This window comes from Megalobrama amblycephala, linkage group LG1 (assembly GCF_018812025.1).
Source record: "Megalobrama amblycephala isolate DHTTF-2021 linkage group LG1, ASM1881202v1, whole genome shotgun sequence".
NCBI classification, from domain to species: domain Eukaryota; kingdom Metazoa; phylum Chordata; class Actinopteri; order Cypriniformes; family Xenocyprididae; genus Megalobrama; species Megalobrama amblycephala.
Window position 1 is genome coordinate 58,140,322 of NC_063044.1, and position 125,374 is coordinate 58,265,695.

The following is a 125,374-nucleotide window of genomic DNA, read 5'->3' on the forward strand; positions in this document are numbered from 1 at the left end:
CTTCAACTAGTTAGCGTGGACTAGCATCTTAACATCCTATTACAATACAGATAGAGCTCCATACTACTGTAATAATAAAAACGCAGAGGAAAATAGCTGATAATGCATTATACTTTGTAAATAAAATGCTCCATCCTTGATCATTACTTCAAGTAATAAGACAGTCAAGCTGCATTAATCGACATATTTTTAGACAATATTGGACCCACATCTGAATAGCAGAACTACAGAAACGTGAGTTAGCCGGTTAGCAGGAGACATACAGACTAGGGTGTACGTTACACAACATAACATACAAAACTACGAATCTTGAACGATAGCTAGAAAATATAAACATCAGTTATTAATCATACTTACAGGTTGAGATTCAGAGGAGCAAGCTGGCCCAAATAAACTGGTTAAGTGTTTTATTTTAAGTGTTTTGTGAATCCTACGTTAAACTCCCCGAGGTTTAAGAAGCAGTCGTCAGTAAAATGATGGGAACACAACAAAAGATTACACTGCTGTGGTATTGTTGAATTAATTTTTCCCTGGCATCTACACGTGCAATAAGTGGGCGAGCAATATGCTAATGTTTCATTGTGACCTCACAATGAAACGGCTTGGGATTCATTTTACAAACGACTCATTTAATTGACTCAGAGTCGACTCTTACTTTTGAGAGACAATAATTTTATATATGGTGCACTTTCAGATTTAAATCTTTGCAGGATGTTTTCATTCACTTAGAGCTGTTATAAACATGAAAGGTATTTTTCAAAAATCCATAAATGGGGCACTTTAATGAATCAAAGACTCTTGGATGCATGAGTTTAACCCTCTACCGCATAGTGTTGCCATATGGCAACATACACTTTGTGTTCATTTCCTTGCCACTGTCTCTTTAACAGAACATTCTCATTTTTTTGTTGGTAAGAGAAGACCTTAGTTTAGCCAATGATGTGCTTTGGTTAAGTCACATGACATGCAATTTTTTTCTGTGGCGCGACTTTCTGACAGACTGCCGTCTCTTGTATGTAGTTGCTGAAAGCAAATTAAAACGTCAGTAACAAACAAGGACCCGCCCATGTCACATTCACAAAAAAATTGTTAACATCATCTCAGGTAAGTTATGATAACATATTCACCACTCAAAAAAAAAAAATTATGAAATTAGTTTTTGGTAAATCGATAAAATGTTTGTGTTGCCATATGGCAACACTGCGCAATAATGGAATGGCATTATTATAATAGGTTAGATAGCTAGCAAAGGCCAGCTGCAGTCTGTTAAGCTGTAACAATAACAACATTAATGCTAGTGATATAATGTTGATTAGTCGTATGTCAAGGACTGCCATGGCATTTATATTATGGATTAAATCAACATCAGAGACCTGCCACCACAGCCAGTACTACTGGACCAGACCTACCACCGGCCTACCATGGTGTCTCAAAAAGACAGGTGCAAGTGGATGTAAGTGTATTGTTAGGGTGAAGTGCACCAAATGTGATGTGTAACATGTGTCTCACCTCTGAAAAAAAATGCTTTTTGAACTTTCATACAGAAAAAAGGTGAAGTTTCAAGGATTATGGGGGGTTCATGTTCATAACCTTCCTCTCATAAGATTGCGTAATGTTGAATTTTCATGAACTACAATATTTTTGGTTTTATGTAAATGTTTTATGATACATGATGAACAGTATTAGATTTGTTTTTAACTGTCTACATTTGCAATTTAAATAATATTCACGAAAAACGTAATGAAATTCAAAGAATATAAAGCATTATTCAGCAAAATAATAAATTCCATAAATAAAAGCACAAGATGTTGGAAAATAAGTATAAGGTGTTGTTTATATTTACTGCTAAAGCTTATAATAGCACCAATTTATTCAATACAAACAACATTTCTGAGGAAAAATATTAACTATATACACTTACACTTATTTTAAATTATTTCCACTATTGCGCGTTGTTGCCATATGGCAACATATCATAAAGTACCTTAAAATAATATTTTTTTCTAAAATTTTTTTTACAGCAATTCAAGTTAAGCCATTCTAAGAAAAGAAAAAGAGTCAAATTTTTTTTTAATAAATTTATCATAATGCGTGCGGTAGAGGGTTAAATATGAAGGGGTCTAACAACTCATTCATTGACTAAATCACGCTGCATCCGAAAAGCGCATACTTCCCTACTATATAGTGAGCGAAAAACAGTATGTGACAAAAGAAGTCCGAATTCAAAGTACTTATAAAAGAGTAGGCATAACGTACCCGAAAGACCTACTTCTTTCAGTGAGATTCTGAAGTGTACATACGATGAACACTTTACTGTCCCACGAGACCATGGGAGAGGATTTGTGGTGGTGACACGACGCAACTGTCGCTGGTAGGTCACACGATAAGGGCAACATGGTGAATGTAGTACAGATTACTACACACATTCATACTATATAGAACGTACCTCTTTAGCAGTCATGAAGTAATTACTTATTCATAAAAAGTACCTACTCAAGAGAGTATGTGCTTTCAGACACAGCCTCAGTTTTCAAGTTGTAAATAAATTAGTAATATGATTCTGACTTTTGGTTGACTCGTTGTCTGACTTTTAATTCAGTTCTTTTTAATGAGTTAAATTGAGTTATTCACATATAGATTTTGTATATGAACCAGTCTCATTTATTTACTTAATGGGTCTTCAAGTACTAAATGAATTGGTAATGTGATTCTGACTCTTTTAAGTCCTTTTTAATGAGTTATGAGATATACATATATATAGAATTCATATATGAACCTGTCTAACAACTCATTCATTGACTGAATCTGTCTTCATGTATTACAGTTTTTCTCAACTGCTTATACACAACTTAACCCCTGTTGCTCTACGAGGGAGAAACTCCCGAGTTTGCGCAAAAAGCGGAACTCCTAGGGCCGCGAATTCACGCTGAAAGGACCCGAGCTTGCAAGGTCGGAAGGTCCAACTGATAAAACCTGGCAAAAGTGGACGGCGAGGACCAGCCGGCCGCCTCAAAAATGTCTTTAATGGAAATGTCTTTCTATGTTGCGTGTGGAACACCAGCTAACAAAGACCGCCCATTTCTGAGCGTAGAGGCGTCTAGTGGACGGGGCTCTAGCCTGCGAAATGGTATCTAGCACGTTCCTAGGGAGGTCAGACGGCTCCCATCGAGGAACCACAGGTGCAGAGCCCACAGCTCCGACCGTGGGTGCCAGATCGTTCTGTTCGCCTGAGAGAGGAGGTCCCGTCTCAGGGGAATCGGCCAAGGGGCTTTCGTGGAAAGCCTGAACAGCTCCGAGGTCCAAACCTGGCACCTCCAGAGCGGGGCCACTAACAGAACTCTGTGTTTGTCTTCCCTGACGCGCCTGATGACCTGAGGGATCAGAGCGATTGGGGGAAAAGCGTAAAGAAGGGTGTTGGGCCAAGAGTGGGCCAGTGCATCGTCCTTCTTTGAAAAATAGATTGGGCAATGAGAGTTGTCTTGAGAGGCGAAGAGGTCTATCTCTGCCCTCCCGAAGGACTCCCAAATGGTATGAACTGTCTGGGGATGGAGCATCCACCCGTCTGAGGGTACATTGCCCCGTGACAGCATATCTGCTCCCAGGTTGTTCTTCCCGGGTATGTGGGTCACTCTGAGTGACCGAACCCGTGGAGAAGCCCATTCTAGCAGGCGTTTCGCCAGAGCGCATAGGCGGCTGGACGAAAGACCTCCTTGGCGGTTCATGTAAGAAACCACTGTCATGCTGTCCGATTGGACTAAGACGTGGCGATCCGTCAATTGAGCCTGAAAGGCATGTAGGGCTCGAATCACTGCCAGCATTTTGAGGCAGTTGATATGCAGATGGCTCTCCTCGTGGGACCACGAGCCGAAGGCCGGACTGCCCTCGCACAGAGCGCCCCAACCCAGGTTGGACGTGTCCGTTGAAAGCACTGTTCTTCGTGATACCGCCTGCAGGGGTACTCCAAGACTGAACCAAGAGGGGTTCGTCCAGGGCTTCAGGGCTGCTACACAGGCCTGATTGACCTTGAGACGCAAGCGGCCGTGCTGCCAGGCGTGAGGGGGGACCCAAATTTTCAGCCAGTACTGAAGAGGCCGCATACGAAGCAGGCCGAGCTGCAGCACAGGGGAGGCGGAAGCCATCAGCCCTAGCAACCTCTGGAACAGCTTCAGAGGGAGGTAGGCTTTGTTCTTGACGGAAGCCGCGAGCTGCTGAATGGTCAGAGCGTGCTCTGACGAGACTACTGCCGTCATACGGACTGAGTCGAGGACTGCACCCAGGAACGAGATACGTTGAGTGGGAAGCAGCGAGCTCTTGGCTAAATTGACCCTGAGACCCAGACACTGCAAGTGGCTGAGGAGCACGGATCTGTGGTGCTCCAGCTCTGTTCGCGAGCTGGCCAGAATGAGCCAGTCGTCGAGGTAGTTCAGAACCCGTATACCCATCTGTCTCAGAGGGGAAAGTGCCGAAAGTTCATGCACTTCGTGAAAGTGCGAGGAGCTAGAGACAACCCGAAGGGAAGGACCGTATATTGGTAAGCCACACCCTCGAACGCGAATCTCAAGAATCGCCTGTGCTGGGGGGCTATCTGGATGTGAAAGTAAGCATCTTTCAGGTCCAGCGAGCAGAAACAGTCCCCGTGACATACTTGTGCGAGGATCTGATTCAGCGTTAGCACTCTAAACTGTCGCTTCATGAGGGAAAGGTTCAGAAGTCTGAGGTCCAGAATGGGTCTGAGGCTGCCGTCTTTCTTTGGAACCAGGAAGTAACGGCTGTAGAAGCCCGACTCGCTCTGCGAAGGGTGAACTATTTCTATAGCCCCTTTCCTCAGAAGAGTTAAAACTTCGGCCCGAAGGACGTGAGCATCGTCCGGCTGTACCGTAGTTTGAATAACACCGCCGAAGCGCGGGGGTCTTCTGGCAAACTGGAGCGAGTAACCTAGGCTTATGGTTCTCAGAATCCAACTTGATACGTGGGGGATGGCCTGCCAAGCCTCGGCCCGGGTAGCAAGGGGTAGAATGACATCGGATGGCGGCCCGCGAAGAGGGGGGTCGCACACCGATATGGGAGGAAGAGGAAATAAGCTCTTTTGAGGAGAGTGTAAAAAATTGGTCGCCGTGATAACAGCGGTTGTTGAGGACACAGCATGCGTGGGCCCTTTTACAGCAGACTGCATTTGTCCCGTGCCCGGAGTTAAACGAGGCAGGGGGAGTATGCACGAGCGGGCTTTCGGGGTGGTCCAGCCACAGCGAGACATGCCCCGATCCTCTTCCTTTCTGGCCAATCAGGATGACTTAGGAGGCGCCGGGTCCAGCACAATCTTGGGCCGGGGTCCCTGGCGTCTTGAGAAAGTCGTGCGCTTAGAGGAGCGCGAGCGCTGGCGGTGCTCTTTGGGTGGCGTAGCTTGTGAGGCAGGGGGAGCTGGTTTCGTCTGCTGAGCCGGCGCAGGCCTGGGGCAGCTGGGAGCAGACGCGGAGCTCGAACGCTTGGGCAGGAAATGTCTCATCGCTTGAGAAGACTTCTGTGCTGCCGTAAAGCGCTCTGTGAACCCTTCCACTGCCGGTCCAAAGAGTCCTGACGGGGAGACGGGTGCATCCAGGAAGGCCGTCTTGTCCTGATCTTTGATCTCCGTCAGGTTGAGCCATAAATGGCGCTCCAACACAACCAGGCTGGCCATCGATCTCCCAATGGCCTGGGCCGCGGCCTTCGTGGCCCGCATGGCTAAGTCGGTCGCGCTGCGGAGGTCCCTGAAGGCAGATTCTTGAAGATGGCCATAGAATGGACCGCTGAGGCGGCTTGGCCCGCAGAGGCGTACGCTCTTCCTGCGAGGGGGGAGGTGGTCCTGCAGGGCTTGGACGGGAGGGAACGCTTCGTCTTCCAGCCCACAGCAGCGGGCGGACAGAGGTGAGCAGCCACTGCTTCATCCAGGGGCGGCAGGTGTTCGTATCCCTTTTCCTCCGAGCCATCGACCGAGGTGAGGGCTGACCGGTGTGACGTGTGCAGGCGGGCTGAGTACGGGGCGCGCCATGACTTGGCCAGTTCCTCATGAACTTCAGGAAAGAATGGGGCCGAGCGTTGTCGAGGGGCTTGGCGGCGGCTTGAGAGAAACCACTCATCCAGGCGGCTTCGCGATGGCTCCTCTGGTGGAGCCCAGTCGAGGTCCAATTCCTCCACGGCTTAGGACGCGGAAAAGCTTGGCTTCCATACCTGCGCCGCGGTCAGTGGGCTCCAGGGGGGGCAGGGGGGCGGGGTCGTCCGACACGCCCATCCAGTGCTCGGGTTCGGAGGCTGCCAAAGACACGGAGTCGTCGAGCTGCTCCTCATCAGATCCGCCGAACGAGACAAGGTCGCTTGCATCCGCTGATGGATGTTGCTCGGGGCGGGAGAACAGAACCGGAGACTGCTCTCTGCTGCTCGCTTAACTCTGTGCGCTGGACCGGTCTACCCCGCTGTCTCTTCCTAGCCGGCTCGCGGGAGGAATGCGAGAGGAGGGCGCGATCGGCGGGGTCACTTCCCTTGAAGAAAGCAGCCTGAGAGCACAAGAACGCCAGGTTCATGCTCTCGCAGTGCGGGCATGAGCCCCCAGCAAGCGTGTCATCCACATGGGACTTGCCCAAGCATCCAACGCACTCGCCGTGGCCGTCTGCATCGTGCAGAGGGGCTCTGCACGTAGTGCAGTGGTGGGGCATTGAAAAATGCCGGGGATTGTGTGGCTCTTGAACGGCGAGGGCCGTAAGTGGTGAAAACCGCTGTGGAAAGTGCTCTTAAAGCGGTTAGTAAACCGCGGAAAAATGCTCTAATAGATGCGCTGGACGGCAGCAGGAGACGCGCTGAGACCGAGCCGGAAGCGGGAGGCGGCGGCTCATCAACGGCGCGCAGGCGGCAGTCGGCGAGGGCGAAGACGCTGGCGAATCCGGCGACTCAGCAGGGTCCGCTGCGGGGCCTTCTTCAACGGCAGCAGAGCTTCTTCCAAGGCGGCGAGCTTCTTTCCAGGCGAGCAGGCTTCAGCGAGGATCAGCAAGGAGAAGACGAGTCGTCGCTGAAGGAGAAAGGACTGAGTGGCCTATGGCGAAATGCTCACTTATATAGGGCTTTACCCCGCCCATTTCGGCGGGAAAGTTTGCGCACTTTGTCGCCATAGGCCGCGCAGCTAAGCCACGCCGTCATTGGTTCAACGACTTGCAATGAGTGAACCAATGACGATGCAGCTGCACTGCGTTATTGAAAAAGGCTTCAGTAGTGGGAAAAAGGGAGACTTTTCCCCCATACGCAGTACGAGTGAAGTATCGAAAGGGAACCATAATTGTCACACAATTTCTGAAAGCTGACACGTAAACACTAATTTCCTCGACAAGAACCTCTAGCTCTTGCCTAGTGAAGTTTTTATTTCGTTTCTTGTTATCCATGTTAGCTTTCCTGTGAGTAAATTCTCTTTTGACGGTTAATGTCGTTAAACTACACATGCATGCGCTTTACATTCAAAAGCACGATCGGGATGTGATTGCTACTTTAAAGAAGTAGCCTATAATAAAGTAATACAATTAAAATGTGGCGATAATAATTTTTTTGTAGCTATAGCTATTTTAATTTTATTCTTAAGAAAAAATAATAATAAGATGTTCTTAAGAAAATATTTGAGATCTTCTTAAGAATTTTTCAAGAATTGCACTTAGGAACATTCTTAAGAACTTCTTAGTATTAATCTTAAGAATTTTCTTAACTTCTTTCTTAAGAAGATGTTCGTGAATCCGGCCCCAGAACCACAAACCAAATCTGCAAAACCATACACTAATCCTTGGCCTTCGACTCTTTTCAATTTCATAAAACACTTTTTGCAAAACACATCACACAATTCTCTATGTAACACACAAAAATCTAACAGGAAGTATCTTGATTTCCTTTTTCAAACACAAACATTGTTTCTGTCCAACTACACATGGTTGATGTATTTCTTTTCTTTCATACTGTGTAATACTGTATTCACAAACACAAATGCTTACAGTAAAAAAAGAAATAGTTTGGTTTAAATCTTGCTTTTATGTTTATACTGTGAATTTTTCAACATCTCTCTGCTTACTTTCAGTCTTGTACAGAAATGTATATAGGAGCTCATGAAAGAAGAGCTTTGGGTTTTGAATAACTGTGTGTATATGATATATCCAGAAATAGAATATTATGGCAAAGCTGTTTACAACATAATGTTTGCTTTTGAGATCTGTTTGTGATATTTTGAATGCAGTGCTTCATTTTGCAAGAGATGTGAGGCATTTTGTATTTTGTGTGTGCAATTCTTGGATTTGTGTGAAAAGTTTTGGGAAAAAAAGAGTTTTGAAAATATGTTTAAGCAGTTGAAAAAAACTAAATTAACTGCTAATTGGCCAAAAAGATCAGTCCTTAACAATTATGTATAGTAATTATGTGAGTAACACTATTTTGTTCTTTAAAGCTGCTTATAGCTGACTTGAACTCCTTTCATACACAGTTATTGAACTAAATCAACATTGAACTGAAGCTAAATAATGACACTATTGTCTTCTGTAGAGCTGCTTTACACCAGAATTGGAATTTGTCTTATAGCTAATGAAGTTTTTCGTTTGATCGTTATTTTCCTGTTTATTACTGTGAAGCTGCTTTGAAACAGTCTGAATTATATAAAGCACTATGGAAATAAAGGTGATTTGACTAAACTAAAGATTTGATTTACTAAACGAATCTGTATTGGAATTGTAAGGAACTGGAATGGTTCTCACAATCCCCATCACTATTTCTGGATCAACATCCTTTGTTGCTAATGCAACAATATTATGTCAACCTGTATAGCCATAACACGACCTCTAAAATCAGAGAGCAATAAATGGGTGATGTTGATCCAGGATATGCCCTTCTTGTGCGAATCACGTTAAGCGTGAAGAGCCATCTAATGTGACGTTTGACCTTATTTTTTATCTATTTTGACTCCTGACTCCGTCTGTAAAATCTCGCACCAGACTTGAGAGGTACAGCAAGGTGGCGCGCCGTGCTGATAGCGTCTCAAGCCTCAGTGACCAAGTTCACCCCTCTCATCCGCAACAGTTTGTCTGCCCTTCTTCACTGGATTGCTCCTTTTTGAGTTCTCCATTTTATTTTGTTACCATGACAACCATCTCTAAGTGAGTCGCCCACATCTCTCATTCCCTTTCCTCTTTCATTTTTTACTTTCCTTGCAGTGACTTTCATCTTTCTGTCTTCTTGACTCATCCCCCTACTCTTTCTTGCACCATCATTGTGACTCTCACTTTTCCACTCTTTAGTCGTACCCCCATTTTTTCTCCCTCTCTCTCACCACCACCACAATGTGTGGTACAGATTTATGTTCAGTCTTCTTCACTACAGCCTGCTATAAAATATTTATGCTTCATTGCAAACATCTCCACCATATACTGTAGAGTTTCAGAAGGGTGCAGAGGTTTTTCTCTCTTCTCCTGGCATAGTTTGTCTGAAACTGCAACCACACAGACTTTAATAAAGGCTTATTGTGAGGAACACAAAGATCAATAAGCAAAAGCTTTAAAATAATGTTTTTTTTACCAAATTAAACATTAAATACATCACCTAAATTGACATCAAACCATTAACCATGTCCTATCACAACAAATATACTGCAGCAGGAAAAAAAGAAAGACTGGCTTTATGGGAGTACATATTTCATGTGTTTTACTATTCGATTAGCTATCCAACCAAAAGCAAATAAGATCAAAAGTAAATGTCCTCCAAGATGTATTTAAGATAAGTGTGTATATATATATATATATATATATATATGTATATATATATACACACTTACACACACACATATTTAGTGTGTGTGTGAGAGAAAGATATATATTCCCAAGAGATTTTGGTCCATATTGATGTGATAGCATCACCCAGCTGCACTTCCTTGATGTGACTCTCCCGTTCCAGCGCATCCCAAAGGTGCTCTATTGGATTGAGATCTGGTGACTGTGGAGGCCATTTGAGTAGAGCGAGCTCATTGTCATGTTCAAGAAACCAGTTTGAGATGATTTGAGCTTTGTGACATGGCACACTATCCTGCTGGAAGTAGCCATCAGAAGATTGTCATCAAGAGATGGACAGCAACAATACTCAGGTAGGCTGTGGCATTTAACCGACGCTCAGTTGGTATTAAGGGGACCAAAGTGTGCCAAAAAAATCCCCCTCACCATTACACCACTAGCAGGATGAACCATAAACATGGCAGGATGAATCCATGCTTTCATGTTGTTGTCCTCCAGGAAGAGGGTTGAGAAACACTGTAGACCTTGTCTCATTCTGAGGCTTACATAAGTAAACTTCACTCTTCCCAAATCACTTCATGGTTTTTGTAAGGACTGCATTTTTTAAGCAAATTGATAAAATATAAACAATGACATTCAGGCATTAATATGTTAGAAATGAAACTGCAGAACATAAATGTGGAAAAACCTTTCATTTTTTGATCCACTCTTTCAATCTAGCAACTCAAAAATTAGCTTGTTAGATTGTTTACATTGCATGCACATTAGGGATGAAATATGATTAAACTTCACTCATCCCAAATGGCTTAAAGTCAAGGCACATTTATTTATATAGCACTTTATACAAGGCAGATTGTTTCAAAGCTGCTTTAAATTAATAAACAGAACAATAACAGTGTTACTGTTGAAAATTCATCATAAATGAAACAAATAAAATTTTAGCTGTAAAGCAGCGGAAGCAGTGTCACAATTTAGCTCAAGTCAGTTCAATATTGATTCAGTTAAGTTCAATAAGTTGATATTGCAAAAAAAGTTATACAGTTCAAATGTTCAATTCATTTTTATAGTGTCAGTGTAGGTAAAATAATATTATTATCAGTTGTCTTCAAAACCCTAGCTTCACCATCCGGAAATTTGGAAACGAAAATCCCACTTTTGAATGAGCAAACATGAGTAAGACACATGAATGAAGTAACCGTGAAACTATTAGCCCTACGGGGCTAGAGCATTCGACCAAACATTTTGCTGCCTGGCATTAGTATCATCATCACCATAAGGAAGCCTGAAAATGCTGTGAGCCACATTCAAATGGGCAGTCATGAATGAGACACATGAATGGAGTAACCTCAAATCCTAAATGCTAATTGCCATATGGGGCAAAGAGAGTGTTAAAACTAAAAACTTTGCTGCAGAATTTAGCATATAGCCCAGGGATAGTAGATTAGGCTTCTATCCAAGACATTTGCGTGGCCAAGTTTAAACTGAATGTGTAATCGGATAGCAATCCGAATGATTAAAGAGCATGAAATGATATACAAGTATAAATGCATCCTACATTGCAAAGTCATGCCTGCTTATGTGGATCTATGAGAAAATGTGCCTATGTGTCTGGTTACATCAGATTGTGTTATGACAAAATGTGTTTCTAAGACTTACTTGGCATGATCACGTCCCTTTGCTTTTAAGCTAAAGAGAAAAGTGATGAATATTCAATCCTCTGGCATACTTCGCGTGTGGCTGTTTGCATGGGAGTGATAGAGTGGCTGAAAAAAAAACAGCGAGTGCACTTCACCCGAAGCAGTCATCTCTTCAGCGTCTCTCTTCAAAGCAAATACTGTTGTTCACACATTTCTCACACCCCAGGGTTACACTGTGGCAAAGGCAGAGTGGTGGCATAGGGAGGCATCTGTGTTCACATGGGCTGATGTTTTTCACCACTGAAACAAGGGGCTCTATATATCACACTTCTCTGGCTAAACGGCTCTGCTGTTCAGATGTCCATTTTAAAGCTTGATGCATTGCTGACTGTATAGAGTTGGCCAGCAGGCCACTAAAGCACTCTGCACGGAGAAGAGAAATGGAATTGGGAGTTCTCTGTATGGTATGAAAGTACATGGGGGATAGATTTAAAGGTGACACAGGTTACCAGACACTCAAACACTGCCAAATACAAAGAGATGCAGGAAGGTAGACAAATGAAGAGAGAGGCTGTGTTGCATTCCGATGTCTAGCGGCTATCAAAATTGACTATTTGGCATGGAGACTCAGTTTTGTGTTCAAAAACAGCTAGACAAACTGCATTATGATGGAAAAGACTGTAGGGGTCTGACAATTAACTTAAAGGGATAGTTCGCTCAAAAATGAAAATTCTGTCATCATTTACTCACCCTCCAGTTGTTCCAAACATGTATGAATTTCTTTCTTCTTTGCTGAACACAAAGGAAGATGTTTCAAAGAATATGCTTAATCAAACAGTTGATGTGTCCCATTGACTTCCAAAGTATGGGGGGGAAATACTACGGAAGTCAATGGGACACATCAAATGTTTGATTGTAAAATCTGTTTTGAGTAAATTATGACAGAATTTCCATTTTGGGATGAACTATCCCGTTAACACCATGTCCGTCTGATTGTGTATGGTGCTTGAAGGGAATGAAATTAAAGACTCTTCTGAGAGGGTTTATGTACAATCTGTCAAACTGCTAAAGCACAGCACATAAAACATAAATATATAATGGTCATAAGTTTGGAGTCAGTAAGTGACAGTAAAGAGATTTATAATGTGGCAAAAGATTTTTATTTCAAATTGTTTTTTTGAACTTCCTATTCATTAAAGGATTAGTTCACTTTTCAGATTTCCTGATCATTTACTCACCCCCATGTCTTTCTTCAGTAGAAAAGAAATTAAGGTTTTTGAGGAAAACATTCTAGGATTTTTCTCCATATAGTGGACTTCAATGGGGTTCACCGGGTGGAAGGTCTAAATTGCCGTTTCAGTGCAGCTTCAAAGGACTCTACATGATGCCAACTGAGTAATAAGAGTCTTGTATAGTGAAATGATCAGTCAATTTCTAAAAATAAATAAATAAAAAATGTATTCTTTTTAACCACAAATGCTCATCTTGCACTGCTCTGCATTTCGGCACTTACTGAAAAGTTGACACGTGATGTAGGTGGAAGTATCGCGGTAGGGCGAAAATGCCATCTCATTTTCTCCTCCAACTTCAAAATTGTCCAACATCATTGTTTTTCCTTTTTTTTTTTAATGGACATTTGGCTTATTCTTTGCACGTTCTTTTTGTAGACACTGGATCTGTACTTTCACCACGCATGACCTTTCCAACGTAATTACATCATGCGTGTAGATCGCAGACATTTAAGATGAGCATTTGTGGTTAAAAAGTATAGAATTTTTTATTTTTTTTTTTTAGAAAATGACATATTGTTTTGCTAGATAAGACCCTTATTCCTCGTCTGGGATCGTGTAGAGTGATTTGAAGCTGCACTGAAACTGCAATTTGGACCTTCCACCCGGTGAACCCCATTGAAGTCCACTATATGGAGAAAAATCCTGGAATGTTTTCCTCAAAAACCTTCATCTCTTTTCGACTGAAGAAAGAAAGACGTGAACATCTTGGATGACATGGGGGTGAAGAAATGTTACATGGTTCACACACAAATATTAAGCAACATTGATTATAATATGAAATGTTTCTCAAGCACCAAATCAGCATTAGAATGATTTTTGAAGGATCAAGTGACACTGAAGACTGGATATAAATCCTATACTGGATAGCCGTCAAGCTTTTATGTCAACCATCCCTTTCAGCTATAAAGGCCTTGATTTATTAAACACTCACTATGAAGTCACACATTAAGTATATTTGGTATCCAGCATTTATCTTTCTATCAACAGTTGCATTGCAGCATAATGTATTTTCATAGAAGCTGTTAAAAAGTACTGTGCATGAAAGTCATTAAATATGGGCAAGTCTTGCATTTGAAGTAAAACGGATAATGTATAAACATAAAAGCATTCAGATATACTGTAAAACTGTAAAATAATTCCCTTTGCATGCACATTGGGTATGAAATATAATCTCTGCTCATTCTCTGATTAGACTTGAGCATCCTTTTCTGTCCTTTACGACTGCTACTTGAGAGACTGCGACCACAGTGAGAAAGCCGGAAAAAAAAAATTTGCTGTGTCAGTGACCATCTTGCACGTCAGATTGTGCAATACACCATAGTCAAGACTTCCGTCATGACTGACGGCACTTACTGTTTTACGTCATCAGCCCGCGTCACGCATCACTACAATGATAGCCATGCACCTGGGGATTGTATTTCCTCTGCTATCTCTCTCCAGATGCATTCTGGGAATTTCAATTTCAATGAACTGGAACGATTTTGACAGCAGTACACTCCTAGAAATGGCCATATTAAGACACATCCTGAGAAATGCAGAGCCTTTCCGTTGAACCTGGGTAGTTGTGAGAGAAACAGATCAAAACGAATGAGATAAAAGACAAACATTTTGAGAGAAATCTCGATGAGGCGGGGGAAGATGGGGTGCTGTGGGACCTGAAGGAATTAAAAAAAAGGAAGCAAATGAAAAAAGGCTTTGTTTATTTGTTGTGTCAGGGATGTTTGGTTTCACAAGCTAATGAGAAGCAATTAGACAGCTGCCAATTAAGCATGACCATTAGACTGTGACTGAGAGGATGGGGAAAAGACAGAAATACTGATGAGGGATGGAGCATAGTGACAGGAGACTATTGGGCTTTAGGGGAGAAAAAACCAACAACACAGAAAGTAATTATTACAGACAGAAACTTCTGGAAACCTAACAAAGCGCCAAAGTGTTTATCCCTGTCTTTAAACAAAGAGCCCTCAGGGCCGCCTGAATACAAGCACTCTGAGTGATATTGGTCAGTCAATGCGAAACCCATGTGCATGATATCTCCCTTAACATGTTGGAGCTATGGAAACAGAGCCATTACTGAGGCAAATAAGCTACATGCTCACTCAGTCGTTTGTGCCTGGCGCTGAGGAGCGCCACTCTTCAGGCGGAACAGTCACACTGTGGAGAAGCAGAAATCTGGAGACAAGTGTATCAATGTGTGTGTGTACACATGTGTTTGTGTATGTGCAGTCCAGCAGGGGGTGCTACTTTCAGTTCTTGCTCTGTCTCTGTGAGGGTTCCACTCAGCCATCTGGCTCTCAGCTGAAGAAGTGATGCTGAAGTAATGATTAACCTCTACAGGCTCCAGCTCTCTGCTAATGGAGGCTATTTCTCTCTCTCTCCCTCTTGGCCCTTCCCCCTCCTGCTGCTACCTGAGACTGGTCACTCAGAGAGATTGCACTGATGGGTGTCTAGGGGTGTACAGCCAAAATTATAGGGGAGACAGGGGCTAGATGTCACACAGAGTTTTTTGTTTTTTATAATTGTAAGAATGGGGCAAGTTGTCACATGTGTTTTGAATGTATATATTTAAAGCTGCAGTCCGTAACTTTTTTTGGTTAAAAATTATCCCAAATAAATTTTTGAGCAAGTACATAACCAGCCAGTGTTCAAAACGATCTCCTTACCTTAGCCCGATTCACAACGGTAAGCTTGTCATAATGTTTTATAATAAGAGCGGTACTGGTGGGTTTCCGCTGGAAATTCAAGCATGCAGCCGTTCATCTTTACGTCATGTCTGTAAACAGAAAGGAAGGAGTCCCAGCTAGACTATATGGCATGTGAGGAGGCTGCTTGTAGTGGATCATTTATAGCATTTTCTCACAGCAGCTGCAATAATTAAACTTATCATTTTGATGGCGGATTGTAATCCAGAAAGATCCAAATGACAATCATCAGTGACAACTGGAGATTCACCTGTAGACAAAAGCAAATATACACGATCACACAATACTGATGTTGTTAACATTAACAATTTGTGAACAAAGTATAACAGTAATAATAATTTGCACAGTTTGGCATGATCCGAGCTAAGCGATCGTTAGATGTAATCACCATTGGCAGCGCAATTTATTGTAGGCCTAATGCTTTTTTTCGGAACAAATATGGCAGATTTGTTACTTACTCCTTCAGATGACATTTTCTTGCGAAAATTCTTATTTTGGTCGTACATCCAAATCGCAGAATCTGTGTTTCCGAAGTACAGTATCCGCAACGATGTGGTGACTGACACCAAACATTAGATTCATCCGCACGGAGTTGTGCCGATACACAACCCACGTAACAACAATAATTCCACATATAACTGCAATTGCAGGTTTCAAACAGAGATGGCGACAAAGAGGCAAAACTTCTGCACTGCAGCTTTAATTTATTAATTCCAATACTTGTTGACCAAACATATTTTTTGATATTTCTGTATGTTATCTTTGACTTTCGCTGTTTCATAGATTATTTAGTGTTTTCTATACGTTCAATAACTTGACAAACTTGGCTTTTCCAGTTAAAATTAGTCAATTCATTGAGTTTATTTTAAAATCTGTTCTTACATTCAAATACAATTTGCAATTCTGCATCCAATTTGTTACCTTAATTCAAATTCAGGATTTGAATTTGATTTGCATTCTCATTTCATTTCTGAATGGTACACAACATGGTCCAACCAACTGGGAACTGTTTTTTTTTCTGTGGCAGTGACAGCTGAAACGTACCAAAGCCATAACAATTAAGGTATGTAGCTACAAAGATATCTTCCAATCTATCGCAAAAGGATGTCCAGCCCCAGTTTTTCCTACACATTCATTCATACACACTCTCAATATCCAGAGTGTATTGCCCATCTGAGCATTCAGCTTCTCTGAGGATGTTTCATACACACAAGCAAGCACTATTTCAAGTCCCTCTTCCCCAACCAAACTCTAATTTAATTAGGCTAATTAAGAAGCTAGAATAACCATTTCCTGATTACTTATAATTTTGTGCAGTTAATGAATTGAGCAAATAAAGCCAGGACAAGTCTGTTCCCTTAACTGACCCAGTACACACACACACACATTTTCTTGCTGTCTCTCCCACTCACGCTGTTAGTGTGAAGAATGACTTGAAGCTCTACTATTTTCTGTCAGAGGTTTTATATGATGTGACACAATAAGCTCCTTAACACATGGAGTTAATGGACTCCATATGGGGAAAACGAAACAACAAAAATGAGTGTCCTATACCGAACCTTGCTCAATTCACAGGCTTTTAGATGCGTACACATCTAGACATTTAAGTGATCTGATGGTGTTGCTGCAGTCTAACAGTAATTGTTTCAATACCAGGTAAAGGCCATAAAGATCATATGAGATACCAGATCATCACCACTGCACCCTTGAGCAAGGGATACAGTTACAGGAAAAATGTATACCTTTGGATGGGTCATAAAATAGACAGTTTGATTAAACAAATAACTCACAAAATAAAGTAACAATTTTTAATTCATTACTAAAGAAATTGTATAAACAGTTATAGTGCAGGGTGGGGAATGTATGTGAACCCTTAGATTAAAAAACTGGTTGACCCTCAATAACCTCCACAAAAACATTTCTTGCAATTGCTGTTCAGATGCACAATGTTCAGGTGAGATGTTTCACCATTCCTCTTTACAAAAGTGTTTCAGCTCATCAACTTTAGGATGTCTGGTGAGAAAGACTCTCTTGAGGTCCATACAAATTCATGGCAAATCCAATCAGCTGCTTTGTTGTAGGAATATGAAATAACAAATTTGTCATAATTTTCACACCTTCGTCTAAAACCTGTTTGCCTTTTTTGTTTGCTGTTCAGAGGAAGGTAAAATATTTTATTTAGCAGAAAATCCAAACTATCCAACAAAAGTGAATATCCATAAAAAAACATAAATGTCCACTATATTCCAAGTTTAAGTTTCCGAACAAAATGAGGTAATGATAATGGTGAGTAATGATGGTTCACAGGATGTTAATTTTTGGGCGAGCCAACCCCTTTAACTAGTATTTTCCTTGCCCAGTCTGTGCTTTAGGTCACTCTAAAAATTTTGCTAATAATAAGCAACCAACCAAAATGTGTCCTCATCAAGTCTGTGCTGATGCCTCAATATCCTCTGCAGCACTCTTTAAGCACCCTAACTGGGTTACATGGAATTAGGCTGCAAGTGTGGCATAAATCTGTGATTGGTTGACGACTAGTCATCTTATAACTCTCTGCTTTTTCAGCACAGCTCCAGGGTCAGGGTGACTGATGAACTTTATTCTCGGTGGAAATTTTCTTTGGATGCCAATTTCAGCCAAAACACTTTTGTATTCTTCTAATAATGGAAGCAGGTAGGGGGTCAGGCAGCTTTGTCGCACACCAGTGAAGACTGATGTCTTGCTCTAAATTGAAGCTTTTCTTTCAGTATTTGATGCTTTCTTATGGCCGTTTATGCATTTGATTAGTCACTGTGTTTTTTCAGAATGGGTTGTTGTGAGCATATGCTGTAAGGAGTTATGTACAGTCAGCCGATCATTATCGCAAAATAAACCCAGACACGGTGACCTGGTGTTACCCAGAAGGGGTTGATTTTGTGATAATGACTGGCTGCTCACAAAATGAATAAAATTGACATGAAATATCTCACAAAATGAATAAAATGGACATGAAATATTGTTCAGAGTTAAAATAATTGTATATGTATGTTATCTTAAAGCTTCCACTAAGGAAAATTTGATTGGACCCATCCGGGTCCCTCAAGTAAAACCTTAATTAATTTCTCAACATTGATAATTGATTTTTTAATGATAACTTACAAACCTGTTGTGAGCTCAGAGACTGTTAATCGATGGTATATGCTTTTGTTGAACTTATTCAAATAATCATGTATCACAGCGATAGGTGTGTAATTTATTTAGGACAGCTGTGTAAAATTAGCACAGAAACTAAGACTAAAATTTAGAAGATCTATTTTTGTTCAAGGGAAAATATAAACTTGCACAGAGCTACTCAAATACAGGATATAATCTCCATGTCTCAGCGTGACTGTGTCTTTCCCTCTCTTGATCTTTCTCGTTCTGTTTCTCTCTCAGACACACACACACAACAGTGAGGGGGAGTCTGAATGACAGATTGCTGAACCGCTCATATGCTATATGTACCTCGCTGGAAGAGCGTGAGTCACTCCCCGCACAGTTATTCATACACATTTATGTGCATTTATCAGAGACGCATAGAATAAAAAACATCAACATACATCCACGCATGTTTGTTTGCATAAGGCATTAGTAAGCTCAATTACTTGGCGGTTCAAATAAACAAATATATTTCTCCATAATCACGAGAGTCTTTCTGCAAAACATAACGACTCGCTTCTTTTTTGGTGCGAGTGTTAATGTGTCGGTGGTCCAACTTGCGAGTGACAAAAATGAGTCTGACGGGGAAAGAATGCTTAATGCTACTACTAACTATAGGATAGCAAAATAAATTGGTTTCTCAGGCTTTGGGTCCAATCATACTTGGCATTCTGGAGCAAATTAATCATTTAGAAATACGGCTAGCTAATGCTAATACAGTAGCTACATTAGGCCTAGGGCTTGTTGTTTCGTGTGCTTACCCTTCTGTTGTTTTATTTACCTACAAAATTTTTCTTTTCAGTCTATGTTAAGCTAATACTTTTGCATTTTTTGGGGTACATGCAATTTTAAGGACTTTTTTTTTTTGCTTACCTTTGTACAAAAAACTTGCCACTTAAAAGTGCAATATAAAATGTAGGTCTAGCAGCAACAACAGTTGAGACTCAGTCGTGTTCAATGTAAGCGTTTAGGGATTTAGCTGTAACAGACACACCATCAGTTATCAAAGCTAATTGCTTCATGAATCAATAACGCCCCCTGCTGGCTGACACGGCAGTAGAATGTAGGCCTTGCGTTCTATTTCTATTTCTATAGAAGTTACATAACAATTACCCACTTGAAATGATAAATAGAGCACATCATTATTGTAAGATAATCAGCTTATGAGAAAATGCGGGCAGGCATATTCTGAAATTTGAGAAGCACTTGGTGTCCGTTGAAAATAATATCGATCTATAAAAGCATCCAGCATGGATGAGTTTGGAATACAATGTTCTTTCTGACAGACAGTAATAGTAGCTAATGTTCAGCAGAACACAGTGTTCACAGCATAAATTAATATATTCATTCTCTTTGCTTAGTCTATGATTTCCATGTACTGCTGAACTGGTTTCTATTCCATTTTGAGTGTGAGATGTTCAGTTCTCACTGAATGAATATTAATCTTATGATCTTTGAATATTAATTAACTTCATGATATGTGTGAGACCTTTATGCACATAAAATGTGTGTGTGTTACTATAACTGTATAATGAACTAATGGTGTACAAAAATGAATGTATTATCACAATAATATGATCTCAGCCAATGTTGATTTGTAGAATCCACAAAATATAATACATGATGCTTTTGTAAAGTCCTGTCGTGGTGGTATTAGGAGATAGGATGGGTTTTATGAGCAGAAAATGACCTTTATTTTAAATAAGAGATGTTTTTCCCTTTCGTCAGAACCCTTACAGAAATGTAGAAGGAAGATGATTTTTTAAAAAGACTGCATTTACCATCAATAGACGAATCTTTGTACAAAATATCCCCAAAGCTGCTAGTGGAGAAGTTTAAAACCCTTCAGTGTCCTGTTTGGTGAAGGTCCCCACCCAAGTAGCAACAGTGCTGCCAGCACTGACCACAGAGACCACAGTGGCGGAGGCGCAACATATGGACAGTCAGTAGGGCGGCAGTCGACCTAGCATCTGGGATTTAAGAATTGTGGATAAACTAAACAGAGCCTGGGACAATATTTTTGCTATTAGGCCTCTTCACTAGACCTAATACTGTAAGTAGTTGCCCTCACTGTTCTAAGGTTTGGCTATAGTTACTGTCATAAATGCAATGAGAGAGAGTAAAAATAATTTTTTTTTTGCTTGGTAAACAGTGTGTCTGTGAGAGTTTTAAAAACTGTGAAGTAAAAGCACATTTTTGGGTTGCGTCATTGACCTACTCATAGCTTATGCCAGCTTTACTTAGCCTAAGCTTTATTATTTTCCCTGTAAGGTATTTTATGCAGACAGAGAGCAGTAATCAGCACATTTGTGGGCTGTGCTTATTTTTGCAAATGTGAAAGGTTAATGTTGCTCAAAACTGTGGGAAAGGAACTGACCCTAGGAAAACCAAGCCCAGAGTGGGAACATTTCTGACTCATGTACTCATGATGCATGATAAGCATGTATGTGAGTGAGAATGTGTGTGACAACCACTCAGGGCAACACACTGAATGATCTGACACTATAAAAGATGTGCTGTGGGGTCCAGTGGAGCTGAAATCCTGAGATACGTGAGCAGGCTGACTCATATGAGTATGCACACACACACACACACACACACACATTCTTGAACATCTATCTTTGTGAGGACACAATGTAATCTCTGGCTCCTTACCCTAACCCATTACACTAAGTGCCTAAACCTAACCCTTAACCTAATTGTAACCTGATCCCAAAAACCACGTCTTGACCCTCAAACAGGCCTTTAAAGGGATCTCAGAAAGTGAGGACCAGTCAAAATTGAATAAATTACACACCTTTGTCCTTGCTCCGATAGTCTAAATCTCAAACCGGTACTCACATACACATTTACTCAGCTATAATTGAGAACATAGCATAGATTATTGTTTTCTATTGTTCTAATTAAAAAAAAAAAATGTTATTTTTGTTTGTTTGTTTGTTCATTTTTGTACTTTCTATTTTATTAAAGAATCCTGAAGAAAATGTATTGTGGTTTCCACTAAAATATTAAGCAGCACAACTGTTTTCAACATTGATAATAATAATAAATGTTTCTTGAGCATCAAATCATCATATTAGAATGATTTCTGAAGGATCATGTGACACTGAAGACTGGAGTAATGATGCTGAAAATTCAGCTTTGCATCACAGAAATTAATTTTTCAAATATATTCAAATAGTTATTTTAAATTGTAATAATATTTCTGTTTTAACTGTATTTTTGATCATATAAATGCAGCCTTAGAGAGCCTTTTCTTTTCAAAAACATTACATATCTTTTTAAAAATGTTATAGCAAATTATCCCTAAGTAGTAAAAACCCACACACACATGATTATTTATTTAAAGCCCCATATATTTGCACTAGCATGTGGCCTCGGGACAAGCACAGAATGAAATATGAACAGGAATAATAAAATGTGCATTATGTATAATAATATGTACGTGCATAATGAAAGTTTTTCCAAGATGATTAATAAGAACAAGACTCACAGTAATCTGTATCCCTTTTAATACTGGTAGTATTTGCATTAGATTAGTGATGGTGCATATACTACGGCCCTGATTCGATGTAATTTACCCCCACTACTGCACAAATAAAGATTGCGCTCATTTGCATACATACTTTTTCTTTGGTTAGAATGACATCATAAACACAACAGAAATACACAAGAAGAGACCGTAATGGGTCCCATGGCTATCACTTTAAAGTGGTGTTGATTAATACTGCCTTTGTGTAACTGAAATTACTAAATGTGAGACAAGTGACGTTTAACAACAAGACCAAAGCGGATAAAATATAGCATATTATCATACCTATTAACACATTGCGTGAAATTCGCAGCTGTAACTGACATCATACCCATCTGGCCCCTTTTACACAGGCATCAGATATAACAATTCTCACTGATAAAATGTAAATATGCACTGAAGTCTTTGGTGTGAGACAATGTCCTCAAAATACTCTGTAGATTCATGCATGCATCAAGACAATGCAGTTCATATTCTCTCTCTCTCTCTCTCTCTCTCTATATATATATATATATTAGAGGATCTTGGTACCTATTCATATCATAATCGTATGAAAATCTCTGCATATTTTGATCTAAAGCCACAATGTGACGCACAATAAAACATAATTGCCTGGTTTCACAGACAAGGCTTAAGCTAGTACCAGAATAAAATGGATGTTTGAGCTGTCTTGACTGAAAGAAACTTGCACTAACATATCTTAAAATATGTCAGTGCCGTTGTTTTGTCTGAAGATGTTTTTTTCTAAGGGACTTTTATAAAAGCTATTTAAATGTCCTAATTTAACTAAGGCATACTCCTGGCTTAATCTAGGACCTGTCTGTGAAACCAGGCCTACATTACAATGTTCTGAAGTAAGATCGTAGTGAAAGCACTTTGGATGCATTTTCTTGTTCAGATCCCAACCTCACGCACATAATTCAGCTCTAAACCCGTACCTGTGTACCAACTGTCATTCGCTCAGAGAAAACAAAGCAAACTTCAATAAACATGGCTGTGAAATAGGCTTAAACCTGGGCGCCTGTAGGCATTTATGTACCCCAGAGCAGGAGCTCTGTGTCGTCCTGTGAATCTACACCACCTCCACGTAGTTAGCAGGGTAAAGGCCTTCTTTTCCTCCGTCCATCATGCCTCTGCACCAACCTTGATCATCCTCATCCTCGATCTTCAGAAACTCCTCACCTGAATACACACACACAGAAAGCATCAGTGGTACACGTTCATCATATAGACACATAGCATAAGAATATTACAAACACAAAGACAGCTTACCTGCTTTGAAGGAGAGTTCATCTGTCTCCTGTCCAACATAGTCATAAAGAGCTCTGACTCTCACTCCTCCAATCATTACACTGAGACGAGGAGGGAAAACAGAAAAAGTCAATAAACTAAGGCCTGCATTAAACATGTTGAAGACCACTCCTACCTTATTACACCTCCTACATATCCACCATATCAGCAAACAAACTTTTGCTCTTTTTTAAAGCAAATTGTGTGTGTTTAAATAGTTTTAATCAAATTTGTATTGTTGCCTTTTGTTTGAAGCCCATTTCCGCATTAAGAAAAAAGGTAACACCTTAGTTTAGGGTCCAATTCACACTATTAACTAGTTGCTTATTAGCATGCATGTTACTAGGATATTAGCTGTTTATTAGCACTTATAAAGCTTATTCTGCATGACCATATTCTACCCAATTCCTAAACTCAAAGGCACAATATGTAAGATTTTTGGATTAAAATATCCAAATACCACTAGAACAATGTTATATATTTAGTTGACTTGTGTACTTGCATTATCTCAAATGTTTCCAAGAATCTTTAAAGAGAGAAATAAGCAATTTAATTTAAAAAGGACACGTGCGTTGCCTATCCATGACATCATACCTAGGGCTGCATGATTAATCACAATTAAACTGCACGAGATTTGGCAAAGCTGCGATTATTTTATGCGCAGCTTGTCAGTGTAGCACGGCTCTGTGATCAGTAGTGAATGCTGCTCCATCTGAAAGTCAGAGGGCGCTCTTGCACAGAAACTCCAAATATGCCCTGCTGCAAAAGAAGAAAGCATCATTCCAGGAAATCCCTATGAGCATCATACTATCGCTGTAGCTGAATAAACAGAAGATTGAAATGCTTTGATTGATTAAACATGACTAATAAACACGACTGCCTTATTCTGTGTAAGAAGCCACATCATCTCACAGAAGGATGCTCAACTGTCATTATGAAGTGAGTTTGGAGTAAAAACATGTTATTAAATTATAAGCGACTCAAACTCGCAGTGCTTTCAGATGGATTAGCATTTGGAGCCATACTTCATTGACAAGCTGCACATAAAAGAATAATCGCAACCTTCGCGGTTTCATAATCACACTAAGTCAAATCGTTTAAGCGCGATTTCAATGTTATTTTTCTAATCGTGCGATTAATCGTGCAGCTCTAATCATACCTGCGTTACCCTCGATTTACAGTCTTATTTTGTAGAAACCACGGAAACACCAAAGACTTTAATATATTATGTGTTTTATTAGACAGGTGAGCAACTGTTTGGATGCATTTATAGACAGAAAACTAATCATGTTATATAGCTCAACACAGTAAGTCTTATTGTTTGAATCTTGTTTTCTTGATTTACTGCGAGTACCATGTTTTACTATGCCTAATATCGATCTAGCTTACTGCAGTGTGCAACACATACTGAGCGAACACACAGAGTAGCACTATAACAACTTTCAACACACAAATGTATCTAATTTGATAAATCAGCGCTCCGTTACCCCACATACTCATGACAGGAAGAAGTGGAAGCGCTCGTCTGCGGCATAATAAAAGCTCCACTGCTCTCGAGCCGCGTGTTGCACTTGTCTCTCATTAGCAATCGCTCCAGTGGCCTCGTTCCACTCCAATGGCTTTCAGCCACACCCTGCTTCATACTACAGTAATGTTAATAAATCTTTAATACATTAGCCCATCCATGAATATGATTTCTGCCCGAGTGCCATCAGATTCTTTTCCACCGGCTGTAGATGTGAAGACAACACCTCCTATGATTTCGCAAAATCAAAGCATCATCAAGCTACGCCTTTATAATTAGGAGTTTATTGAGGCAAAGGTCATAGTTAATAGTTTATAGTGAAAATTATAAGATAAAAAGTTGTAATTATGACAAAAAGACAAAAATATTTGTCATAATTCTGACTTTTTATTTCATAATTTTGACTTTGTATCTCATAATTCTGACTTAGTATGCCAATTTTGAAGTTTTATTTCATTATTATGACTTAGTGTCTCATAATTTTGACTTAGTATTCAATAATTTTATTTATTTGTCTTAATTATGACTTGATTATGTCTGACAGTTCATTGTACTGTATTGTCGATAGTAAGTAAAGCATTCACAGTACCATAGTGAATGTGTTGTTTGTGATCAGCATGCCTCCACAGATTTACTTCACAATACTGTATATATATATATTTTATTTTTGTAAAGACCAAAATGTTTTGCAATATCACATTTCATATAAGTATAGTATATAATAACCACTCAATGTTTGCTACTGTATTTTACTTAAAATCACACTGTTTGAACCCCAGTTCATTCTTATGGGATGTCCTGTGAAGCTTGTCTGAGCGACAGTAACCAAGGAGGCTGAGCTCAGGTCAATACACAGCAGCAAACAATAACAAGGCCTGAAGTCCAAGTCAGGTTTGTAGCGAATAACAGTCGGGCAGCACTGTGCTGTAAGAGCCCTGCAGCAAATATCAATGTAGTACACTGACCTTCTCTCCATCATTGCTGCTTTCTGCTCCACCTCCTTCTTTCCCTTTTTATGCTTCTTGTCTGGAGTCCACTCCTGAAATAGAAAGAGAGCAAAAGTGTGAGTGAGTGAAGGAGTAAATGTGGGTTTTGGCACAACAGAACGCAGTCTATCTGAAGATGTGCCTCAGTGAGATACATAAATATCACAGATAACAACAGAAACGTCACTCTAACACCCTCAGGAATGCATTAACTTCAAAACGATACCTTAAAACAAACCCCATTAAAGTTTGTTTTTGCTCTGGACATGAATGAATGTGGCTTACTGCACATTTCTCATTGCAGATGATAAAATGGGTGAAAAAACCCACAGACTGAAGTTTCAGTTAATGTTTGCCACTATAAATGTATTTGCAATATAAACCTGAAATTGAGGCCAGTCAGTGGGCATCCCCGGTCCATGTGTATTCTTCCACCAGCGCAAATCCTCTTGCTCACTGATGGACATCAGAGTGTTATGAAGCTCATTGTACACGGCTTTTACACTAACGGAGAGAGAAAAAACTTGTTTAATTCACTCATTGTGAGTAAAGCTGAAATTGAGATTTTGAGAAGGACCCTTCTCACACACCTGTCATTGTTGGTGACATCCAAGTGTCTGTGGATGGACAGGAAAGCCTGCTTGAGGAAGCTTATCCTCTTCCTCTCCTCCTCTTGCGATTGGTCAAAGATAGACTCCATTTCCTCCATGTAGCGCGGAGCATAACGCGTCACTTCCTCAAGAACCTTCTCGTAGCGGGCTCGCACCTGCACACAGGAATTTGCAGTCAATCAGTCAGATGTGTCGCTTGATGTGTATAAATATATAATTAGAAACATATTCATATAATAAGTTAATATAAATATGAACTAAATTACAACCCATATCCCTTGAATGCCAATCAAAAATTATGTCACAAGACTAACATGACCATTTTTTTCTGTTTCTTTTCCTGATTAAGATGATAAAGGGTAATTGAAACTGCATTTTCTCTCTCTCTTTCTGATAGTTTCCCCCACATAACTCTCACCTTTTCTGTTTCCTGGTGAGCCAGTTCGGTCTCTTCCTGGATCTTCCTCTGTTTCTCGATGGCAATGTCAGGGTTGCCTTGGGCATGGGCCTCACGCTCACGGGCCACGTGTTCCTTGCGACAAGCTTTGTGAAACGCCGACCTGGCCTTCTCTAACTGTCACAAAAATACACACACACATTTAGTGGTCAGACTCAGTATTGCATACTGTAAATATTCATTTTCAATAATTCAGTAGTTCATTATTCGGCAGATATTTCACAGTTACTATATGTATACATGCTTATCTTGAGACTTTTTTGTTTTGTTTTCTCCTTACAATACTGTGAGCAGAACAAGTGAATTTAGTGCCATTTCTACCTTCTTCAGTCTCTTGGCCCAGGGCTTCTGAGCACGTGAGAAACCGGTGTCAAAATCCTGGGACTCCTTGAAACCTCCAAATATCTTCTTATGGAAAGTGTCCTTCTGCCACGTCCGGATGCGATCTCCGTCCTCTGACACCAGAGCACGACAGATGGAGGAGTGCAGTGAGGAGAGGCGGTCAGCAGAAGAGAGGAAGCACTGCCATGCTCGCAACAGAGAGCCGTAGAGAGGACCTGGACAAAGACAAACATATTCATGAAATAAATGAGAGGACCATTTAGGGTCACAAAAAAGAAACCTCTTCATCATGTGGGCATCTCATGTAAAATGCAAGTCACAGATCCTTAATCATATGTGCAATGGTTCTCCACAAAAGATTTAGTCTTGCATGTTACTGTACGTTCGAAATGGAACTACTCATACTATTTTTTTCAGTATGCAGTATGTAGGATATACACTCAACATTATGCAAAATGTTTGAATGCTTTTAAGACATACATTTACTAAAATGTGGGAAATACTGTTACTATTATGCAATTAATATTATTATGCATACTTTTAAATATGAGATGCAATGTACAGTACATACTGCACAGTACAAAATAGGAAATGCTCTAGTATTGTGTTCTACACATTCAAAATGTGATTGAAAATGCAAAATATTACATTTAATTATTTTAGAACAATAAACATCAAATAATGCAAAATAATCATTGATTATGAACTTGTTGAAAATGCAAAATATTACATTTTATTATTTTAGAACAATAATCATCAAATAATGCAAAATAATCATTGATTATTTCTGAACTTAAATAACAGGTCATGTGACAATCATTTAGCATTAAGTTATGTTGAAAAACAACATAAGCAACATGACTTAAAACATCACTATTGCTAATTATAGTACATATTGCCTAATACACAGTAAGCAATATGTTAATTTCCATACACTACCGTTCAAAGGTTTGGGGTCGGTAAGATTTTTCATGTTTTTGAAAGAAGTCTCTTCTGCTCACCACGGCTGCATTTATTTGATTGAAAATACAGTTAACTGTAACATTGTGAAATATTATTACAATTTAAAATAACTGTTAATATATTTTAAAATGTAATTTATTCCTGTGTTTTCAGCATCATTACTCCAGTCTTCAGTATCACATGATCAGTGATGTAACCTGGGGTCATCGGGTGTTTCTGGTCTTTCAACAACATACACCCTCTCCCAGGCGACTCAGCTGGGGGTGATCAGTCCCCGACTTGTGTCTAAGTAGCTTGTGTGGTCGACCCCTTTTGATCCACAGCCATCTAGATGCTTTCTCAGCGGCATCCATGATGTTCCTGATGGCTTTCTTTTTGTGCAGTCCCCTCGAGGTTCTTCCATCCGCTGCTACGACATTCACCTGCCAACTCCTCGTACTTGGCCTGCTTTCGTTCAAATGCCTCTTCCATTCGGTCTTCCCAGAGCACAGTCAATTCCAGTAGGTCCACCTGTCTAGATGCTTCCGAAAGGAGGACCATGTCAGGCCTAAGCATGGTCTTGGTGATGGTTTCTGGGAATTTAAGCTGCCTTCTCAGGTCGACCTTTAGCTGCCAGTCCCGGGCTGTTGCCAGCAGTCCACCAGATGGGTTTCTGCTGCGTGGTGGTTTCTCCCCAGCCTTGACAAACGCAATCAAACACTGTGTTGGCTGCTGGTGCCACTGAGAGAGATCCCTGTGCTGATGGCTTCTGCGATGACCCTTAGCACCTAGTCGTGGAGCCAACGATAACGTCCCTCTCCCAAGGCTTTAGGGCAGCAGCTTAATATGTGCTCCAGGGATCCTCTTTTTTGACATAGTGGGCATGCAGGGGTGTCTTGGACTGAGGAGGACTGATCCAATAAGGAACTGAATCCGGTGTGGCTCCACTTTCCAAAGGTCAGACCACGAGATCTTTCAGCCCATCACCTGTTCCCACCACATCCACGCCCCTTGTTGTCGCATCCCCATCATCCTACTGATACATCTTTCCTCCACCCCTGCTCGGATTTTCTCTTGGACCAGTTCACACCTGTCCATTCCCCGGGCCTTGTCGTATCGAGGTCTTTGGATACAACCATGCCCTGCTCTTCCTGATGCCACTGTCCCCACCAACCTTGCTTCAGCCTGGTCGACAGCCTCCTGGGCCCTGCACTTCCTACCTGTGCTCACCTCTATGCCAGCAGAGGAGACTTTTGGTATTTAACAACAAATCCTGAAAAGCGGTTTACACTGTTAATACGGTTTACACAAAAATATGAAGCAGCACAGCTGTTTTTTTAACATTGATAATAATTAAAATAGTTTTGTGAGCAGCAAATCATCATATTAGAATGAATTTTGCAGGATCATGTGACACTGAAGACAGGAGCAATGATGCAGAAAATTCATTCTGAAAATTCCATCATTTTAAAATATAATAAAGTAGAAAACAGTTATTTTAAATTGTAATAATATTTCACAATATTACTGTTTTTACCGTGTCCAATAAATGCAGCAATGGTGAGCATAAGAGACTACTTTCAAAAACATCTTACCAGCCCCAAACCTTTAAACGCTAGTGTACTGTGTCCAAGTTCTTGATAAAACTGCAGTACTCACTCGCATCCACTAGGGGTTTCCATTTGGTACTCCACTCACTAAGTTGCTGCGCGTACTGTCTCTCAACCCTGGCCCTTTCCTGGAAACACGCCACTATGTCATTACATGCCTGGAAGGCATCTTCGGTCCTCTTCACTGTCCGGTGGTAGTTCCCTGGCTGAGACACAGACAGACAGAACATGGACAGAACTGTAAGGTTAAAATATAGAGGGAAGAGAATATAAAAGACTAGCACTTGGTGCTAAAGGTTAATAGGCTGTTTAAGAGGTCAAGAATGAGGTATTTACTCTTATGACACAGAGAAAATGTCCCTCTCTCATCTGAGCGATTGGCCTCATTTCTTTTCCAGCAGGGTCACTGGGTTTGTTTGCTATGGATTGAACAAGTTATCATAGTGTAAGCTTTGTTTCTAATATAAACGGCAGAAGACAACATGTGGTGTGGAAAACCAGAGCACAATTCAAACATTATTCCCCTGAAAAACATCTGTGACTAGATGAGGACCAGCGAGACGAGAGAATTCAGGCCACGGTGAGTGAAGCATCACATGGACACCGCAGTGAAAGGGGTTGATTAACTGCAATAACACGATAAATGAGAGAGAATGAGGGAGGAGGGTGAACATAATGACAATTTCAAAATGGGCGTCGTGTTTACTGATGTGGAGCGTGTTCTACTGTTTTGCTGGCAACCATTAGTGGCTCCCCCACAATTTTATCAATTCATCGCTCTGTTCTGCATCTTCCTTTTGTGTTGTTCTTTGTTGGATCTTTCTGTTTCTCTCTCTCTCTTAGCTGTGGTTTGCACCATGTACTTTCTCCAGTCTGAGAAAAAAGTAAAAACAGCTGAGGAATCTCAACTCCGGCCAAGAGCGGTGCAGAGCAGCACCTGCCAACCAATCAGAGAATCACAGAAACTGAAAAGAATAACACAATCCCTGTCAAACGGAATATAACATTCAGCTGGACTCAAAGCTGCACAGTATTTAAAAAGAACTGTTTCACTGAACAGACAAGCCTATTTAAATATCAACCCCATTCAACTCTGGCTAAAACTTTCAGCATTTCATCACTGCAATCTTCTGCCAATGCTGCGGTTAACCAATCAAAGCATCTAGGATGAACACAAAAACCCTACTGCGCTCAGTTCTGGTCAGCCGCCAGCCAATTACAAGGTAGGAGATGCAACAAAACCCTTGCAGGCGATATCACTGTGGTTGTAAACTGACTAAACATCAGTGGTCAGAGCATTTCACCGAAAAACAGTACCACTGGCCAAGCTCCAGATGGGATGGCAACTCAGCAAAAAGCGCTCAGGCTAAGAGGAGAGTTGAGGAGAATCTTAAACAGCTTCATACCGAACTCATGAAGTGGGAGCTCTAGATGGCATAGATAATAACAACAAATAAATAAATACATAATCAGATAAAACTCACTCAGATGCAAAATTAAATTAAAATTAAATTCAAAATGTTTTTTATAAATAAAAATATATTTTAATAATCATTTTTAGATAATTTGATCCCGAAAATGATATTATAAAACGGTAAGTTCCTGTCCTTGATTCTGATTGGTCAATAGCTGTGTTTTAAAAACGATAAAACACCGCTTCACCCAACGGTTCAGTGTATCACTACACAACACCCTTAGCAACCACTCTTAGCAACGTAAACTGTTCATTGAAGCTTACTGTATTATGTGAGAAAGAGATCGAGTGAGCGAATTTACAGTATTACCTGCATCCAGATTTTCTTTCAGGTCAGTCCTATGTTCATAATAAAAAATCTGTTTAAATGTCCGATGTGTTATCTTGTACTTTTAACATTTAAGGTTCTGACAGCGCTAGTCAAAGCATTTGTCAGTTGCGTTGTCAGTTGTCTTTTCAATATAAAAGTCTTCGCTACTGACTGACACTCATAAAGACAGTCTTTGCCGCCATCTAATAGCATGATAACTTCTGTTGCTGTTCACGGTCAGGGACTGTTTTTTCCGGCGGAAGGAAGGCTTTTAGTAAAAGTTTACTTCATGAAAGTTGCATTAATACAATATTTTTGGCTTTAATATTTGTATTGTGTGGTAACCGTTTTATAAAAGCAATAAGGTACGAGAAGCTAGTGCTGTATCGTGAATAAGTCACGGTTGAACTCCGCTTCGCGTCGTGCCTAACAACGCCCTTCAGCCGTGACTTATAAATGATAGCCTACAGCACAGCCTCTTGTACCTTATTGCTTACATACAACCTAAAATTATCTACTTCGTAGGGACCAGCCAACAGTCCCCAAGAGAAAGAATATAAATAATATATTTATTTAATAAATATATTAAATAATGTCAAGCAAAAATCTAAAACTGCAAAAATGTTTTTGTAAGGTTTAGGGGATACTAGAATATATCATTACCAGTGTTGGGGATTATGCATTACAAGTAACACGAGTTACGTAATCAGATTACTTTTCCCAAGTAACTAGTAAAGTAACACATTACTTTTCAATTTACTTAAAAAGTTACTTTTTCAAATGAGTAATGCAAGTTACTTTGTTTTTTTACATTTATTGACTGACGCCTCTGCTGTCCCCATGTTGAGAGAAATCTGGAGTAAGTGCAGAGGGGTGTGTGCGCAGTGTCAACATGATGGCTATTGTAGTTCTAGACTAAATGTGAACATACATTTACTCATCTCACATGAAAAAGCAGAATGAATGAAAGAATGAATGAATATTACAGAATATTATGCAAACCTGCAATAATGAAATGTTAAATTACACAAATATACTTTATATATTTAATCTCACTTTATTAACCAATGTCTAATATATTAACAAATGTCTAATGGCCATTGTGGTAAAGTAAGAGTGTTGAAATTTCAGCTGAAAGGTTTGTTTGCGCCAAAGCCACTGGAAGACAAGCCTGCGACCTTTAGCCAAAAAAGCGTAACGCTCCGCCCCTGGCGGTATGCAGAAAAGGAAATCAGAGGATGTTTTTTGAATGCATGTTAATGGATGAGAGGCTTCACTATGCTGATTAAACAGCTTTTGTGGGGAAATAGTTAATCATTTAATTAATGTACAGCCTCTCTGTTTGCGCTGCAACCTCTGCATTTGTTAGAGCTGCGCCCTCTACTGTGCAGGTGTGAATTTGCATTTCGTTCAGCCTGAGGTTTATTCATTTCACTTTTGGTTTGAAAGGGCCTTAACATTTGTCAAATATAGAACTTTTCTTATTAAAAAAACACAAGTTAGCCAAGCCCAGGTGAAAAAAAGTTACGCAAAAGTAATATAACGCATTACTTTCCATAAAATAACTAAGTAATGCAATTGGTTACTTTTTTAGGGAGTACCACAATATTGTAATGAATAATTTTAAAAGTAACTTTCCCCAACAATGATCATTAGTTAAAAATAAAGACAATAATAGTATGACACAGGAACAAGTGTATATGTGTATGTGTAACTAACATCAGGTTGCTCTAAGGGGACTGCTGAAATGAGTAAATCACTTTGGATAAAAGCAACTGCTAAATAACAGCTTGCTATTTGCTCTAAATATAAGTCTGAACATGAACATGACAGTTAACAGCGCTTATATGTAATTATATATACAGTATCATTGCATAATTACCATTATTAGTATGACAAGAACCTATTAGGAATATTGTAACTACCGCAATAATAAATAAAGTATTTTACACATGCACACACACACACACACACACACACACACACACACACACACACACACACACATATATATATATATATATAGTGACCTAGATGTCCTCATGAGTCAAGACATTTTTATTCACATAGTGTAGGCATTCACATATCCACAAGCCTCAGGACATCCTAAAATACCACAGAATTTCTACAGTAGAAAAATACTGTATTACTGAGTATTATTTTATAATATATTTTCCTACAATGGTACACAGTAAAATCCCCAGAGTTAAATCAACTCTGCTCAGAGTACATATGGTCCCTCTCTAAATAGTGTTAAAATAACACTGAAGCAGAGTTAAAGTTAAAGAGATAATTAAGCAATTAATAAGGCTGTGACTGAAGTCAGTTGTAGTTCTTGTGTTTCTATTTTCTTCAGTGATTCTGCTTGTTAACAGCAGGTGTTCATCACTAATGCTCAATCATCACTTAATTAATTGCTTTATTATCTCATTAACTTTAACTCCTGCTTCAGTGTTATTTTAACACTATTTAGAGAGGGACCATATGTACTCTGAGCAGAGTTGATTTAACTCTGGAGATTTTGCTGTGTAAAAAAACAAAAACAAACTAGTCAATAAATGTAAAAAGGTTATAAAGCTATTAAAAGGCAAGCTACTGCGTGATTCCCAGCAGTATTGGAGAACAGAAAAGCAAACCAATTAAGGAGCTGAGAGACAAAAGCTGAGCTAATTAAAATGGGTGGAGGCACAATGGATGAAATTTATAGACGGAGATTAAAGTAAAAAAAAAAAAAACTTAAAACATGCTGAAATGGTCTCAAAGTAAAATCACTTGACTTGAATTTTAATCTTCATTTGGTTAATAGAGAGTATTCAGTAGCTTTTGTTAACCATTTCTCTTTATGTCTGAACAAATCTTGTCATCTGTTGTTAATCAAACTGTTTGGGTGTTAAAACCAAGTCAAGTCAATCACCCATGTGCATTTCTGGTAACACATAAATAACAAACCAGAAGCGGATGGTATTTCTTAGAGGTCCATCATCCTGTCTGACTCACTGCTGTCCTTCCTCCCCCTCTCACTTACCATCCAGAAGCTCTGATTGTTGGCATCCTCAGGGCCTGTCTCAGCCGGGAGCGTTGACATGGTGAGTCTGGAACAGAGATATGGCAAACGACATTTCAAAGCATTAAATGGGCACTAAATTTCCTCATTAAAAAATATTACCTTTGAAAAATGATTAAAATCATCTATATTCACATGAAATGAAGATTTTTTTATTCTATATGGGGTGGGTGGTCACATGGAAGCTGACATCTTGAGATAATTTCTACAATGGCGTCAACAGCCAAAAACATTTTGCGTGAGTGTGTGTGTGAATCCGCATCCACATCACTAGCACGACTGACGTATCAAACAATACAACAAACAAAAAAGTTAATGATGCACTTTTAATTAGCTATGAACAATAGAGGTCAAAAATTTTGCTGGTTCTCACCATTTGACACGTCAGAAGGACAAATGACTGGAAGTTACATCTAGATCGTCTTAACAGGCAGACAATAGATATGTGTGACAGAGCTGAACATCATATACTGTGTCTGAAAGCATGCTGGCAGGGTGTTGTGTTTTACAAGCTTTCTTTTATTTGAACTACAGTTTACGAACTGCGTCAGAAAGTGCATGGCTCCAACAAACAAATTTAATGGCCCTGAAGTTAAGTTCATGAAGAAAGGAGGATAGTTATATACAAGGTTATTTAATGAGGATCAAAGAGTTTTCTGGATGAAAAATGTTACTGACTTAAAGTGTAAAAAAATGAAATGGCTCAAAGCAGATGTGAGTGTTGAAGTGGGTTTGAGAGTTAGTGAGACAGATAGTGCTCAATAATCTGGTTTGATCCAGAGCTCTGGGCTTTGAAACTTGAGCCATCCCAAAATAAACAGGGGTGAAAGTTCACCAACACACACACAAACACACTAGTTCTCTTCTGAAACACGTTCACGAGCTTACAAACACTGGCACATGTGGCCGGTCCGACAAGCCCACACAGGCACATGTTTGAGCTGCCCCAAACACACACATGCCAGAAATACATGCCATTGACAGCCCAACATGCCTGTGGCCATTTGTTTCTGCAAATGCAATAAAGCGCATTTTGTCACAAGACATGGAGAGAGAACAAGATGACAGAAGGGAAGTGCACGAACAAGCTGTTATTTGTCTGTCTTCTCTCTCTCTCTCAGTCCCTCACATGGGTCTATGTCCCTCAGGGCATTAAGCTAAATGTTCTCTTCTATCCCCTTTCCTGCACTGCAGGGGTCATGGGTATTGTAAATGACCCTATATTTGAACTTTAACCTCACTTCCTGTTCCCCCTCTGGCCCTCTCCCTCCAGACAGCCTCTCAGAGAATATGAGCAGGGAGCACAAGCTTAAAGGCAAAGTTCACATAAAAATGAATGAACATGCTGTCTTTCATTTCTCATCATCAAGTTGTTCCATCATGACTCTTTGATGTTTGGAAGACAAAAGATGTTTTGAAAAATTTGGTTTGTTGAACAGAGGTTGAAGCTTTCAAGCTTCAAAAAGGATGCAAAAACACCATGAAAGAATCAAAAAAGTGGCCCATAATATTCATACACTACATTCCAAGTCTTTTTAGTGATGAACAGGCTAAAATGTAAGTTGTTCCTAAGTTGGATCTTTGCTATGATATATATATATATATATATATATATATCTGAATGGAACATTCATGAACCAGACAGATTCAGTTTCTAAAGTTGCAATGTTATGGAAGTAGCTACAGATATTTTCTTCCATATTGTGACGTATATCTGAGGGAAACAGATTATTATTGGGTGGGGACTTTGTTTTATCCATCAGTTTTTGACTGGACAGAGACACATCTGAAAGCAAGCTTGCGGTCGATTGTAAGAAAAAAGGTGTGGTTTAATGCTGCCTTCACATGCTATCGGAGTTATCGTAAATACTAGTTTCCTATTTAACAAATTGGACATGAACGCCCAAGTCAAATTTTGAATGCGATGAGCTCGTAATCACAACTTCAGAATTTCCTATAGCACATGAAGGCGGCATAAGAGGACTAACTGATTGGAGAAGTTCAGGATACGTCACCATGGAGAAGTCATTTCACTGGAAGATTCAGTTATGACATTTTGATTAAAAATTAAACATACAGTCAAACCAAAATTTATTCAGACACCTTGAACATTTCATTCATTAATACAGTTTATTCACTATAGTTTAAAAAATAATGGTAATAAAATAAGACAAGATCTCAGAGTTAAACTGTGTCAGAAAAAAATAATCTTAATTATGTCAGATAACACTTGAGCAAAACATGGTCAGGTCAAAGTGTCTGAATAAATTTTAGTTCCAAATTTGTATCAATTTTATGAAGAATTTTTGGGTATAATATGTCACAGTTGACTTTATTTTGCTATCCTCACTTACATAAATGAACTATAGTGTCCTGCACCCACTAGTAAACATATATCAAAAATGTCTGAATAATTTTTGGTTTGACTGCATATATGGATGAATCGTTCACAATAAGATCAATACGAAGCAATTAGTAAATAAATTTATAAATTCACATTTCATGCCGACTTTAATTTCAACTATTAATTTGATCAATGAACTGATTACTGGCTGTCGAGTTAACAGCTCACTGTAGGGGAAGAATTTCAGAGAATAAATATTAAAATCTGAGTCAGTTTTCCACCCAAAATTATGACTAAGACTTATAAGAAATATATTGCACAAGCCACTTTTTTTTACATACTTCAGTCTGTATTCACAGCAATGACATGGAAAAAAAATATCAACTACATTCATGAAGACATGCTTTTGTGTTCCAAAGAAGACAAAGTCATACGGGTTTGGAATAACATGAGGGTGAGTAAGTGATAACAATATTTTCATTTTTCACAGTTTTGCCTGTTTACATTCAGCCTTTTTTGTAAGGTTAACCTAAAAGACTCCAGGAGAGTTTCTTCTTCTAATCGTAACCCATCTCTCTGTGTTACACTGGAGCCTCATGCAATGTTATGTGTAAGTAAATGAAAGGATAAACACATCTGCTCAACTGAATTAAATCATCACTACTTGGGAGGGAACTTAGATTGAACTTTTGAGGTATTGTAAAACGCCACACAAAGTAGCAGATTACAAAGAATAGCATTTTAGAGAAGACAAAGTACAATCAAACTGATCAAAATGGAGATTAAAAACTGTTGGAAAGTCTCTGTAACTTTTGAGAGATGGGAATGACCCATTTCTGAAAAGATCAACATGACGTTGCTGTGAATCTCCCTCTTATTTTCTCTTTTCTCCCCCTTTTCAAAGCCCCTCAAACCCCCATACCCCTCACCCACCCTGGCTCTCTTTCTCTCTCCTCCCCCTGTCCCCGTTTTGAGTGTCACACATAACTCAACACACACCCACACACTGAAGAAATATATAGCAACTTATGAATGCATCAGACAGAAATAGTCTATGAATGCTGCAGAACTCATCAACGCAATGTGATCTAACTTGACACAAACACATCAGGAATAAATTAATGGCATAGTAAATGCAGACAACAAACTCACCTCTAACTTTTCCAGGGAAAGTTTCCTTTTAGTTTATCCTTTTCTTTTCCAAAGTAACAGATCACCCCCTTTCTTGTGAATTTTCCACTTTTAAGGCCACCATATGGTTATGGGATGTTCTGGACAGCGTCTTTCTCCTCTGTCTTTGAGCCGCTGTCAGTGTTTAATAAGGTGGCTTCCTGTCACTCTCTTTCTCTCCTCTCCTCTCCCTCTCTAGTTCTCCCTCTTTCCGAAGCAGCTGCGGATAACCAGACCTTTCGCTCTGTGGATCAAACTACATGACCACACTCCTCCCTCTCCCTGTCTCTCTCTCTTTCCCTCTCTCTCTCATATGAGCAGAGCTGCTCTCGTAAGTCATGAAGTGGGTTCAGGCCAGACAATTAGTGTTTCATTTAAGAATAACCTTAAACAGAGAGACTGTTGCACACTTCTTCTTTTTACTTACCACCCCTAATTAGGTAGAATTATTTCATTTTCTGTGAATTGTGTCTGTAACAGCCAAATTTATTACTATCAAAATGTACCTACCTCACAAATGTCCATGGTCTCAGCTATCCGGCACATCCAGTGGCTGTGTTGTGTTGAACAAAGTCTATGCCTGCATCTCAATGTGCATATTCATCCTAAATAGTATGTGACATTAGTAATATTCAATACTATTTAGGGCGGATATAGTATGCACATTGGGATGCAGGGTATGACTCAGTATTAAAAATATGGCAGCTGTTGTACACACTGGCAAGAGCCCATCCCACATACCTCTGTGGTTCAGATATATTTTCATAATCTCATATTAATATAATTAACCCTCTCTGTTTTCTCTGTTATATCTCTTTTATGCTATTCTTCCAGCCAAAATCTCCCCAAAATCACATAATTACCTATATGTATATGAAGTGTATACTCTTCAGAATTCAACCACAGACAAAGATTTAGTGAACAGGTTGGTTAAAGGATTAGTTCTCTTTCAAATAAAATTTTCCTGATAATTTACTCACCCCCATGTCATCCAAGATGTTCATGTCTTTCTTTCTTCAGTCAAAAAGAAATTAAGGTTTTTGAGGAAAACATTCCAGGATTTTTCTCCTTATATTGGACGTCAATGTCCTCCAAATGGTTGAAGGTCAAAATTACAGTTTCAGTGCAGCTTCAAAGCGTTCTACACGATCCCAGACGAGGAATAAGGGTCTTATCTAGAGAAACCATCACTCAATTTCTAAAATTTTATATGTTTTAACCATAAATGCTCATCTTGAACTAGCTCTCTTCTTCTTCTCTATTTGAATTCCAGCAGTGTAGACACCAGTGATGGGCGGGTTGATCCAAAATGAGCGGGTGCCTGCGGTCACCCGCGGTTACCCGCGGTTACGAGTCATCCAAAAATATTTTTAATGATATTCGGGTCACGGTCGATCGGGTCGTTTGAAATAAAGATGCCAATTAAACCTTTGTAATTTATATAGTACTAGACACAATTTTCTATGAAATACATAGGCCTACACTTTATTGGCTGAATAACTGGCGCAAAGATGACGCACAAGCTCAGTCTGCAGGTAGAGATGGAGGTGGCAAGAGAAAAGGTGAAGACTGGGGAGTGGAAGCTCCGCAAATACACAAATAGAAAGAGCAAAGTGTGGGAGACATGCTGAAATAATGAAAGATGATGACCAAAGTGCTGGCTTTGTCATGTGTACTTCTTGTGTTGCTATTTACTCATTTGATAGCCACAAAACTGGCACAACCAACATGGCGCATCACAAGTGCAGCCCCGGGAAGCCATCACAGCCGAATAGAGCAGCGTCAGGCCAACCCAGGCCACAAACTATAGATGCCTTTATGCGCCCTGACCACACGAAAATTCATCTTCAAGTGAAGAGTAAATTTGTGGATTATTGCGTGGACTTTTGTTGCACAGACCTGCGCCCCTTTGATATTGTTTCGGGGGAAGGTTTTACGAAAGTGGCACAGGGTCTCATCAACATTGGAGCACGTTATGGCTCAGTCGACGCAAATGGAGTGCTTCCTCATAGGCAGACAGTCTGTGATCGAGCTAAAAAACAGGCCATGGACGAGAAAGAAGCCTTATCCGAGGTTCGGAAGTCATTCTGCGCTGCCACACCCCCCCGCACCCCTAGTTCCTATCTATGTCCCAATGACGCTACGATGAGCATTTACTACTTTTAAAAAATGCGGGCCAGGAAGCTGGTCGGGTACAATATTTTCTTTTTTCTTTTTTTGCGGTCTGAGTTGCGGGTGGGTTAGTTGAAAACGTTGGTCAGGTGCGGGTTGTTTATACATTGACCCGTGCATCACTGATAGACACTGTAGACAAGTGTATTACTGCCCTCCACAGGTGAAAGTTTGAACTAATTGTTATATACTTGCACTAGAATATTGTATATGACAGTTTAGTTCAAATTTTGACCTGTGGAGGGCAGTAATACACTTTTTTTTTTCTTTTTTTTTTTTTTAGAAAATGTTTCTCTAGATAAGACCCTTATTTCTCGTCTGGGATCGCTGTAAACTGTAATTTTGACCTTCAACTGTTTGGAGGCCATTGAAGTCCACTATAAGGAGAATAATCCTGGAACGTTTTCCTCAAAAACCTTAATTTCTTTTCGACTGACGAAAGAAAGACATGAACATCTTGGATGACATGGGGGTGAGTAAATTATCAGGAAATTTTAATTTGAAAGTGATCCTTTAATCCTTTAAATAAATTTTGTGAACAAGTGGTTTAATACAAACAAAACGTCTAGAAAGAAAACAGGGGCCTGTTTCATAAAACAAGTTTACCAAATATGCTATGCTTTCAGTTAGTCTGATTGTTTTGAACCAAATCAACTGACAATAAATCAGACTTACTGAAATAAACCTGGATTATTTGGTAAACTTTTATGTATTGTGAAACAGGTCCCAGATCACTTTTAAAATGCATGTTTATAAACTTAAACAAGAGTCTTTTTGGAAAGGCGATATTAACGGACGCCTAAAGGTCCTACTCGGGATATATAAACCGCCACGCTGCCAGCTGTAGAGTCCTCAGTCGGCTTTGCTTTGGAAGGAGTTAGTGCGGTATGTACTGGTAAGTACTTGAGTTTTTGTTCGTTTAACTTATAAGTGTGTTTCCTGTTTATTAGGGGGTCTGTAATTATGATTGACAGTTAAAAAAAAGATTACTAGAAGTTTGTTCATAGTGTAATTTTTGATTAGTCAGCGCTAAGTTAACTGTACCACGTGGCGCGTCACGTATAGATGATACACTGCAAGTGAGCAGATAGTAATCGAATTTATTTAAGTAAATACTTTTGCATTGTTTAAGGTACGTGTGCACTGTTTATGAAATGGATCTGTTTTTGTGACTTGGTGGTTCAAACTCGTCTTGATGTTAGCCTTACCTGCGGAGATCTGATTATCTGCTTTGTTTTGCAGAGACTGAATAAATCAGGACTTCTCTCTGCTGTGTTCAGGTGAGATATTGCTGCTTCACTTTATAACGAATGTAAACTGGTGGTGTAGGTTTGTAAAACGCTTCGGTGATGTTTTAGCACTGGGCTCTGAGCTTATGTGTAGACAACGTGCAGTTCTGCTCTTGACATGGCAGAACCTGAGAAGTGCTGTTGAAATGCAATCAAAGAAGGGATTAAAAGCGAGATGCATAATAAAACCCATGTCTTTTTCTTACAGCGTGGAACCTGGTGAGACTTAACATCGTGGCCTGTGGACGAGCTTACGCCTTTTTCCAAATGCTGTTTAATTAAGCTTTTTTTTTTTTTTTTTTTTTTTTTTTTTTTTTTTTTTTTTTTCTCGGAAGTGCAAATGCATAATGTTTGTATAAATGTTTATAGCTGACCCTTTTTCTTCAAATGTACTGTTTCACGTATTTGACAACCATTAAATGAGACTAAGCCCCATCAAGCTTGTGCTTTTTTTTTTTTTTTTTTTTTTTTTTCTCCATTTTGCATATGTATGCAGTTTGCTTTTGACGTGCTCAAAGTGGATAGTTCACCCAAAAATGTTTTACTCGAGTTGTTTCAAGCCTCCACCCAATGCTATAGAAGTCAATGGGGCCCATCCACTGTTTGGTTACTGGCATTCTACAAAAATAACATCTGCTTTCAGCAGAAGTAGTACAGTACAGGTTCGAAACGGTTTGAGGTTGAGTAAGTGAGGAGCATTTTCATTTTGGGGTCTATCCCTATACCATGGTTCCCATAGTCCTAAATAAAATCACTTAAAATGGTTTCTTGGTCTGGGGAAAGTTAAGGTAATTAAGGGAACTGACAAGCAATTAGGTATTCTGGTCTTTAATTGTTCTAAATCTTAGATTCTCTAGCCAAAGTCTCTAATGGGGTGGTAAAAGTGTGAGAACTGGAAGACCTGGCTGCAATTCAAACAGCCTATTTCAAACAAGTATTTGTATAGCACTTGTCGCAATGCAATATTGAATATCTTCAATAAAAAAAAAGAGCAGGAAGACCACCAGTGAGCATGTAATTGGGGTGATTAGCAAGGGAAAAGTATCAATGTTTAGGTGAGGAAATGAGGAACCCATCTTTCTGGCAGTCACAGACTCTAAAGATTGTAATGGGAATATGTGAAAATCTTGCTGCCATTCAGAAGATGCATAAAATATGTACATATTTCTGAGAAAAAATAATTTAGGCCGATAATTCTGTTTAAATGTTTACAACCCATTTAATTTAGTGTTGCTGCCTTGAACATTTGTGTCTTTTTGTAATCATGGTGTACGAGTCTCGCGAGTACGAGTTGTTAGTCCTCCAAATCATATTCCTTTTGAGAAAATGTGCAGGAGATGCTGGAAGGCCAAAGAATGTGATTTTTTTTTTTTAATTTTTTTTTTTAGCTTCACTACTCAGGACAAAGCAAGCACAACTATCACAAAACTTAGTCATTGATCAGAGAAAGCCATATACTGCAATAAGAACTGGCTAGTTTGTGTTCATTCTGCTGTTATTTTGGCTTGTGGACCAACTGTAAACCTCTATGTTAAAGTTTATTCAGGGCAGTACTAAATGTATTTATGATCCCTTTTATTTTTTTCCAATATTACACATCTTGCAGACTCTGCAAGGGATGTAAATTTATAAGAACTAGGCTATATAATGGTTAAAATATCTAAATTAAACAATATAGTAAAAAACAAAGACACTCAAAAGTAATTCCTGCATCATTTATTATAATTCTAATAGCCTTTATTCATTTCTTAAACATTTGTATTTCATATGTGTATATATGTATAATCGCATACACATATATATTTGTAAATAACCTCTTATCTGTTCATAGTTAATTTTCTTCAATTTAAAAGAAAAAAAGATGCTTTCTGCACACCCTGGACAGCTACTGCATCAATTGTTCCTGTGTGTGATCTTTGACCTCTTCATGGGTCACATTGTCCAGACCCTTTAATGGCTATGTGATCTTCAATGTGCATGGATCCTCAGCATGATCATGGATAATTCTGCAGTGTGAAAAGCTGTCTGCATACTGTTCTGTTGTTGTTAGAAGTTGTAATATTTAAACTGTCCGGGAAGAGAGAACCGTATGACTTTTACTCCACCTAGTGGACAATACAGGAAAGTGAGAATTACCAGTCATCGGGGTACAACACCAGCTGTTATTGAAGCAAATCAGTTTGATGAATTTGATTGTGAGATGAGACAACAGAGAACACAGGATGTGTAGAAAGCATGATTCGATTACACATTAAACTCATGTTAAACATTTGGAAGACAGAGATTCTTTAAAACTTGGAATCCTTTTTTTCCATATCAGAATAATTTCTTTCATTGTCCTTACTGTTATCAACATCACTATACTTACCAGTCTTAAACATCAAAAATACACTAAGTTCTTCAATCTTTTTATCCAGTGTTGGTGATTATGGTAAACCGAGAGCTGTGATGAATGATGCATGAATCCACACTCGTTCTGAGAAGACGAACAGATGCAAGATGGGCAGAGGGAGATGGAGGGGTTGAAATCTTTACTGATGGTCCTGAAAGAGACACAGACAGGAAGGTAACATAAAGGTGACATATGGTTTGGACTCAAGGTGACAGCAGATGAAAAGAAGAGAAAACTCATGAAAGGAAATGTAATGCGAGGATGAGGAGCCCTTTTAATTGATTGAGCAACTATTTGTGATGTGGGAGATGAAGGCTGGAGGTCACTAGATTTACTTATTAGTTTGTGTGAGGGAATATGAATGTAAAGGGTATATATACTGCCGCAGACAATAAACTCCTTGATAGTCCTTGCATACAAAGTGATGTCACATTAATTTTTTTAATGGAAAGGAAAAGCAGGAGGGTGAGGGACATTGTAAGATGTGAAAGTCTCGTCTCTAATTTAAGTCCTAGAGGTACCAAAGATCTGAACACATTCCATGTGGTCACAAACTAAAAAAAAAAAAAGATGTCAAGAATAAACACCCGACCAGCGTTTGCGCTCAGAAACAAACAAGAAACACTGCAGCTCATAGCGATAACAGCAAGGACGATGAGAACAGTGACTGCAATAAATAACATTATCTCTTGTTAAATCAACAACAGAATTCCAGACCCATTTAGAGTTTAAAAATTGTTATAGGAACAATCATTGTATTAAAACATATTAGCACATATCCCTCACACGTCAGAGTGCATGTTCGTCTTGCCTTCACTCCATAGAAAGTGTTTTTTGGAAGGAGAGAGGGAGAGTGACTTGGAAACAGAGAAATACAGGCAGTTTGGTTTTTCCCTCTCCCTCTTCTCCATGTTGTCCCCTCTTTTAAAATGGAGCCTTGATATCGTCAATAGCTTTGCTGAAGTCGTAGTCACCTCTATATTTTGAGTCTGTGGTAAAAATGTTGATAAATTTTCAGTATATATATATATATATATATATATATATATATATATATATATACATACATATATATATATATATATATATATATATATATATATATATATACATACATATATATATATATATATATATATATATATATATATACATACATATATATATATATATATATATATATATATATACTTTTCTTTTTACAATGTTGTATCATCTTCCTTCTTTAAAAGATTTTTTTGCTTGTTTTAACATGATCTTCATCTTGTATCCATACATAGATATTTTACTGTGTCCCATTATGTTATACAAATAAAAGATGAGTGTATCGTCATCGACAGGTGTTGTCGTACGTTTGTATATGTTGCTATCAGTAGGGTGAGAATGTACTGTTTGCATGTGTGTATGTGGTAGAATGCTTGTGTGTCTGTTCTGTTGGTCTGGGCACTTATTTTTGCTACGGGTTTGTAATACAGTGACCAGTCTGTGTATATATATGTGTATATATATATATATAATTTCATTATAAGACATGAGAAGGTAAAGAAGTTCTAGTGAAATACAAGATAAGCACAAGCCCCAATCTGGCTTCGGCAAAATAGAATCCCTCCATTGGTGAGGTAAAAACACTTAACAAATCACGGTCATGCCTCTAGTGATAACCTTTCACATTATCATACACACACACACACACGCGCACACACACAAACAAACAAGAACCCACGCATAAACACAGTCTTACCAAATAAGTGCCTGCCGTTAAACTGACCTCTATTTTAAGGGCTTCCCTAGTCATGCCAGACAGGAGGTTTGTCAGTACTTGCCCTCCCTGCATTGGTCTCCATTGAACCTGCTCTAAAAATGAGACCGTTAGTAAATATTTGTTAGTGATACAGACTCGGCCCAAAATCTGAGAAAAAGAGAAAAGACAGCAAAGGAGGTTTCAATATCTCTCTTTCTCCCTATCTCTTCCTAAAGAACTACAGAAAAACAACAAAGCTAAAGAGCATTTTGATTGTTTCCCTCAAATTATTTGGCTCAGATATGTAGTGTTACCTTCTCATGTTGTAACCTTGGTTTTCCTCATGGAGTTAGATTCCCCAATTTGATTCATTCAGTTATTTCCATTTTGATCACCTTGTGAGTGCCTGCAAGCTCATACTATGTGTTCTGTTTAAATGTTGATATGTATGGATGTGTATGTGGGTGTTCATGTTTTTGTTGACTGAATCACACATGTAAGCGCAGGCGTTCACAGTTCGACAGGCCTTCAACTCTCTCGCTTTCTCCTGTATCACTTCATCTGCAAGCCGGCAGTTTGATGTCGAAGTCACCTCTTCCTGCATTTTTCTTCATTCAGGGAATAATCTCTGATGGCAGCAGTTGTCACCTCATCTTTCCTTTTCTCTCAACTCCGGTTGGCCTCATCTCTCCTTCTGTCTGTCCGTTCATCTCGAGGGGAGAGGGCGGAAATGGGGAAAGTGCTAGAAGACAGCCTGATGATAGGGGGGGAAGGTGGAAAGTCTTTATAAGGAAGTAAATTTTGTTGTGTTCTCCCGCATCCCCCTCTTTCTGTTCTCCAACTCTTTCCCCATGCCATCCAGGACCTCATGCAGCAGCCCACTCCAAATGTTCCCAGAAGTTAGCAATCAATAGCATATCAACATTTGACCTCATCTGTACTAGCTTTTTTGCTCATGCACTACCCCTTTCTCACCCTAATCCCTCTTCATCGCTGTCCTCCCTTGCGTCTCTCTGCCTCCCCTTCTTTCTCTCCTCTCACCTGTCCATCACTCTCCTGAGCGCCCTCTCTATGTTCATGCGATGGCCAACCCTGGTCACACCCAGGTCCAGGTAGTCGTCCTTGGTAAGAGAGGGCAGGTGCGTGCCATCAATCTCGTTGTCTAGGAAACGCTCCCTGTGCTCACCCAGGTTCAGGTAGCCCAGCCAATCTGCAACGTCGTACTTGGTCCAGTATGGGAGTGGTTTGGAGGCGAAGGGTTTGGTGGGTGAAGGGGGCGGGAGGTGAGGGTAACTCAGGCAAGTGGGTGGAGGAATGGGGTGGAGAGGTGGGGATGAAGTCCCTGACAGGAAGTGGGTGGGGGACAGTGAGCGAGAGACCACCAGAGAGGAATTCGGAGGCGGGGGAGCACCTTGATGGGGCAAAGAGAGGGGGAGAGGGGGGAGAAGTAGGGATCTCCAAGGGGATTGGCAGGTGAGGGTGGAGTAATAGAACCACGGAGGTCATACAGGCTGCTATAGAGGGGTGTGGTGGGGAGAATAGGAAGAGAAGAGGGACGGGGAGGGCCAAGCTTGGGGCGGTCAGACGGAGAAATTAACGGGCTGGGTGCTCGTCTGCGCTGGGCATGATGTGACTCTGCCTTGCGAGACTCTCGGCTGGGGATAAATTGAAACTCCAGGGCTTTGGTGCGGTAAACGGGCCTGTGTTTGGGTGAAGTGGGGTACGGCGAATATGAAGAGGGAGAAACAGGTGAGTGGGACCGGGGAGGAGGCTGGGATGAGGCAGCAGGGGGCTGAGGGGAAGGAGATCGAGCCCAGTTTGGGTAGAGAGGCTGGGAGGATGGGGTGGGGGAGGGAGACAAGGCGGGCTGAGAGAGATGAACAGGAGATGGGGAGCTAGAGCGGACAGAGGGAGGACTCAGTGCACCTGTGGAGTCCTCTGAGAACCTGAAATAAGAAAAAACGCAACACAAATTAAGGCAAAAGAATAAAAGATAGGACAAAAAGAGAGAGAAAGAAAAAAAGAGTTTGACAGTAAAGAGCAAGAGAGAGCAAGGAGGTATAGTGCAGCAGTTACCTGTGTCTGATGTGCGACAGACAGATGGACATGGACAGTGCAATAAAAAGCAGAAATCACAAAAAGAGAGGAACAGTTTAAACAGACACAGTTACACAGTACACACGCAGAGTTCATTGGTGTTTGAGACTGTTAATAAAAATGGCGGTTACAAAACTATTCTAGAGCACTGTTGCAAATTAACGGTTATTCTAAATTCTAAGTCCTTTAACTAAATGGCTCAGATTTTGATGACTTATGACATCCCAAATCACACAATGCTCATGCAGCTGAGAAATTCTCATGCTACATGCCTCCTTTCAAGATCACCATGCAGACATTAAAGGGTTAGTTCACCCCAAAATGAAAATCATGTAATTAATTACCTTCATGTCGTTCAAACTCGTAAGACTTTCGTTCATCTTTGGAACACACAAATGAAAATCTTTTTGATGAAATCTGAGAGATGTCTGTTCCTCCATTGACTGCCTTTGCAATGACCACTTTGATGCTTCAAAAAGTTCACGCTTCAAAGTTCAACCGCTTTCGGAAGCTCAAACGTGCTGCTTAACCAGTGAGGTTCATTCTCATGTGTTATGCAGCACATTTGAGCTTCCGGGAGAGGTTTGTTCTTGTGTGTCATTCAGGTTTGGTTGAGATTCTGCTCATGTTTGCTGACTAATGTTTACATGTGAGTAAAAGCCTAAATTAAATCTGCTCATCATTAAAAGCAATTAAGTCTCTTCAGAAAATTTGGACTAAACTGCTCGATTCATTTGGTTTAGTTTTCCAACCTTTTTATGAACTTTCTGAAGCGTCAAAATGGTAGTTGCAAACACAGTCAATGAAGGGACAGACATCTCTCAGATTTCATCAAAAAGATCTTCATTTGTGTTCTGAAGACGAATGAAAATCTTACAGGTTTAGAATGACATGAGGGTGAGTAATTAATGACAGAATTTTTATTTTGGGGTGAACTAACCCTTTAACATATAGTCATGCACATATACCTATACTGATAACACACAAATACCTATGCCTGCTCAGTGATCTCTGAGCCCCCCAGTTCTCCGTGCCTTTGCTTCTCTGCTGTAATTTGGTGCTTAGTTCGTTGATGATGCTTGCCTTCATACCAGACACGGGAGGATGCAGTTTACGTGCCTCCACATATGTCCCCACAGTCTGGCCCCCTCCCTCCCCCATGGACTGCGCTGTCCCGGCCGACCCATCACCCCACAGAGGTTTTATCTCTGGAGTGCGGGGGCGGTCAAAGTACATTACAGAGGAGCGAGCAATCCCTGGCCCTTCCCTCATCCCATAGCCATCACGGGCATTCAAATCTTCTTCCTCTCCCTCTTCTGCCTCATCCTCCTCCTCTTCCTCCTCCCTACGACGGTGGAAGGCAGGGGGTGCCGTGCTGGTTTGGCGCCGAAGATCTCCGGCCCGGCTGCCGTCTCTGTACCTCTGTGTTTTTGGGTAGGTGGATGCAGTGCTGGCGGCTTTGGCATTGTGCATTTCAAAAGTCTGTCCATCAAGGTAGCTCATGTAAGACTCCAAAAAATCTGCCCCACTTGTTCTGTCAGCCTCTGTCGACCCACCTCTCTCTCCAACTCCTCCTATGCTACCCATCCCTGCTCTCTCTAACCTCTCTCTGACCCCACTACCACTAAGTGCAAGAATGTTGTCTAAGTGATGGTCACTGCTGCTTCGGCTGTCCAGCTCCTCAATTCCAGAATCTACCACTGTTTCCTGGGACTCGCCGCTCTTGGCTGCAGCTGCACAGGGTGGTGGATGATGCTCTGCGCTAGGCCGCCTGCTACTCCCTGTAGCTACTGTGGAGACAGTTGCCATGCGTGTGTGTGGTGTGACAGCGGCAGCAGAAGTAGTAGTAGAAGAGGTGACAGTTGTAGAAGCAGTTGTGGAACAGCTTGCGGTCACAGTTGAGGAGCCTCTGAGAGAGACAGAAGTTGCAGGGGTGGATGTTGCTACTGGGGGCCCCCGGTAAGCAAGTGGAGCTGGAATAGAGAGAGGAGGTGGTGTGGGAGAAGAGGAGCGCCCAGCAGAATGTGTACTGTTGTATAAGTGTTGCGACTGAGATAAGCCAAATGGTCTATGGTAGGAAGTGGGTGGTGGCGGAGGTGATACAGAGGGAGGTGGAGGTGGCCCAGAGGGCTGCAAGGTAGAGGGGGAGGGAGGCGGTAGAGGGTTGGGGGAAGATGAAGAGGGAGACGGGGCTGACTGGGTTAGGTTGGCAACCTCACTGTCATAAGAAGTAAGACTGGAAGTTGTGGAATCTCCTGCCTGGGGTGAAGGCAGGGGTGTGTGAGGTGGGAACCCAGTCATAAAGGAGTCTTTTGGAGGGGGAGGAGGTGGTGGAGGAGGTGGTGGTGGAGGATGAAGCTGCTGACGGGCTGTCACATTGTGAGACATCATTGCAGAGTAACTCAAACCACGATCAAAACTATTAGCAAACTCCAGAGGTGGAGGGAGAGGATCAGCAAAAACAAACTCATCATCTGCATCTACTGAGGGAGCTGGGGGAGGAAGAACCATCAGACCTGTGCCACTTCCACCTTGACCTGTGGCTCCTGCTGAAGGACGTGTAGGGGCTGCTGTTGCAGGAGGGGATGGTGGTGTTAATGAAAGAATGTATGCCCCAGCCTCACTCTCCATCCTCAAGAACGAGGGGCGTCGAGGCTGCTGGGTCGTTGGCTGTGTAGACTGTTGCTGTAACTGGGTCTGAGTTTTTTCTATTTCTCTTTCCCTCTCTCTTTCTCTCTCTCGTGACCTCTCTCTCTGACGCTCTCTTTCACGCTCCTTGTAGGTGGGCTGATAGTGCTGAGACTGATAGTGGTGCGTGTGGACAGTTTTGTCCTCAGAGAAACGAACCCTTAGGCCTTCTCTGGGAGCAGAGGTGCCAGCAGCCTCCCTATCTGCACGCTCTCCTACCCCTGCTTCTTCACCCCAACTGCTCCCTGCTCCACGCAGGATCCTGGGAGATGGAGGGCGAGTGGATGTGGTGGTGGCAGCTAGTGATGAGGAGGTAACAAGGTATGAGGAGGAGCTCGAAGCCTGAGCAGCAGAAGAGTTTGCAGAGGAAGAAGAGGCCATCGAGTAAGAGATGTGTGATGTTGGTTGTGCAGTGGATGAGGGAAAGGCCCCAATGCTGGACAATTGACGGCTAAAATGGTGTTCAGTAGTCCTCTCCCTACGTATGCGACCATCATCCTTCAAGGCACGTTCCCGTGCAGCCAATGCCAAGCCTAGTGGGGATGAAGGGTCAAGGACTTTCCCTGTTAATGGGTGAATGAAAGTTGTCGTGGAGGCTTGCTGCTGCTGCTGCTGCTGCTGCTGTTGTCGGCCTCCTGCCCCATAGAAGTCAGCAGGTACAGACTTAGGCTGGTAATCCCCAGGAGGAGCAGGTGAGGAGTACTCAGGCAGACCAAAGGCAGGAGGCATACTGCGTGTGTGGTGGATAAAAGTGTCACCTGAGAACATGCCTTCATCTATAGATTTTGATGGTCGCAGACGTGGTAAAGGTTGGGAACTCAGCTGCTGTTGGGAAGTCTGGGTCCGTCCTCCCGCTCCTCCTGCTCCACCCAACTCTTCCTCAGCAGAAAGAAAAAAGGAGGCACTCTTTCGTCGTGCTTCATGGAATCGCTCTCGATCCCTGCGAGCTGCCCCTACTATGGCAGCACCAAACTGGCTGGTGAAGTCCAAACTCTCTTGAGTACGAAGTGATGGCAGTGATGGGGGTGGAGGAGCAGGTATAGATGGAGGGGCTGGCGGTGGAACAGTGGGTGCAGGTGGGGGAACAACAGGTTGGGGTTTAGAACTGTCACTCTCTCCTGGAGGAGGTGGTTCGGCCTCCACACTGCTGCCTTGGCTACTGCGACCACTGCTGCTGGTGGAGGGGGCTTTAACAATGATGGTTGGGATGGGAATGGAGCTCTTCTCCACGGACCCCTTCCCTTCCAGTGTGCCCTGGCCCTGACGCAGATCCTCCACTTTTGACTGCTTCACCAAGGGCCCCTTCCCTCTCCGGGCACCACCTTTCGGTACACCACCTGCCCCTGCTCCTGTCCCAGCTGTACTGCGGTCCATCCTGGAAGGTTGGCTCTGTGTAGTCTGCTGCTGCTGGGGAATCACAGTAGCGACACTGGTGGGTGGGACTGCGTTGCTGTAGCCCCTTCTCAACACTGCAGCCTTGGCCCCTGCTGCTCCTCCAGCCCCTGCATGGTCCCCTGTGTACCCAATAACCTTCCTGGAGGCAGTCCTGCTTGGCACAGAGGGGTGGGCTTGAGCATGGGAATAAGGGATGTCCCCGGTTCCAGACCCAGTAGGTGGTCCAGGAGACCTGTCCCTGGGTCCATGAGTGACATGTACTGACTGTGAGTAGAGCTGATAATGTGCAGAAGAGGAAGTGGATTGGGACACAGAAACAGATGGTTGCTGGGATGTCTTGCCCCTAAAGCCAAGAGGTGGAGCTGAGGAGAAAGGGGGCTCAGGGGGAGCTGTAGTAGGGGGAGGAGGTATGTCATCTGGGCCAGGTACTGAAAGACTGCGGGCAAACTTCATGGCTGGAGGATGAAGGAGATGCTTCTCCTCCTCAGGAACCCCTGCAGAAAAAGATAATAAAGAGGAGAGAGATTAAATACATTTTCAAGGAAAGTAATGAAGGTAGAATGAAAAGAAATGATAATGTGTTCCAAAACAAAAAAGAGAAAAATAGAGAATGCTTGAGAGAGAAGGAGAATATATGACAGCTGGAAGTCAGAAAGAATAAGAGAAGGAAAAGAAAAGATAGCTTCATTTCCTAAAAATGAGCAGAGGGCAAACAAAACGGGATACAAAAATGAGACCATCTTGTAGTATGTCTGTCTGTCTGTCAGCTTGTCTGCTTATTACCATAACTGATCTCCCAGCATGAACATGTACAAGCCATTCACCGCTCTAATTTTTTTTGCAATGCTGTTTTGTGGCAGTGCAGACTTTAGATACAGTATTAGTTGCAGTATGTTATAAAAGGATAAATGCTATACACACACAATGACTACCTGATGACACAAGAAATGACACACTGTTTCAACAAACTGAAATGTACAGTCACTACTCTAGAGCAATACAGCATTACAGATGATAAGCATTAAAGCAAACCCACAGTTGCACTCTTTTGAGTGCTCTAAACGCACATACCATAGACGTATAGCAGTATGGTTAAACAGACAGACAGGTGTGCAGACAGACAGATGGACTAACAGACAGCCTCACCGATGGACTTCTGTCGCAGCATACCGTGCGGGGGGCCATGGCCAGACACAAATTGACCACGATCGTAGCCTAGCCCTGCCCCAGATGATGTCATCCCCATTCCCGTTTGGTCGAAATTTGGCTGCCAGAAGACATGGGGAGAAGGTAGATGATTTTCATTGAACCTTATGGACCAATTTTTAAAAGTTTGCAAATTTGCTAAAGGAATTCTGCAAAAACATAGCTCAGTATATTCTGACCATCATATATACCTCATTCATAATCAAGGTCTTTGTGAAGGTACTCATGACTAACTACTACAATGGCCTCTCTCTCTCTCTCTCTCTCTCTCTCTCTCTCACACACACACACACACACACACACACACCTCATTATAAAAGCCTCTGCCCCGTTCTCTTTTTACCCCCTGAACCCGGGGTCCTGGGGCTTCATTAGTACTGATGGTCTGCTGTGCTGCAGCTAAAATCTCATCCAGTTTATCTGACATAGAATAATACAGAGAAAAAAAAGAAAGAATTAATTAATTTAGAAACAATTTATTCTTAGCTTCAATTAGTTTGAATTAAAGGAATTGTTCACTCAAAAAAATGAAAAATGAATAAATAAATAATAATTACTTTATTAGCCATATATCTTTTGAAATCTTTTTTCTTCCTTCCATGGGACAAAAAAGGAATTATTTGTAGCAGAATACCCAAGCTGCTCTTTTCCATACAGCAAAAGTAAACTGTGGTCACGGCTGTCAAGCAAGTTTGGCAATGAATTATAAACTAAATTTCAGCCTATACTATAACGCAGTGGTGCACGCGACTGTACACTCTGTGCATACCATGTGCATAATGTGTTTCCCATATTTATGTCGGCTGAACCAACAATGCCAATGAAGCATTAGTGAAATAATCATTCTTTTGTGTCAGTTCTAGTTGGCCAAACAGGTTTGCTAAACAGTCTGAATCGATTCGCAATTCAGTTAGATTCGTTCGTATCACTTCACTGAATCATTTGGAGCAGTTTCTCAGTCAGCATATGCAATAACACAGAGAACAAACAGAACAATGGATGAAGTGGATGTTCATACCTACAATCAATTGAAACAAAAGGCTGAGGTAACTTTGAGAAACTTCAACTAGTGCTAAGTCAGGTTAATAAGTGGTCGTTCACAAGGAAAAGGTGTACGCCTGTGCTGTTTTAAATTGTTTTGCTATGTAAACATGCACTAGATGTATATTTTTTGACCACTGTGCCACGTTTTGTTGTGTTTGTGTTTTAAAACATTTAAAATGTATGCTGTCAAAAACACATTTTCGTTCTGCTCAGGTGTTGCGTTCATTGATTGTTTTGTCTGAAGGGTCTCTAGATGTGCATTAGCCAGTAGTTACATGAATGAATGAATGTACTGGAATTCATATTCTCAAGAAAATTAAAAATGCTCCTTACAAAGTTGAATTGAACCCCACCTCCCACTTTCTGTGCATACCCTTAAATAAAATCCTGCAGGTGCCCCTGCTATAGCCCACAAAAAACTATCATATGGCTTCAGAAGAGTTGAATATAGTTCACAAGACTTGGGCTATTGTTATGATGCTTCACAGTGCTTTTTTGCCTTGGACTCTATCCATTTTCATTGTAAGACAGCAGCTCAGACATTCTGCTAAACTTCCCTTTGGTGCTCGGTCATACAGGTTTGGGTGAATAAATGATAACTGAATATTCAATTTTTTTTTGTGAAAAATCCCTTTATTTCTTAACTTTATGTATGACTAGACATATGACATAATGTATAAACTATTGACCCTCTTACTCAAAGCCATCTGATAAACTGTCCTCTTCTTCTCTGTAGCTTGTGAAGACTCGAACTCTGTAACAGAGGGACAGGTTTCATCCCATAAGAAATATTTGCAGACCCATTAGGTCAAGTGTCTCATACAAGACAGAGAGAGTGGAACAAAGAGCTTTACCTGATTTTTTTTTCCATGGGGCAGAGGCTGTGATCAAGCAAACAGAGAGTCAATGTGAGGTGGAAAACTATCAGCCTGTAGTAATACTGTATGAGCTGTTAATGCTGCAATCATATTCCCTTCAACTAACAAGTAACAAGAGGTTAAACACTTTTTTACAATTTTATTTCAACTCCTTCCCAGGATACACATAAAATGCACTCCCAATCCTGTACACATGCAACCTTAGCAAAATAAGAGAAATTGAAGTGCCTCTTACCTCTGTCCACTGTGTATGGAATGCCAGGACAGAAAAAAAGATCAGGGAGGTTATAAGACAGATTAGTTAGGGCTTTAATCATTAAAAACAACCTGTGCGACAAAAGTGTGAAGGAAAGGTTCAAAAAGCCACAAGTGAGTTTGTAGGGAGTGTATGTGTGTGTCTAAGTGTTTCTGTGTGCATAGAAAGCTGAGGGATTCCGGGGAAATTAGAGGAGGGGTCGATCTGCTTGCCTGTAAAGACTAATCATCTGCCCTTTTGTCTTCATAGAGATGTTTCTATCTTTTTCATTTAACTGCCTTTTTTATAAGGTACCTGTGCAGTGAGACATCAATGCCAGCGCAATCTCGGTTATCTTTAGAGCATGGCAGCCAGTGAGGTGGCACACTGCACCAGGTGGAGAGGTGAGTGCGTCTAAAAAGGTAAGGGCTCTTCACTCACATTAAATTGCTGCATCTGATTAGGCACATGGTATGAGGTAACATTATTCCTGTACATATTAAACACCTGAGACACCTCAGTACACTGAGAAGATACATCAGTAACCCATCAAAACCACTCTGATCAAGTTATCTTAATGAGTATTAACTTGAACAGTGATAAATGTAACAGCAGACGTGCATTACTATTACATGACCTACATCAGACTCCAGACTTCTGACATTAACGTCTGGATCTACATTGCACACCAACCACACTTTGATTTTCATGTGACACCACAATAATAAACTAGTATGCAACAAGTGGTAATTCGTTCAAATATTGGCACAGCAGTCCAAGTAAATGAAACTGTGGAAAACAATATTAGAGATGCACAGATGTGGAAATTTGGGTAGATAACAATTACTGATAATTACATTTATTTTTGGCCAAAATAAGGTATACAAATGTAGAGCTTTTAACCACTGGAAATAAAGAAATTATACACACCCATGGCCAACTTTCTTTAATAAAAGCTAAATGGGAAAATATAGCTTTCATAAACAGAATTAAGAAGAATAAAGAAACAATATGCCTGCATGCATGGATAAAAAAAAAATCTTGCAAGATCTGAGTAAATATGTTATTTTATTTCTGTTTATTAATAGGTAGGCCACCTATAAATAATGTGGCATCCTATGATCATTTGCCTATAATTTATCGACTTATACTACCAATCAAAAGTTTGGGGTCAGTCTTCAGTGTCACATGATCCTTCAGAAATCATTGTAATATGATGATTTGGTGCCTAAGAAACATTTCTTATTATTATCAAGGTTGAAAATAGTTGTGCTGCTTAATATTTTTGTGGAAACTGTGGCACATTTTTTTTTTTTTTTCAGAATTCTTTGATGAATTGAAAATGTGAACAGCATTTATTTGAAATATAAAGTCTGATGCATTTTGATAACGTTTTGATGAATAACACATCCTTGCTGAATAAAAGTATTCATTGCTTTAAAAAAATCTTACTGACACCAAACTTTTGAACAGTTTTGCATATATATTGGGCTATTTTACTTATCGGACCGATATTGATGACAGCCGATATATTGTACTAAATATATAGTTGTGCACAATGATATCTCGTTTACATGCTACTAAGTGCCTAGAACAAAACACTGAATATCTTGTAAAGATTCAATACCACCAACTAGGCAACATCAGTTCTTGATTAGAAGTGTTTGTTGTAAACACTACTATGTTTCCTGACGGACTGATTAAAACCTGTACATCCAGATTTCCAGAAACTGCATTGAAGCCAGCCATTCTGATTGAGCACTTTAATCAGTACTCACTATTACAGAATTGCATTACCCTCACACTAACCCTGACTACTGAATTATGAAAACTGGACTGAGGAAAGAGTTGAGGACCTTACAGTAGACACAGTGCCACAAGCGGGCTGTGAGCTCTGAGAATATTGCTGGGGCTGAAGAGAAGGGAGAAGGGTAAAACATGCCTCAATGGACTACAAAGGTAAGGTAGGGTGATTTAGGCTTTGAAAGTTGATAGGGGAAGGTGTATATAATACATCGATTTAAAGGTGGACCGTTGAAATGATTAGTCTGATTCCACTGATGTTATAGAAGCCCTATTGGTAAACTAAATGACTGTAAGTGATGGTGACACTTTGGGCCAGCACATACTGCACCTCTCTAGCATTGCCCAGCGCCCGCTGCGTTACTACAGCAACACGAGCAGTGCTCAGGAACGTTTTTCTCTGACAGCCAGAGGTGTATGACCTCAAGGAGGTGTTTTAGGTTTGGGGTTAAAGCTAACAGGGGTTGCAGGTGGAGGATTAAGGGATAAGGTGGAAGGCAGGGGGATATAAAGGTTGGGAGGGGACAGTTTTTGGGGGGTTACCTGTAGTGGGGGTGCTGGTAGTGACAGTGTGGAACTTCTGAAAGAACAGTGAAAGAACATTCTTAATGCTGTCTCTCTCTCTTTCTTTTCCTCTCTATCTCTATGCCATCCTGTTCATACACTTCCCTCCATCATCCTTTAAGTGTATCACTGTGATAGTTTACTTTTCGATTCACTCTCTCTTCTTCCATCCCTGCCCCTTCTGACCATTCAAACTATTCCATTTGGCTCTTTCATCCTCTCTTGAATTTCTCTCTTCACTGTCCTATCTCTCTCTAAGCCCTCTGGTTCTGTCCTCTAGTGCAGTGATTCCCAACCGAGAGTACGCAAACCCCAGGGGTTACATAAGCAGGGAGTGCTTAAAAAGATTTTGCTGTATCATGCTTTCTACAACATTACTAATCAGCACAACTGTTTTCAACATTGACAATAATAATAAATGTTTCTAGAGCATCAAATCATCATATCAGAATGATTTCTGAAGGATCATGTGACACTGAAGACTGCCGAAAATTCAGCTTTGCCATCACAGGAATACATTACATTTTAAAAATATTTTAAAAATTAAAAAAAGAAAAGAAAAGAAAAGTTATTTTAAATTGTAATAATATTTCACAATATTACTGTGTTTATTGTATTTTGATCAAATTAATGGAGCCTTGGTGATCATGACACTTTTTTTTAATAGAAAGAATCTTAATGACCCCAAACATTTAAACAGTAGTATATGTGCATTTAGACTACTGTGTCACTTGATTGACTGATAATGTTAAATGATATCCAGTATAATATGAGTTGAAATTAAACCATTAGTGGTTTGGCTCTAGGGGTCAAAAAAAGGTTGGGAAACACTGCTCTAGCACTTTTTAATCCCTTCATTTTTCTATCCTTACATTTCACACGCCTTACCCATCTCTTCCAATTCTGATGTCATGGATTTGGAGCGTAGAGCGATAGCCGGTGTGCTCAGTCTTTTACTCTGCTGTGGGACTGTGAGGAAAGAGAGAGTCATGATCATCATCACCATTATAATGCTTCACTGTTGTCTTTGCTGTGTGAATTTGTATCTCTTACTTTTCTTTCTGACCCCTTCCTCCATATCAGGATTCCGGGTAACCATGACAACCTTGACCATGAGACTGTTGCCACCTTGCCTGATCATATTGACCACCTGCCTGTGTCCCACCTTAACCACATTCTGACCATTCACCTAGAGAAGAGAAAGAAACAATAGAGAGATACAGAAAGAGAGAGAGAGAGAGAGAGCTTGAGTAATGAGGACAATTCTAGAGAGACTTCATGTAATGATACAGAGGGAGGAACAGAATACAAGTTCCATGATGCACTTCTGCGGACACCTCGATAAGGAAGTCTCCCATTCGCAGACCAGCTCTCCAAGCCACGCCTCCCTCGTCGACAGACTCAAGGTACTGCAGTGCTGGAAAGGCTGGGGTGGGAGTAAACTCTTCTATAGGGGTCTGAGCTACAAAGAGAGGACATTTATATAATCAGTCTAGCGTGCATATCCAAAATGTTTAATTTAGGTTTACAATACATGGATCATTATGAGAAAGGAAAATGATAAACAATGATGAAATATGATTTGTGTCAAATTTTCTAATACCAGTTTTGGAATCGAACAGTATAACTGTCTCTGTGTGTGTGTAAGCGAGAAAGAGAAAGAACAAGAGTGCATGTGCCCTCCTATGCAGTATGTGAATTATTCAATGATTTTCAGGGGGTCAACTTTTTTCAGTAATTTTTGGGGCACAGTCAGTTGTGGTTAATGTCACGCAACCTAACTGTGTTTTGCCACCCCAAACTTGAATAATATTAAAGGTGGTTTAAATAAAAACAAAAGGTTTTTTTTTAGTGATAAATTGTGATGACCCTGTTAATGAGAGAATATTTAGGGCACAATGACAAAATTGTGATCTAATTTTGTAGTTAATAAAATGATTAAACATATTTATATGCAAAAATAATTTGTATATTTTTAAATCCCCCAACCTGATTTTGACTTTCTCTGGAGGGTTCAAGCTTTAAGGAACCCCACAAAACCCCAACTAAATTGGCAACCCACTCTTACCCTTGGCTCCTCTCAGGACAAAGCCAAAACCCTCATTGTCTTTTTTCTGCAGGAGGACTGTCTTCTCCTTGATTATGTAGTCACTAAAAGAAAGCAAGAAAAGAAGGAAAGAAAGGATAGAGAGATTGCAGCAGAAGAGGCAGATAAAAGAGAAGAAAAGAGATGGTAAATATCTCCACTGCGTCAGGAAAACACTTAATTCCTGAACAAGCCATGAAGGAGGTGGCGGGGGGGAGGGTCAGAGGCCAGAGAAAAGCGGAGTACAGTGTATGAACGCATACATTACAGGACAGCCTGTACTGACTCTTTAAAGGAGAAGTGTCACTTTTTTTCAATGCTAATGTGCTTTTCAACAGTGGTGACACAGATGTGGAAAAATACATACTTAGAAATATATCTATATAGGCATATAATATAATATACACTACTATTCAAAAGTTTAGTAAGATTTTGTAAAAATCTTGTATTCAGAGAGGATGCATTTAATTTTGCTAAAGTTGCATTTACTTTTACAATGTTACAAAAGATTGTTCTTTCAAACTTTCTATTCCTCAAAGAATCCTGGAAAAATAAAAATGTATCACAGTTTCCATAAAAATATTAAGCAGCAACTGTCTTCAACATTGAAAACGCTAAGAAATGATTCTTGGACATTAAATTAGCATATTATAATGATATCAGAAGGATCATGTGACACTGAAGACTGGAGTAATGATGCTGAAAATTCAGCTTTGCATCACAGGAATAAATTATATTTTAAAATATATATACTTAGAAACTGTAGGTTCAGGGTTAGTACCTAGTTAGTGTCATTACTACAATAAGTACATAGTATGTTCATGCGAAACAGGACTGTAAAATATAGTGCTACAGATAGTTCTCTCACTAGTGGTTTCCATTCAGAGCAGAGCCCCACTGACTGACTCCACAGCTTTGTTTACAATACTCTGGCATCCGTGCTCTTGCGTCAACAAGTGCATTGCAGTTCAGAACACAATATCCCCATCCTTTAGCTCTGTGTTCAGGAGACTTAACCAACAGTATCCTCTCATTGCCTGAGGACCAGAGGAGAGGGACTAGGGGGACACACCAAGTCGATGCAAAACACAACAGCAGGTCAGACCGCACATGGCGATTCTCCTTCTCTAAACAGCATTACAAGAACAATTTGGCGGGAAACCAGTCACCGAGGCTTGATTTGAAGGCTGTCTGAAGTTCATCCATTGCACAAACCTTCACAACATCGTGCCAATCTTGAATGTAGCTCAAACGTCACACAGCAGTGGATGGGGCAGAAGTCCACCCACCGCAATAACACAATCTTGCTGTTGTGTAGTTGGGAAAAAGACTGCAGATCTTCTATGTGATGTTTGTGTGTGCAATGGGCACTGCAAGCGAGATGTTGGCGGTTGCCTAAGCAACGGCCAGAACTAGATATAGGAACTAGCCAGACTAATATGTAGACATGCACAGTGAGTGATACAGTACACACACTTGGCAGCCATATTGAACAGAATTAGTCATGCCAATGTTCACCTCGAAGGGATCTCAGCAACACGCCCAAACATAATGTTTTCAAAAGCAAACCAGAGTATGTTGGGCCAAGTACATAACTGGTCACAGCAAAACACTGGTTGTTTTGTCTGAGATCACGTCTATATTTAGGCAAAGGACCGATTGCTCTGAATAGTAATAGGTTTAGCAATGCAACTCAATGCATCTTTGTCGGTTTGCAAAGAAGTAAATGTTTGACAGAATCCACAGAATTGTGAGATCTATATCATAAAATACATACTATATATATATATATATATATATATATATATATATATATATATATTTTTTTTTTTTATGGTATTTGGTAGTGGGGCCAGTGATGACAGGGCATTTAAAAATCTAAACAAAAAATGTGTTTATGCTTCTTAAGGAGTGAATTAAGATTCTGAGTGTTCCAGAATGATTCACGAGCAGTTGAAATTATTCACATTTCCTTCAGTCATTATATATCTCACTGTCATTCAGTCACTGGTCTGATATATCTGTGAATGTGTGAAGTCAGTAGTCAGTTATGCTGCTGATACTAAGATGGTATAGGTTTCAGTGAGTTTATATGAGTCAGTTACTGTGTTAGTGAGTCAGTGTGGTTGTTTGTCCAACAGTGTCTCTGCCAGTCCATGAGTCATATGGCCAGTGATTTCATGAATCATGTGCTGCAGCTCTGATAAATGGCATCAGAGATGCTGCCTTCATGCTATACAGCTCCAAACTCGCTGCAGGTGTGCATCACGTTTATTATCACGTACAGGCACTATATTAGTGCACTGAACATGTGAGCGTATTTAACACACTCTCCTAGAATGCCCTTGGCTGCCCTGGATTGAAAATAATGGAAGTTCAGGCCTGAATTGTGGTGTGGGATTTCAGGTATGCTGCTTCTGAATTGTACTTCTTAATACTTTAATTCTTTAATTTAAAGTTCTACATTTACAGTGCAATAAATTCCTGCATGCAAAGAGAGAATTAGCAAATTAATCCACACAGATGAGCAAATCAAATAAATTATGTTATGTTAAATTACAGTATGATGAGTTTGGTGTAACACACTGAGCCCACAAACACCGGTTTTATTTACACAGTAAAGGAAGTGTCTTTTCATGTGTTTTTTTCCCACAAACTTCTGTTAAAACTGCTTAGTTTGTAATATGGCTGGTAATTTAAAAAAAAAAAAAAAAAAAAAGACACTGGCCCTAGCCTCTACACTGCCTAAACGGGTGGCTGAAAACTCATCTTCTGGTCACAAAACTGTTCTAGAATAAAGGCAGGGCTAAAAGTGCAAAATGTAATGGTGTGTGTTTATGTGTATAAGAAAGAAAGAAAGAAAGAAAGAAAGAAAGAAAGAAAGAAAGAAAGAAAGAAAGAAAGAAAGAAAGAAAGAAATAAAGAAAGAAAGAAAATTTTATGAAAAAAAAAAAAAAAATCAACAACTGAGACAAACTGAACAAGTAGCAGCAGCTTCTTTAAGTACTTCAGTGAATCTCATCTTCATAGACTGCAGCAGATTTGCCAGTTCTTACTGTGAGATATAACTCAGCTCTTCCACCAAGACACTTGAACTCGAACACATTGTCACACGTGGTTTGGCACCGCAAGGACGATCAGCTGTCCTTCCTGTCTCCCTGTAGCAATTAGGCATCTTACATTACAGACATTGCAGTTTATTGCTCTGGCCACATCTGCAGTCCTCATGCATCCTGCAGCAGGTCTATGGCAATAATAGGGACCTTTCTCCTGGTGTTTTTCAGAGACAGTAACCTTAATTGTCTCCTGCCTGTAAACTGTTAGTGTCTTAAAGCTGCAGTCCATGATTTTTCCTCTTTGTCGCCATCTCTTGTTTGAAACCTGCAATTGCAGTCATATGCGGAACAGTTATCTGTACGTGCGTTGTGCCTCGGCACAGCTCGTCAGCACGGATGAATCTAATGCTTGCTGTCAATCACCGCACCGGTGTGGATACTGTACTTCAGAATCACAGACTCTACGTCTTGAAAGTATGACCAATATAAGAATTTTCATTGGAAAATATCATCTGAAGCAAGCAAGTAACATTTCTGCCACTTTTGTTCTGACCAACTGAGGAAAAAGGCATCAGGTCTACAATAAATCACGCTGCCAAAGATGATTAAATCTAACGATCGGTTAGCTCGGATCATGCCAAACCGTGCAAATTATTATTACTGTTATACTTTGTTCTCAAATCGTTAATGTTAACAACATCAGCATTACTATGACTATGTGTACATTAGCGTTACCTGTAGATTTCAATTTCTGTAGCCACTCCACAGTCCAAGTCTTTTGCTTTTTGTCTACGGGTGAATCTCCAGTTGTCACTGATTGTCATTTGGATATTTCTGGATTACAATCCGCCATCAAAATGATAAGTTTAATTATTTCAGCTGCTGTGAGAAAAGGCTATAAATATGCCCGCTACCAGCTGCATCCTCACGTGATAAAACTGACTTGCCTGGACTCCTTCTTTCTGTTTACGGACGTGACGTAATGACGCCAAGAGGAACTGCTGCATGCTCAAATTTCCCACGGAAATCCACCATGTCGCTCTTATTATAAAACATTATTACAAGCTTACTGTTGTGAATCGAGCTAAGATAATGAGATAGTTTTGAACACTGGCTGGTTATGTACTTGCTCAAAAATTGATTTTGGATCATTTTTAACCAAAAAAAGTTACAGACTGCAGCTTTAAGGACTGTTCCACAGGTGCATGTGCAATAATTGTTTATGGTTCATAGAACAAGCATAGAACAAAAAGCATAGAACAAAAACATTGTTTAAACCCTTTCTAATAAATATCTGTAAAGTTTATATAAAAAAATGATCTTTAAAATACATTATCCTGAAGGGATGTTTCCTTTTTTTTGCTGAGTTTATACAGGTGTATACCAAAAATACAAGTGTATTGCAAATTATGAATATGATACTTTTTGTGGTAAATTGTTAGTCTTGTAAAAGACCATAATGTAAAATATAGTGTAAGGGCTATGTAGAAAAAACTAATTACTGTAAATTACTGTACTATTATAGAATTACTGTAGTAAAAAGTAAAAGTGTCACTTTGTAGCCTGATAATCTGTGTTGCATGTTTGTTTTCAATGCAAGTCTGTGTGAATGCTTGTGTGTCCAGTGCAAGTCAGGTGCTGCTGAGATAGTTTCAACTGTACCATACTGTACCCACATGCTGATAGTCACACTGTACACAGGCTCAGCCCTCAACCCACTCCATCTGTTCATTTCTCTCTCTCTTTCTCTCTTTCTCATCTCTCTCTCCTTGAATGCTTCTGAACTCCAGTCTCCATCTAAAAGCCAAATGTAAAAGCTTTCAGTGAACCTCTTAAAGAACACGAACCCGGGGCCGGGGGGTCGCTCATATCTCCCTTTGAACTCTTTCAGTAACTCCTCTGTGTGTCACCTCCTACCCTGCTTTCTATCTCAGTCCTCTCTTCTCTCCAACAGTCCGTCCGCACTCCTCCTCACATATCTTCCATCGCGCCTGCACAGAGGGATGCCAATGGTGGCCATTCTCCATATCACCCACTCATCCCTGCCCAGATCGAAAACAAGCCAGGAATGAATTGATGTGCAGAAAGTGATGGTCTCGCTTCAAGTTGGCACACCCTTTTTAAAGTTACAGACATCTCACAACCCGCTGAACCTCTCTTCCACACACATCTCGCCATTCTCTCTCCTCTTCAGGCATTAAGTTTCGACCTATGAAGTGATACAGACACAGTTTATACAGTAGCGGCATCCGTAACCGCTGAACATATGGTGAAGCCTACACAATCTCAATGTACAACTATTAAGACGTCTTCATGGTGACAAAACAACACTTGCAAACCACATTGCAGGCATCCACATGAAGAAGAACAGTTCTCTTTGTTGAACTTTGAGAGTTTTAACCCAAGACAGGTCTAATAAAAGCCAAACGGACACTGTACAAGATCAGCACCACATCAAACTGAACACACTCCACAATGAAACGCAGCAGGGGTTACGAGAAACCAGCGCAAACGTCCCCTCGTGAACAATCATTCTTAATTCCTCGAATGTACACATGCAAATCACACACACACGATAGAAATCCCAACAGCATCAATCCCTTCCAGTGAAGCTGGAGCTCCTCTAAATCAGCAGCTAATAGAGCCCAGCACATTCGCTCTCCATCCCACACACACACACGCGCACTCGCGTGCACAGAAACACACACCGGTTTAGCATTCTGTCCATCAGAGCAACGGTGTATCTAGCTGGAGGCAGACATTGTATTCTGCGGCCGTTAACAGAGAGACAGAAGCTGCGATTCACACACACACACACACACACACACACACGCATGCATGCAGCAGTGGAGACGCGTTACGCTGGCTAATGCGCGAGCGAGCGCTCGCTCTTCCGCACATAGACACACGCACACGTCCGAACGTGCGCACACGCGCGCATTGCAACACATCACTGCCTGTCGATCCACTCCATCACTCCGGCTCGTTCCGTGCACACATGCGGCGCTCTCTCTAGCCCACCTCCCTCCCTCCCAGCCGTGAGAAAAACATGAAAACAGCCAGTACCTGTAAATGAACCAGACGCTGCGATTCATAGGGCCTAGAGACGGCCAGGACGACGAGAGGGAGAGGGAGAGAGAGAGATCCTCCTCTCCGCATCCTCCCATCGCCATTTCCCCCCCCTCCTCCTCCTCCTCCACCTCCTCCTCCTACTGCTGCTCCTCTTCCAGCCAGAGAACAGCGAGCGAGAGCCGCGCGAGGGGAGGAGAGGAGGAGAGAGAGACGGAGAGAGTGAGAACGAGGGCCTAGCTCTCCCAACCCTTTCATACTTAAGACGGAGAGAGAGAGCGAGAAAGAGAGAGAGAGAGCGATGGTTCACTGTGACTGCGACAGAGGAGGAGGGAGAGTGAGCGAGGCAAGGAGAAAGAGAGGGAGGGAGGGCGAGATAGAGGGATAGAGAGAGAGAATGTGTGCTTGGAAGACATGGTTTAGCATGAAAGAGGACAGAAATGATGTAATTTGATGAAGGGACAGAGGGAGAGAGGGGCTTGAGGTGACTGAGTTTGTTTGCTGATTAGCTAATGCATGCATTGAATGTAAAGGATGCTAAGGGGCCGTTCACACAAGACACGTTTTTGCATTTTAATAAAGCTTGGAATCAAACGCAGGTGCCTCGAGATGCGTTTTTACAGTAAATTAACTCATCATTGCACCTGAAAAACGAAACAACATTCAGGGCATGAGATGATGAAAAAAAAGATGCACTTAAGTCTTTCTGATGTAGAAAAAACAGTACATGCCTAATGCGTGCATACACACACCTGCTGCAGTATAGGAGGGTCAAACCTTTGAGAAGGTGCAATTGAAATGCCAAGCACCAGTTTCACCAGTCACACACACACACACACATCTGTCTCTCTTTTAGTCCTCCTCATGTACACATCTGCCTTTTCCTCTCTTCTTCAGCACCCGTGTGAGTTGAACAGAGCGATGTTTCTATCACTGCCTCCACTAGTCACTGTTTTCCCATTCATAAAACTGGCAGCAGCGTTTGAGAGGTAGGGAGACAGGAAACGAGCGAGAGAGAGATAGAGCACTCTCTAGTGCTCTTGTCGGGTAGCCGTAGAGCACTACAGCTCTGAACCACCATCCGCTTATTACATCATCAATATCACAAGCTTCTGAATGAACATTTGTTTTTTATTTCCACACACTGGTGGATTTTTCAAAGCCGTTGCCTGTGGTCACACCTGATTCACAATCGTCAGATTTATTGTATAATGACTGACAGTTTTCTAGTTGAATATACGGTATTTTAGAATGTATTTATGTAATGGCAAAGCTCCGTTTTCAGTATTCATTCATTACTCCAGTCTTCAGTATCACATTATCCATCAGAAATCAATTCTAATATGATGATTTGCTGCTCAAGAAACATTCATGATTACTTTGTTAAAACACTATATTTTTGGGGGGGGGGGGGGGGGGGGCTTATTTGAATCTTTTGTAACATTCATGTTTAGTAACATTATAAATGTAACAAATCTTTTGCTGTCACTTTTGATCAATAATTTAATGCATACTTGCTGAATTAAAGTATGAATTCCTTTTAAAAAAAATCTTACTGACCCCAAACTTTTTAATGGTAGTGTATATTGTTACACCGTGTCTACACCGGATGCGAGCGGCGCGACACAACGCGTCAAAAGACAATAGAACCCATTATAATCAATGATACTGTCTACACTGGGTGCGAGCGGTGCGACACAACGCGTCAAAAGACAATAGAACCCATTATAATCAATGATACTGTCTACACCGGGTAAGAGCGGCGCGACACAACGCGTCAAAAGACAATAGAACCCATTATAATCAATGATACTGTCTACACCGGATGCGAGCGGCGCGACACAACGCGTCAAAAGACAATAGAACCCATTATAATCAATGATACTGTCTACACTGGGTGCGAGCGGTGCGACACAACGCGTCAAAAGACAATAGAACCCATTATAATCAATGATACTGTCTACACCGGGTAAGAGCGGCGCGACACAACGCGTCAAAAGACAATAGAACCCATTATAATCAATGATACTGTCTACACTGGGTGCGAGCGGTGCGACACAACGCGTCAAAAGACAATAGAACCCATTATAATCAATGATACTGTCTACACCGGATGCGAGCGGCGCGACACAACACATCAAAAGACAATAGAACCCATTATAATCAGTGATGCTGTCTACACCGGATGCGAGCGGTGCGACACAACGCGTCAAAAGACAATAGAACCCATTATAATCAGTGATGCTGTCTACACCGGATGCGAGCGGTGCGACACAACGCGTCAAAAGACAATAGAACCCATTATAATCAGTGATGCTGTCTACACCGGATGCGAGCGGTGCGACACAACGCGTCAAAAGACAATAGAACCCATTATAATCAGTGATGCTGTCTACACCGGATGCGAGCGGTGCGACACAACGCGTCAAAAGACAATAGAACCCATTATAATCAGTGATGCTGTCTACACCGGGTGCGAGCGGTGCAACACAACACATCAAAAGACAATAGAACCCATTATAATCAGTGATGCTGTCTACACCGGGTGCGAGCGGCGCGACACAACGCATCAAAAGACAATAGAACCCATTATAATCAGTGATACTGTCTACACCAGATGCGAGCGGCGCGACACAACACATCAAAAGACAATAGAACCCATTATAATCAGTGATGCTGTCTACACCGGGTGCGAGCGGCGCGACACAACACATCAAAAGACAATAGAACCCATTATAATCAGTGATACTGTCTACACCAGATGCGAGCGGCGCGACACAACACATCAAAAGACAATAGAACCCATTATAATCAGTGATGCTGTCTACACCGGGTGCGAGCGGTGCAACACAACACATCAAAAGACAATAGAACCCATTATAATCAGTGATGCTGTCTACACCGGATGTGAGCGGTGCGACACAACGCGTCAAAAGACAATAGAACCCATTATAATCAGTGATGCTGTCTACACCGGATGCGAGCGGCGCGACACAACACATCAAAAGACAATAGAACCCATTATAATCAGTGATGCTGTCTACACCGGATGCGAGCGGTGCGACACAACGCGTCAAAAGACAATAGAACCCATTATAATCAGTGATGCTGTCTACACCGGGTGCGAGCGGTGCAACACAACACATCAAAAGACAATAGAACCCATTATAATCAGTGATGCTGTCTACACCGGATGTGAGCGGTGCGACACAACGCATCAAAAGACAATAGAACCCATTATAATCAGTGATGCTGTCTACACCGGGTGCGAGCGGTGCAACACAACACATCAAAAGACAATAGAACCCATTATAATCAGTGATGCTGTCTACACCGGGTGCGAGCGGCGCGACACAACGCATCAAAAGACAATAGAACCCATTATAATCAGTGATACTGTCTACACCAGATGCGAGCGGCGCGACACAACACAACGCGTCAAAAGACAATAGAACCCATTATAATCAGTGATGCTGTCTACACCGGGTGCGAGCGGCGCGACACAACGCAACACATCAAAAGACAATAGAACCCATTATAATCAGTGATGCTGTCTACACCGGGTGCGAGCGGTGCGACACAACACATCAAAAGACAATAGAACCCATTATAATCAGTGATGCTGTCTACACCGGGTGCGAGCGGTGCGACACAACACATCAAAAGACAATAGAACCCATTATAATCAGTGATGCTGTCTATTTACCGATAAACACCACCATCTTGTGGGTGTTTTGAGAATTGCGCGCAGGATCGCCATTACAGTACATCTGAGGGGAGACGAGACAACGGCGTGCACAGGTAAAGTACACTTACCTGCTTTGCTGTAATTAGTAAACATTATTTAACACAGCCATTAGATGTGTTACATAAATGCCTGAAATGTATTTATAGTTTATGCAGCAAGCTCACATTTACAGATTATATAGTAAATGTTTATATAAAAACACTGTAATTATATAAACATTTACTATATAACCATAAATTCGCTAAGAAACATCCAAGTAAACGCAACTCTTTGGAAATTAATTATTTATTATCCGCGAGCGATCGCAGTTTGAGTAGGCCTATAGTTCTGTGTATGCATAGATAAACAGTGCTTTATATTTTATAATCTAGAATGACTAAAACATTATTAATAATTCTGATATAACATACCAGTTGAGAAATGCAATAAAATACAATGTTTTGTTTGTTATATTCCAATATTCCAGAGAATATTATTCAGTTATTTAACATTATCCAGCGAATTATTCTTCACTCTTTAGCCTATTAAACAGTTTATAAATCTACTAAAACTGTAGTTTAAAATGAAGTATTACATTTCTGCAAAGTTGATATGACTCCTGTCTTTAATTTATTAACTGAAAACAGACATTCTACATTTATTTTGCTTATTGTTATTATTAGTGTTTCTGCTGATGCTTTTCATAAAAAAAAAAAAAATTTTTTAATATGAAGATTAAAGTTAACATGAAAGACTACTAATTTTCAACAAAAACAGCTTAGTAACAGTGCACTTTATTTTTTTGCACTTTCAGACCCCTCTATTTATTGGTATATAAATAAGATTTATTTTGTTTTCTATGCAAGGAGGGAGTGATTGTTATAAATAAAAAGTTTGTTCAGTTCAGTGGTGTTAATCGTGTCAAAAACAGAAGTATAACAGTAAATAAATATTGGTTCTGCATATCGGTTATCGGGCACATAAACACACAAATTATCGGTATCGGTTCTAAAAAAATCAATATCGGTCGATCACTAGTAAGAATGCATTGTAATAGTAATTATCTTGTCTCTTGTTTTGAAAACAACTCTTAAAAAATACCTTTCTGTTTACATTACATTTATGTTTCAAAGAGATGAAGATCATATGCCTAGGCAAAACAATAAAAATACTACTGCAAGCCACAAAACTACTGCAATAAACATCTGAGTAATAAGACTGAAGTTATGTATTATAAAAGCATTAATAACAGGAGTTACTGTAAAACCTTCAAGACTGAAAGGGATTGTCTAATTAAGACATTAATCTTTAAATGTATGAAAGAACACAAAAAGTATTTTGTGCAGAGATAAGCATGACTGATTTATAATTAATAATTGAATAAAATAATTCACATAATTATATAAAATTAATTAACAGTCAAAAAGTCATTGGCGTGTTAATGAGCTCAATGTTTGTAATGGTCCGAGAGTCTCTACATGTTAATCAGACTAATAAGAAGACCATGGGACAGCGACATTAGCCACGCATGCTACCATTGGTACACGGTTAAGTAATCACTGTCACACAAACATGAAGACTAAGAGAGATTAATATTAATTTCACTTTCCACTGGACAGAGCCTAGTGGATAATATGTTTACTTACACAACCCAACTGTTAGTGGGGATATCTGTAAAGGAAAGGCCATGAGAATGATCTCAAACTCTTCTTACTGACTCAAATGTAAGAATGTGGGTATTGCTCTTGTTTGTGGTGTATTTTTCTTAACTTCTGAACCTGTTGCTCTGTTCCTGTCTCTGCACCGTGACAGATGTATACACTTCCACACCCATCTGCTTCCTCTTCCACCTTCTGTCCATCTGACCTTTGTTCCTTCCTCTTCCTCTGCTTGTCCTCCCACACCTATCACACTCTGTCCCTCTCTGCCCTTTCTTTTTCCCCCGTCTTCTCTTATTATCATAGTTCTACACTGACACCACCCCTTATTTCTGCAATGACCTTGAGTGGACGCTAAAAACCCTTAAAATCATTCTCTTTCCTTAAAGGGATAGTTCACCCCAAAAATACAATGAAAGTGAATGGTTATCAAGCCAGATTTTCAGGGAATCATGACTTTAAAATTTAAATCATGACTGCTTTCACACAAATACAAAGTTCTGTCGTGAAACGCTAGATGACGCCGGCTGATAGATCCTTAACTCAGTCTGCTTGCAATCACATCATTCTCTATAGGGCACAGCTGATTGGTTCCTGCTGTATCAGTAGCCAATAAGCTCACTGCTCAACCTTTAGGAACTTGGTCAGCATTTGCTGTAACAGTTGCAGTGTGCTTTCAGAAACCCTCCACCTTCCCCAGCTCCACCTGTATAGATCTGCTACAGGTAATTCATGTATGCTATATAGTACAGAAATCTTATCATATGAAATCAGATGACTTCGGAAAATAGTGCACAAGTTGTAAAGACTAATTTTTATGATTTTTTTTTTTCTTGACAGCCCCTAGAGTGGTAGATTTCAACTTTTTGGACTCCAAAATATAATTCAAAGAGCCGACACTTCTAGTTTCTGTGAACAAAACTGCATGATCTAAGAAGTTTTAAATGTTCTTCAGGGTTCCCACTCTTTTCAACCAATGAATTTTCATGACTTTTCCAGTTGGTTATGATTTACTGGATAAAGATTAAGAATAATGATTCTTAAAAATATATTTTACTCACAATTTCTACCTGATCAAATATTTTAGAGCTTGGCATAACTACAAAAATGTATATTCATTATAAAAATGCCCATGGGGATGAAAGATTTTGTTAAATTTATGTGACTTTTCCAGGTCTAGAAATCACACTTTTAAAATTAGTATACCTCATATATCCAGGTTTTTCAAGACTGTGAGAATCCTTTAGGATTGTTTAGGGAGTGAATTAAAAATCAGAGGTATCATGATTTTTAGTTGTTAACTGATTTGAATGCTTATTTTTTCTTATTTTAAATCACTTTAAGTCATTTTAAGGCCTCCTTAGCAGGAGCGTAGCCAACAGACAAGCCTGATGGGCATAGGCCCAGCCAGTTGAATAGGCCCCCCAGTTATTGTAGAAATATAATATTTATTAAAGTACTGTTGTTTCATTTATTTTAATATCATTACAACCATTATTATAACATCTCAAATCCTGATAGACAGAACCGTAGATCACTGAAAAGCCATGCAATATCGTGTTCATATCGCAGATGAATCGCCTTCGATAATGAACGTGATATTGCGTGGCTTTTCAGTGATCTACGGCTCTGTCTATTAAATGCCGCTCCATTTGAAAGCAGGTGATGGCGATTTAGCGGTAATCAGGGAACCGGCTTTACTGACGAAATGCGCGTGACAATCTCATGCGATATATCGTGCAGCCCTAGTTTTTATTGTTCTAATTTCTTAAAAAATTACACAATTTGAAAGCTGGGACTTTGTTTAATATCATAAGTAACCTGTTCTGTCTTGTCTGTCGACGTGTTGTCAGTGTCCTCTTTGCTCCGCGATGTATTTTTCCACTCTGTGTGGCGTGACAGCGCCACGGCTTGTCGGACAAAGCAACAGTAACTAAGGGGGGCGGGTCTTTGCGAAGGGTCAATTGAACAGACGTGAGGGATTGTTTCTACACAGCTTTGTTATAACATTATTGAGTATTGTAATATGCAACAGTATTTAGTGCTTAGTCCTATCGTGGATACATTTTGGTTATGTTGACACTGGACACGCTTTCCCCCCACGTAGTTACAAACATGTTTTACTGTGCGTGTTCTACTGCAGTTTATTTTCAATAAAACAAAAGAAAAAATTATTGTAATTACCTGAACATTGAGTCAGTTAGTTTGCTTTTGGCAATAAGGAATATGTAGGAAAGTGAAGGACCCTACGTGAAAGTGCTCGCTCACTTTTGCCTAGGCCCGGCCAAAAATAAAGTTCTGCCTACGCCACTGCCCCCTTAGAGGTTAGCTGATGTCTTCTAGTGGGCCTCGGTCCCCCGATTGAGAACCACTGCCCTACACTGAAAAAAAAAGTAACATCTAAATGAACTGGTTTTATCCAAGTCAAAAACATTATTTAATATCGCTGAATCAACCAAAACACCTTAATTTATACCAACAAAACTATTTTTGGACTACTTTTTACAGTGATAGAGTCCCCTTTCACCTCCAAATGTATATGGAAGAGAGCAGCTCAGACATTTGGCTAAAGTTCTCAGAGGGTTTCGAAACAACATGATAGTGAATAAATGATGACAGAATGATCATTTTAGGGTGAACTATCCCTTTAAAAACAAACACACAATGTACCCACCGGACAACGCAAACACAAGTAGGTAGAGAGAGACCCCTCCCCCTACCCGTGTCACCTCCCCCCTCCTTTAACAATGTCTGTAAACAAAGCGGAACCTATGAATGCAGGAGGAGAGGGAGCGAGGGAATCGAAAAAGAGGGAAACACAGCCGCGCATCTCCGTCCCTCGGGAGGAAAACGGTCAAGGATGAGGGAACTGGGAAGAGAGAGACATGAACAAGAAGAGAAAGAGTGAGCTAAAGGGGAGAGAAAGCAAGAACTCACATCATCTCTGTCAAAGCCTCTTTCGTTGGATGTCGATGTTGGTCCTCTTTGCCCTCCCCCTCCGTCTCCCTCTGCCTCCTTCGCTCTCTCTACGGCATTGCTGGATCCACAATCTACTGCCTTATTCTTCCTCTTTCTACAACTCTCACACTCTTTCTATCCTGGTACATGGTACTACACCACACCGCTGTTCATTCAGAGCATGTGTGTGATGAAGTGAGAGAGAGAGAGAGGAGGGGAGAAAGAGCGAGAGTGAGCGAAAGAGAGGGAGAAGCAGCAGGAAGAGAAGGGGTAAGGAAGTGTGGATAGTGGCAGAAGGCGTATGTGTGCCTGTACAGTACAGTATGTATTTGTACACGTGTTCTCATATCTGTATCGATGCCAGAAAACTTGCTGGCACATTTTCACTGCAAGACCGCGCAGGACTCATTTGGTGAACTTTTACCTGAAATTATACTGTACGTCCTTGACCCTATTTCACAGATCACTGTCCTATAAAGAGATCACGTGCGTTGGAAAGGGAAAAAGAGAGTGCTGCAGGGAGCTCAGGGACAAGGGCGCTGGAATTGTGACACAATTGAATGTGCACCGACCGAAGGAAGACAAGGAGGGATGAAGCACAGAGAGGAAGGTTGCCATTAAAAATGACTCGTCGAGAGAAGGACAATGATGGAGGTGGTGAGGCAATGCCAGAAAGGACTTAGTGATCTGTGAGGTCCTGGAAAAGTGGGTCTGAGATGAAAACAGAAGAACCGAGGTTGGAGGAAGAAGAGAGACATATTTTGAACAACGAAAGAGCGAATTTTACAGCATTTATTAATCTAGGTTAATATTAATTTACCAATATAAAATGTGTTGATTGTTATTTGATGTTTATTGATAATACATTAACTAATATTAACCTTAAAATGTATTAATGTATTGCAGAATATGTAGAAACATTAATCTAGATTAATAAATGCTGTAAAAGTATTTGTGTGTATGTATATATATTTCTTTATGTCTTTTCTTTAAGATCTCATTGGTAGCTTTAGATGGGTATGTTATGGGGATTGATTCTGTCATTGTTCAAATATTCTGGTAGTTGTTGTTGTTTTATAAATATGCCGATATCCACTGGAGTTAGCCCATATATTGTAGCTTAATTTGTTCAAAAAACAGTTTTTGGCCAAATCTTTTCCCAAAATATAGGCAGTTGATTGCAGATCTCATGTAGTATATCTGTACTCACTCTGAGAGCTCTTCTTTTCTCTCTGTGGCAGTTGTAAGACCTTTTGGCCTGCTGTCAGCTAGTTTTCTTGATTAATTCTTTTTGTAGGTAATAAGTTGTAGAAGTCTTGTATTCTTGAAATTTATCAAAACTGAATGTATGTCTTATCTTAAAACAACATTAAAACTAAAAAATCAGGAGCTCATTTTCTTGCTGCTGCTCAGCTGCTCTCTCTTTCTCTTTAGTGCCCTTCATAGTCTGACCTCCAGATGGAGTCACCACAGGGGTGGGAGGGTGATGGAGAGAAAATGAAAGAGTGCAGGGGGTGAGTAAAATGGGAGGAATTAAAAGAGAGAGAGGGAGCACAAGGGAGAGTAAGAGCAGGATAAGGGGGTGAGGAAGCCAAAAATAGAGGGGTGAAAAAATAATTTGAAACTGAAAACACAGTAAAGAGTATTAATGTGTGTGATTTCTACACGTGCGCGAATGGGAGCGAGTGAGTGTGACCTGCGAGATTCAGAGTATAATAATGAATGTGATTTATAATGTGTATATTTGTATGTAAATAATTTGCTGTGCTTGTATTGTGTTGTAGTGCAGGCTGTTGGGATGAGGTGAGTGTGAGCTCTCTCTGTGGCTGGGACAGAAAGACATCACATGAAGCAGCTTTGTTTACTGTGAGGCGCTAATGAAAAGAGCTCAGCAGTGTTAATTTACCAGCACACGACTCACAGACAGCTAGACAGACTGAGAAAGAGAATGAGAGTACAATATGGCCACCAAAAACAGATATTACAGTCTTGTGCAAAGTTTCATTAGACTGTCACTTAAATTCAAAGGGGCTGGGACAATATTTTTAGACCCATCCTGCTCCCCCAGGATACAACATAGAGGACTTCAGTGACTCCCCTCGTTTTTCCAAGCCCCTGACGATGGCCCTGAGTAGATGACACATTTTATGTGAACCATCCTATAAAAGTAGATTACTGATGATGACTTGGAGGCTATTCACACCCGTTTTTGTGTTTAAAAACGCAAGAAGCAGGGAAGTGGAGACGCAAGATGTGAAGGCAATGGTCAAACTTCATTTAGCACACATTTACATATACACTCATTTTCCAGGTCAAAATATCTAAAAATTCTTTAGATATATTTAGAATTCTTTAGTGCCAAAAAAGACTTAATTAAAACTGAGCCTCCAAAGGGTATGGAAGCTTATTTCCACCACAGAATAATTCAATTTAAAAGATAATTGTGACTTTTTAGCTCACAATTCTGACTTTTTTCTCAGAATTGCGAGATATAAACTCGTAATTTTGAAAAAAACAAAACAAAACAGAATTGCCAGAGTTTATATCTTGCAATTCTGACTTTATAATGCAAATGCGACTTTATCACACAATTCTGACTTTATAACTCGCAGTTGCTTGTTTATATCTCACAATTCTGACTTTATAACATGCAATTGCGACTATATCATGCAATTCTGACTTTATAACTCGTAATTATGAATTTATATCACACAATTCTGACTTTATAACTCGCAATTATGAGTTTATATCACGCAATTCTGACTTTATAACTCGCAATTGCTTGTTTATATCACGCAATTCTGACTTTATAATGCAAATGCGACTTTATCACGCAATTCTGACTTTATAATGCAAATGCAACTTTATCACGCAATTCTGACTTTATAATGCAAATGCGACTTTATCACACAATTCTGACTTTATAACTCGCAGTTGCTTGTTTATATCTCACAATTCTGACTTTATAACATGCAATTGCGACTATATCATGCAATTCTGACTTTATAACTCGCAATTATGAGTTTATATCACGCAATTCTGACTTTATAACTCGCAATTATGAGTTTATATCACGCAATTCTGACTTTATAACTCGCAATCGCTTGTTTATATCACGCAATTCTGACTTTATAACTCGCAATTATGAGTTTATATCATGCAATTCTGACTATAACTCGAAATTGAGTTTATATCACGCAATTCTGACTTTATAACTCGCAATTATGAGTTTATATCACGCAATTCTGACTTTATAACATGCAATTGCGACTATATCACGCAATTCTGACTTTATAACTCGCAGTTGCTTGTTTATATCTCGCAATTCTGACTTTATAACATGCAATTGCGACTATATCACGCAATTCTGACTTTATAACTCGCAGTTGCTTGTTTATATCTCGCAATTCTGACTTTATAACATGCAATTGCGACTATATCACGCAATTCTGACTTTATAACTCGCAGTTGCTTGTTTATATCTCGCAATTCTGACTTTATAACATGCAATTGCGACTATATCACGCAATTCTGACTTTATAACTCGCAGTTGCTTGTTTATATCTCGCAATTCTGACTTTATAACATGCAATTGCGACTATATCACGCAATTCTGACTTTATAACTCGCAGTTGCTTGTTTATATCACGCAATTCTGACTTTATAACATGCAATTATGAGTTTATATCACGCAATTCTGACTTTATAACATGCAATTGCGACTTTATATCACACAATTCTGACTTTATAACTCACAATTGCTTGTTTATCTCACAATTCTGACTTTATAACATGCAATTGCGACTATATCACGCAATTCTGACTTTATAACTCGCAATTATGAGTTTATATCTCGCAATTCTGACTTTATAACATGCAATTGCGACTTTATATCACACAATTCTGACTTTATAACTCGCAACTGCTTGTTTATCTCACAATTCTGACTTTATAACATGCAATTGCGACTTTATATCACGCAATTCTGACTTTATAACTCACAGTTGCTTGTTTATATCTCAAAATTCTGACTTTATAACATGCAATTGCGACTATATCATGCAATTCTGACTTTATAACTCGCAGTTGCTTGTTTATATCTCGCAATTCTGACTTTATAACATGCAATTGCGACTTTATATCATACAATTCTGACTTTATAACTCACAATTATGAGTTTATATCACGCAATTCTTAATATAACTCGCAATTGCGACTTTATATCACACAATTCTGACTTTATAACTCACAATTGCTTTATCTCGCAATTCTGACTTTATAACATGCAATTATGAGTTTATATCACGCAATTCTTAATATAACTCGCAATTGCGACTTTATATCACACAATTCTGACTTTATAACTTACAATTGCTTGTTTATCTCGCAATTCTGACTTTATAACATGCAATTGCGACTTTATATCACACAATTCTGACTTTATAACTCACAATTGCTTGTTTATCTCACAATTCTGACTTTATAACTCGCAATTGCTTGTTTATCTCGCAATTCTGACTTTATAACATGCAATTGCGACTTTATATCACACAATTCTGATTTTATAACTCGCAATCGCTTGTTTATATCACGCAATTCTGACTTTATAACTCGCAATTATGAGTTTATATCATGCAATTCTGACTATAACTCGAAATTGAGTTTATATCACGCAATTCTGACTTTATAACTCGCAATTATGAGTTTATATCACGCAATTCTGACTTTATAACATGCAATTGCGACTATATCACGCAATTCTGACTTTATAACTCGCAGTTGCTTGTTTATATCTCGCAATTCTGACTTTATAACATGCAATTGCGACTATATCACGCAATTCTGACTTTATAACTCGCAGTTGCTTGTTTATATCTCGCAATTCTGACTTTATAACATGCAATTGCGACTATATCACGCAATTCTGACTTTATAACTCACAATTGCTTGTTTATCTCACAATTCTGACTTTATAACATGCAATTGCGACTATATCACGTAATTCTGACTTTACAACTCGCAGTTGCTTGTTTATATCTCGCAATTCTGACTTTATAACATGCAATTGCGACTTTATATCACACAATTCTGACTTTATAACTCACAGTTGCTTGTTTATCTCACAATTCTGACTTTATAACATGCAACTGCGACTATATCACGCAATTCTGACTATAACTCACAATTATGAGTTTATATCACGCAATTCTTAATATAACTCACAATTGCGACTTTATATCACAGAATTCTGACTTTATAACTCACAATTGCTTGTTTATCTCACATTTCTGACTTTATAACATGCAACTGCGACTATATCACGCAATTTTGACTTTATAACTCACAATTATGAGTTTATATCACGCAATTCTTAATATAACTCACAATTGCGACTTTATATCACACAATTCTGACTTTATAACTCACAATTGCTTGTTTATCTCGCAATTCTGACTTTATAACATGCAACTGTGACTTTATATTACACAATTCTGATTTTATAACTCACAATTGCTTGTTTATCTCACAATTCTGACTTTATAACATGCAACTGCGACTATATCACGCAATTCTGAATTCTTAATATAACTCGCAATTGCGACTTTATATCGCACAATTCTGAGAAAAAAAGTGAGAATTGCAAGATGTAAACTTGCAATTGCAAGAAAAAAGTCAGAATTGTGAGATAAAAAGTCATTACCTTTTTTTTATTCAGTGGCGGAAACAAGCTTCCATAAAAGGGACATGGTGGTGGAAAAAATATAACATGGGAGGAAAAATATATATTTCAATGCTTTTGCGTTTGCTCGCAAAGAATGCAGGAGAAGTTTTGCGAGCAAACGCAAAAACATTGAAATATATATTTTTCCTCCCATGTTATATTTTTTCCATCACCATGTCCCTTTAGGGGCTCTGTAAATTAAAGACTGTTTGTAAAAATGTTTGTAGTGGATCTTAAAAGGATAGTGACATAAAAGAACAAATCTTATATTATGGATCAACAATGGCCACCAAAACTGTTTGGTTACCAACATTCTTCAAAACATCTTTTTTGGTGCTCAGCAGAAGAACGAACTTTTGCCCAAATAACTACCTTATTTAGTTTGTAACAAAATAAGGTAGTGTGACCATACTATACGTCTGGACGTGCATCCCACTGGGATTCATTCTAAATGTCCGGGATTTTGATATTGATGTGCTCTCTACAGCCCTCATACATTCCATGGACGTGTAGATATCAAATTCTCACAATTGTTCGATTATGTACAATGTCTGCACACTATTGGTCATTATTACCCTCAGCAAGAGTAACGCCGGATTCATATATCACACACTCGTCTCGTTTTACCAACCTTCATACTAAGAGCATGAGCTGTGCTATGTCACACTTTAACCACTTCAATGACCACGGCACAACAACTAGATGTAAAGTAGTTTTTTCACAGAATATCTGAACAATCTGTAAGCTGTAATTCAGATTTATTTTAGAATTACAATCAATGCATGTATAGCTTTATACAAAATATATTACAGAAATTATTCTGTACATAAACCATTAAAGTGACACATCACATTCTTCAATGTCAACCTCAGCTATTTAATCCTGAAATTAATTTAACAGACTTGCGTCTGATTTCCAAAACCAGCTTCACAGGCCGCAAACATTGCGATGCATGAATCACACGCTGGCATCACCATCTCCATGCCTGTCAGTCTATCACTCACTCACTCACAGCAGTGCGAGAAAAGGCGCCAAGGCCTCCTCAGGTGAGTTGATGCCAACGGCAGCAGTTTAGAAGAAGAATTGACAGAAAACTCTCCACGTGCACGAACGAAAACCCATGAGAGGTGAGCAAATGATCAAGAATGCACATCACTTTCGATTTTTCAGTTGTGAGAAAAGAATCCGTATGTTGAAATGAACAGCTTATTTATACTCAGCTTAACTACCTTAACCAGCAAGATTTCTTTTAACTGCTCATTTTTGTATTTTATGCTTTAGTGAGTATTTTATGCTGGTCCACTAGCTAAACCCCCTCTAGTCAGTCCTTCATTACAATCAACACATCAGCAATCCACCAACATAAAAAGTGTAAAATTGTTCTTACCTGGGCGCGTCAAAGCTGTCGTAGGATCCAACGGTGTAATGTCGGAAGAGTCGCTTGGCTCTCTCACTGCGGCTCTCTGAATGACGCAAACACAACCGCATCCACATCATCACGAGTTTGTGTGTATGAAGGTGTAACTACAGCATGACAAGAAAATATATATCTGACTTGAAGTTTCCCGCTCTGACAGAGCGCGGTGGCCCAAACCACAGTGAATTTAGCCAGCGTGAAATGGCACAATCGGTATCTCTCACACTCCAGTAGTGCTGTAAACTATTAATAGTCATCATAGCTGCTCTCCCTCACCGAGTCTGATATCACAACTTCACAGAGAAGCTGTGGCAGTCCGACTGTCCTACAACTACATCTGGGACTATCAAAACGACAGCTCAGAGTGTAGCATGGATGTCTTTGATACTTATAAAGTGTGTGTAATGTGTGTGCGTGTGAGAGAGGAGTCTCACCTGAACGAGTCTCTAGGCTGCGGAGAGCCACCTCCTCCACGCAGTCAGAGGGGAACCAGCCCGTGCGCCCTCGAACCGTCCCCTCCCAGTAGCCTCCTTCGCCCACACTCAGCACTGAGAGAATCCAGAGAGAAACAACAGTGTGTGTGTGTGTGTGTGAGCAGTAAACATATGAACAGTGTATAGCCACAAATACACATTCAAACACATGCAAATACAATCTTTCATTATAAAGTTACACGATTATTGTGGGTAAAAAGGGTTTATCTAAAATGCTGTGGCAGAAATCACTCATTTATGAGTTTACATCTAATTGAGTTGCACCTTCCACCAATTTTTTTCTTTAAACTGTATGGCTTTTGCAGTTCATGACTTTTTGTAGTCATTTTTTTTCATACATGGCTATAAACACATGCTTCACATCCTTTTTGACCAGTTCGTTTCCATGACTTTTGCATGACTGTCCCATATTAGAAACTTTTGGGGAGAATTTCTATTCATATGTCAGACACAGTTTTTGAAATTAATAGATTTAAACAATATGTATGCATCTAAAATAGTCAGAGATTTATCTAGCTCAATGGTGAATTTGGCTTTCTAAGCCGAAAAAATTTATATCCATAGATTTACATTCATATTTATACTACTGTTCAAAAGTTTGTGGTCAGTACAATTTTTTTTAAAACAATTCTCTTATGCTCACCGAGGCTGCATTTATTTGACCAAAACGGTGCATGATGCCCCTGATAAACACTCTTAGGTACACACAAACACACTGAAACACACACACATTAAATCACAAATCACATGCAAAGTCACCATCACTTAATGTATGATGGGACATGCATATATGCAAGCTATGGTGGTAGATCGAAACATTTACTCTAGAATTATACATACACACACACACACACACACACTTGCATGCACATTGGCATTGCTCACAAACAGACATATACTGACATACCAACACATATCACCAGAATACATACACAGACAACGTTTATCCACACCTGTGAAAAACATACAGAAACAAAGACACATTTAATGGCACTCTAGCCGACAGACAGCATATCATTGCTCCTGTCCACGAAGAGTCACACACACACATTCACCTTTGACTTTGTCTCCCTTGTTGAAGCTGATCTCGCGGTCCCCCTGGGCCGTGTGCGAGCGGGTGGCCACAAACACACGGCCAGGCACGGCGCTGTAGAGACGCCGCCGCTGCCCGCTTGCTGTGCCCTGACTACTGATGGAGCCCGCCCTGTACAAAGGCACGCATATCAGACAACGGGGTTAACATTCATTTATGCACATTTATTACTGGCTCTACTCATTCAGGCGTCTGTCTTCATAGGACGTGAATATTGATGATGATTTAGGCATAGAGTTCACTGAATGACAAGCTATAACCTTGTCCTTTTTTTACTCTGTCTTTCTCACCCTTGTCTTCCACGTGTTTGCCGGCTCCGATCGTCTCTGTCACCTGTTCGGCCACGGGACGGGGAACGGGTTCGTGCTCCACGGGGACTGCTGGAGCTACGCAAGGTGCCGCCATGCTTTAGGCCCTGACAGATACACATAAATACAATGAGCAGGAGAGTAACAATAAAAAATGTTCTGATAACATCTGTGGGTAAGTATTTTGTCCAAACCAACAGAGTAAAACAATATTATACACACACTGTCAAACCAAAGGCTCAAGGTTTGGCTGGTTAGTATGGCCCATTTAGTCCTTTAATTCCTCTTATTGAGATGAACAGGAATGCTAATGAATAGCTTTAATGAATTTAAATGTATAATTTTCACCTTGTTTTTACATATTTTTTAAAGGTGCCCAAGAATGCTTTTTAAAAGATGTAATATACAGTACAGTCCAAAAGTTTGGAACCACTAAGATTTTTAATGTTTTTAAAAGAAGTTTCGTCTGCTCACCAAGGCTACATTTATTTAATTAAAAATACAGTAAAAAACAGTAATATTGTGAAATATTATTACAATTTAAAATAACTGTTTTCTATTTAAATATATTTGACAAAGTAATTTATTCCTGTGATGCAAAGCTGAATTTTCAGCATCGTTACTCCAGTCTTCAGTGTCACATGATCCTTCAGAAATCATTCTAATATGCTGATTTGCTGCTCAGTAAACATTTATGATTATTTTCAATGTTGAAAACAGTTGTGTACTTTTTTTTTCAGGATTCCTTGATGAATAGAAAGTTCAAAAGAACAGCATTTATCTGAAATACAAAGCTTCTGTAGCATTATACACTACCGTTCAAAAGTTTGGGGTCAGTAAGAATTTTTATTTTTATTTTTTTTAAAAGAAATTAAAGAAATGAATACTTTTATTCAGCAAGGATGCATTAAATCAATCAAAAGTGGCAGTAAAGACATTTATAATGTTACAAAAGATTAGATTTCAGATAAACACTGTTCTTTTGAACTTTCTATTCATAAAATAATCCTGAAAAAAAATATTGTACACAAATATTTTGTACAATTGTACACATTAAATGTTTCTTGAGCAGCAGATCAGCATATTAGAATGATTTCTGAAGGATCATGTGACACTGAAGACTGGAGTAATGATGCTGAAAATTCAGCTTTGCCATAACAGGAATAAATTACTTTGTGAAATATATTCAAATAGAAAACAGTTATTTTAAATTGTAATAATATTTCACAATATTACTGTTTTTTACTGTATTTTTAATTAAATAAATGTAGCCTTGGTGAGCAGACGAAACTTCTTTTAAAAACATTAAAAATCTTAGTGGTTCCAATCTTTTGGACTGTACTGTAAGTCTAAGGTGTCCCCTGAATGTGTCTGTGAAGTTTCAGCTCAAAATACCCCATAGATTTTTTTTAAATTAATTTTTTTAACTGCCTATTTTGGGGCATCATTAACTATGCACTGATTTTTTTAGCGCGCCGCCCCTTTAATTCGCGTGCTCCCTGCCACACGAGCTCTCGATTATATTACAGCACATTTACAAAGTTCACACAGCTAATATAACCCTCAAATGGATCTTTACAAGATGTTCGTCATGCATGCTGTAGGCATGCTTCGAATTATGTGAGTAAAGTATTTATTTTGATGTTTATATTTGATTCTCTATGAGTTTGAGGCTATATGCTCCGTGGCTAACGGCTAATGCTACACTGTTGGAGAGATTTATAAAGAACGAAGTTGTGTTTATGCATTATACAGACTGCAAGTGTTTAAAAATGAAAATAGCGACGACTCTTGTCTCCGTGAATTCAGTAATAAACGATGGTAACTTTAACCTCATTTAACAGTACATTAGCAACATGCTAACGAAACATTTAGAAAGACAATTTACAAATATCACTAAAAATATCATGATATCATGGATCATGTCAGTTATTATTATCACTCCATCTGCCATTTTCGCTGTTGTTCTTGCTTACCTAGTCTGTTGATTCAGCTGTGCACAGATCCAGATGTTACTGGCTGCCCTTGTCTAATGCCTTTCATAATGTTGGGAACATGGGCTGGCACATGCAAATATTGGGGCGTACACCCCGACTGTTATGGTCGGTGTTATGTTGAGATCCGCGTGTTTTGAGATTTACATGAGCAAGAGAAAGCAATGGAGTTTGAAACTCAATGTATGTCATTTCCATGTACTGAACTCTTGTTATTCAACTATGCCAAGGTAAATTCAAATTTTGAAATTCACTCATAAATTACCTGCACGGAGACAATGTTTGATCCAGCAGCATTGGGAAAGGCGATCCAGTCTGGTACATTCATGCTGTTGTCACTGTTGGCCCTCATAAAGGGGTGAGGATGGGGCAATCCAAGAGTACGTGAACTCTCCCTCCTCTGGGGGGCGAACTTCGGAGACTCCAAAAATGGAACTGACATCAAATTAGGAGAAAAATAGTAATACAGAGAGAGAACAGATGCAAAAAGAGACAGAAAATTGCCCAATATTTTCCTGCGAAATAGACTTCATAATATATTCTGCACGTGTCGTCTGTGTTTGATGATGCTGCAAAGCAATACAAATGAAGTGAACTTCAACATTTCCCCTGCTGAGTGTGTAGGGAGCAGTGAACACTGCTTAGGGACTGTGAATCGCTACACAGCTAAAGAGAGACAAAAGTATCATGCACCAAATGTCACTCAGTTTGCAGCGCAAATAAGTTATTTTACACAGAATAAAAATACCAGCACAACCAAAATAAATCTCCGCTCCTTACCTACGTCTGATTCTCGATGGTTTTTAATGATTTCTCCCAGCTCAAAATGGCCAGACATCACAGCCACCTAGAAAAGAAGTTCACACACGCTAACTATTTGCATCTGTGAATGACGCACAGTGACGCAAGGCTTGGGAATAACACAATATTAAACAAACACACACACACGCATCCACTTTCCTTCATATTAAACACAAACGCATGATCACAGCTGGGTCTGTGGAGATGGCTGAGGTTAAGTAAAACTATTTCAGCTCGCTGCAGCTTCACTCCACCTGGGACTCGCAGTGCATACAAAAACGCTTCACGATAACACACTACAAACTACAGAACAGAAAGTAAAATGTGTCATTTCTGTGCCACTAGCATCACCAGATGGGAGTGCAAAAATAAAAAATGTGTTTACAAGCACAAAAGTATCTAATTTTAAAAACTCAATCATAAAGACTAATAATAAAAAAATTCATCCATCCATCAACACATTGATCTTATACATTATTATTTTCATTATTATTATGCTAACTTAGAGTTGTCTCATTTAACTGGAACTGAAGGATGTATTTTAACATCCAAAAAAATACATTCTTCACACTAACTTTAAGTATATATATATATATATATATATATATATATATATATATATATATATATATATATATATATATATATATATGTGTGTGTGTGTGTGTGTGTGTGCTTAAAGTTAACTTGTAAAGATGTAAAGAATGTATTTTTTTGGGATGTTGGATATATAAAAGGCTGGAACAGTGTTAGGAGGAGTTTGGTTTTCTTTAATTGCTTGGTTTAAGCTGTTAATAATATGCAAAGAGTTGAAAAACAAATCTAATAACAACCTGAAAGTGACAGTCTCATAATTACCTGGAAGGGGGTCTGCCCACTGTTATTCTTTGTGTCCTTATTGGCTCCTCGATACAACAGAATTCGGGCACAGCTCTCCTAAACGGTAGAATTAGACAGAAGACATCTGATGCTGGCCATAAACTATAATAAGCACAGTTCATAAAAATTTAGCACTGCAGTAAATACACCACTTGTACTCAAAATAATGAAATCTTGACAGGGATCTTCAAAACATCACTAGAAAGGCCATGCTAGTGACTAGCTATTCCAGTTGTGAAAAGCATGGCTTTAATTTTGCTGCTGAAGAGCATGGCACCAAACCAGCATAAACCACCCTGAAAATTCATTCTGGTGTAAGATGGACATTTTTTAGATTTTAATATTTGGCTTGATTTTTGTGCCTAGAGCGGCAGTTATACCTTGTTATATAAAGCACATATGTGCAGGGCAGTGTTTCCTGAGGCGTTCTGGGATGAGGAATCCGCACCATAAAAAAGTAGGTGCTCTAAGTGTTGAGAGTTCCCATTTTGACAAGCCTGGAGAGAGGGAGAGAGAGAGAGAGAAAGGGAAAGGAAATAGGATGGACAAAGGATCCACAGGACCGTTCAGAGAGGAGGAAAGAAAAAAAGAGAAGTGGATAGGAAGAGGCAGAAACAGTCATTTGACATGAGGAAGGAAGAAGAGGGAGAGAAGAATAGATTTTATACATTGTCAGAACAGACACCTTTGCTAATTAACACCGCAGTGAATGTGTGAGTGAGAGGAAGAGAACGAAAGAATCAAAATAGATATGGAAATGCACACATGCACAAAGAGAGGAGAAGGACTCAGCAGAGATTCTCCACCAGTGGTACTTGAAAGAAATTCAAAAATGTCTCTGTTGCTGATACACTATGTTTGTATTTCATTAAAATTTGTAAAGATTTACAGTGAATTAAAGGGTTAGTTCACCCAAAAATGAAAATACAGTCATTAATTACTCACCCTCATGTCGTTCTACACCCGTAAGACCTACATTCATCTTCAGAACACAAATTAAGATATTTTTGATGAAATCCGATGGCTCAGTGAGGCCTGCATTGACATCAAGTTCATTTACACTTTCAAACACCCAGAAAGCTACTAAAACAAATTAAAACAGTTCACATGACTACAGTGGTTCAACCTTTATATTATAAAGCGACGAGAATACTTTTTTTGTGCGCCAAAAAAAAACAAAATAGCGACTTTTCAACAATATCTAGCGATGGGCGATTTCAAAACACTGCTTCGAATCTTCAAATCAGCGGTTCAGATCGCGTGTCAAACTGCCAAACTGCTGAAATCACGTGTCTTTAGCGCTCCGAACCACTGCATCGAAAAAAGATTCGAAACAGTGTTTTGAAATCGCCCATCACTAGATATTGTTGAAAAGTGGTTATTTTGGTTTTTTTTGACACACAAAAAGTTCTCTTGTCCCTTCATAACATTAAGGTTGAACCACTGTAGTCACATGAACTGTTTTAAATGTTAGTAGCTTTCTGGGCATTTGGGCAAGTGTAAATTAACTTGATGTCTCATTGAGCCATCGGATTTCATCAAAAATATCTTAATTTGTGTTCTGAAGATGAATGAAGGTCTTACGGATGTAGAACGACATGAGGGTGAGGAATTAATGACATTATTTTCATTTTTGGGTGAACTAACCCTTTAATATACTTTTTTTAGCTTTGAGGATTATTAAATTCCACCATAAAAGACTGCAAATTACTTTACTTTTGTTAAACATTCCATCTGGATTTCATTTATGAGTCAAATACCCCATAAGGACTTTCTCTGAGAAAGTTTCAGTATGATTTCCCCCTGAACTTAAATGGCAAAAAAAGCTGAGTTGACTTTTTTAAGGGAACAGAAACTTGGTGAATGTTTTTGACCCACTGTATTGATAGTTTTTAGTTTAAAGTGAATCACTGAAATAATACCGATAATAATATTATTACTTATTATGCTAAATGAAATATAATATGAGTCAAAAGGAACGTTTCTGGTTAGTCTCTGTGAAGCGGTACTTGAGTCTTACTGAAGAAGAAAACAGGGACAACAAAATAGTAGATGAAATGTATGGGTTTTTTTCAATGTTTTTGAAAGAATTATAAAATTGTTTTCTCAGCATAAGAATCACTGAAAATCTGAATTTAATAAAATTGTATGTTTAAAATAACACTCACAGACAACTATGCAATAGCACGTGTTTCCTGTATATGTCACACACAGTCTTCTTCTCAGCATTTCTCTGTACCTGATGGGTCTCATCCCAGCCATTCTCATCACGGAGCCCCAGCTTGGCTCTGTGGTACAGGAGGGTCTCGCAGCAGGAGGTGTCGCCCCCTATCAGCACAGTGTGGTAAAGAGGTGTGAGCCCACGGCGGTCCTTATAATCAGGAGATGCCCCCAAAGACAACAGCGTCTAAAAACAAAAAAAAAGAAACCAGATGATTAGATTTAAATATGAATATTTCATTATGAGCATAATTTATTTCATCCTAATCATGAGTCTGAGGTTCTGTTGTGGTTTTGTGATTGCGTTACCAGTAGGGCAGTGTGTCCATGTGCTCTGACGGCCTTGTGGAGAGGGGTCAAGCCATCCTTTGCCCTAAAGTCAATGTGAGCTCCCCCCATCACCAGCAATCTGATGTTCTCCCCTCCGCCCGGCTCAGTCTGTACGGCCAGAGTGAGTGGCGTCTCTGTCACACACACACACACACACAAACACACGTTTACTTAGCTTTTTCTATTGTTTTTATATACAGCTACCTAACCCTAACAGAAAACATTTTTATTTTTTATACTATTCTTACAAATCAGGTTTTGGGATTTTTTTCTGGGTACAAATTTGTCCCAAATACATTTAAAGCGTTAGTTCACCCAAAAATGAAAATTATGTCATTAATGACTCACCCTCATGTCGTTCCAAACCCGTAAGACCTTCGTTCATCTTCAGAACACAGTTTAAGATATTTTAGATTTAGTCCGAGAGCTTTCTGTCCCTCCATTGAAAGTGTAGGTACGGTAGACTGTCCATGTCCAGAAAGGTAATAAAAACATCATCAAAGTAGTCCATGTGACATCAGTGGGTTAGTTAGAAGTTTTTGAAGCATCGAAAATACATTTTGGTCCAAAAATAACAAAAACTACGACTTTATTCAGCATTGTCTTCTCTTCTGGAATCCTTTCCACTGAATTGATTCCATTGAATTGATTCCATTGAATCCTTTCATCTGTCGGTGTTGGTAATGCACTTTTACGTCGTTGTTTTTGGCGATTAGGACATCCGCGACATGCACACTTATGCACCATTTAAAAAAATATAGTAATACCAAAATACAAACAATGTAGAATAGCTTGAATACAGCGTGCATCTCCCTCAGACTGTAAATGAAGCTCGGGCGCACCAGATAACAGCATCTTACGTCAGCAGCGTCACTGCGGAGTCGTGAACGCGGATTGACAACTGACCCGGAAGAGAATACAATGCTGAATAAAGTCATAGTTTTTGTTATTTTTGGACCAAAATGTATTTTTGATGCTTCAAAAACTTCTAACTAACCCACTGATGTCACATGGACTACTTTGATGATGTTTTTATTACCTTTCTGGACATGGACAGTCTACCGTACAAACATTTTCAATGGAGGGACAGAAAGCTCTCGGACTAAATCTAAAATATCTTAAACTGTGTTCTGAAGATGAACTTACGGGTTTGGAATGACATGAGGGTGAGTCATATAATTTTCATTTTTGGGTGAACTAACCCTTTAAGTACATCCACACACACACCAATGATCAATTATTAATCTATCAGGCAAATGTATATATTTACAAGCAATGTGGAAGTACGTTATTCTCATATTTTTTTGTCTTAATCTTAGCATCAACCCTAGTTTGTCTGTTTAATAAATCAGTTGATCCAGTTCACAAAGATTCAATCACAAATCAGACTGATCCAGATTTTGAGTTCAGCTGATTCAGTTTCAGTGGTTAACATCTTTATGATATTTTTCAGTACATATCTCATTTTGTGTCATACAGAAAAAAACATTATATACGTTATACAGGTTTAGAACAACACGAAGGTGGGATTATTTTCATTTTGGGGTCAACTATGCAACAGCATATCACAGTTTTCCAGATCAGCCCCCTAGTGGTTGCAAATGGTGCAGCAGTTCTCACTCCTCCACGTTAGCAGGGTCTGCTTTGAGAAGCGACTGTCAGCCTGTGAAGCGCAACATCAACTCTGTGACAACGCAGACGACACAAACTGTGAACAACACTCAAGGTAGCCGTCTCGCACATCACACTCTGCCGCAAATGAATGCTAATATTACTCTGCATTGTCATCTGGTCCATAAAATTGACTTTCAAGGCATGTCTGGCCACGTCTCCAGCTCACCAAATGCTCGCCAAAGCGCTGAAAACATGTGTTAATATGCCATAAAAGATGCTGCCCTGTTACATTCAAATTATTCAGTGGTTTTCCTCTGTTGACACGCATTGAACTGAACCAGTGAGCTGCAGTAATAGTCTCATCTCATTAAACAGCCCAAGAGCAGTAATTGGGTTTTTTGTTTGTTTGTTTGTTTATGAAGCAGCCACTGAGTCTAACGTTAACCTTACGCTTTTGTTGCATAATTTAAACTCCAGATGACTTTTGTTAGAAACTGCATGGATCGCTTGAGAAGATGCAAATGTCCATTCCTGTAAACACTCATTGAATATTCATGCAGCCCTATTTCCATAAGCATATAGTATGTGTGTGTGGTCCAGTTCATGCACTGCTGGCAGTAATTCATTATTCATCTCACTAATGGGAAGTCCATTAACTCTCACAGGAAGTAAACAGAGCAGTGCCTGACACCTCACCTCCTGTATCAGGGTCATGGTAGTTGGGGTCAAGTCCTTTGTCTACAAGTTTGGCTACCTTTTCCACAGCGCCGGTCTGGATGTAGTCCATGAACTTCTTTAGACTGGCCTGTAGGGGGAGACAAATGCAACTCATGGCTCACAGCCATTAAGTGCCCTGAGGATACGCTAATTATTGTATTTAACACACACTAACACGTTCACTAAATATTTCTGTTTGCAACCAGGAATAAAATGATTTCTGTGGCGAGGCCTACCTTAGTGTGTAGTTTGGCCAGCTGTTTCTCATCTAGATTTGTCTGTTTGTACACCCTGGTTTTGTAGCGGAACTGTGTGAAAGGAAATTAGTCAAAATCAGTGGAAGACATTTTCATCAGTCACATGTTTACAGTAATGTTACAAAGCAGTTCTCTGTTTTCTTACACAAATTATTCAGAACAGAAAGTTATATTTTGATCAGTTGAGTTGTCTAAACTGTCCTTTGGAGGCAGGACTAAATTTCTTGGTGGACTGACTTCTGTTTATGGGACAATTCCTTTTTGGACACTGCCTTTCATAGCATTGTTAATGTGTATATCAGATAATAGTAACTTAAACTATTACAAATATTTTTAGATTATTATAATAATGCTAAATAAAAATAAAAATATTACATGAAAACTTTTTTTTAAAAACTGGACATTTCTAAATGTTGCAACTAACTGAAACAAAGATGTTTAAGTTGAAGTACTCGAGCGGCTAAAACTAAAATGAAAACAACATAAAAATAAAAGCTAGTTTAAAAAAATTAATAAACACTATGATTGTATATAAGTATTATTTTGCATCAACCTCGAGGTATCAAAGTATCAAGCATTGCAACTGAACAAGCAGAAATTATGAAAAGCCTAGTTAATGTTAATCATATTCAGTGAAAAAACTGAAGCATTAATTTGCTATATTAGCTATATATTTTCCAAAGTAATTGTTAAAAAGTATGGCTTTTAAAAATATTTACTGAAGAGGCGCATTTGGTATCAGACTGAAAAGAATATAATAAAATATTAACTTCAGATGAAAAGAACTTCTTGTGAATGAATTAGACTTTGAGTTCACTATTGTTGTGTAATAGTAATTGCCCTGTGCTCTCCAAATAATAATAAAAAATTAATCTTTTTCATTGCAAGACCAATCTCTAATAAACCATATCAGGGTTATTAAGATTCATAGTTAGCAGAGAAGCCGCTTAAAGAATTATCATCTCCTAGGCAACAAACAATTTGAAGCAGCAGTTTCCTAGCACCAACATTCACATTCAATTATAGAACAAGAGTTTAAAAAAAGAAAATGCCTAAAATGATGAGGAGAATAAAAGGAAGGGTACCTCCAGGTAGGGTACGCCTTTCTCAAAGGATTGTGGGTACTCGCGGAGCGGCCTCTCTTCCTCCAGGAACTTGGCATCGTGCCCGTCAGTAGCAGGTTGGAAAAGGCCATAGTTTAAAACATCCCTTAGAGATTCGGTTAGACTACACAACACCTGCTGCTTCGCCTTCCATACGGTTGCATCAGGGTTGAACCTCAGACACTTCTACAGAGACAGAGAGGGGGGGGATATTACGCTATTTGCTTTGTTTTTATTATATTAAAATATTATAATATTACATTTCAATTTTCAGTATATTTTATGTATATACAGACACTACCATTCAAAGGTTTGGAGTCAACTAGATTTAATGTTTTTGATAGAAGTCTCTTTGATTATTTGATAAAAATACAGTACAAACAATAATTTTGTGAAATATTATCATTTTTAAAATAATTGTTTTCTGTTTTAAAGTGTAATTTATTCCTGTGATGCAGAGCTGTATTTTCAGCATCATTACTCCAGTGTCACATGATCATTCAGAAATCAGTCTAATATGATGATTTGCGGCTCAAGAAACATTTATTATTATTATTATAAATGTAGAAAACAGTTCGCTGCTTAATATTTTTGTGCAAGCTGTGAAAATACAGAAAATCCTAATTTTTTTTTCAGGATTCTTTGTTGAATAGAAAGCTCAAAGGCATTTATTTGAAATAATAAAAATATTTTCTAACTTTATAAATGTCACTTTTGATCAATTTAATGCGTCCTTGGATAATAAAAACATAAATTTCTTAAAATTGCACCAAACGTTTGAATGATAGTGTATTATATTTTTAAATTATAATTTAAGTATTTGTTTTCACATTTTTATTTACATGTACATAAATAGAAAAAAAGAGATAAGATCACTGCACTCAAACCTTTTTTTGGGGGAGGGGGTGTGTAGATCAGTAGAATTATAAAATTAATGAATTATTCGTTTTTTATTATGCAACAAAGCACATATAGATCAAGATCAAACGATTCAGCAGTCATACATGTGGGAACCTGTAGACACAAGCGGGTGTGGATCTTTTGTTCTTTATTTGAAGATATAAACAAATATACTTAATTTTTTCTTAATTAATAATAACTACAAAATCGGACCATGTTTATCCCTATTGACTCTAAAGGGAAAAAAAAGACATTTCTGTCCAATGTGCACTAGAGGGAGACGTTGTGATTCACTCAGGTGAAACAGCACTGCTTGTGGGATTAGCAGACCCCAGACCAGCAACTGTCCATCAGCTTCATTAACATCTCATTTAAGACTTTGGTCACCTTGGTAGTGCTAAATGGCAATGCTAATTGATTAATTAGCCTGCAGTAATAGCTATAATCCATAGCCTGCTCAGGTGCCGTAATAGATGATTAGGAACATCAGGAATTCCTATGTGACTTGAGGCACACCCCACTCCGCACAGTTCCTGCTATGACATTGCCTAAACCTCCTTGTAGCCTCCTAGCTTGAGCACTAGCTCCGGGCTAAGGGACATGTTAGCTTCAAGCTGCTCAGGCTGGATTTTGGGACAGCAGTGCTGTTCCAGGAACTGTGAAACTGGGATGGCCCTGCAGCGGAGTGCTGGAATTAAATCCCATCCTCTGACCTTGAGGAGCTGCTGTGATTGGTCCGTGGTTGTGTTTAGGGTTTAAGTCCGAAACGGTCAGTTTCCTGCTCGCTCTACCACGGTCCTCTTGCATGTGTGTGTGTGTGTGTGTGTGTGTATGTGCAGTGGCACAGAGAAGTGTGAAATTTCTTCCTCCCTCTGTTATTCAGTCTCTCACTTTGCGCACAGCCAATCCCCATCACCATGGCAACCAGTTCATTAGTGGAGCAAGCTGCAGGTTGCCATAGAAACATCTCAGCAGTCCCTATGTGCGCTATGGTATGGTGTACGTGTTTCAGTGTGATCTTAAGGAGTGTATGTGCACTGGGGGCAGTTCTGCTGGAGAGGTCATAGGTGTAGTGGATGACTCCACATACAATTTGGCATGTCAAGATCACTCAATTTCAGTGCGTACATGTGAAACATCTTGCATATGCATAAAGGAATAGTTTGCCTAAAAATAATATCGTCATCATTTCTACACCCTCATGCCTTTTGAAACCCATAAGACTTTCTTTCCTCTTTTGAAGTCAAAAAACATCATTTCTGCGTCCGAAATCGCAGACTCTCTTGAGTTGGTGCTTATTTTGAATAAGTAATTCATTTACAGCTGCTAAAAAAAGTACATTCTATATAGCATGACTGTGTGTAGTATGAATATAATCCGGATGTACTACGTTCACCATGCTGCCATTATCATGTGATCAACCAGCATCAGTTATGCCACTTCTCTGCCATTCACAAATCCTCTCCCGTGGTCTCATGGGATAGTAAAGTGTCCATCGTATGCGTATCCTCTCGCCGGGAGTAGTAGGTCATCTGCTAGGTCATATACTGTTTTTCGTAGTAGGGAAGTATGCAATTTCGGATGCAGCCAGTCTTCTTCCATATAGTAAACATGGATGTGACCACATCTGTCAATGCAAGTATTTCAATAAATGAGTCATGTGCAAAACTATCATATGGCTTCAGACATGGAATATGGTGCACAACAAGTCCTTTGGACTACTTTTATAGTGCGTTATTCTATTTTTTTTTATGTTTTTGGAACTGGAAACCAGCTAGTTCCATCCATTTTCACTGAATGGATAAGAGCATTCTTCAAAACATCTCTTTGCGTGTTCTAGGGCTGTAACTAACGATTATATTGATAATCGATTAGTTGACCGATTATTTCTAAGATTAAAAATACAAATATTATTTTTTTATTTTATTGACAAAACACACTATTCCACATTCTGCCCAACTGAATGCTATGAAAACATATAGTGAATATATCTATATCTCTGCTGTAGTCAAAAGAGCTATAAAGCAAAAGGACAATTTAAATCCCTACATTAAAAATTAAGATAATAAGAAAGATAATAAAGAAAAACAAAAACACAAACTCAGTGTAAACAAATAAGAGGAATGTTCTGCAGTAACACACACATTCACTCTGAACACAGTAACCTCTTACTGTCATTTCTTTATCCTGCAAATGTAAACGCCTTAGATTTATATTCAATTAAATGCAGTTATCCCTTGACATGTACCACTCTTATAAAATACTTGAATTACATGTGGACTTTTAAACCTAGGATTTAACATCCAACAGGCATTTCAACAAAATGAGTATTTTTGCTTTTCTCCCTCTCTAATGCGTCCCGTCTGTTTGATGCACATGCTCAGTCAAGTTCATTCAGTTAAGTCTGAAGTTTAACGCTGGACGAGCCTTCATGCAAAATGGAAACACTCACGTGAAATTGTAACACTTACAAATAAGGATATAACCGTAAAATGAAAGTTTTGCACTGAGGAAACATATCACACATTAAAGTATTAGTCCACTTTTAAATACACTTTTCCTGATAAATTTACTCACCCCCATGCCATCCAAGATGTTCATGTCTTTCTTTCGTCAGTCGAAAAGAAATGAAGGTTTTTGAGGAAAACATTCCAGGATTTTTCTCCTTACAGTGGATTTCAATGGCTACCAACAGACTGAAGGTCAAAATTACAGTTTCAGTGCAGCTTCAAGGGCTTTAAACGATACCAGATGAGGAATAAGGGTCTTATCTAGCGAATCGATCGGTCATATTCAAGTTACGGAAAAAAACGAAACTGGCGCCACGTTCGTTCCGTAAGTAGAATAGGGAAGGCGTAGAACATTCAGCGTAAGCGTTATGAAGAATGCGGAAGCGGAAAGTACGTTCAAGACGATATTTTGTTTATAAAGCATAAACGGTTGTATTTTTTTCGAAAATGACCGATCGACCGACCCTTATTCCTCATCTGGTATCGTTTAAAGCCCTTGAAGCTGCACTGAAACTGTAATTTTGACCTTCAATCTGTTGGTAGCCATTGAAATCCACTGTAAGGAGAAAAATCCTGGAATTTTTCCTCAAAAAACTTCATTTCTCTTCGACTGACGAAAGAAAGACATGAACATCTTGGATGACATGGGGGTGAGTAAATAATCAGGAAAATTGTATTTAAAAGTGGACTAATCCTTTAAAAAGCACACGCATCTGTCAAAGCGCCAAACAGGGCAAGCCATGTTAAACATTACGCTAATGCATTAACGTTACCTTGAAACTTAAAATAAAGAATTCTCATGTTTTGGGCAGCTTGGATCACGTACCTTTCCCGCAGGAGCTCAACTATTCCTCCACTATTTTTAGATGCATTTTGTCCATAGAAATGCATTATTCAGTGCTGTAATTTTGACGCGACTGGCGGAAGTTTGGGCAGACGCGACTAATCGATAATGCCATTCATTGTGGACGATTTTCATTATCGATTTTATTGATTAGTTGCTGCAGCCTTCAATGGAAGATTAAAAGCTATACAGGAATGAAACAAGTTGAGAGTTAGTAAATAATGACAGAATTTTCATTGTTGAGTAAACTATCCTTTTAACACTACGCAGTACGCACACAAATGCAAATGATTAAAAAAAAAAAAGGTGCACAACACAGATGCAGATGTGAGTTCATTTGTACCCTTGTGATTACAATAATTTTGTTAGAATGATAATCAACCTGGAAAATGATTTATTATAATGATATCTAATTACAGTAATTTGGCGGTTAATCTAAGAGCTGTTATTTTCAGATCCAAACTACAGACTTCTTCATAATACTGTCCTCTTTTTCCCCCCTGACAATAAGCATGACATCCTATGTTGAGGAACAATTTATAGATAAAGGTTCTAAACAGATTATTTGATTAAACAAGATGCACCTAAATGTCTTTGCTTTCATCCCATGGTCTAAGTTGATAAAGATTCTGTTTAAGAGCTTCATCTCTCCCTCAGTTTTCCATCGTTTGGCTTTTTCATACTTGTTTTTCTCTGTTCTTTATCTAATATTCTGTTTTGAATCCATTACTTTGATTTCTATTCTTTCCCTCTCTACTTTTTCCTCATTAAGCTCGGTGCCAAGAGGTACAACATACAGTTAAAGTTAAAATATAAAAAATGCTTAATAGTTGGTTTAATAGTTAAAACTGTTCTGCTCCAATGAGACTGGCCCTCATAGTCCATTTATTGTACTAAGTTAGTGGGAACAAATCTTTGAGATTTCATGGCTAAGTGCGTTATAAATCATTTTACATTATTGCACAAGCATCAGCATCTCTATTACTGTATGTCCAACACCCTCAGGAGGAAAGAAATTGTGCATATACTGTACATACATGAACAAAATCATATTTTTTGCACTTTTGACTGTCAGACCAACCAATGAGTCTTTATCAAATAACAATCAGGAAAGAATATAGTCACGTTTAGGACATATTTGCTATTGTGACCATTACAAAAAATGCACATAATTGTGTTTAGTTGTCCCTCATTATGTCTTAGATTAGCCTGAAAAAAAAGCCAAAATTTGCTGATATAACACGTAATGATTGCTGTGCATGACAAATCAATATTTTTTACCTTACTCTAGATAAGCCTGAACTATTACAGAAATCCAGTGTGTACAGTTGTAGGAAATATGATTTACATGTAGATTTAATGTTCATAAAATTGTATCAACAATGGACAAACATAGTCTGCTTAAACAAATAACACACTATGGAAACATTCACAGTGCAGATTGAAAAACAGAATAAGAATAGTTGGATTTAATAACCGGTTTGCTCCTTTGCCAGCAATAACCTCAACCAAATGTTTCCTGTAATTGCGGATCAGACTTGCTGGAGGTCATGAGGAATTCTGCACTGTTTTGTTTTACAAAACTGTTTCAGCTCCGCAATAATCTTGGGATGTCATGAGTTGAATCACACCCCTAAGATCATATCAAAGCATCTCAGTTGAGTTGAGGTCAGGACCGGGTCTGCTGAAGTCATTCTGTTGTTTTTGATATAATCCTGTGCTTTTAGGTTGTTGTCTTGTTGCACCCAACTTCTAAAAACTCAAAAAGGCTGGACAGCTCAACCAACATCTCAAAATCAGAGAATAATTACATGATGTTCAGTAAAGATATAAACACCATTGTAAAACACCATTGTGACTTTCAATTTCAATACATTATCATGAAAATATGCTAAAAAAAACCAGTGATAAAGAAGTTCTGAAGCAGTCTCATGTATGCAAATGTAACATGATGTTTTAAAGTGTTTATTCGTGTTCGATTGGTACATTGTTTAATGTAACCCTCCATATGTCTCTCTCTCTCTCATTCTGTGGGCTCCCTCAGGGCCATTTCCGCAGGGCAAGAGCAAGGGGATAAGTAGCCTTTAATGAGACCTATAGGGAAATAACCTTCACTTCCTCCTCCTCCTCTATCTCTCTCTTTCTTTCATTGCCATCTTAATGACCACTCACATCTAATCTTCACAGTTCCACATCTTTTGCACCTTTTTCCTCTTCCACTGGAAAAAAAAAAATATTTTCATACTGAGAGTTATTATTATTATTAAAAGAATAACTCAACCAAATTTAGTGAGTTTTATGCATAAAGGATTAGTTCACTTTCAAATGAAAATTAGCCCAAGCTTTACTCACCCTCAAGCCATCCTAGGTGTATATGACTTTCTCCTTTCTGATGAACACAATCGTAGAAATATTAATAAATATCCTGACGCATCCGAGCTTTATAATGGCAGTGAGCTGGATCAAGGAGCATGACCTGAAGAAAGTGTCTCCATCCACATCCATCCATCATAAACGTACTCCACACGGCTCCGGGGGGTCATTTGAAAGCGAACTAATCAATGAACTAATAAACTAATCCTTTAAAGTAAAGCCAATGGAGTAAATACAAACAAATTTAAAAAAGATATACACTGCCCTCCAAAAGTTTGGAAACGCCCTAGAAAAGTGGGGTTTTGGACAATATTGACATGAATCCTTTTTAATTTGTGATAATTTTGCACTGATAAGGGACAACACAAACTACGAAGACATATTTTATTACATAAACAGTTTATACATAGAAAAAACTTAAATTTTCGATTCATCAAAATATCCACCATTAGCAGCTATCTGACCTAAACTGGGTTCTAATCGGTTCATTGTATTCTAAACTTAATTATCAATCAATTGTTGAAGCTATTAAGGTGAGCTGACCCAAAAATCTTTTACAAACCTGGGCCAAGTTTAAACCAGTAACCAGGCATCACAGCTGGCAAAGGGGCATGTCTGACTTTGACATGTATATTTCCATTATTATGTAATCATAATGAAAATTATTATTGCTGGTCTTCAGTGATAATGTCAAGTTACTGTAATGTATTTGCACCAAAAAAATGCTAAAGATTTATGCTGATATCGTTCAAAACCACACTTTGCCAGGGGTGTTTCCAAACTTTTGGAGGGCAGTGTACATTGCCGATATACATTCAAAAGTTTGGGGTCAGAAAGAAATGTATATTTTTATTTAGCAAGGATGCATTAAATTGATTAAAAGACTTTAACATTGTTACAAAAAGAATCCTGGCAAAAAATGTATTATAGTTTCCAAAAAAAATATTAAGAATTACAACTGTTTTCAACATTGATAATAATAATAAATGTTTCTTGAGCATCAAATCATCATATTAGACTGATTTCTGAAGGATCGTGTGACGCTGAAGCTCATCAGCTTTGCTATCACAGGAATATAACACATTTAAAAACAATAAAAAACAGTTTTTGAAATTACAATAATTTCACTATATTGCTGTTTTTACTGTTTTTAATCAAATAAACGTGAGTATAGGAGACCTCTTTAAAAAAACATTCAGAAATCTGACTTCAAATTTTGGAACAGTAGTGAATTCTCTAAAAACAGGTCTTATTATTTAATGTTAGTTTGGTTATCAAGTACAGTAGATGTATCTTGTTTTAAGGATGTTTTGATAGACAAAATACTGATGAAGATTTTTTTGCAGTTTAGTAATATTTTCCCTTCCTGACTTATCTTGTCCTATCTTGTTCCATCCCGCTCACTCTCTTTCTCCCTCTTTACTTCTTTGCTGTAGCTCCCAGCTCTCTCAGCGATCACTGGTTCATAGACCTGCAGGCAGACTCTGTGGTTAATGAGTGTGAGATGCAGGGTCGCTCTGTTACTGCCCTGATGCCCCTCAGGGCTCAGTGCCCCACACTGCCAACACAGCTGTTCCACTAAAAAAAAAGTCACATGCACTTAGAAAATTATCAGCTTTCCTATTCCATCATGTTAATCATTTTGCTTGAAGTTCCTATGCAGTTTGTTGTAATAATAATATTAATACATTTCAATGTTTGATTTCAAGGACATTTTGTACGATAAACAATTCTGGAACTGGTTTGAAGTCCGATGTAAAATCTGTGTCCAAAAGCGTTTAGTGCATTACAGGGTGAGTGGGCATTCCCGCAGCCCTACATTTGCTCGGTTGTGTTTGTTCACCTCCTGTCTCTCCCCGAACTCATTAAACCACAATTAACGAGCAATTGCAGTTTATTGAGGGTGAATTAGCTGGTATGTAGAGCAGGCCTAATGTACTGGGATTATGTGGACGTATTACTCCACACAGAAGAAACGGAGAGAGAGACTCAAAAGAACATGGTTTGAGGCAAGACAGAAATCAGGAAGGCATAGGAGAGAAAGACATGAAACAGAATTTGAAAGTTAGACGAATCTCATTCTGGGTATTTTAAATAACACATCATTGACAGTTTTCCACACCTGACTGTCTTCTTTAATGTATACAGATCAATAACATTATTAATAACAAAAACATTATAATAATATAATAATAATAATATCATAACATTATTTGTAACAAAGTCACAAAGATCTTTTCTTCTGTATTGTGACATGCATCTGAGTAAAATGAATTGGAAAAAAAAGTAAGGTGGGAACTTGGTTCTATTGTTGCTTGTTAATTGGATGAAGGCAGATCTGATTGTGAGCTTGAGGTTGATTGTAAGAAAGAGGTGGGGTTTAAGAGGACTAAATTATTGGAGAAGTCTGGCATATGTCAGAGGTCTGTCGTTTCACTGGAAGATCCATTTAGATGACATTTTGATTAAAAATTAATAGATCAAAACAAAAAAAATATCAAAACTATATTGCAGCATTTGAGTCATATATCATTTTTGCACAGGCAGGTGTAGCAGATGGGCTAAAATCGCAAGAAAAATGTTTGGCAGAGTGTTTCGATCCAGCTCAGATCACCTCCAGGTGTTTCACTGCCATCCTGTTTCATCTATCTACCAATATTATACTAATTACAATTTGCTAGTGGCTTGTTGGACTAAATAGGCAGCTTTGGATAACTGGAACAAAGAAAGAGACCACTCATTGTCTCTCTCTTTCACTCGCACACAAACATACACAAACTTCCCCCTCACAAACACACAAATGCACATACGCACACCTACATTAATTACACAATCGCACAAGAGGAGAGAGGGGAAAAGCAGAGCAAATACTGTTCAGTTTTACTAAAAGCTAAGAATAAAATAGAAAGACAGACAGAGAAAGGCTGTCCAAAACCTTAAATATGCCACCTTACCAGGCACATCCAAATCCAATGTTCATCTAGATCAACATCCAGTCTGTTAAACGCCTCCATCTGGTCAATATTTGAATGCAGATATCCCACAATCCTGTGCTTGTGGTTTGGCAGTTGGTTGCAAGAATAAAATCCTGTCCGACTGAGTGATTTTTAACAAATTAATTTGTAGATGGCCAGATTGTTTTTATTTTTCTAGAAAAAGTATGACTTAAAGGTGCCCTAGAACTTTTTTTTTAAAAGATGTAATATAAGTCTAAGGTGTCTCCTGAATGTGTCTGTGAAGTTTCAGCACAAAATACCCCAGAGATTTTTTTTAATTCATTTTTTTAACTGCCTATTTTGGGGCATAATTAGAAATGAGCCGATTCAGGGTGTGTGGCCCTTTAAATCTGGTGCTCCCCGCTCACGGAGCTCGCGCTTGCCTTAAACAACATAAAAAAAGTTCACACAGCTAATATAAGTGTGTAATAAAAGTGTTCATCATGCAGCATGTCTAATCGCGTAAGTACAGTGTTTATTTTGATGTTTACATTGATTCTGAATGAGTTTGAGGCTGTGCTCCGTGGCTAACGGCTAATGCTACACTGATGTAGAGATTTATAAAGAATGAAGTTGTGTTTATGAATTATACAGACTGCAAGTGTTTAAAAATGAAAATAGCTACGGCTCTTGTCTCCGTGAATACAGTAATAGACAATGGTAACTTTAACCACATTTAACAGTACATTAGCAACATGCTAACGAAACATTTATAAAGACAATTTACAAATATCAATAAAAATATCATGACATCATGGATCATGTCAGTTATTATTGCTCCATCTGCAATTTTTTGCTATTGTCCTTGCTTGCTTACCTAGTCTGATGATTCAGCCGTGCACAGATCCAGATGTTAATACTGGCTGCCCTTGTGTAATGCCTTTCATAATGTTGGGAACATGGGCTGGCATATGCAAATATTGGGGGCGTACATATTAATGATCCCGACTGTTACGTAACAGTTGGTGTTATGTTGAGATTCGCCTGTTCTTCGGAGGTCTTTTAAACAAATGAGATTTATATAAGAAGGAGGAAACAATGGTGTTTGAGGGTGCTTTCACACCTGCCTCATTTAGTTCGGTTGAATCGTACCAGAGTTCGTTTCCCCCTTTGGTGCGGTTCGTTTGGGCAGGTGTGAAAGCAGCAATCGCACTCGGGTGCGCACCAAAAGCGGACCAAACAAGCGTACCGAGACCTGCTTGAAGAGGTGGTCTCGGTACGCTTTCAAACGAACTCTGGAGCGGTTCGCTTGAGATGTGAAGCAATCCGACCCAGTTAACGGACCAACGAACCAAATGATGTCATAATTCATAACGGGAAATTTGATATAAAAAGCGGTAGTGTCTGATTCTGTGAGTGAGCACATTATTTACCATATCTGAAAACCAACGAGCGCCTCTGTTGTGTATTTGCACTTCTCCGTGCGAGAATGCTGTCCCGACAAAGCCTTTCCCCACTCTGCTTCATTATAAAATGTATATGGTCTCTCTCGACACACTGACAACAGTTCGCCTACTACTAGACAGCGCTGGGAAACCAGAGACGGACCGAGAGAGAAAGCGGCAAATTCAAACGAGAGCGCGTTTGAATTTGCCGCAGCATTAATATATGTAGTATAATTTAAAAGCGGGAAAGACGGCTACATTTATAAAGTGTTTGTGTGTGTCTCGACAGTTACAAATAAAGCCACAATAAACTCATGGAGCGACCTTGTCAATCATTATTTTGATGGCTGACGCAGAGAAAATTCTGACCAATAAGAGGACAGTTTTACTCGCATGTGACTTGCCTAACGCATTTTGGTATGCTTTGAAATGTTGCTATGTGAAAGCGAACCGAACCAAGAAAAAAAAGCAACATTGTAACAAATTTAGTCCCTGTTTCGGAACAAAACAAGCGATCCATAGGTGTGAAAACACCCTGAGACTCACTGTATGTCTTTTCCATGTACTGAACTCTTGTTATTCAACTATGTCGAGATAAATTCTATTTTTGAATCTAGGGCACCTTTAAATATTTGCTTGGCTATGTCTAAAGCTCACAATCATATGATGTATCATCAGTGTTGTTATTATTAACCTGCTGTACCGCCCTTTCAAAAGAGACCAAAACAAAGCATATACTCTAGAGATGCACTGATACTAAATTTCTCTGCTGATATACCAATAGCCGATTATTCACAATGATATCGGCCTATGCCGATACCGATACCTTGGTTTTTCTTAAGAAAAAAAAACTCTCCCAAATAATGTTGCAAACTATACAGGGAACTCTCTCATTTGGTACACTACAATATTAGAGGTTACAATTAACAGCAGAGGTATTATATTCAGCTGCTGTTTATTTTCAGATATAATAATTTCACTCAAATAAAAACTGAAATGTATAAAACTTAGTATTATATAAGGTAGTTTTCATAAGCACTTGTTGTCTTCATGGCAAATTTACACAAACATATTATTAACAGTAAATAAGCTCCTCTCTAGTGTTTTTTATATATAGATAGCTAAGGAGCTGTGAACATTGGAGAACATTCCTGAGGTAAATGTAACATGATGTGACATATTGTTCACAAGCTGTTTTATTGACGTCTTTCCGTGGTTGAAACACAAATAAAGTGATAACATGAGACGTGATACATTCCGGTCAGTTGTACAATATCTTTTAACATACCTTTGAACATACCTTTGATGTTCATTCATGTTTTTCGAGATATAACTTGTATTGAAGAGGAATAGGCCTGCTTTAAGGTCACTATTTTCAAACTGTTAATGCGTTAAAATCGGCTGATGGCCGATAGTGATAATGATAGGTTTTATCGGAAGATATCGATTGTTGGCCGATACATCGGTTACTCCAAATGGTTCAAGAACAGCATGCAATTTACTTTGGGTATGCCTTTTTTTTAGGCGTTATAGGCAAATTTTACAGGAATGCTAAGGGATTAACTAGAATATATATATATATATATATATATATATATATATATATATATATATATATATATATATATAAAATTTATGTTAATTTAAATAAAGCAGAAATAAAATGAAATATAAATATTACATATTAAATGTTGCCTTGTCAACTAACTGAAATAAGTTTAAGCTGGAGTAGTAAAATTACTAACTGAAATAAAACAAACTAAAACTGATAAAACTAATAAAAATGACATACATAAAATTACTAAAAATCAAAATAAACTGAAAATATAAAATAAAAGCTCATTCAAAATAATAAAAACTATAATAGTACACAAATAATATTAAAATAAACATGAATTCATGATGTTGGCTAACTGCATTATGTACATTTCTGAAATATATTACTTAGTCACCTCTGATAACAGATCACTCTAAATTGTAATGTAGACATGCATTTTCTGTAAAGCTGCTTTGAAATATGTATTATGAAAAGTGCTATACAAATAAATGTGAATTGAGTTGGATTGAATTGGTATAAATTATATACTGTATGGTGCCAAATAGCAATAAAAACGCAATCTGTTGAGTCATTGGTCGACTGGGTGGCAAAGCAGCTGCATTCAGTTTGACTGCCATTGAAAGAGCACTCTGGGTCCAGGTCTACCAACCATTTTAATTCAATTATCAAGCATAATCATATTATTCATGAATCATTAATCTTTTGCCACTTCCCACAGCTATAGGGAGGGCTGGAGAGCACGATAGGAAAGTACACCTCATTATTGACATTCTAAGGAGTGAAGCACATCTATAAACACATACTAGACATTGTCATGTGTTTCTGGTTTGGGAGGGAGCAGTGCCGTTGTTTGCATCCCTCTTGGCAAACAGGCCCACAGTGACTTTAATTAAAAGTGGCTGTTTTAATTTGTGATGTACAATAAACGGATTACAGCAGTGGAGATTTCATTCCTCAAATCACAACCTCTTAACCAGTCCTGTGAAAAAGAGCTTCACTTGAACATTTTCACTGGGCTACTTTAAACCCAGATCCTCTCTCTTCCTCTCCATCTAAAACAGTTGAGGTCACCTTGAGTCTGTTTCCATTTGAAAGTCATTCAGTTGTTTACAGGATTTTTGTTGGGCAGGATTTTTACCATTGGATGTTTGACTCGAGTCCTTTTACTTAATTTCCCTTGTTCTTTTATTCTGTTTTCTTCTCTCTCTCTCTCTCTCTCTCACTCGCTCTTTCTTTTTGCTTTATCTGGGAAAAACAGAATTTTGCCGACGTTTGCACATCTGCATGGAGGACACGTTTGGATAAAATCTACTTACACACACACACGCGAGCACACAGACCGTATGAGTGTTCACTCGGGGGGCAATTTCAGCAGATCCAGCCAGCGTCAGCCCATATTTAAATATAGATTCCTGAGCAATCAGAATCCCATAAAACCATATACCATATAAAGAGATGTATGAAATAATATGGTTTAAGAGTTCAAAGTAATTGGACATGTCAATGATTTATGTGAAACTCTTCCTGACATTAATGAGTAATTAAAGCGTCAGTGGAGAATCATTGGACTCAGTACTGATGAAACTGAACTGAGTTCAGTTGGTTCACCAAGTACCACTACTGTTCAAATGTTTGTGATAGGTAACATGTTTTTTGACTGAAGTCCCTCATTCTCAGGCTGCATTTATTTGATTTATTTTAAATCAAAACAGTAATATTATTACAATGTAAAAAAACTGTTTCTTGGTGCTCGTTTCCTCAGTGCTACAACACAATGTGTTTTCCTGAGACGCGACCAGAGCAGAGGTTTGTGTGCATGTGGATTGTTTTACTGTAATATACCAGCACAAATGGAAAAATATGTTCGCGTGAGATCGCATTACAGCGGAGAATTCAAATGTCACAAAAGTGCTGTTCATTCACCTCTGCCTGCTCTAGCTGCGTTCAAACATGTGAGCCATATATGTTTCCTTCAGCAGCACGTGTGTTGTTTGTATTTTGCTTGCGATGCGGTCAGAACTGGAGTTTGAATACGAACACATGAAAAATATGATTGTTTTTATGATATACAGGCGCATATGCTCGGTTTCAGCGCGGAGCTCCGCGATGAGTTTAACAACACTAGCCACGTGGATCCTATCTCATATACAGAATAAAGTATCCATGTTTAAAGTTTTTATTTCACACATTCACCTGCACCAAACATTAACCAGCTCGGTGTAGTTATGCACACATATTTCATCAAGTCTTCTTCAAATGAATTGGACACTGATACAGTGAGGCATGAGTGTGACACAGAGGAGAACTGGCCCCCCGACTAAGCCTGGTTTCTCCCAAGGTTTTTTCTTCTTCTTTTTTTTTTTTTTTTCTCCATTTTAACACCTATTTGCCACTTGTTTGCCACCTGATGTCACCTGATGGAGTTTGGGTTCCTTGCCGCTGTCGCCTTTGGCTTGCTTAGCTGGGGACACTTGACATTTGATATTCAACAGTATTCTTGACATTTATTCAACAGTGCTTCTGATCTGCCTGCATTGACACTATTATTTAAGAGCTGCTGTGCAGCCAAATTATGTACCAGTTATCAATGTAAAGCTGCTTTGACACAATCTGCATTGTAAAAAGCGCTATATAAATAAAGGTGACTTGACTTGACAGTGGTGTAGCCTATCTGAACGCGACGACACGATTATTCGAATAGACAAAAGACTGATTTTGAGACTGCAGTGCTCGTAAACGTAATCAAAGTAGCCTATTATTAGCCCTATTAAATATTATTTCGCATTTCTCCCTTGTGCTTGGGAGTTTGTTGTCATTTTCTCAGTGCTCATATATTCATTATTCTGTATAATGAGTGTGTTGTATGTCTGTGCTTCATTGGTTGTTCTCTCCCCTCTTCACTCCCACTTTTCCAGATCTTTACACGCCCATTTTAACAAAGATTTTGCAGCTCAGAGGTGTGAACGACCAGGGTAAAACAGGGGGGTTTCATGACCCTTAAATAATTATATTGTAAAGCGTAATTTATTCCTGTGAAGGCAAAGCTGAATTTTCAGCAGCCAATACTCCAGCCTTCAGTGCTAAAAACAGCTGTGCTGCTTAATTGTTTTATGTAAACTGAGATACATTATTTCAGGATTCTTTGATGAATAAAAAAGTTCAAAAGAACAGCATTTATTTGAAACATAAATATTTTGTAACATTATACAGTAAATGTTTGTACTATCAATTAAATGTTGCATCGTTGCTAAATAAAAGTATAGTTAATTTCTTCCCAAAAAAATTCTTACTAAAGCCAAACTTTTGAACCGAAGTGTACATATGCAGCAATAATCGAGCTGCAACTGAAATCCAACTTTTAAAGTGCATGTAAACAAACTTATTGAAAGTACTAATGACTGCTTTGTGGTGGCAGCAGCAGCACTATATGTGCATCTGTTGAGTGTGTGGCTCACCAGCTGGTGCGCTCTGGGATCTATTTCAAAGTCTATTCACATTTTATACATGTATAAGGTATAAGTGTAAGCATAGCAGGTCTTTTGTGCAGCATAAGTCATGTGTATTGACCAAGAAAACATCTGTCCCTTTTGAGGGGAGAGCGAGGTCTGACATAGCAGAACACACGCTCCAGACTGTTTCTGATGTTCACACTGGCACTGAACATTTGAGAACAGCTTTTCAAATCTGTGTGATTTATTCCTGCCCCCTTTTTTCAGATTTGTATACTTATATCACTCCCAGTATTCGCCTAATTGATTTTTTGAATGGTGTTTGGCGGCGCTCTGACTGCCTGGTTAATATGTATGCTGTGGGCTCAACCAGGCATGGTTAGCAAAAGACGGACATTGCATAGTGTATGAGTGGGTAATTGGGAAACAGGTGTGGGTTTGTGTGTGTGTAACTAACCGTCTGTTTGATATCAGGAATGCCAATCCGAAAGACCATCATAGCTATGTGTGTATCATCAGGTGCGTTGCTCGAACTCCGCTCTCGTAGCTTCCGCTGCTGTTGTTGCTGCTGCTGCTGCTGATTAGCCGGAGTTTGGTGGGTGGGTCCAGGGTTGGACGAATACGGGTTGGCCGCGTGGCCCGGGTTGCCAGGTCGTAGCGGTCTGTCTCCTGGGAGTCGTCCAGCCATTGTGCCTTTTTGCCTGTGCCCCTCTTCCCTGCCTCCTCTCAAACGCCCTGGTCCTCGCCTGATGTCATCTTCATCGTCCACCTCTTCTTCGTCATCCAACTCCAGCTCTCCGTTCTCCTCCTCGCCTTCCTCGTCCACGCCATCATCGTCCATTTCCTCTTCCTCCTCCTCCTCCTCTTCCTCTTCCTCTTCCGCCCCTGGATATAGGTGTTGACTGTTTCCCAGCATCCTTTGCTGCTCCTCGTCGCTGGAGAGGGGGCTGAGCGGCATCGTCATGGCGACAGGGAGAGTGGCACCAGCGGCAACGGCATCATCCCCAGAGACACACTGTGAAAAGAGAGGAGGAGTGCAGGCATGAGAAATAGCGAGAGGTGGATGATGAGAGGAGGAGAGAGCAGACTGAGAGAACAGAAGTAGGAGTTCGAGAGAATATAAAAGAACAAACAATCCCACATCACTCCATCACTCAGTGGCTCCCACCAAGTTGCAACAGGCCATTCATGCAGGACGTGTTCTTGCATTTGCAGCATTTTTAAACATGCACTAGAGTGACATATTTGACTGTCGCAAGTTCACAACATGTCTCTGTATTTTCAGCGTCAAGTTCCACAAGCATTACATTTTGAGACTCAGTGAAATGGAACAGAATCAAGACAAACGTCTTTGAACATGGTCTGAAAACGTGGCTCTCACGGCAGGAAACTTTGAAAAAATAAGCAAGACTTGTCGCAATGGTTACAGGCATCTGCCTATTGCAAAGAAAATTTACAAAATGTACAAAGAAAAACAATAAACGACAGCACAGGCATCTAGGTGGAACACAAAAGAAGATATTTTAAAGAATGTCGATAGCTAGACAGTTGACGGCACCCATTGACTTCCATAGTATTTTTTTTCCTACTATGGAAGTCAATGGGGTCCATCAACTGTCTGGTTACCAACATTGTTCAAAATATCTTCTTTTGTGTTCAACAGAAGAAACTCATACAGATTTGGAACAACTTTAGAGTGAGTAAATGATGACAAAATTTTCATATTTTTGGGGAACTATCCCTTTAAAGTAATTCTATTTCCCAAAATGTTCTTTTTCTCCCAAAAATTCTATCATCATCATCATCATGTGCACCAGCTTCACAAAGTTTTGTGAAACTCACATCTTTAAAATCAGCTCAAAAATCTGACTTGAATCTGACATTTCTTGTGCTCACGCTAAAAACTAAAGTACATTTCAGATCTATCTGATAACATTGCTTAAATATAGGGTTGTTTTCTGTTATGGTGATTTCTTAAAATGATCAGAATTTTGTTTTTTACTTTTAATTATGTATACATAAAAATGTATAAAACATTTCTTGACTGAAATATTTGATTGTTTTTCTCAAAAACAGGAGCACTTTGAAAATGATCAGTGAGCTGCATGTAGTTTTTTTTGCTTTTTGCCTATGCTCTTGGATGCCTTATTAAGCATTAAAGTGAATCACTATGTACTGCAATTGTATTGAATTAACTCAAACAGATATCTTTGGTGTTTTAAAGTAAAAAAAAAAAAAAAAAGTCATAGTTTTTTTTTTTTTTTTTTTGGTGATCAGTCCCTTTAAGAACAGTTCTAATTCTGAAGACACCTACATTCTGTTCCATTCCATCACATGCTGTCTAGCTGGTTATGAACGCAAGAACAGTCTCCGTGGGAACGGCCCCTCAGCAAGAAGCCAATTCTCATTCACAGACTACCACCCCTCATGTCCCACTTGCCCTTGTGCAAAACAAACACACTCCTTACAATGATGTGAGTGAACTGTCCATGTACAGACAGTCAAGCACTGCTTGTATTACAACAGAGAAAAGACGTTTGGCTTCCACCGGCTCCGTCTCTTTACAAGTACACACTCGTGCACCTCTCATATTACAGCACAGACGGGACTCGTCTCAGTCTCTGTGCGCACACACACACACACACACAAACACAAACAGCACAGTGTTGTAACTCCTCGTATGTCCCAGATCAGTAACAAAACCACTGTAACCCAGCACTCTTAGGCACTCTCCTTCAAACAGACCTCTTCAAAATAGGATTACTGTGTTTAGCTGAGGGAACAAAATACTTCTCTGTAGTGCCACTCACCCACAGCTGCTGTAAGGGCTCAAATGCTGCACCCACACTTTAGATGTGGAGGATATCATATGACAATGTGTCTTGTTCTTGTGCCAATCTGCTGTGGCATCCCAAAGTGTTCAGTATTACCCATAAAATCAAATCTCGCACACAGATTTTCAAACATTTTGATGCCAAAGATTCTCAAATAAGATGATCCCTAATGTGATGTGATGCAATGTGATCATGCATTTTCCACAATAGCATTATATTGGCAGCTGTGTATTCATGTTATAAACAAAACATAAACTAAAATAATTGTACTAAAGCAATTTATTAAAATATCTGGAAAAAAATATTTACTTTTTAAAAGATTTAAAAGATTTACTTTAGCTTTTATATAGTTTACTGACTCTTTTCACAAAACTAAATGCAGATTTCCCAATAGAAAATATTTTAAGAAATCTATCTGCATAGTTTTGTGAAAAAAAAAAAAAAATCATAGTAATCTTAAACTTTTTAATAATGTAATAAATAGTAAAGATTTTTCCCAGATAGTATTTAAAGTTTTTACAAAGCTTAAATTTACTATGTTTCCCCCAACATTTTGTGCAAATTTTTGTTTTTTAATTTTTACTGTCAGAAACTAGCATTGGCATAGCAATAAAATAATTGCAATTAGCCTATCTCACAATGTCAGACCAGTCTTCAGAAAGCTTAAAGGGTTAGTTCGCACAAAAATAAAATTTATGTCATCATGTACTCACCCTTATGTCGTCCCAAACCCGCAAGACCTTCATTCATCTTTGGAACACAAATTAAGATATTTTTGATGAAATCCGAGGGTATCTGATCCACATAGGCAGCAACGATATTGCACCTTTTGAGGTCCAGAAAGGTACTAAAGACATTGTTAAAACAGTCGACGTGACTACAGTGGTTCAATTTTAATATTATGAAGCGACAAAAATACTTTTTGTGTGCAAAAACAAAACAAAAATAACAACTTTATTCAACAAATTTGTCTGTCCCCTGTCATACTGCTAAGCTATTTTCGTTGCAGAGCTTCAATGTTTATGTCCGAACAGCGGCTCAGTATTAGCCAATACTGAGCCCGCATTCAGACATAAACACTGAAGCTCTGCAACGAAAATAGCGTAGCAGTATTTGTTGAATAAAGTCGTTATTGTTGTTTTTGCGCATAAAAAGCATTCATGTCGCTTCATAATATTAAGGTGAACCACTGCAGTCATGTCGACTGTTTTAACAATGTCTTTAGTACCTTTCTGGAACTCAAAATGTGCAATATCGTTGCTGCCTATGTGGATCAGATACCCTCGGATTTCATCAAAAATATCTTAATTTGTGTTCCAAACATGAACAAAGGTCTTACGGGTGTGGAACGACATAAGGGTGAGTACTTGATGACAGAAATTTCATTTTTGGGTGAACTAACCCTTCAAACTAGCAATTTGATCAAATTTAGTGAATGTAAAAATAGAAAATCTTTACATTTAACACATTACAGGGGTCATGACATGGATTATTTTCCTTCAGGTTCACTTATAATGTTTTTATGCACACACACACACACACACACACACATACATATATATATATATATATATATATATATACATACATATGAAGCATTATGAAATCGTTTACTTACGATTTGCAGTAGCTTTATCTTTCAACAAAAGTTTTTTTGCAAACTCATTACACTGTGCCTTGTTTACAAAAAAAAACCCTTCAATTAAATTTTATGAACAAACATAATTCTCAGACGCGATCCAGGCCGTCATTAAAAATAAACCATCGTTCCTGATGCTGGTATCCATCTCAAGTCTGTACAGGAACGTAAACGAGCTGTTTAAACAGGATGCTTCAAAGCGAACGTACCTTTACACTTACTCTTCCATTTCTCCTCTTGTCGGCAGACTCAAGTGCATGAAGTAAAGTGAATAGGCATCTGTATATTATATCCAGTGTAGACAGCTTCAGTGATTATAATGGGCTCTATATGCTTTTGACACGACGGCGGCGATGCTTGCATCCAGTGTAGGCAAGTCAGCCGTTAAGCGACTGAAAGCCAGTAGACGGGGCTTATGGTGTGATGATGTAAAACTATTTGTCAGTGTCTTGCTCTGGAGGCAGGCATATGCAAATGTATTAAGTCTGATTACTTAAAGGCACAATATGTAATTAAAATATCCAAAAACCACTAGAAGAATGTTATATATTTTGTTGACTTGCATACTTTATCCCAAATGTTTCCAAGAATGTTTAAATCCAGAGAAATAAGCAATTTTAACCAGGACACGGACCGTGTCCGTGCGTCGCCTATCAAGACATCATACCCTCGTTACCCTCAAATTTTCAGTCTTATTTTGTAGAAACCACGGAAACACCAAAGACGCTTTAATATATTATGTGTTTTATCAGACAGGTGAGCAACTGTTTGAATGCATTTATAGACAGAAAACTAATCATGTTATATAGCTCAACACAGTAAGTCTTATTGTTTGAATCTTGTTCTCTTGATTTACTGCGAGTACCATGTTTTACTATGCCTAATATCAATCTAGCTTACTGCAGTGTGCAACACGTGTCTCATAGTTGGTGCAGAGTGAACGCAGAGTAGCACTTTAACAACTTTCAACACACAAATGTATCTAATTTGATAAATCAGCGCTCCGTTACCCCACATACTCATGACAGGAAGAAGTGGAAGCGCTCGTCTGCGGCATAATAAAAGCTCCACTGCTCTCGAGCCGCGTGTTGCACTTGTCTCTCATTAGCAATCGCTCCAGTGGCCTCATTCCACTCCAATGGCTTTCAGCCACACCCTGCTTCATACTACAGTAATGTTTAATACATTAGCCCATCCATCAGATTCTTTTCCACCGGCTGTAGACATGAAGAACACTCCTCCCATGATTTCGCGAAATCAAGGCGTCATCAAGCTACACCATTGTTTTTAATAGGCGACCTATAGCAGCGAAAAATTACATATTGTGCCTTTAAATAAATGCTTTGTTTATAATGAGGACATTGTAAGCTCTGAAACTTGCAGGATGTTGTAGTGGTACAAAGACCTCTTATATAAGATCAAGCCAAATTAGTTTTCTCATGATTTGATTTGATTTGATTTTAATATGACCCCTTTAATTTTCACAGCCATAAGAATATGGTCTTCTTTCTCTCTTTCATTTTTCATGGACCCCCCAGGATGCCCTCAGGGAACCTTGGGGGTCCCCAGACTTCAACTCCTGCCCTAGAGATAGATACAATGGAGTCCGACAGTCTGAGATCGCTAGTGACAACTCTTCTATTTCGCACCTTTTTAATTGAATACAATTATCAGCAGTCATCAAGAATTTGACTGAAAAGTTGAATTGCTGTTTTTATGTTTAATTTATGCCATGTATTCTAACATAGATTGTCCAAAGTCCATGTCTGCCATCACCTTAACTGAGTTTTCATTAGAAGCTCTGTGTTTTACCTCGGAAAGTTAGGAAGCAATTGAAGCACTGAACAAGACATCATTGCCTGCCCGCCACCAGGGTTATTGACTCAGAACTGGAGGGCAGCTAGTGTTAATGTCTCTGCAGACACTTAATTCAGAAGCTGTTCCTGGGGGTACAGCAACATAATTTCTTTGTCTCACATGCCCATATCCTCAGCGCAGAAGCAAACTATTCAGAACGATAGGAAAATAGCCCTAGAACAGCTTAGCTGCATGAAGAATTTCAGTCATTCAATTAAAAAAAAAAAAACAACACTTGTAAAATATACAGCGAGCGGCGCTATCAAAGTTGACAATGTGCCAAATACAATTACACCCAATTTGCATCTTCAACAAAGCACACAAATCATAATAGCTGTGAGCCTGTGGATTTGTTGTGAAGTGCCCCACAGAGTTAGTGAAACAGCTATGCTTCCTGACAGAGCATCTTAATACTTGCTTTAGGACTTTCCTTTGAGTCCAATGCAACATCCTGACCCTTAGTTTGTTGACCATCAGTCATTTTAAGCTTGAATTTTTATAAAAAGAGAAGTTGATTGTGTGTGCGTGGGCAATGCAATTACAACACTGATTGCCTTCTATTTTCTCCGAGGTTCATATGTGCTTATGCATGAGCGTGATTCAATTTTAGTGCATGAATGAGTTTTATGCTATTTATGTAGCCTATCACTTGCAATGCAAAGTGGCAGAAGCACTGCATCTAAAGCAGTTTACATACCATTTAAACGATGTTAAGACTAGCATGACTGTGTGACATTGTTTTATACAATAGTTTGATAAACAAGAAGTTTGTATTGTATAACTTACAATTAACTTCCAAGCAGTGACAGTTACTTGGTTTATTTTTGCTCCACCAACAAAAATATATCCAAAGGAAGCCACAGCAGTTCTAACAGTGCACATCTCCAAGAAGCACGTGTTTTACTGGGAATTATGCGTTTCTATGGCACCACTATCAACGCCTAAATGAATCTACAGTCAGGTGGTACATCGGCCACGTGGTACAAGTGGGAGCTCTCAGAAAACTCCCAGCATACAACCTGTAATTACGAGCTCTACGAACACGTGGACACTTTTTACAAGCCAGAATCTCGTAGTTACAGTAATTACGATATGGCGTGAAAGCACGTTCATTTAGGCGTTGATAGTGGTGCCATAGAAACGCATAATTCCCAGTCAAGGGACGTGAACAGCTCCGAATATAACATCACGTGTTGTCATCTCAAGATTCCGGTAAATACGAGGTGGCGTGAATGCAGCATAAATGACAGAACAACTGAGCAAATTAATGGACCGGAACTAATGTTGTATAAATATATAATTTGTCAGTGTCAATACTACACCTCAGAGTCACCATAGGGCTTTTCACCCCGGGTTATCTTTGTTCTAAACACTGCTTTTAACCCAGAGCAAAGGAGCGTTTCACACTTGTAATTTAGAACTGCCTTTTAACCGGGGTTATGAAACCCTGCTCTGGAGTAGGGTTAGCGCCGCTTTTGCGATGTCAGAATGTTACAACTAAATGCTTAGAAACCAACAACCAATCACGTGCCTTATATGCACGCGCTTTTGGGCAGTCACGGAAACACCGCGCAATATATACATAAACAGTCGTTTCTGCGTATGATAGGAAAAATGTCACGCCTCTTACCATAACGTGGAGATGCACGCGCTCAGTGTTATTGTAAACATGTCTTTAAAGCAGAACTAAGTAACTTTTTTTACCTTCATAAATAGTTTTCTAAGTCCTTACGATGGTTAATGGACTTGTAGTGGTGTGTTTGAGGCGAGCACTAACCCCCTCTGGCACGTCTACGCCAGAATACAGCACTTGCAACTTGAGCTGCACCGACCCGAAACAATCTCGCCTCATGTTTACGTTCACGCGAGAGTGACAAAATGCTTTACGGTAATTCAAAAACAATGTATATTATGACTTTATAAGACAATTTCGAAAATTACCCACCTCCATTGAGATTTCTTGTACTGTATTTGCAAAACTACTGCGCTGGTGAGCGTTGTAGTCGTTGTAGTCCAGAGCTGCGCTTGGAGTATTTACAACAGTGTGATTCACTGAAGGAACCTGTAGGGGGAGCTTCGCAAATCTTACTGAGTTCCGCTTTAATTTTACCCTATCAATTTGAGCCGGAATCAGACCCGGTGATTGGACTGCGGGATGAAAATAACAGCGTTTCGACGACATGGCGACAAACACACTCTACAAACGCAACTCTTGTGTATTCCTGTGGGCGGAGGTTAGTCAAAAAAACTGTTTTAGTGACGTCATTAAAGAAGGAAGTAGAGGGATGTAGTCCAAACTGGCCGTTCGATGTAGGCGACTTCTGTTAAATAAAATATCTCGCTTGGCATTGAACTTTGAGCTTTAAAATTTTACAGATTTTATTTATACTCTAACAACAACATTACACACTAACTAAAGTTTGAAACATGGGATCACGAAGAACGGGACCTTTAAGATAACCCAGGATTCCGTTTACCCGGGGTTTAGAATGACCCAGTGTTAACCATTTCAAGTGTGAAAAGCCCACATGAAATCAAAACGTACTTATTTTTCCATGGAATATTGCAATATTTATTATAAATGGTCTATCTGTTCACGTCATTATTTTTTAATTCGCATGCCCTCTTTAATCAAACTTTAATTAAAATAACTTCCTCTCCCTGTGACTTCTCTTCTCTTCTCTGAGGATGTATTTACTGGCGTGAGGGCGGGACAACCTGTCACTCACATGACATCACAGCAATAGCAAACCACAATGATCCAACAATCCAATGAATAGAGTGCCCCAGGGATGACGCGTTTTTGTAGGCCAACCCGGAAGTTAGCGGTGCACAGGTTCCCTCGATTGAAAGCCTATGCATTTTTCCAATAGACTTTTGGAAAATCGCAGAAAATAAGCTCTGTGTTTAACAAAGGGTTATGACACTTACACGTTTTGTCTATCAAGATAATCTTTACAAGTTAACACAACATTTATAGATTTTGAAGCCCAAATAAAGTGGTCAGATATAAAAGGCAAACAGTAGGCTATAAATGGACTACAGCACACCATGGTCGTGGATCAACGTCGTCACCACCAAGCTTCCTCATACTGTATTTAAAAACAACTTTATTTAAAAACATGCTCGCTGATTATGATCTGCGCTGTTATGAATACTTTTCCACTTTTTCATGAGAAATGCTATCCAAATGTCCTGTTTGTCATGATGACGTCTAAAGTCCCTGCGAAAGGAAGTAGTCCCTTTTAGCAATTTGTTAGCAACTGCCGTTTTTAAGACACAGTAAAAGCTAAAAAAATCACAAGCGGGTTATAACTGGTGTGTTTTATGTCATAGATCAAAACGTGAAAATATTTAGAGGCTTTGTTAACCACAGACCTTATTTCAGGCGATTTAGCAAAAAACCCGTCAAAAAACCCATAGACTTGATGGCGTTGGAACCGGAAGTCCTAAAATGCTAACTCGCTTCTGGGTTTTGCCTACAAAAATGCGTCATCCCTGGGGCACTCTATTGCAATGCAATGATTTTTTTCTTGTCCGAGAAGCCGTTTCACTTGGATATACTTCATAAGATTATCGCAACTTCCTTTTCATTCTGACTTCGCTGAGCAAAGACGCCTTTAAAGCGAAAGGTGACTGCATAAAACAGAATACAAAAAACAGAGAAGTGTTATGAAACAGGGCATGTTTGATGCATAATGACAGGCGTGACCTGATCTGACAATGAGTGAGGGACAGAAAGAGGAGGAACAGCAATATGTAATGGAGAATATAAACACCAGAGGGATGCAAAAGGGTGAAAAATATGTGATGGGAACATTAAAGGGTTGTAAAAGAAATAATATGACTGTCAAAGAAAATAAATGACAATGGCAGAGAGAAATGGAGTGGGAAGAGAGGGCAATATGAAAGAAATACAATAAATGAAACACAAAGCCCTCTTATTTACAACCAAAGATCAAACTAATGGCCCTTTGGCAAGCTCTGTGAAATTGTGCCGTTGTGCAATCCTCCTTTGTCACGAATGGCGCCCTAAACCAAGAAACAGAACCACAAATGGGGTGTGATTTGGGCAGACACACTGACCATTTTCATGCTACTGGCCACCCAGTAGCCTGTTCAACAGAGCAATGAAACAGACAAAAATAAATTGATAAAAAATAAAAACATGATTAAGGGAGTAATGACAGTACAGGGAGTAAAATAGAGGAGGTTGGAAAAAGAAGGATAAAAACAGCCGTGATCAGAGGTAGACCAGCTGGCAGAATCTGAAAAAGCATATGGATAAGGACAAAAATGAAAGAGTAAAAAAAAAACTGGCAAAAGAACAAAGTATATTTTTTTCCTGCTGACTAATCACAGATGAGGGGGATTGAAGATGAGGGGAAGGGAAGCGGGAGAGAGCTGAGATAGAGGGCAAAAGGAGAAGGGTGGAGAGAGCTGGGGTGAGAGAATGAATGAAAGACAGAAAGAGTAAAGGCTAGGATGGTGATAGAGGGGGATTAGTCTCGGCAGGTTCTGGATCCAGGGAAAAGGAACTCTGGCACAGCGTGAAGAGAGAAATGTGAATTGAACAGATAGATTAAAAAGCAGAACACTGAGGAGCTAAACTCACATGTGGGAAGAGGTGTATAATGGCAGGGAAATATGTGAGAGAGAGTTAAAATCGAGAAAAACAGCAATGAAAAAGAGCTAAAGGGACCTAGAAGGGATAGTTAATGTTAATCTAAATGCTGCCCTCAATCTTTTCTTTTTCTTTCTTCCTTTCTTTCTTTCTTTCTTTCTTCAAAAGGAGATGATTTAAAAAAAAAAATATTTCACATTCCATGAAGCCTCTATTTACCCTCCAATAATGTTCAAATAAAACTTAGAGGGATAATTCACCCAAAAATGAAAATTATCCCATGATTTACTCACCCTCAAGCCATCCTAGGTGTATCTTCTTCAGACTAACACAATTGGAGTTTTATTAAAAAATAACTGACTTTCCGGCAGTGGTCGTATGCAAGTCAAGATTCCGGTGGAAGAGTGACCTCTGATCCGACGTATTGACGAACGCGGAGGCGCAGAGGATAGAAAACGACAAAACACAAATTAGAGGTCTAAAATGAGAATTTTTAAAGAGAAATATCAAAGGATTGTTTGTTTGAACTGCATATGAACCTCTGAGAAAATAGAACTCTTACCTAAGCTTACGTTACTCCTATATCCTACATTATGCGTCAGGTCAGAGGTCATTCTTTTGCTGGAACTTGACTTGTGTATGGCTGTTGCCGGAAGCCAGTGATTACATCACTTCACTTCAGAAATCCTTTATTAACCACTTGGAGCAGTGTGGATTACTTTTATGATGGCATTTGCCACCATTATAAAGCTTGGAAGAGAAGTCATGATATTTTTAAATATATCTCCGATTGTGTTCGTCTGAAAGAAGATAGTCATATACACCTAGGATGGCTTGAGGGTGAGTCAATCATCGGATAATTTTTATTTGTAGGTAAACTATCCCTTTAATATAATAAAAATGCTATCATTTTTTATTTTCTCCTGTCTTTTTCAGAGCTTGACAACCTCTAGTTACTATAAACATATGGGATATGGAGGTAAGTAAATAGAATTTTCATTTTTAATGAACATTTCCTGTGAATTTGATAAATCTGTAGCTACAGATAATTTCTTCTGCATTGTGACGTACATCCGAGTGAAATGAAAAATGTTGGTTCTATCCATCAAAAATGAATGCAAACTGGAAGTTGATTGTGGAGGAATGGGATTCAAGTTGATTAAATGATTGGAGACGTTTGGTACACATCACCAGACCAAAGTCTGTCATTTCACATTAAGACATTTTGATTAAAAATTATGAAGTCAAAAAAAAAAAAAAAAAAAAAAGAAACATATGCAAGGATGAATCGTTCAAAATAAAATCAATAACTAACATTTACAAAATAGATACAGTGAATTTTCATTTCATGCCAACTTTAATCTTTATAAACTAATAATTTTTGCATAAAAGATGCAGCTTATGGGTTTGGAGCGACATGGAGGTGAGTAAGTAGATGGATTTTTAATTTGGTGTGAACTTTTCCTTTAAGGACAGAGTTGGAAAGGACATGAAGGATGTCAGAGCACACAATGAACTGAGCATATCTCAATTAATCATCAGCAGAGGAGGAGAGATAAATCAAGACAAAGGAAGTGATTGATGCCCTCTGTAGGGCAAGAGTGAAACACAGAGCGATAACAAGTGCAAGATAACAGTATCTCTCCCTCTACAGTATCTTTCTTTTTCGCTCTCCTCCCATGGGTCCCTTCTCTCATTTACTCTGTCCAAGCGAACTTCCACTTTGTATTTCTACACAATTTTAATGAGCTTCAAGGTTATGGTGCCTGTTGAGCGATTATTCGGTATCGAGGTTTCTAAAGTGACGTAACACCTCAGGTTGCCATCGTGTCATGTAGAGCGTCTTTTTAAATCTTGCTTTTCCTGTTATTTTGAGTTCGTTTTCTATTTAGTTTTGATCACTGAATGTGACCCAATCAGAGCTGTAAATGATGAAATGCGTTAATTTTACATCCAGTGGAAATAGAAGCAATTACATTTTATCAGCATTATTGAGGTTTGTGTTGAGTTTTGGGATCTTCACCTGGCAAGATCCCAAAAGAAATAATTATTGTAGAGTTTATTACATACTGAAGTGATAATTCCCTCAAAAAATTAACATTCTGACACAATTTACTCACCCTGATGTCATTTAAAACCTGTATAACTTTTTTCCCTATATTTTTTGTAGCCAAACTGTTTTGTTTAGGCTACAATTGACTTCTATTGTATGGACAAAAAACATATTTTGAGATATTTGTAGATATTTTTTAAAGGTCCCGTTCTTCGTGATCCCATGTTTCAAACTTTAGTTAGTGTGTAATGTTGTTGTTAGAGTATAAATAAAATCTGTACAATTTTAAAGCTCAAAGTTCAATGCCAAGCGAGATATTTTATTTAACAGAAGTCGTCTACATCGAACGGCCAGTTTGGACTACATCCCTCTACTTCCTTCTTTAATGATGTCACTAAAACAGTTTTTTGACTAACCTCCGCCCACAGGAATACACAAGAGTTGCGTTTGTAGAGTGTGTTTGTCGCCATGTCGTCGAAACGCTGTTATTTTCATCCCGCAGTCCAATCACCGGGTCTGATTCCGGCTCAAATTGATAGGGTAAAATTAAAGACATGTTTACAATAACACTGAGCGCGTGCATCTCCACGTTATGATAAGAGGCGTGACCTTTCCGGGCACGGTGCGCTCAGAGCTGTCGAATCACAACACAGGAACCGCTGGCACAATCAGAACTCGTTACGTATTTCTGAAGGAGGGACTTCATAGAACAAGGAAGTCATCAGCCCGTTTTTATGACAGTGGAAACAGCGGTATACAGATAAGTAAATTATGTGAAAAATACTGTGTTTTTTTACACGCGAAACATGAACACATGTTATATTGCACACTATAAACACAATCAAAAATCAAAGCTTCAAAAAACCACGAAGAACGGGACCTTTAAAATATCTTATTTTCCACAGAAAAAAGTAAGTCATACATTTTTTAAACGTAAATGATAGCATAATTTTCATTTTTTGGTGAACAATCTCTTTAAGAATGACATAAAACCATTAATGTGTGTGTTATTTAGTGATGGTTTGATGAACAAACTAGCTATATTTGTCTTGACAAGAATTTATTGACTGAATGAGACATTAAAGGGTTAGTTTACCCAAAAATGAAAATTCTGTCATTAATTACTCACCCTCATGCCGTTCCACACCCGTAAGACCTTCGTTCATCTTCAGAACACAAATTAAGATATTTTTGTTGAAATCCGATGGCTCCGTGAGGCCTTCATAGGGAGCAATGACATTTCCTCTCTCAAGATCCATTAATGTGCTAAAAACATATTTAAATCAGTTCATGTGAGTACAGTGGTTCAATATTAATATTATAAAGCGACGAGAATATTTTTGGTGCACCAAAAAACCAAAATAACGACTTATTTAGTGATGGTCGATTTCAAAGCGCTGTTTCAGGAAGCATCGGAGTACAGATGAATCAGTGCATCGAATCTGCTGTTCGGAGCGCCAAAGTCACGTGATTTCAGCCGTTGGCAGTTTGACACGCAATCTGAATCATGATTCGATACACTGATTCATTTGTGCTCCGAATCTTCCTGACACACTGATTCATTATGCTCCGATGCTTCACGAAGCAGTGTTTTGAAATCGGCCATCACTAAATAAGTCGTTAAATAAGTGAATTTTTTTTTTTTTTTGGTGCACCAAAAATATTCTCGTCGCTTTATAATATTAATGTTGAACCACTGTACTCACATGAACTGATTTAAATATGTTTTTAGTACATTAATGGATCTTGAGAGAGGAAATGTCATTGCTCCCTATGCAGGCCTCACTGAGCCATCGGATTTCATCAAAAATATCTTAATATGTGTTCCGAAGATTAACGAAGGTCTTACGGGTGTGGAACGGCATGAGGGTGAGTAATAAATGACAGAATTTTCATTTTTGGGTGAACTAACCCTTTAACTGTAGTTAGTGAAAAAAATCAGGTCAAACAAAGTAGTTTACTTTTGGCTTATTATTGTCGTTTTAATTGTGAATTCCAGTGCAACATGTTGCTTTTATTTATTTACTTATTTTTAACTTTTTCTCAGTTTCTTTTTATAGTATTGAGACTTTGAGAAATAGCAGTTATTTACACCAAAATACATAGAAATTTCAGTCTGTGTGAGCCTTAAGCTTGTTTGCTGGTCTCCCAGCTGTTGGCTGGTTTTAGTGAACTTTTGGGAACTGTTCAGCTGATCAGGCTGGGAGACCAACTTAAACTAGCTTATAGTGATTGTTGCGCTCCTGGGAGCACCTGTCAGTCACCAGCTCTTGAAGTTTCTCTTTATTCACCCACTGCAATAGTCATATGTATAGGACAACCGACTGGTCATCTCACACCGTCAGGACCACCTGTGAGTTTTCAGCTGGAAAATCCGAATAGTCCTTCCGCCATCCCTAAAATGGCTTTTCTCTTTTATCGCTGAACACTCTCAGGTGTTCTGCCCTCTCTCTCTCACACTCTCTCTCTTTCACCCTCACTTAAATGTAGGACAAAGCATCTATATAGATAGATATTTTCAGTATCTCGGCCCCCAGGACATTATACTGGGAAACTTCCAAGGAACAGACCGTCCCACTTTTACACCATGAAACTGGAGCGGCCAATTTCTCTCTGATACATACACACAAACGCATACACACACACAAACACACACACGTACATACATTCTTGCCCTTCCATAGGTAATGCTCTTTGCGTGTGAGAGACCATACAGGTAGGACAGGATGACGTGTGTGCACCAATATTCACTTCTGTCTCTCATGACCTCACGATCTTGCTTGTTAGAAACGTTAGAGCACATCTACCAATCAACCAACTAAGACACAAGCTCGGCCCCTCAGAGAGTTTCAGTCCTCAGAGAGTTATTCTGCAATCTCCTCTGAATAATGAAGCAAGTCATTTTAATTCCCTCCCTCCATCAGCCATCTTTACACGGGAGCTCATAAAACAATAACCGCCACACCATATTTCATGACGTGGGTAATAACAGTGACCTACTTCTGATACTCTTTTCCCTTTCATTTTCTCCTATTTTGAAGTGTTGGGAATTTCCAATTATGTCATTAAATCAAATACTCTCTTCATTGTGAAACGGGCACGTCAAC

The 125,374-nt window shown here is 39.2% G+C and overlaps 2 protein-coding genes, 3 long non-coding RNA genes and 1 other non-coding gene across 7 annotated transcripts; 3 read left to right on the forward strand and 3 right to left on the reverse strand.

Annotated features, from left to right (window-relative positions):
* Window positions 1-22,076: 22,076 nt before the first annotated feature.
* Window positions 22,077-38,803, reverse strand: si:ch211-51c14.1 (protein kinase C and casein kinase substrate in neurons protein 3). Of its 2 annotated transcripts, none has more exons than XM_048204110.1 (10): window positions 38,749-38,803; window positions 34,686-34,752; window positions 29,926-30,082; window positions 27,304-27,539; window positions 26,944-27,099; window positions 26,505-26,680; window positions 26,298-26,418; window positions 25,894-25,967; window positions 23,386-23,465; window positions 22,077-23,295 (listed from the first exon to the last, which is right to left on the reverse strand). In XM_048204110.1, exons 2-10 carry the CDS (start codon window positions 34,743-34,745, stop codon window positions 23,186-23,188), a joined length of 1,170 nt encoding a protein of 389 aa, XP_048060067.1. In that variant the 5' UTR covers window positions 34,746-34,752; window positions 38,749-38,803; the 3' UTR covers window positions 22,077-23,185. The 2 variants fall into 2 exon arrangements, with proteins under 2 accessions (XP_048060067.1, XP_048060057.1); XM_048204100.1 differs by lacking the exon at window positions 38,749-38,803 and adding an exon at window positions 38,221-38,525.
* On the forward strand, window positions 30,089-30,753 carry LOC125276560. The gene is made up of 2 exons (XR_007186695.1): window positions 30,089-30,456; window positions 30,720-30,753. It is a non-coding gene; the product is annotated as an uncharacterized LOC125276560 (long non-coding RNA).
* Window positions 38,804-40,855: 2,052 nt separating the features above from the next.
* On the forward strand, window positions 40,856-44,664 carry LOC125276550. Its single transcript, XR_007186690.1, has 3 exons — window positions 40,856-41,305; window positions 41,653-41,690; window positions 41,908-44,664. It is a non-coding gene; the product is annotated as an uncharacterized LOC125276550 (long non-coding RNA).
* Window positions 41,749-41,838, forward strand: LOC125250694. The gene has a single exon (XR_007180841.1). It is a non-coding gene; the product is annotated as a small nucleolar RNA SNORD88 (small nucleolar RNA).
* Window positions 44,665-45,853: 1,189 nt separating the features above from the next.
* On the reverse strand, window positions 45,854-117,348 carry shank1 (SH3 and multiple ankyrin repeat domains 1). The gene is given in 30 exon segments (XM_048204067.1): window positions 45,854-46,586; window positions 46,874-47,244; window positions 47,246-47,272; window positions 47,274-47,778; window positions 47,909-47,914; window positions 48,921-52,506; window positions 53,159-53,279; window positions 53,526-53,638; window positions 54,960-55,016; window positions 55,117-55,143; window positions 55,376-55,384; window positions 58,631-58,711; window positions 58,796-58,931; window positions 59,080-59,204; window positions 59,811-59,893; window positions 81,406-81,481; window positions 81,870-81,983; window positions 82,985-83,133; window positions 83,313-83,437; window positions 85,590-85,759; window positions 86,105-86,171; window positions 86,984-87,061; window positions 87,385-87,501; window positions 89,244-89,411; window positions 89,534-89,688; window positions 91,865-91,973; window positions 92,122-92,193; window positions 93,228-93,431; window positions 109,718-110,275; window positions 117,295-117,348. Coding segments are annotated over 30 exon segments (7,503 nt in total). The 5' UTR covers window positions 117,301-117,348; the 3' UTR covers window positions 45,854-46,498.
* LOC125276555 lies at window positions 94,277-99,911 on the reverse strand. The gene is made up of 3 exons (XR_007186691.1): window positions 99,852-99,911; window positions 97,482-99,718; window positions 94,277-95,772 (listed from the first exon to the last, which is right to left on the reverse strand). It is a non-coding gene; the product is annotated as an uncharacterized LOC125276555 (long non-coding RNA).
* Window positions 117,349-125,374: the final 8,026 nt, after the last annotated feature.

Bases quoted from the DNA above. Each gene is read 5' to 3' on its own strand.
- si:ch211-51c14.1 (XM_048204110.1), bottom strand. From the start codon at position 34,745: ATGTCAACGCTCCCGGCTGAGACAGGCCCTGAGGATGCCAACAATCAG. The intron at 30,083-34,685 runs GTAAGTGAGAGG...TCTGTGTCTCAG, and splicing joins ACAATCAGAGCTTCTGGATG to CCAGGGAACTACCACCGGAC. The intron at 27,540-29,925 runs GTGAGTACTGCA...GTCTTTGTCCAG, and splicing joins GAAACCCCTAGTGGATGCGA to GTCCTCTCTACGGCTCTCTG.